The 121034-nt window shown below is 41.7% G+C and overlaps 18 protein-coding genes across 19 annotated transcripts; 11 read left to right on the forward strand and 7 right to left on the reverse strand.

Annotated features, from left to right (window-relative positions):
• The first annotated feature begins 2095 nt into the window (after nucleotides 1-2095).
• LOC108604054 (probable sodium/potassium/calcium exchanger CG1090) lies at nucleotides 2096-8458 on the forward strand. The gene is made up of 6 exons (XM_017993316.1): nucleotides 2096-2448; nucleotides 5244-5450; nucleotides 5507-6037; nucleotides 6093-7074; nucleotides 7253-7441; nucleotides 7498-8458. Exons 1-6 carry the CDS (start codon nucleotides 2446-2448, stop codon nucleotides 7506-7508), a joined length of 1923 nt encoding a protein of 640 aa, XP_017848805.1. The 5' UTR covers nucleotides 2096-2445; the 3' UTR covers nucleotides 7509-8458.
• A 2350-nt stretch (nucleotides 8459-10808) lies between these two features.
• On the forward strand, nucleotides 10809-13204 carry LOC108604055 (sideroflexin-1-3). Its single transcript, XM_017993317.2, has 6 exons — nucleotides 10809-10890; nucleotides 11483-11840; nucleotides 12118-12235; nucleotides 12295-12456; nucleotides 12514-12641; nucleotides 12697-13204. The coding sequence occupies exons 2-6, from the start codon at nucleotides 11522-11524 to the stop codon at nucleotides 12939-12941; spliced, it is 972 nt and encodes a 323-aa protein (XP_017848806.1). The 5' UTR covers nucleotides 10809-10890; nucleotides 11483-11521; the 3' UTR covers nucleotides 12942-13204.
• Nucleotides 13205-13560: 356 nt separating this feature from the next.
• LOC108602338 lies at nucleotides 13561-15614 on the forward strand. 2 transcript variants are annotated; one of them, XM_017990426.1, is made up of 4 exons: nucleotides 13561-13604; nucleotides 13792-13904; nucleotides 13961-14891; nucleotides 14950-15614. In XM_017990426.1, the coding sequence occupies exons 2-4, from the start codon at nucleotides 13829-13831 to the stop codon at nucleotides 15002-15004; spliced, it is 1062 nt and encodes a 353-aa protein (XP_017845915.1). In that variant the 5' UTR covers nucleotides 13561-13604; nucleotides 13792-13828; the 3' UTR covers nucleotides 15005-15614. The 2 variants fall into 2 exon arrangements, with proteins under 2 accessions (XP_017845915.1, XP_017845916.1); XM_017990427.1 differs by having other exon boundaries at nucleotides 13961-14887.
• Nucleotides 15615-16443: 829 nt separating this feature from the next.
• On the forward strand, nucleotides 16444-29645 carry LOC108604583 (neuroendocrine convertase 2). Its single transcript, XM_017994114.1, has 12 exons — nucleotides 16444-17131; nucleotides 24341-24448; nucleotides 24771-25038; nucleotides 25145-25182; nucleotides 26049-26125; nucleotides 26520-26608; nucleotides 26967-27142; nucleotides 27222-27535; nucleotides 27595-27828; nucleotides 27892-28056; nucleotides 28113-28230; nucleotides 28291-29645. The coding sequence occupies exons 1-12, from the start codon at nucleotides 16874-16876 to the stop codon at nucleotides 28450-28452; spliced, it is 2007 nt and encodes a 668-aa protein (XP_017849603.1). The 5' UTR covers nucleotides 16444-16873; the 3' UTR covers nucleotides 28453-29645.
• A 3837-nt stretch (nucleotides 29646-33482) lies between these two features.
• On the forward strand, nucleotides 33483-34190 carry LOC108601361. Its single transcript, XM_017989261.1, has 2 exons — nucleotides 33483-33497; nucleotides 33552-34190. Exons 1-2 carry the CDS (start codon nucleotides 33483-33485, stop codon nucleotides 34188-34190), a joined length of 654 nt encoding a protein of 217 aa, XP_017844750.1.
• A 10153-nt stretch (nucleotides 34191-44343) lies between these two features.
• LOC108601774 lies at nucleotides 44344-76666 on the forward strand. Its single transcript, XM_017989700.1, has 9 exons — nucleotides 44344-44442; nucleotides 60139-60248; nucleotides 62901-62999; nucleotides 63207-63342; nucleotides 63405-63541; nucleotides 64214-64430; nucleotides 64792-64987; nucleotides 74522-74919; nucleotides 76306-76666. Exons 1-9 carry the CDS (start codon nucleotides 44385-44387, stop codon nucleotides 76494-76496), a joined length of 1542 nt encoding a protein of 513 aa, XP_017845189.1. The 5' UTR covers nucleotides 44344-44384; the 3' UTR covers nucleotides 76497-76666.
• Nucleotides 68542-69430, reverse strand: LOC108601775. Its single transcript, XM_017989701.1, has 2 exons — nucleotides 69342-69430; nucleotides 68542-69283 (listed from the first exon to the last, which is right to left on the reverse strand). The coding sequence occupies exons 1-2, from the start codon at nucleotides 69354-69356 to the stop codon at nucleotides 68606-68608; spliced, it is 693 nt and encodes a 230-aa protein (XP_017845190.1). The 5' UTR covers nucleotides 69357-69430; the 3' UTR covers nucleotides 68542-68605.
• A 7541-nt stretch (nucleotides 76667-84207) lies between the features above and the next one.
• Nucleotides 84208-84992, reverse strand: LOC108601362. The gene is made up of 2 exons (XM_017989262.1): nucleotides 84978-84992; nucleotides 84208-84912 (listed from the first exon to the last, which is right to left on the reverse strand). Exons 1-2 carry the CDS (start codon nucleotides 84990-84992, stop codon nucleotides 84208-84210), a joined length of 720 nt encoding a protein of 239 aa, XP_017844751.1.
• Nucleotides 84993-88135: 3143 nt separating this feature from the next.
• On the reverse strand, nucleotides 88136-88793 carry LOC108601363. The gene is made up of 2 exons (XM_017989263.1): nucleotides 88779-88793; nucleotides 88136-88720 (listed from the first exon to the last, which is right to left on the reverse strand). Exons 1-2 carry the CDS (start codon nucleotides 88791-88793, stop codon nucleotides 88136-88138), a joined length of 600 nt encoding a protein of 199 aa, XP_017844752.1.
• A 791-nt stretch (nucleotides 88794-89584) lies between these two features.
• On the reverse strand, nucleotides 89585-91560 carry LOC108601364. The gene is made up of 3 exons (XM_017989264.1): nucleotides 91479-91560; nucleotides 90098-90744; nucleotides 89585-90031 (listed from the first exon to the last, which is right to left on the reverse strand). The coding sequence occupies exons 1-3, from the start codon at nucleotides 91558-91560 to the stop codon at nucleotides 89585-89587; spliced, it is 1176 nt and encodes a 391-aa protein (XP_017844753.1).
• A 1273-nt stretch (nucleotides 91561-92833) lies between these two features.
• Nucleotides 92834-93694, reverse strand: LOC108602589 (pupal cuticle protein 36-like). The gene has a single exon (XM_017990728.1). The coding sequence runs from the start codon at nucleotides 93692-93694 to the stop codon at nucleotides 92834-92836; it is 861 nt and encodes a 286-aa protein (XP_017846217.1).
• A 1304-nt stretch (nucleotides 93695-94998) lies between these two features.
• On the reverse strand, nucleotides 94999-95790 carry LOC108601365. The gene has a single exon (XM_017989265.1). It carries the CDS (start codon nucleotides 95788-95790, stop codon nucleotides 94999-95001), a length of 792 nt encoding a protein of 263 aa, XP_017844754.1.
• Nucleotides 95791-96983: 1193 nt separating this feature from the next.
• On the forward strand, nucleotides 96984-97709 carry LOC108601366. Its single transcript, XM_017989266.1, has one exon. It carries the CDS (start codon nucleotides 96984-96986, stop codon nucleotides 97707-97709), a length of 726 nt encoding a protein of 241 aa, XP_017844755.1.
• A 1256-nt stretch (nucleotides 97710-98965) lies between these two features.
• Nucleotides 98966-99723, forward strand: LOC108602654 (TwdlO). Its single transcript, XM_017990800.2, has one exon. The coding sequence runs from the start codon at nucleotides 98966-98968 to the stop codon at nucleotides 99680-99682; it is 717 nt and encodes a 238-aa protein (XP_017846289.2). The 3' UTR covers nucleotides 99683-99723.
• Nucleotides 99724-100083: 360 nt separating this feature from the next.
• LOC108602779 (TwdlM) lies at nucleotides 100084-101012 on the forward strand. The gene is made up of 2 exons (XM_017990985.2): nucleotides 100084-100125; nucleotides 100200-101012. The coding sequence occupies exons 1-2, from the start codon at nucleotides 100111-100113 to the stop codon at nucleotides 101010-101012; spliced, it is 828 nt and encodes a 275-aa protein (XP_017846474.2). The 5' UTR covers nucleotides 100084-100110.
• Nucleotides 101013-102408: 1396 nt separating this feature from the next.
• LOC108601372 (probable serine/threonine-protein kinase vps15) lies at nucleotides 102409-103281 on the forward strand. Its single transcript, XM_017989272.1, has one exon. The coding sequence runs from the start codon at nucleotides 102475-102477 to the stop codon at nucleotides 103279-103281; it is 807 nt and encodes a 268-aa protein (XP_017844761.1). The 5' UTR covers nucleotides 102409-102474.
• Nucleotides 103282-104425: 1144 nt separating this feature from the next.
• LOC108601373 (TwdlP) lies at nucleotides 104426-105109 on the forward strand. Its single transcript, XM_017989268.1, has one exon. It carries the CDS (start codon nucleotides 104426-104428, stop codon nucleotides 105107-105109), a length of 684 nt encoding a protein of 227 aa, XP_017844757.1.
• Nucleotides 105110-105841: 732 nt separating this feature from the next.
• On the reverse strand, nucleotides 105842-106876 carry LOC108602778 (keratin, type I cytoskeletal 10). Its single transcript, XM_017990984.2, has 2 exons — nucleotides 106838-106876; nucleotides 105842-106764 (listed from the first exon to the last, which is right to left on the reverse strand). Exons 1-2 carry the CDS (start codon nucleotides 106850-106852, stop codon nucleotides 105931-105933), a joined length of 849 nt encoding a protein of 282 aa, XP_017846473.2. The 5' UTR covers nucleotides 106853-106876; the 3' UTR covers nucleotides 105842-105930.
• Nucleotides 106877-121034: the final 14158 nt, after the last annotated feature.

Here is a 121034-nt window from a genome sequence, read left to right on the forward strand (position 1 = left end):
ATTAATAGATTATTATAATCAATTTCTGATTAAAAGCTGAACGAACTTTGTGCTAGATTCAAACAATTATCAACTAATTATTGGTGCATGTCTTAAATAAATTTAAAATGATAAGTTAATAAAGCAATTGTAAAGACCATTTTCTTAACGTTTTGCACTTTAACTATTTATATTTAATACAACAAATAATTAAAATATTCAAAAGACTTTGACAATGATATAAAACAAGTTCGTAAATAGATTTATTTTTGTGCCAAACTCTTTGTTAAATGAAAAGCAAGCTTAAATAATTGTATTAAATTTTTAAAATATTTATGTTATGCTATAACTGAAGTTGTCTAAGTTGACAGCATAAGGACTGCACTTAAAGAATTTCAGTTCAATTAATAACTTAAAGTACTTATCTCTGAAATTTTCTGCTTAACTTTCTGCTGCTGTCAGCTTTGATAGAAAATTCTCTTAGCGCATTACAAACTCTTCGGAAAGTAATTTTCCCATGGCCCACGACAATGCCTTGAAAACTGCCGACTTCAATGCAATTCAACTAATTTCAACAATTTACACATACTCAATTCGTGAATCAAAGTCATAATTCTATTTTACTAGATTGTCAGCTCAGCTCAATAAAAGAAAGAGGGAGTAGCCGCCGCTGCTGCTCCGAATTCACTGGAATTCGTATGAATTTTTGGCAGCAGCTCTAGTTGAAGTTCGCGAGGGTGCTACTGTGACTGGGGACGCCTTTGTGTCTGCCTTAATGCTGACCTGTGATTGAGCCATATAACCTGTTGGAAGTGTCATGCAGTCGAGTCGAACCCATTATTAATTAGCCGAATTGTCTATTGGCCAAGGTGTCAACAGGTAAATTCGTCATTGTGTTTGGCGATTTTTTATTTCGGGCTGAGTGCGCGCTGCTTTGTTTTTTTGCAAGCGGCAAGATCAGAGCCGCATGCCGCATGTAGCAATGTCACGTTGCACATCAAGCGTTGCCGCTGCTTCAGTCTTGCCGCAATGTAAAGGATAATGTGGCAAAATCCCAACAATTGTCGTCCTTTGACGGCACTTCAAATAGCAAACAGCAACAGCAACAGCGACTGTAACTAAGACTTTGTTTTTTGTTTGCACAGGCAACACAGACACTTGACGCTGCGGCCGGCCATGTGGGCAGGGCGCATATAAATAATAATCAAACAAATAACTATTAAAAAAAATGCGACTCATGTGTATTGTTTTTTATTTGAAGTCAATGCAATTTCTCAACGGGGCTTAAAGTGTTGCCTGGCTCTAAGTGTTCTAATCAATTGACATTAGCTTTGCACTTGGTTAGGTTGATTAAAGCTGCCAGTAGATGGCGCTGCCAACGCCCACACACGCACTCAAGCGTTTCCGAAACGACACACTTTTGCATTTCCTTCGCTTTTTCCACGCTCGCTCTCTTTCTCATTCGCTCTCTTGCTCATACCCACGCTTGGCACTTCGGCTGTGGTGAGTTCTTTGCTGACGCTTTAACGGCCAACGCGTACACATAGCAAAATTATATAGAGCGTAAATATAAATATTTAAAATGTTATTAAATTTAATAATAAGTAGTATTGGTTTGATGGCCTTGAAATAAATAAACAAACGAACACAGCATTAAATTTAAAGAGAGAGTAAGAGCAAGCATTTGCTATTGAACTAAAAATAAACATTGATGTTCATCATATGTTTATATAAATAACACAATTCATAAATTTATATGTATATTTAATTTAAACACAAAATGAAAATACATTTCTTATAATTCAATGCTCGTACTCATATCTTTATTTTTATTAATGCATTTATTTGCTTTAAATTAAATTAAATTTTTCTCAGTGCCGCCGCTGTGGCATGAAAAGTCGCTTGAAATTTCCCAACGCTTGCCCCAGCGTCGTCAGTTGGCGCTCGACCGTCTCGCCAGGCAAAAGCAAAGCTTCGTGCGCGTTTCATAACCACAGAGACAGTCCAACACTCCACTCATACACACATTGACACAAACGCGCACACCGACACACCGATACACACATAGAAACACACACACGCTTACAAAACATCTACTACTACTACAGAAAAAAAAGTGACACAGTGAAATGCAAATCAAATGGTTTATTGCAAATAAATAAATAAGAGCAGTCAAAAGCCAAACAGCTGACAATAAGCATGGCGAAGCGAATGATGCAATTTATGGGTGAACTCTAAGAAGTGCCTACCCCACAACCAAAGAAAAAAAAAGAACTCTCGAATGTCTTAGTCGCATGTTTTTCCAATTGCAACGGTTTTCTTCTGTATCTGTTTTCCGCAAACAACAACAAGAGCAACGAAATTGACAAAAATTCTGTGAGCAAATTAAGTGCGCAAGGGCAATTAAAACGCGTCTAGATCAAGTGCTAACCGTTGAGGGCCACATAAACTATTTTAACAGCCAACATGGTAAATATGCTAAAGTGTGATTATGAAATTACACAATGTGTGTGTGTGCGAGTGTGTGTTAAGCGCAATTTTTCACAGTAGCTTAAGCTGTTGTGTAAATTGTTTACAGCCAAGCCAGAAGCAAGTCAATTGCATATTTGCAAAAGCGTCGTCTTTGCTCACAATACACAATGCTAGACTTTTTCCTTTTGTTTCCTTTTGCACAAATATGATGTAAGCTTAAATGCCATAGCAGCAGCGGCAGCAGCAGCAAGAGGCAGCAGCAGCAGCGGCAGTTAGACTGACAGCCTGAGTGAATGGTGCTTGCCTACATTTTACGCTGTTGCCTTGTATTTAGTTATTACCATCATTTATTTTTATTATTTTTATTACTAGCCTGCTCGCTGCAGCATCCTTAGACTGTGTGTAACTGTAGCTAACGCGTACGCCCGCTCGCAATTCTCTTTTTGCCCATTAGCGCAGTTTGCCATTTGCAACCTTAGCCAACAGTGCGTATGAGTAAAAAGCTTGTTGTTTGGCAAGTGTGAGAAGCAGCGAGAGAGACAGAGAGCAAGAGGAGCAGGGGGACTGTAAATCGATATTGTGCGGCATGACCGAGTGGCCCACAAGGCGCGCTATATGTTTTGGCTTTAGGGCTCTTGCTCTCACCCCTCAATGCGTGTGCTGTGGTGGCTTTTGTTGCTCGTTAGCCAGCCAGCCAGACGCCGCTTGCTCGCACTCGCTCTCGCTCTCGCGCTCGCGCTCACTTACCCCCGGCAGTTGATGATATGCTGTGGTGAAAACTTTCATTTGACTCTCACACTAGCGAAACTTTCTCTCACACGCTGCCGCTTGACTCAAATTTGCGCTGTTATCACAGCAGCAACAGCAACAACAACAACAACAGCAACAACAATAATAACCACAGTCAATAGTCTGTAATGCTGCTCAAATTTATTCAGAGACATTTATTGTTGCCATCGTCTTTGTCACGATTTGCGCATTTTGTCAACAGCAGCAGCAGCAGCAGCGAAAAGGAGCAAACAGTCATCATATGATGTCATATATATATGCAAGCTTGATATGCATGCCTGTGTGTGTGTGTGTGTTTGCTTGTGAATGAACCTTTGAAAGTATGCAGCAGTTATTGGCAGTGCAAACTGCTTTGCTTTTACTTTAGCCCCAGAGCTGCTCCAATTCTTTCACATTTGTTTACTTCGCTGTATGCTCGCTTATCAGCTCTTTGAGCAATTGTTATTTTAATTGCATTCAGCAGCTGTTCGTATGCTCAGCATTCCATTCACTAGTCATATTGGCTATGCAAAGCGTCTCGTACTATCAACAGTTGTGCTGTATTAAATTTCCAGCATGCTTCTAACTTTAACGCAAGCTGCTTAGCCAGTTGGGCTAGCCATAAGCCCATATAGCATTACACTTCTATATACTATACCATATACTATATATACCTTGAGTGCAGTTGCTGCTGCTGCTGCTGCTGCTGCTGCGCCCTTTGCTTTCGTTGCGTATTGAATTACATGGCCGCAGTCAATGCCTTTTGAGCTGCCAACTAAGAGCAAGTTAAAGCAAACGCGATGGCAATAAACTTAACAAGCTTGCCACAAGCTATATGCATTAGCGCAGACACAGCGCTAAGTAAACATATTTATGCTATGTGTACTCAATACCCTTTAGTTTATGCTGTGGTTGCTTAAACGTTTTAATTTGAAATCAATTTATGAGCAGCTAAGTAGCAAGCAGCAAATGTTTATAGCTTGAATATACTTTGATGTTAATTAGAAATTGAGTAGCTTAAGCTAACATTTGTTTAAAGCATTATTCTTGTATATAATATATATTTAAATCAATTATTGCCTTCAACAATAATTTTTTTGAGTAGCTGCTAAAGTTCCTAGTACTATTTAGCTGCTTGTTACATAAAAATCATAATAAATATTAATGTGCACTATGTTGTCTTAGAAATATTTAATAATATACCTGGAAGCTAAAGTAAATTGAAATAAGCCTATAGACAAACAATCTAACATGAAGTTGAATGAGATTTTCATACAGCAAGCTTTTGAATTTTTCAAAATAATAAATCAGTTTGATCTACTTTTGTTGTTGGGACTGTAAAACTTATAACTTAACTGAATGGAATTTTGTTCGCTTAGCATTTTAGCTCGCTTAAGTGAAAGCCATAAAATCTAATTAATAGTCAGTTTAAGTCACTGAGCAGTATAATAAATATTAAAATTTATTACTAACTAGCTTAGCAGCTTATTGTGTGCTTTGTTTGTTTTTATTCTTTGCAAAATTATTTAATTAAATAATAAACACTATTTTGTTTATTTTTTTAGGTTGAGCGCTCACCTATGCTTATAAAATTATTGTTATCTGTATTTGTGTTTCTTTAAAGAATTATGTATCAACATGAATTATATTTAGTTATATTAATCTGTGTAGAATGCGTTGATGAGATTAAAAAACAAAGCTTAGCTATTATATATGGCATCTGTTAGTCGTTCAGCTAGTTGTTCTTAATGAGCTTGTTTACCTAGCATTTGCTATGTGCATAAGCAAGTGCTCTTAAGGCTTACAGCATAGCATTGTATATGTATTTATGTATGTGTGTGTGTGTGTTATCAGTGGAGCAACGCCTGCAGGCAGCCAGGCAGGCACATAATCCGCATAGTCTTTGGCGCTTTGTCTTTGGCACGCTTTGTGTGTTTAGATGGCGAACGCAGCCCGCGGCAAGTGAAATTCCTAATGCGATTTAATGCCACGCGCTGCTCTCTCTCTCTCTGCTCTGCCCACAGATCGTACGCCAGCGTTCGCGTCGTGCGCGCATGTGGAACATGGGCTTGCTGTTTCTGATCTACTACTGTGTGAGCATCTACTCAGCTCAAGGCGACACTAAGGCAGACTTGCCACTAGATGTGGGCATGCTGCCCGAAGCTGCCGATGCGGATATACCAACTGAAATGCCAGGCACATCACCCAATCCGCTGCTGCTGAGCACTGAGGTGAGCTGCATGCACTTTCAAGCTAAAGACTGCAATTTATTATTTGTTGCTTATAGGGTGAGCTGCTGCAGTCGACGCTAGCGACGCCAATGCATGGCGCTGTGCCCACTTGGCGACCCAAGCGCGAGAACTGCACGCCGCCTGCCATTGAGCAGTTTCCACAGCCGCTGATGAACAAGTGGGCGCGTCAGCATGGCGGTCTCATCATACACATACTGGTGGCCATCTTTACCTTCTTCGGACTGGCCATAGTCTGCGATGAATACTTCGTAGCCAGCTTGGACAGACTGTGCGAAGAACTGAAGCTATCGCCAGATGTTGCAGGCGCCACTTTTATGGCTGCGGGCAGCTCAGCGCCCGAGCTGGCAACTGTGGTGATTGGCGTATTCTTTGCCAAGGACGATATTGGCATCAGCGGTGTCATTGGCTCAGCAGTGTTCAACATTATGTTTGTCATCTCGGTGTGTGCGCTTTGCTCTGGCACAGTTTGCCAGCTCAACTGGTGGCCGCTGGTGCGCGATTGCTTCTTCTACTGCGTCTCCATACTGGTCATGCTGATTATAATCTTCAATGACGTCATCTCTTGCGTAAGTCTGCGCAGTCTAAAGTTAATGCTTATATAATTGTCTTGCCGCTTTGCAGTTTGAATCGATTGTCATGCTGCTTTGCTATGTGGCCTATTGTGTAGCGCTGTCTTTCAATACGGAGCTGGAGCGCTGGGCCTTGAGCTTGAATCTGCCCTTCAAGCTGCCCAGCAAGGAGGAGCAGTCAGCTTTGGTTACCTACAAGAATGTGCCGGAAAGTTCGTATACGCAAGGCCAGACCAAGGAGAGCGATGTCAGCGCTCAGCCGCCGCCGCCGCAGCAGCAGCCACAGGCGCCGCAGTCGGATTATCAGAGCTACAATGATCCAAATGCTGGCTGGGATCCCAATGCAGCTTGGGGCGATGAGTCACAAGCGCAGCCGCAGGCTGCAGCGCGCCCAGCTGTGGACGATTGGGGCATGAATCAGTTTAATCAGGCGCCGGGACAGGGACAGGAGAACATGGGCTACAATGCGGATCAGCCAGAGTCTGTGGTCACAGGTGAGGCTGCCGCAGCAGCAGCAGCCAAAGCACCCACAGCTGCTACACCTGGCGCTGTGGATTATTACAAGTCAACGGATAGACAGCGCGAGGCACGGCCCGATCCCTTGCTGCGTCCCACAGAGGGCGGACTGCCCGCTTTGGTGGCCTGGTATGTCGTCTATCCCATACACTTTCTATGCAAGAAAACGATGCCCGATGTGCGATTGGAGCAGTATCGCAAGTGGTATCCATTTACCTTTCTCATCTCGATGGTTTGGATATCGTTCTACTCGTATTTTATGGTCTGGATGATAACGGTGATTGGCTCCACGCTGGCCATACCAGACACTGTGATGGGCCTGACGTTCGTAGCTGCTGGCGTGTCCGTGCCGGATGCCCTAAGCTCAATAGCCGTTATCAAAGAGGGCTTCGGCGATATGGCCGTCTCGAATGCAATCGGCTCAAATGTCTTTGATATACTAGTGTGCTTAGGTCTTCCATGGTTCATACAAACGGCCATCATTAAGCCCGGCTCGCACGTCAATGTCATATCCAAGGGTATGTATATCAATCTCACTCTATCTCTCCCATTGGGCTTCTTTAGCTGCTCGTCGTGTACTGTGTATGCATCTCAAATATTCTGTGTATGGCATGTGTCTTGTTTGTTGTAACTAGCTGGCGTAGCAGCAGTTAGTGCTCCATGCATAAAACTAACCCACGAGTGCTTTACTTATAGGTCTGGCCTACTCCACTCTCTCGCTCTTCTCCACCGTTGTCTTCTTAATACTGTCGACGCATTTGAATGGCTGGAAGCTGGATAAGCGCTTGGGCATTATACTGATGATTTGGTATTTGTTCTTCATCACACTAGCGGCGCTCTATGAGCTGAACGTCTTTGGCTACATGAATCCACCAGAGTGTGCCAGTAAGTATTTCAGCACTTCCAAATCTAGCGCTCTACTTAATCTTTCTCTTTTGCAGGCACCTACTAAATCAGTAGCTATAGACAAACTGCACTTTGTTTCATTTCATCAGCAGCACCACCCACCCCACCACCCAGCGAGCATTCATATAGCTGTAACTTATCGATACTATTGATATGCCACACTCCATACTAAGTATGTAAGCAAAGTACTAAGACCAATTGCTGCCAGCTCTAAACAGTTTTAAACGCAATATCGATAGTATCTATAGTATATACAGCTCTACATAGTCAATATCCACACGCCCACAATTAACATGCTCATATTCAAGACATGACATAACATGACATTTAATGTTAATATTAGTGGAAAAACAATTTATTACTCAAAGCGCGTTTTACATGAATTTTTACATGCACCAATTAAAAAGAAAAAGACGACAGAAATGTGTAAAATGATTATATATTATACATAAATGATATTTAGGCAAAATGTGAAATCCCATATATACAAGAGAACAAACAAAAAAAATATATATAAATGCATATAGCACTGTAGATAGGGAGAAATATGTATAAAAGCAAAACAAGTACAAGTTTCAAACAGCAAATCAATTGAATTTGTTGCACACGGTTTTATGGAACAACCCCCAATAGCAAACGGAACAACGGAAATGTAATACACACACACACACACACACACACACATATATATATATATACTCGTATATCGTAACATATAGTGCGTTGAATTTATTGCTTCAGTTATAATTTATTTTTTTATTTTTGTTCTAAAATTTCTTTTAATTCTTGTATCGAAAATTGGGTTAAACGCCTTTATGCAAGGATTGTTGCACTTGCCGGGCAAGTAAGTATTGATAAATTGTTAGCTTGACCAAATGAGACACACACACACAGACACTGAGCCAATGAACGAAGTCAACGAATTTTGTTAAATTTGTTAATTAGATGCATACGCATAGGTATATTTATTTTGTATTAAAAGTCAAGAAATCAAAAAGCAAGTTTTTTAATATCATATACACATACAAATATATTTTTTACAATTAATATACAAAATAGCCAACGATAAACGTCCTAAGTTTCAGCTCTAATTTTTAAACAATTCAATAATAAAAAAAGTATTAAATAACATACATACCATACACTTATATATTAAACTTTATGGCAATTAATGGCGTCAATTTTTTACTGTAAATATTAATGCTATATATGTATACAATGAATTATATTATAAAACATGTAAGTTTATAGTCAATTTTTGGGTGCAAATGCAAATGAAATGTTTTGAAAAACTAACTATTCAGAATTTTTAAGAACTTTTAGGTTTTTTAAAACACTTAAATTAACAATTAACCTAAACTAGCAAAACTAATTGCTTTCCAATTTATAGTTTGTGTTGTTGTTTAAACGGCGGTGCATTTAACACTTACATAAAATACAATACAAATATAACAAGTTTGTTTTAGTTAAACTTTAGATATAGCTAAGTGTAGCTAACAGCAATCACTGGGCATATACGACAGCTCCAATACGCTTGCTTCTGTATTTGATAGAAATGTTAGCCTACCCCACACACAACCCCCAAGAAAAAAATGCAAATAATGACGGTTTAGTCAAACGAAACAGTATGAGAATTTAGCTGCAAGCATACAATACATACATACATACATATATATTATGCTACTACATATATTATTTAGCAAACACAACAATACTAACATAGGTGAGCATAATGCACTGCTATATAGTTGAGAGACGCGCTCAAAAGTATACAACTAACATAGAATTTATACACAATACATGCATACAATACATATAATATACATAACTATAGATATACTATATACAATGAATACTCAAGACACAGCGCAGCGCATAGATAGATTTGTTGAAGGCGCCGAAATGAAATCCAAGTAACTAATTTACTCCAAGCCAACTTCCTTTCAAAACTAAAACAATAAACGTACGAACAATCGCCTAGTGAGAAAATTCAGAACCATCTATATATAATAATTAAAAAAAAACAACTTCCCCACTCTAAGCAGTTATTATACTACTACTACATATATAAACATGGGTTCCATATACATAACATATACGTGTACTATACTATTTACTACAAATACATATATCATACATACATACATACCAATACCCACAATAATACAAAACTCAAGAGCTCTTAAAACTTAAATTGTTGCAAAAAATAACGTTGAGTGTTTCAATTAACTCTTTCAATTAGCAGTTCAATTCCAGTTCCAGTTCTTAAATATCAAAACATACCTATTAACATATTACCTACCTATGTATGCAAAGTGTTTGGTTTTGAATTCATTACTAATTGTTACAGTTCAACTCTTTACATACATATGTACATACCAAAAATACAACAAATGTACAATAAACAACATAAACAATACATACATATACATTTGCTGCTACTATGGGCAGCAACTATCATTTGTGTTACTTATGACTATAATTGTTTGCAAAATGTAAAAGATATTTAACAAATATGCATAATATTTATTTATGATATATTAACTTGAAAACAAAAAAAACTCTAATAAAAATACTTACACTTATTTGTGAAAACGTAATAACGAAAAAAAAAATAATAAGCGTACATAAATAACTATTGCTAATATACACAACTGTTGATGTTATGTTTAGTCTAATAATGGATTTCAACAATAAATGGATATACACACGCATTTTGGCATTTATTTATTAACAGTAATTAAATATAAAATGTTGAGCGTTATAAAAATATATTAATATAATAGCTTTTAATCAGCTTAGTGCCAGTGCTGATGTACACATCAAATCGAAAGCTTTTGCCGCAACTTTCGAGCCCAACTGCTGCGCACTCAAGTCTTGAGAGAGCGAAAAAGAGAGCGTGAAAGCTCTCTCTTACTCTCTTCAATGTCAGCGCTGTTGAAGACAACAAGACTACATTCTCCAAGGTAAACATTTCGAAAGTTTGCATCTTAATTAGCTGCACTGCAGATACACTTATTCAATTTGAATATTTATTTATTTATCGAATGTTAAGCTGGCTGCCAATATGTGTATCTTATTTTATATTAAATTAGCTAAGAATTTTTAATTAAAAAGAAATTATTATTAAAGTTGATATATATTTATTAACTTAATTAAAAGTTTAGCTATAATAGGTATGGCTGCAAAAATTTAACCTTTCTTTAGATTTTAATTTGCAATTATTTAAACTTTTCTCTGCTCTTCGAGTTTACCAAAGCATATGTTGTAGTTGATATTCCCTAGAACTTGCCTTAGAACGTTTGTTTGAAAGCTTTTCTGGAGCGGCAGCTGGCTCGAGGGCCCCCAGTTTAGTCGTAAGTTCACTGCCAAAGTGGTAGCTAGTGTGACGTGTGCCGTGGCGTTCGAAGCGTTGTGCGTGTGTGTAGGTGTGTTTGAACGCGTGGAAAACTTAATAATACACACATACTCACAGTTAGACGCTCTGTCTTTGTGTGTGTGTCAGTGTTGCAACCTGTTCTCCAGCTAAGAAGGCATTTTATTGTTTACACCCAACTCAGCTGTGTGTGTGTGTGTGTGTGTGCGTTTGTTTCTACCCGGCACACGCTGATAAGATTTATAGATTTTTCGCATAATACCTTATTTTTTATATATTTACAATGCTTATATGGATTTATGAGAAAGCTAGCTACATTATATAATGGCCAAAGTTTGTTTTTGTTTTTTGTTATGTCTATGAATGCATAATCGTTCAGAACTGAGCACTGTTAAGTCATATGCTCACATACAGTCTCACTTTTTCGTATGCATGTGCATGAGAGCGAGAGTGTGAGTAACTGAAACTTGTTTGCTGGCGATTAGCGCAAGCGACGCGGGTCAGCGGCCAATTGATAAGACGCCTCACTCTCATACTCAATCTTTCTTAAATGTACAAAATAATTATTGATAATTTTGACAGCTGAGTTGTGGCCACAGTTTGTTTTCTGTTAAACTAATAATCTTTAATACTTAAACTCGCAGCATTTGCCGTCGAAGCAGAAAAATTAAAAATAAATTAAAATGAGCCTGCAAGTGTTGCCGCGCGTGGATATCGACCAGCCCAAGTTCGATCAGAGCACCTACTTGGGTCGTGTCAAGCATTTCTTCTTGGTCACCAATCCACTCAACCTACTGGCGGGCAGTGATGAACTCGAGCGTGCTCGTCAGATTGTCCTGAAATATCGCGCCGGCAAGGATGTGCCCGAGTGCAATACCTTGGAGGACTTGTGGAAGGCCAAGTATCTTTACGATTCGGCTTTCCATCCAGAGACGGGCGAGAAGCAGATCATCATTGGCCGCATGTCCGCTCAGGTGCCGATGAATACGCTTATCACTGGCTGTAAGTATATAGCATGTTTTTCAATTATACTGAGTTCACTGAGAGAAATGATTGACATTAAAATAAATTTAATTAATCAAAATAGTCATAATAATTTGTCTATTATTTTCAAAACTTTTTTATGTTTGTTTTAACTGATAAGCAGCGACTGTTTGCTCTACAATTTCTCTCTGTGTACGCGCTTACTTTCATTGGCACACACATGCCACAAATTTGCTTCCGCGCTTTGATTTAATAAATAAAAGCTACAAATTATGTTATTGTCATAAATTTTTAGGCATGATGACCTTCTACAAAACAACGCCCGCTGTAGTCTTCTGGCAATGGTTCAATCAAACGTTCAACGCCACCGTCAACTACACCAATCGCTCCGGCACCACGCCCATTAGCAAAACGTATGTTTAAATATAAAATATTTAATTGAATTAAACTTAATACTTGTATTTAATTGCAGGCAACTTGTTACTTCATATTTGCTGGCAACAAGTGGCGCCTTGGGCACTGCGCTGGGTCTTAATGCCGCCGTAAAGAATATGAATCCTTTGATTGGTCGCCTGGTGCCTTTGGTGGCTGTAGCTGCGGCCAATTGCATCAACATACCCTGCATGCGCATGGAGTAAGCATAAGCAACATTTAAATTGTTTAAATTATAAATTAAACTCTTTTTTCATAGGGAACTGCGCAATGGCGTTGTGCTGCTGGATGAGAAGAACCATGAGATGGGCATATCCAAGACCGCTGCCTTTGCTGGCATCTCAGCTGTTGTGCTGAGCCGTATCTGCATGGCCATGCCTGGCATGAGTAAGTTTATAGTTCAACCCAACTTAAGACTGCATTAACAATTTCATCTTTGCAGCTCTAACGCCGCTGCTTATGAACAAACTGGAGAAAAATGGTTTCCTTAAGAGATTCCCACGCGCCAATGCGCCCATTCAAACTTTGTTCTGTGGCTTTGTGCTTATTTTTGCCACGCCCCTGGGCTGTGCATTCTTTAGTCAACGCGCTGCCATCAAAGTGTCCAAGCTGGAGTCAGAGGTGCGCGACAACATAGAAAAGAAACGTCCTGAATTGGATACTGTCTGGTATAACAAGGGTCTGTGAAGTAACAATCCCACTTACTGTTTGAGCTTAGCTGCTGAAGGGAGGACAATAATTTAATATTAAGTTTAATTATTGCACTAACACAGTTGCATTTAAAACAGATTTAGATATTGACAGAATTTTAACATGCACAAAACAGAGAGTACTCAGATTTATTTAAGTGATTAAATGATTATTATATGTGACATTTAGTTGTATATTATATATGTTGAGCTGTTATTATATGTCCCGCAGCAGCGCTTGTTGTTTATAGTTGAATTATTATTATAAATATATTGTGCATTTAAACAAAACAATAAAATTTATGTCAAAGTGCTTTAATTATTTAACGAACATTTTAAACTGTGCGCCAAGTAACGTTAAGCTGTGCCATAAACCTTCGTTAAGCTATTGTGGCGGCAGGCTGATAGTCGATACAACAACACACTAACATCCGCATATGCACGAAACGATGGCGATTAGTAGTAACGAGTAAATAACGATTCGATAACTTGATAAATACAAAAAAGAAATACAAGCGCGAACATGTGAAAAGTTTTGTTTATAAAATAATGAATGATTTAAGTTACAATTTCATTTTGTTAACTGTGATATCGTTATAAAAATACAATCAATACAACGGAGAGAAAAGAAAAGTAACATATAAATTGAAACCGGCTTTGGGTATGTGTGTGCAGCGCTTCGATATTGTTTGTTTGTGTGTGTGTTTAATTAATTAAAATATTCAAACACAAACAATTGTGTTTATGAATTAAAAGTAAAGCTGGCGGCGCATTTAAACAACGACGCAGTTAATAAATTTGTTTGCGACTGCGCAATAACACAAACTAGGATTGTTTATTAATTTCAGCCCTTGGAAGCACAACAACAACAACAGATGTAGTCAGATGGAGAACTCGCCGGCTTTAAACAAAAGGCGCTCACTGACGCTAAGCAGCCGCTTGCTGCAAAAACGTCACAGTGGTAAGTACTAAAGTTTAAATAAAAGCAAGAGTTTTTATTTAAGCAAATGTTTACAGCTTCACCGCAGAGCTGCTCACGCGCAGGCACGGATGCCAAGGATGCTGACGCCCCAGGCTCTCCCCTAATGCGATTAAACACAGCTAGCAACTTGGACTATACGCCACCTGGTAAGAAGTCTAGTTATCTGGATGACAGCGTAGACTTCTCGCCACGCAACAGTCTCTCGCCAAGCTGTTTGTTCTCACAAACGCTGGTCAACGGCAGTCCGGAAGTGAGTTGGCGCTGGAATCGTGAGAATAAGAAGCGTGGTGATAAAGTCAACACTACAACAGACAGCGGCTTCGATTCCGGAGAGTTTGGTGCGCAGAAGAAGGAGCGACATCAACGCGTGCAGGCGGATGAACTGCGGCGCAAGCAATTCGACAATCGGCAATGGCGTGCGCAGCAAATGCGCGACCATGAGCTGCTCAAGGAGCGCTGCGATAAGCTGCATCGCCAGCTGGATGAGCAAGCGGACACACAACCAGCCAGCACAGCTAAAGCGGATGCAGCGCTGGCTGACTTTCTAAACGATTCTGATACAGATTGTTTTCTCGTGGAGGCTTCACAGCAGCTTGAGTCCAAAATAGCGCACAAGCCAAGCGTTAAAGCTGCGCCTGTAGTCACCACGCCCACCAGTCATCACAAAGCGCAGACAGACAAACGCTCTTCGTTCTATATGAAGTTCTTGGAGGATGAAAGCGAGTCCGAGGATTGGCTAGCGGCACTGGATGAAGTCATGGTAGAGGCAACGCAGCCCAAGAAGCCACGCATGTCCTTGCAGCGCTACAAATCAATGCCAACAGCCAACGATGCTCAAGTCAGTAGTGAAGTGATCAATAATAACACAAAGCAGAGCTCAACAGCTTCAACAGCTGCTGAAACGCCACGCATCAAGCGTCATGCCAGCTCGCATGCCCTGTCACCGGCTGCTGCCACAAGTGGCAAGTATATAAATTCTATTGTCTGCAAACTTAAACATAAAATTCATTTTGTATTTATGCAGCACGCGGCAAACTTTTTGGCAGACGGAAATAATGAGTTTGGGAATGTACTTCTAATGAAATTGACGCCCACACACACACACACACACAATGAGATGAAAATGATAATGAAAATGTTCCAGTTCCAACAGCTTCCCATCAACAACATGAAAATATATATTCAACGAAATGTGATGCGCAAAAAGTTGAAGAACTCAACTCAAGTTTTAGTTCGCCTTTTTGCCAAACTTTGTTTTGTTTTGCTTTGCTTTGCTTTGCTTACCTTTTCGCCATTACTTGTTCACTCCATACGTACCGTATAGGTTAATTAAATTCCAACAGTTTATAAGCTATGCTGTAAGTTTTGTATTTAAGCTCAATTAAAATTTAATTGTAATTTAAAGTTGGTCCTCGAATTGCGCGCTAATGGCATTATTTACGCTCCGCGCATGCGACACACCATATGCTGCGTATTAGTGGCTCTCAAGTGGCACGAAGTTGCGGACTGAGGCGACTAGGCTACCTGGCCTGGCTTGGCTTGGCTTGTGACGTCAAGAAGGCAGCCAGCCAGCCAAAACGCTGTTGTGGCACAACTTGCTTAATTGATGGCTTATAATTAAGGCTTATTATTAATTTAATGCAGTATTTACCTAAAAGCTAAAGTGTTAAATTTTGCTTGCTGTGTGTCTGTAGCATTTATTGTTAGAATAAATGCGCTTGCTTAGGTACAAAAACACTTTTGTTTAAATGTTACAAAGAAATTTAATTAATTGTCAAGCTTAAGATAATAAATAAAGTAATTTAACTTGGCATATTTTAATAAAAAGCAGCCAATGCATTCTTTGTGCTGCTTGCTGCCTGCGCTTTTGGGGCTAAGGTCAAAGTTGAAGCGCCTTTATGTGCGCGTAAAAGACACGCACACATTTAAATACTAAAATGTCTCACATTTCCTATTATGAAATGCAATGAAGCTGAGTCAAAAGTAAAGTAAAGTAAAGTATGCTGCCATATGTTAAGAGCGCAGCATAAACCAATCGCAGCCGAGCAACAAGCCGAGCAAAGCGCTAAAAACAAAAAGTAAAATCGTTACAACAACAAAAACAATTTCTAGTGACAGTGAAAGCCAACAAGGAGCAGCAGCAGCGACGGCGGCGGCGGCGACGACGGCGGCTGCAGCAATTGAAAACAAAAAGCCAGAAGCAGCGGGTCAACTTCACTGTATGGTGACGTCCAAGCTGCAAAGCAATAACAAAGCAAAGCTTAAGTCACTCACTCTCTACGCCGAGCAGCTGCTTGAACTGTCGTGTGTGCGAGCAGGACGTCGCTAGTGTACAAATCGCATTGCACTGTGTGGGCGCGCAAAGTTTTTAGAGCGAGTCCCAAAGCTTTCTGCACACGAAGCTTTCGTCGTAGCGCTTTGAATGGTGCGAATATATTCATAATGGCGTCCATTGACGACTCTGGCAAACAGTTTTCTGCGCGCAGCGCCATCGTCTAGTTCGTGGCAGCGCATAACAGTTATAAAACAAAATAGAAATACATAAATAAAGCCCCAAAAGCAAAGAAAATATTAAAAAACTTTAAGTAAAAGACAGTGCAAGTCGTTGTGTGTGCAATTGCGTATTAAAAACAAAGCACGTGTTGCCGGCCAATTGCAGTTTTGGCTTATGGATTTTACGCTGTGTGTTAAGTGAAGCGCGGAATTTATTTTTGACACGCTGCTTGCTGCATACTCAACCCCCAAAAAAAGACGCACACACACGCTCCAAAAAAAAAGGAATTTTTTTTTGGTCAAAACAGCCACAACAACAAGTAAAGTGTGCACGTATTTGTGGCGCCAGCGTTGCCCCATCGTCACCAGCCAAATAATCAAAATCAAACAACAAATAAAACAGCAAGCAAAACCAAAAGCAGCGAAACTTGCAGCAAGCGCCAAACGCTTGAGAAATGTTTATAGCCGCAGCTGCATGGAGCTTGGCTGCTTCATGGCGACTGCTGGGCATCGGTATGCTGTCAATGGTGGTGCTGCTATCGCCGCTGCTGATGTCCCAGGCGAGCGCTGGAGCGGGCGCTGGTGCGGGCACTGGTCTATTGGGCAATCAGGGAGTGTTCACTAGCTCGTTTCTGGTGCGCTTTCGTCGCTCCGTTGGCAATGAATTCGCCCACAAGGTGGCCGATAAGTATGGCTTCGACAATCTGGGACCGGTAAGTAAGGCCCGGGCCCAGCACAATGTTCATTCATTAAGTTGTGCGCTGTGAAAAATCAATTATTTGTTGTGCCGACGGCGTGGGCTGCAAGTACGCACTTGACGCTGCACTCGCTCTACACTCTACACTCTGCTGGTGGTTGCCAGGCTAATTATGCTTCTTAAGCACGCGCCAGCATATACACGCGCGTGTATAAATTTACTTTATATAAAGCGTTGTTAGGCCTGCATGCGTCGAACTTCCGCTACTGAAGTTGTGTAAAATTTCCATTGCCTACAGCTAGGCGCTGCCAGGCTTTAAATTTCAACGCAATTGAGCACAAGGTCAAATTTAACAAACAAACAGCGCCAGCATGCAATATACATATTTAATAATGTCAACAGCAATTTACAACACATGGCTGGCTAATTTTCTGCTGCCATTGGCCGCAATGTATTACACTTGTTGCGTTGCTACATAAGTCGATTGTCTGGCTGTTACATTTTTAATTAAAGCGCAAGAATTATGTAGCCGTCGCTATCAATTCGCACACTTAATAATGTCTGCCTGCTTGTTGCTAGTGAGTGCTGAGTGATTTGTAAGCTTAGACGTTGTCTGGTTGCAAGTGTTGGCTCGTGCAGCTCGAGCGCTGCTGCTGTTGAGCTTGTTAGCTGACATTTATTGCGCCACCAACAGCAGCAACAACACCAGCAATAGCAGCAGCAGCTGCAGTATGGCATCTAAAGTACACCCGTGTGCTGTTTCGATTACAGCGGCAAAAGGCTGTCATGGCAACAACCTCCCAGCCTCTTGCACAACTGAATGACAGCCAGCTAACTTACAAAGCATTGCAGACTGTTGCGTATCGCAACTAGATTGCGATTAAAGTAGCATACAGATATGTGATATGATTTAAATTCCAGTCAATATAACTTTAGTTGCAATTGCAGACAACAAACAGTGTTGTTCTTTGAGACTTTTCCCAATTAGAATAAACAGTGTTGCTGCTTGAGACTTTTGCCAATTAGCTTACGTACAGTTTTAAGCCTTGCTGAGAAATTATGAATTTCTTCAATTAGAAATGCTATTGAGTACGGCTTTAAGCTACTTGCTTTTTGTTTGTTGTATTTGCTTTATTTGTTTACAACTGACATAACAATTTGACCTTTCATACAGTTTTATTGTGTATTTGTTCTCAAATTGTCGTACCCACCAATTTTTCTAGCCGACGGCAACTCAATGCTTGGCACTCATCAAATATAGACCCACAGTTAATTACAAATGGGGCAATACAGGCTGCACTTTATCTATAAATTTCTCATGCTAAGCTAAACAACAAAATTCCATCAGTAAATTTTGCAGCGCGCTTTGTGGGGGGTCGGTTGGCAATAAAATATTTGTGGGCACATATAACCGCAAAAAGGCAGCAACAACAAAAAAAAAATGAAAAAATCTGTTGCTCTTACGTCAATCTGTTATCCGGCATACGAAATCAAATACGCTACAACAACTGCAAAAATATAAAAGGCAACGCTACATACATAGCATATGGCAAAGAGAACGCGCAGGCCTATGCTTCAAATCGATATTACGTATACGCTGCGTATGCGAAGTAGCAAGCAGAGTCTTATCTATTGAACAATTTGTCCCACACAATTTTTATGGCTTTTAATGTTTGCAGGGCGCTTATCAGCGCACGGACTTTGGCGCTAAATGATAATGTTTGCTGCTATAAAAATATAGATAGAAAGCTAGTGCACATTGATTGAAGGCAGAGCGTAAAATGCTACTGAAAACATTTAATGATATATTTACTATAATTGACAGACATTAACACGTGTTATGCAAATTGCAGCTGCTGCAGCGACTGTTGCGTGGGTAGTTTAGCTAAATCACAAGTCAATTTCATGCTTTAATGAAGACATATGTTTTATAATTGTTTTGTCAGTTAGAGCATGCCAAAAATTCTGACAGTTTTGCACACCCACGCAGAGAGCAAAGCAAACGCCCACACGCACACACTAAGAGATATATACGGCGTTTATATGCAAACTGATTTGTTGCCTTTTGCTGGCAAGCAGCGTACTTTGAGCTGCTGCTGCTGCTTCGGCGGCTAATGCCTCAAAGCGCCTTGTGTTTTTATCTTTGTGGCGCTTAAAAGTTTTACTTGCGACTTACTGCTGTAGCCAGTACGCGTGTTTAGCCGCTGGGCATGCAGAATACTTTTGCTGTAGCCGTGCCATTTTTTTTCTCTCTCTGTGTGTGTGTGTGTACCTTTGCCTAAGCGTTTGTGTTATAAGTTGAAAAGCTGACAAGCTGCACACCTGTCAACACACTGAATATCCTTGCACAAAGGCATTAAGCTGTTGTTTAACAAGCGTGTGCCTAAGCCTTGACAACAACTTGTTGCCCACAAAGCTTAAGTGCAGCGCGCCTAAATCTAAATGTAAATCTAGCTACAAAGCAATCATTTAAGCAGCTTATAGCATAGCATAGCAAGAGCTGCTTGCATATTAAATGCAACGGAATGAGCACAACTTCATTAGCATGCCATTCCCCATTCTAACTAGCGCTGCTACTCGCATTTATTATGCACAAGAGCACAAGCAGCAGAGTTGCTCTCATTTGGCTACACGCTTATTGCTAGCATATGTTTATTTTTAGTAAATTTGCGTTTGTTTTCATTTCATTTGCTGCGAAATGAAAAATGAGTTTAGAAATTCAACTATGGTCTACCACAGCATTTGCAAATGTTAAGCAATTTGTAACTCGCAGAAAAAACATATGTCGGCAAAAATTCAAGACAAATAAAGGACTGCACGTCTGGCAAACAAAGACCTTGGGCAGACCAACACACACACACACACGCACACATAAGAAAACACGAACTGAAAATAATAAATGAAATTACCACAGGCATGCATGGCTCTCTCTCTATATATATGGCAACATTATATCACGTATACGCAGCATTGTATGCCAAAGTCCAGTCGCATTATTTATTTATTTTTAGTGCCATTGCACATGAGTTCAATGCTTGTCTTTGAGCTTCATAGCTTTAATTGCTTAAACAGTTAAGCTGCTACTAACGAGTTCACACTGCTTTGAGCCATTTTGTGGACAAACTTTAATGGAAACTGACAACTTTTCGTTCGTTCGTTTTTTTGGGACCACATGCAAATATTTGTCAAGCAGCTTGTTTGCATTTTGGGTTCAACATTATACACGTGCTGTGCTAAGCTTAGCAATTTTAATTGTGTGTGTGTGTGTGTGGGATTTAATGAAAATTTAATCTATACATAAGCACACACACACACTTAGCACTAATGCTTGTTAGCCAGTTTTTGGGGCAAATTCTATAATTAATTGCTCGCTTGCTTGCGCAGTCTGTTTACAAATTACAAAGTTTTGAGAGCTCAAACATAATTAGTTCTATAATATACTTGTATTAAAACTATTAATCTTAATTCAAGTCCTTTAGATTATGCTGCGAGCTTTAGCCAAATATTATGTTTGCATTTTGCGTAAATGTCAAAGTGCACAGAGCGGAGAAAGTGCTCAAAGCTTTGTGTTTGTATATTTAGTGGCAGCCGTCAGGATTGGCAGGATAATAAGATAAAATCATTAAATTTAATTAGCCAGCAGCAGGCAAAGTGCTGCTGCTCATTTCAGTTACTGCTCGCTGTCTGCTTGTAATTGAAAATCACGCATACGCAGCATGGCGCGCAGAGTAGAGCAGCGCACAGAGTACAGAGCACAGTCAATGTCAACAGTGTGCTAGATAATTATTTTTGCCTAGCTTGAGCTGGCGGCAACTGTAGTTGTCCAACCTCTGTGCTCCAAATAACAAACCGACTTAAGTGATTATGAAGGGTCGGGTCAACATGACGCTCTCTCATTCACTCACTCACTCACTGTTTATATGGTGCTGCTCTAGTACTTATATCGATTGTTAACATGGCCTTTGGTTCTTTGCTTGATACGACCCAGTTACCAACAGCTGTCCAAGCACTGCACTCTTAATTAAAATGCTGCTCGTTGCTGCGGCAATAAAGCTGCCAGCATTTGAAGCTTGTTGCACATAATAATAATAATACATGCAATTAAAACTTGCGCCATCGCACTAATGCTCATTGTTGTTTATTTACTGGCACAAAAACTTTTACATTAGAGCTAAGCTCAGAGCTCACACAAATACAAATACAAATCAAAGCTAAAGTAGCAGCCGCACAGCCAGCACCAAGTTAGGACAATGACTGGCACATGCCAAAAGCTTTAATCAAAGCCTATTAGGCCTGTTGTCAGCCAAGCTGCCGGCCCAGCAGCCTGCTGAATTATTCAACAGCTCTTTTGCCCTCACTCATTTGCATTTCTCTCATTTGCCACCTGCCACAGCACAGCACAGCACAAGTTGACGCATATTTATTTCTTGCCATTTCACTGTGATGAAATTTACATGACGCCTCATTGCGGCCGCGACTTAAATCTGCAATCATTTTCAATCCAATCCAAATGGCAATATGCTGTCTGACTGTCTGTATATACAATATATAATGTTTTATTTGAGTTACAAGCAGCAGCGCCAGCAGCATACAATATCGTTTTTTATGGCATGCAAATATCATATAAAGCAACAATGGCGCTTTTATGTATTGAGATTGATTGATTGATAAGTAAAGCATTGAGTTGCATTTAAGCTTTTAAAGCAAAGCGTAGTATAGCACATAAATTTAAGCATAGCAAGTACATGCGCACTCAAGCTAATCTATTATCATTGCTGGCTATTAAACTTTGCTATATTTATCTAACTACTTTATATTGATTTCAGTAGCTAGCTACTGAATGCGCTGGCTACTGATAAAGTGCCTGTCACTGATAAAGTCGCTAGCTGAGTACATTTATTTGCTATTTGTAGCGCTGGATTTGAGTGTCAAGCGACATGGATTTGTGGCAATGAACATTTCTAAGCTGCGCACTAACAAAACTGTTGCCTACATCTGAGCGCTGAACTGAAATTAATTTTCATAACAGGCGTCATCATAAACTTTTATAAAACTAAAGCTTTTGCATAATGCCAGCACAAAAGGCCACCTGCCTGACATGACTGACATGACAGCTTATATATAGCGTATATAAATTTCATAAATAAGTATCTATGCATAGTCTGCTTGCATATTTATGTGTGCATTGTTCTTGCAGCTTTTTGTTTGCCCATCGCTTGTGACGTTGTTGTCAACACTGGCGCGCTGCTGCGTGTATTTTGTTTAAACATCTATAAATATCTACAGTTGACAGCACTTGTAAGATGACGTGTTACACCCACACAACAACACCCAGTGTTTGTATTTTGCAACTAACATAGACCACGATTTGCATATTAGATGCGCAACAAGTGCCAGCAGGCAAACATTAACTGCTGACTAATTATAGACGCCATTTTGGCAGCCAGCACTTAAATGTGGCTTAAAGCATTGAGCAATGAAAGTGTTGCCAACTTAACACATACAAAGACACACACGCACAGGCGCGCGAACGCGCGTGGGTTTTGCTTGCGGGCAGACTACAACTTGGAGGTTCGTGATGTGGACATGTGGACATGTCATGAAGTATCTGCTGGCTTAGTCTGACTTTGCTTTAGTCCACGTTATCAGGCGCTGTGTGACACTTTATATTTATAACATGCACACACGCGCATTTGTTGTTGTTTTGTTTTGTTCGACCCACTCGAGTCAGAGTTTTATTAATTTTGTTGCTACTTTTTTTTTCGCTTGCTTATTTTCACTTTCGCACTGTTGTAGCTGTTAGCGCCATATGCTTGTTTTATTAGAAATAATGCAAAAATTATACAGTGATGTCTAAAAATATACACACACATATATACATATGTGCTGCATTATTATTAATTTATATGCCAGGGCAGGCCAGACAAAGACCTCAGGCGCAACACACGCAGCGTATGCTTTATGTATCTATAATTTGTGTGTGTGTGTGTGTGTGTGTGTGTGTGTGTGTTAGACAGCTCATTTAAAGGACAAGCTGCCTAATGCACAACAGCTGTTATGTTGACTTTATGCATACATTAATAGCTCATAAGCCTAGGCAACCAATTTGTGATGGACATGGCGTAATAGTCAGTCAAGCATCAAGTTCAAGCTCTGCTCATTTGCTGACGTAGCAGCGCTGCTCGTTTTAATGAGTTCAAATGCCAAAATAGGCACGCAAATTATGCAGAACATACATACAGAAGGGTCAAAAGCAGCCTTAAAATGTTGTATAACTAAAATAAATATAATCAGGCGAGCGCGCTTTGTCTTATTTTGACATTTTCTGTTTGGCTTTTGCCAGCAGCCAATTTGCATTACGCGTTTTATTGTCTAAAATCTGCGCCGCTGCATAAATAAATAAAAAATGGTTGCCCTTTTTTAGACAGACAACACAGCCAAGTACACTTAGGAATATGCATGTCGGCTCAACTTTTTTCTTTGATTTACCTTTGCGCAGGTGTACGATAAGCCTTTGGCTGTAAATATAAATAAGCTTGTGGGTTGCGCATATGTGGGCGTTGCCGCGGCTTTATGTTAATTGCAGCAAAGCATAAAATTCCTAGAATTTCCAGCTGTAATGGAATTATAGTAGAAAAGTTAAGCTATGTTTAATAAACAGTTGCGTTGGCTGCTGCTGCTGCGTTATTTATGAAAAGTTCAGCAAGCAATTTATTGTCAGTTTCATCAATTTTGGTCATTGAGCAGTCTCATCAAGCGAAAGTTTTTGGGCAGGCAGGCACTTTGGGGACTGGGCGGCAAAACCTCGGCACATATTGTGCGTAACTTGATATGCTATTTATTGAAATTGCATTGAAACCAAAATGGAAAATTACTGGCTTGGCTTGGCTATGGGGTTGGGGTTAGGGGCAAGTTTATGGTCTCAATTTACCAAAAGCGAGAGCGTGAGGCCAAGGCCGTGCCTGATAACTAATGATGAGCTTGTGCTGAAGATGATGCTCATGACTGGCAATTCAAAACTCAATTATGGCCACCACACACACACACACACACGCAAGCTGGCAACTGGGGAGTTGCCCAGCTAGACTCAATTATGGCTCAATTAAGGCGCTTGCAACAATAACAAGCGTTGTATTAATGTGCTAAGCTCAATTAGAATGAGTGTGCAGCTTGACTAATGAACATATCTCTCTCTCTCTCTTTCGCTTTCACTTTATTTTTATAGCTGGTAGGCGCTGCTGGACAGGAATACCATTTCAAGCATAGAACCTTGCCGCATGCTCGCTCACGTCGCAGTCTAACGCATACACGCGCGCTCAAGAGCCATCCCTCGGTGAGTATTAAGCCAAGAGAGCGAAGAGCTGACAAGCAGCTTTCTTTTGAAATTTGAAATCTCTGCGTGCGCAAAATGTCAAAGTTCAGTTCACATTAGTTGCCCATTGTCGACTGCATAGCAACTAACCACAATGCTGCGAGCTTTGCTGCTGCTGCTAATTAATATTCCAAATGCATAACGACAGCCAAAGGGTGCCAATTATTGAACATTCCGAGCATTGTTTGCCTGCAATTGCTCGTTAGTTTGCTCATTTGCATAGCTTTGACCCACATAGGCGAGCGTTGACAGCAGGCTTAACATGCTTTTGTTTATTTAACAGGTGCATACGGCCGTACAACAGCCGGGCTTTCGTCGCGTTAAGCGTGGCCTGCGCCCGCAGGTGCCCGCCATACATGGCGTACACTTTGCCGCCACTGTGGCCGAGCGTGGCGCTGATGTGGAGCCCACAGATCCCTACTTTCCCATGCAATGGTATCTAAAGAACACCGGACAGAATGGCGGCAAGGTGCGTCTGGATCTGAACGTGCAGGCGGCCTGGGCCCAAGGCATCACCGGCAAGAATGTGACAACAGCCATAATGGATGATGGTGAGTGTGTGTGTGTGTGTGCATATATTTTATTCAGCGCACAGCATTTCATTTAATTTCAACTTTATTTCAATTTTAATGTTCGTTCTCTCTCGTGTGTGTGCAGGCGTCGACTATATGCATCCGGATCTCAAATTCAATTATGTGAGTGAAAAGTAGCATAAGCAATTCTGGGTGTGTGAGTGGCTCGAAATTATATTTGCTTTGACCAAAGCAAAGCGAGTGCTGCACTTCAATTTAATTAAACTGAGAGTCAATTTCAGAGAATGCCAATTTGTAACCTATATGATTGCTTTTTGCTGCTAATAATAGTATTAATTAAATGCAGTCTCTCTAGGCGGCAATTAGCGATACGATACGATACGAGTTTAATTGATTTCAAGTGCAAAGCTACATTGAATATTTATCAAAAGTCAATAGGCGCGCATGCTGTGCATGTTGTAAATAAATAATAAATGAATTTCGAGTGAGCTCAGCGGTTCAATTAATTAGACTAAGCCACACAAGTGCCTGGCACTAGTTAACAAATGTTTTGAGCATAAAGTTTCATAAGCAATATAAGCCAGCATTTATAGAATATTATATAGAAGATTATTAGATAGATTTGTAGCTTATACTAAAATATTATAATAATTTAGTTACAAAAAATTTGTATTTTGTATTTGTAAGTTGAAGCACAAATTTAAATATTATTCATATTCATAAGTCTATATATCTTTAAATCTTCATATCTATATATATACAAGCATTGTTTATTGCTGAGATATTCATAGAACTCATTGCAGATTCAGAATTTGGGGAACGCTTCTTAGCTTTTTTCTTACTTAAACATAACGACCCAACCGATTATATAAATATTTATAAAGAGCTCTCAGGCAAAATGTCTGTGAACTAGTGTAGTCAAACAAACTTAGCTAGGCATGTATATTAAATAAACTTCAATGCACTTAAAACTAACCACACAAAGCTAACTAAACTAATTGAACTCGAACTCATGCTACTCCACACAGAATGCCGAGGCGAGCTATGACTTCAGCAGCAACGATCCTTTTCCCTATCCGCGCTACACCGACGATTGGTTTAACAGGTGAGTGCTGAAAGCAAACGCGTGTGGCTTTAAGCATAGTTTCAGCCAAAAGATGTCTTGCATGTGAAAATATGTGAAATGCCATTTACAAGCTGTCAGTTTGACACATGTGAATGTGCAATTGTTTAAATTGCCTGTCAAATAACGAAGACGAAGACAACAGGCAGCAATTGTAACGAAAAAACAATAAAGAAACCAATTTGCGCATGTTTTGCTTTCGTCGCTGTTTTTGTTTGCATTTAACTTTTATATTTACTTTTGGCTGCTTTCCTACGCGTATTTAATTTGCAGCGACAACAGAAAATTTTCTTGTGGTTTGGCTTATCATTTTTATGGCCCTACTCTACCGCTAAGTTATAAATACAGAAAGTATAACGGTTTAACATATTTACAGTCATGGCACTCGCTGCGCTGGCGAAGTAGCTGCTGCCAGAGATAATGGGATTTGCGGCGTGGGCGTTGCTTATGATAGCAAAATCGCAGGTAAGTGAATATATCCGTGGGCTAGCTATAGCGAACGCAGCTGTAATTGTAAGCGGCTGTCTGGCATTACGTATACGCAGTGTCTCTTTGGGGACAAGCCAACAAGTGCTTAAAGTTATGCAGTGCCGCCGTCTGTTTAATGACACGACTGGGAGAAATCATGTGCAAATCGTACGATAAAATTCAAGCAAATCAAGCCAAGCGGCTGTGCAAAGTTCGGCGCTGCAGACGCAGACGATTTTACGATTGCCATAAAGCGTTCAAATGAAAGCGAATATATATGGCCAGAGCATAAATATTGATTTATAATTTCCGCCATAACGATTAATGCATACTTAACGCTTCGCTCGCACCACAGGCATACGCATGCTGGATCAGCCCTATATGACGGACCTAATCGAGGCCAACTCCATGGGCCACGAGCCGCACAAAATTCACATCTACAGCGCTTCCTGGGGACCCACCGACGATGGCAAAACGGTCGATGGGCCACGCAATGCCACCATGCGCGCCATTGTCCAGGGCGTGAATGAGGTAAGCGCTTCTAGCTCCAGCTCTAGCTTGTTGTGCTGAGCTTGTTTTTATCGTTGTTCATTTTGCGGCACACCCGCAGGGCCGCAATGGACTGGGCAACATTTATGTGTGGGCCTCGGGCGATGGTGGGGAGGAGGACGATTGCAACTGTGATGGCTACGCTGCTTCCATGTGGACCATATCCATTAACAGCGCCATCAATGATGGCCAAAACGCGCACTACGACGAGAGCTGCAGCTCAACGCTTGCCTCCACCTTCAGCAATGGCGCCAAGGATCCCAACACAGGCGTTGCCACCACCGACTTGTACGGCAAGTGCACCACAACGCATTCGGGCACCAGCGCTGCCGCACCCGAGGCAGCTGGTGTCTTTGCCTTGGCCTTGGAGGCAAAGTAAGCAAAGCAACTCTCGCTTAACTCAGCATTTATGCTAATGCATGTTTGAACTCCAGTCCACAGCTCACTTGGCGCGATATACAGCATCTGACAGTGTTGACATCGAAACGCAATTCGCTGTTTGATGCCAAGAATCGATTCTACTGGACTATGAACGGCGTTGGCCTGGAGTTCAATCACCTCTTCGGGTTCGGTGTGCTCGATGCGGGCGCTATGGTTACCCTAGCTAAGCAATGGCATTCGGTGCCAGCGCGTTATCATTGCGAGGCGGGCGAGATAAAGCAGGCGCAGTAAGTGTCAGACACACAACAAGCCAAAGTCAAGTTAATTACATTTAAATTTAATGCTTTAAGGCCAATTATAATGGGACGCTCGTTGTTTTGGGAAATCAAAACAGATGCATGCAAGGGCACAGATACGGAGGTGAACTACTTGGAGCATGTGCAGGCTGTAATAACAGCAAATGCATCACGTCGTGGCGATCTAGAGCTCTTCCTTACCTCGCCCATGGGCACCAAGTAAGTTAAGCTCCAATACTTTGCCTATGCGCACTTGTTAAAATGATTGCTTATAGATCAATGATTCTGTCGCGTCGCGCTAATGATGATGACCATCGTGATGGCTTTACCAAATGGCCTTTCATGACCACACACTCCTGGGGCGAGTACCCACAGGGCGTATGGAAATTGGAGGTAATACGCTACCACACTTAACTCAACTTACTTACATATATTATTTGTTTGCTTTTGCAGGCTCGCTTTAACTCAGCCCAAACGCGCTTGGGCCATCTTATCGAATGGTCTTTGGTGCTGCATGGCACAAAGGAGGCACCTTATCGCACCTTGTCGCCCTCCTCGCCGCACTCCAAGCTGGCCATTGTTAAGAAAGCGCACGAGGATAAGAAGATGAAGTAATTGGTGTACCCAAGCAGCGTGGCGTCCATATTACATTGAGTTCTCTCTCTCTCTCTCTCTTTATAAGTTTTGAGTGTTTGCAGCGCATTTGATTGTGCTGCTGGCTGTGTTTTGGTTTTCAAATGGGATTGAATTGTAACTTGAGTCTACTAACTTTATGATTTATGCGCAGGCTTTTAGGAATTTGCTCTAGTTGAATATTAAATTGAGCTCAAAGTTCACCTAAGTTTAATATAAAATTCTCAGTTGCTAGGTCTATGTACCTTGGGTACGTCAGGCAGCAGTTTTGATGCTTCAGTTCTTCGTTGTTATGGGATTTTCAAAAGCGCACAGTTTTAAAATGTAGAGACACAAATTTTTGCATTAACGTAAAGTAACATAAAGTAGTTGAAATACAAACAGACAGACACACATACACACAGATACATACATACATACATATATAGCAAAAGGAAATCCGTTAGAAACGTTAACAAAAACAGGTATAGCGTAGTCGTTGAGAAAGTTATGGAGCATTGAAGCGAGTACATTAAACTAAACGTCATTAACTTGAAACTTGAAACTGTCTTGTAAATGTATCTACTATATCCTCCCCTATATATATACATACATAACGTAACTATTTATAGCTGTGTACTATGATGCTCCTAGACTCTAACTCTAACTCAAACAATTGACTAGCTTAAAGTATTCTAAAGCCATCTTATTTGTCCTATATTAAAACATAAAATGTTGAACTTATAAATGTGGCACACTGCTTCCATATTAAAGCTGTCTATATAAATATACTTATATGATCTAAAATATTTAATTTATAATTTTATTTAGTTACTTATACTTGCATGTAGATTGCATTTAATACGCAGTTTTCAGTTTATTTCGGGGGCCAAAAGAAAAACAAAAACAGAACCATCATAGCATTGTTTAGAATGAAATCAAAAAAAGTAAAATGTGTTATATATGAGAAATATAAAAAAAGTTAACGTACTTAGCGCATAAGCAAGTGCAGCTTTGACTCCATGTGTAGAGCGCGTGTAAACAAATAAAAATTTTATTTGTGCATTGCGCATTGTTAAAGTTCTTGGTTTAAAGCAGAAGCAGCAGGCTAGTAACAAAGCATAACTATTATTATATGAACAAAGTATTCAAAGTACATAGCATAATGTGTAATAAACATAAACCTTGACATATGGTACATATAAATAATAAATATATAAATATTATTATACAAGAACCGTGGCTAAAACATACATACATATATCAATATTTACATATAAATGTAATATAAATAAATATATATATATATACAGACATATAACAAACAGAATATTTATATTAAAAGAGCAACATATATTGATGTAAAGTTATATTTGATGTTGTAGAGATTATACACCGCAAAAAAAAAACAAACAGTAGAACAAAGCTATTAAATTTCAGTTTCAGAAACACAAACTTTGCCGCAGACATCAATATTACAACTAATTTGTTTGTTTGATTTATTTGTTAAACACTGTTAAGTTGAATTTATGAAAAACGCTATGAACAAGTAAAATAAAACTATTTAATTTTGTAAATAAAAGTTGAAACGGCTGTCAAATGCATTTGTAATTTAGTAGACTTAATAAAGCTTTTAGCTGGCGCTGCAACCAAACTCTACACAACAGAAGCTTGAGCTTTAAGCCTTGAAAAGCTGTAAGCTGTGTCCTGTGCTTTTAAAGCTTTTGCTGGCACTGGGTTTGGTATCTAGTGCAGCAAGCAGTAAAGCAATTATGTCAAATGCTTGCTAAATGAAAACAAAAGCAATTAATTATGCTTGGCTATTTTAGGCGCCCAGCTTGGGGACATGTTTGCTAAAAATATAATTAATTATAGCCAATTAATATAAGATAACATATGTGGTTTCAATTTGCTGCTTAAACTGGCAGCTAAGCCGAATACTGTAGTCTGCAACATTCTTAGAACTAATTACAATTGAAATATTGCCTGCAGCTTTAAATTTATCAGCTATACAACTTACTCTGATATATTTTCTAGCTCAAAGTTCGAGCTTGAAACAAATGCACATGCCAACGACACAGCAAACTCAATTTATAGCGCGATATCCGCCATTTAGCGCCCCTGGGCGTGCTCAACCGGCAAAAAAGGCTGCCTACAAGTTTCTGCGCTAACGGAAATGTTTATTAACTATAAATTGCGCAGCGCCAGCGCAACAAGCAAACTAGCTAGCAAGGAAATGAACAAACATCAAGCGCGCCCGCAAAAGCAAACAAACCCAAAAAAAAAAAAAACGCGCACACACAAAGAAAAATTTGAAAAACGAAACGCCTACGCATTCGAAGCTTACCAAAAATGTTATGCTATTGGCAGTGTCGGCCTCTCTGTGTCTTCCATAAATCATTTGGCTGCGGGCATATGATAAATTGTCATACTAATTGTTTTTAGCAAAAGGCAGACAGGCGCTGCTGCTGCTGGTGCGGAGCTGCGGTCGAAATTCATGTTGGAAGCAGCAACAGCAGCAGCTACAGCCAGCAGCAGCGTTTTCCAAATTTAAAATGCCAATAGGCAAAATGTACAATTTGCAGCGCCCATTAGCAATTTGCATGTCATTTGAGCGTTAGACAGAGTTTTTAAGCAAGTGCAAGCAACATGGCGTATGCGTAACTAAATTTATGGCCAACTTTAATTGCTTAGCAACAAGTCGCAATGGTCAAACTACAACTTGTACTAGTTACAGCTATAAGCTACAAGTTTGCCTATGCAAATAAGTTTACAACAAGTAACAAGTTTTTGATTTATGACACGTTTATAATGACAGCGAACGTTGCTACGACAACAGCAACAGCAACGCCAACAACAACAACAACAACAGCAACAGGTTTGTTGTCACATCTGCTATGCGCCGCTTCGTTTCGTTGTCTGCTTTAAAACAATTTCCAACTTATACATTTTATTTTCCTTTTTGTGTTTTTTGGAGATTTGGGCAGGCCAATCATTTGACACTTTAATGAACTGCCCGAGGGCTCGCGTGTGTCGCAGCCGCCGCACACAGTTCGCTACACTCGAGCGCATTTCATTAATATTAATGACACATTTTGGTCAGTTTTCGTTGTGTGACCTGTGAAATGTTTTTGTTTTTTGTGTGTTTGGGGGCCCGAAAGTGCAATTTAACAACAGGCCAAGACCGCAGGTCATTGGTAATTTGTACATAATTGCAATTTAATTGAGCCGCGTTGAATGCCAACTAAATACAGATCACATCTCTGGTGATTTAGGCGCCCCCTAATGCATTTGATTTGCTGACCTTTGAACCACCCCACACAGCGCTAGAGTCAGAGTCAGTGCTATATATAATTACGAGGCTTACAGGCTATATATCTATAGTGTGGCTGTTGATGTCATGATTTATGGCCACGTGCCAGACCTTTGAAAAATTTTAATTAACACAGCGCCCAACGCCACAGACAAACCACAAAATATCGATATCGATTACCCCGCCTATGGGCGTGTACAGCCCCCCAAAAAAAGAAATTTGCACAGCCAATCACAACAATTTGCTTTCGCTTTCGGCTCACTCTCTGACTCTCTGCCTGGCAATCTTATCATTTACTTTAACGTTAGCAACTTTAGTGCCATTGCCGTCGTTGTATCTATTTGTTATTGTTTTAGCTTAGTTTTGTTTGCATTTTGTCTAAAAGATAAACAAGCAATTGGCACTGCCACACTGCTCTCTGACCATGGCAACAATGAACCTGACCCAAGGACATTTTATTTAACTTTGAGCGCACACAGCGATTGCCGCCGCTCCATATCATTGATTTGACAGCTGCCCCAGCAAAAAAAAAAAAAACAAAATAGGTGGAACTTTTGCCGTGCGCCTGTCAGCGTGGCCAACTTTTGGTATCTACTACTATGTTGCGTGCTTCCCAGTGGAGCAGGCACAGAAGTGTTTAGATTAAGCGACGCTGCTGCGCACTGAATTAAGCCCGTGGGCTATGAAAAGAGCGAAAATTTAGTTAGCAATGTATTTTAAATGTAAATGCTGTGGCGTAGGTCAGATACACACACAAAATGCTTTGTTTGCTGACCAGTTGGCTGGTCTGAAAAATGGCGTCTCATTATGTTCATAAGTGTATCATGGGCCTGTTGCTTCCGCTTATAGAAGCAACACGCACGCACACAATGATAGAATTGTTTACTTATGCAGGCATATAAATCTAAGTAGCGCTCTAGTCGAGAACGAGACCGAGACTCAAGACTTGAGGCTATATGATATATATTCATTGACAGTTAAGCAGCTATTTGCAGTTGCTAGCTGCTTCCATTATCAATTAGAGCACACACACACACACACGTATGCGGAGTTAATCAGATTTATGTGCAGCAATCAAGACAATTAGGCAGCAAGACTAGTTGCTGCATGTTAAATATTATTTATGCAGTAGTTTGTGTTCTCTCTCGAAGCTCTCCAAGGAGTCATTTGTGTTTAATTTAAGCATATTTGTTGCCTAGACAATGTGCCAATTTGCTGGCTGCCAACCAGATGCTTTATCTTGCCCTAAATGCTGACAAGTGTCTGTTTGTTTGTTTTGCTGGCCAACAGACGCCGCTGCCAATGCAAATTGCAAATTGCAAATCGCAGTTTGTCAAATTAATTAATTATGCTTATTTCGCATAGTTTAGCGTTTGCTTTTGTAGCTGCCGCCGACGCCACTAACAATGTTTATGCAACAAACCAACCAACGCCCAGCAACAACAACAACATTGTTGTTAATGCTTAAATGCTCATTTAGCTTTGATTAACTGCGCGCCGCGTTGTTGCAACAGCCGAGAAATCGATACGCTGCGCATTTGGCTGTAAGCAAAACCTATTACAAGATTTGTAAGCGTCTGCATCATTTATCATATTAATTTGCAACTTGAACTCTTTTGGCCAGCAATTAAATGAAGCGTATAAAAATCAACGCGCTGCTTTAGTTTGCAGTTCAGTTGGTCAGCGTCGCTCTCAATAGTAAATTCACTACAAGTTTATAATGCACGCAATTTTGGTAAATAAGTGAGTTTCAAAATTTAATAGCTAACTTTGCCAAATGGCTTTCTAGTTACTCTACGCGCTTGTAGCTGCAACAGGCGCTGCCAAATTGGGCTATAACTATCAGCATGGGCGCTTGGCGGGACTCATTGATACGCAGGCCACGGGCTTTAGTGCAACAGCAGCGCACGTGCAACAACAACAACAACAACAACAGCAAGCTGTGCTGCAGCCTGTGGCTGATGAATTCAACAAGGAGTTCTTTACCTATGCTGCACCTGAGGAAGACTTTATTGACCACGAGGCTGCCCAGCAGCTGAACTCTGCGCTCAAACGCAATTTGCGCGTGTTGTTCATCAAGTCGCCCGAGCATCAAGCTCTAACCAATGCTGCCTTACAGCTTGCCAAGCTGGGCAGCGAGCAACGCACCGCCATCTATGTGCTCACCAAGCAGCCAGACATTGACCAGCTGGCGCAGCGTGTGCAGCAGCAGAGCAACTCGCACTCCCCCAAGCCTGAGGTGCACTTTGTCAAGTATCGCACGCCCGAGGATGCGCAGCGCGCCCAAGAGCTTATCCAGCAGCAGTTCAATGCACTGGGCGGCACCTCGCACAGCTCCGACGAGGGCGTGGCGCCTGTTTTGGACTTTAGCTCAGCGCCAGCGTCTGCTGCTGATGCGCCACAGTCCAAGTACTTGCCGGCGGCGTAACATCTGCACTTGCAACTTCTAGTTTTAGTTTGCAGTCTCATGGCTGGCTCGGCAGTTAGTTATATTTAATATTAAAACGCGCATAATCAGATTCCATTTACAAATGGCGCACTGCTTTAGTTATGCTCTTTTCCTTTGGGTATACGCGCAGCGCAGAGCTAATTTAGTTTGTATGCTAAATTATAGTTCCACTCCATTATTTAAAGCTGCAAATTGTTGGCATTTAGCTTTAAAGTTGTTGGGGGAAAATTAGCAAGAGGGAAAGTACAAATATATGCTTAACTGTAAATGTTTTTTGCAGAAGAAAAATATAGAATTGCCAACTAAGCTGAATCAATGATGAAAGTTAAATAAATGTTAATATATTTAGAGTATAAGTAATCAATTAATTTGCTTTCATTTTCTAGACAACTCAATCAACAAATAGTGAAGTCAATATACATTTTTAATTAAAGTTTTGTAATTATGCATTTTAATGCTTATCGCCAGCACAAGCTGCAAACATTTGAAATCAGTTTATTTTTTCTTAATTTTTGGAAATATGTTGCTACTATTTCTAATGAAAAAATATCAGCTAGAGTGAAAATAGCTATGAAAATAAGAATGACAAATAAACTTGTAAATATGTTTGTCGAATTTTCTTGCACAGAAATTTGTAAAGCATTTTAAATAAAAATACGCAGCTATTTTTAGTTACAATTTAATTGACAAATTATGTATAGCTCATGCCATTTAGCATATTCATTAATAAGATCCTCTCTTGGCAGCTTTAAATGCTCAACTAGCTTCAAAAGGAATGGCAATGGCTTGTGGGCGTTTATTTAGCAAACTGTGCATGTAAATTGTGTACGCTGCTAGTTAATTCCAGGTATACATTGCCTCTGGACTGAATGTGAATAATGAAATGCGTTGGCCCTAAGATAAAAGTAGCTATCTCTGGCTCTTGTGGGCTGTTGCTGACTGGAAATTAAACGGAAACATGCGCCGCGCGTCAAGTGTAAGCGGAAACTTTTATCTGCGCTGCTGTGAAATCTTCAATATTGTATGTGGTATACGGCAAAGGTGTGGCAGGTCATTATAGTTACTATTACAACAAAGCTAAAAATAGATATATCCACTTATAATTTGCAGTTAGCTGCTGCTTAAAGTGTTTGCAGCAACTTGACAAAGAGAAGCTAAAAAAAAACAAACAAGAATTTGCCACACGGATTCAATTTCAATTGCCATTGTTGCGTGTTAATGGCTCTCGGAGGCATCAGTGGGTGAGTGGGCGTGGCACATACAATTATGCCTGGGCACTCCAACACGTATGCGGTAGCGTAATTTCAAAGCGTAGCGAAATAAAAGTAAATAATGAAAATAAAACGCTGGCGTTATAAAATGCTTGGCGCTTATAAAATGAAGTGGCCAACAAAATGGCGGCCATTTAGCTGCCAGCTGTGCTCATAGCACACACACACACATACATACGCAATTGCTAGACAATTGTCTGCCCTATTGGATTAAAAGTACAATTTTCTTGCAATTAACACCAAATGACTGCGCATAGTGGCAAATAATTTCCTTAACAGCGCCATAACTCACAGCATTGAAGGCAAACACAAACTTTGCGCTGCTATGCAGTTTTATTTTTGTAATTTAATTAAATAAACAGTTGGCAGTTGGCGCTGCGGTTTACAGTCGGTCGGCCAATGGGCCAATGGGAATTGTTTGAACAGAAAAATTGTTGCCCAAGTGCCGACATGTTGGCCAACAGCTCTAATCCGTTGTGAGTAATTGTTATTGTTTGGGGTTTGTTGTTGCTGTTGCCTTAAATTTAATTGCCTTGGCCAAGGTCGCGCAGCAACTTTAGCTATCGATTTATATTTCGCAACTGATTTTTAACAACTTTATATATGCCACTAGCCCAGCTATTAGCGTCAATCAACATTAAAATGTGGCAACTAAGCCAACACGCTTGAGTTCACACAGTGCTGTCCACAGTGTGCTTGGCGCTTATGTCATTCAATGAGTGAGTGAGTGAGTATTTCGTAGAATCGCAAATCTAGAACTTTAGATTAGGTTTGGGATTTCCATTAACGTTTTCACTCAACAGCAAAAGCAAAGAGCAACTGTTGCGAGTCTAGTTAAGACAACTTGCCTGCATAAATGATATAAGCTTTGTGTCAAGCTCAACTATGACTGAGGTGTGTCTAAGTCTTAGCGTGTGTGTGTGTGTGTGCGCGCCTTTGTCAACTCAAAGCCAATTAAGCTGGCAGCAACCCAAAAAGTGGCCAAAAAGACAAACCAAAAAGCCGTTGAAATCGTTTTTCGCCAACTCAAAGTCGAAGACCCCTCAAGTAACATCAAACCAAACCATCATTATACCTTTTTGTTTTGCCAACGTAAATTGATTTTGAAAGCTGATTTCTGAGCTTAGCTGTCAAGCTAATTGCAGTCAGCAGTAGACATACATACACACATGCTAGCTGTGTATGTGTGTGCACTTATGCATTGATTGACTGATTGCCTGCCTCAGTTTGCTGGCAATTACACGTACAATACTTCAATTTTGAAAGTGACGCACATGGCTTTCACTGTCAGACAGGCTTATTAAATATGCAAACACAGCAGGGGTGAGCAGGCGTAGTAGTGTTGCTTCTAAGTAGCCATTTTGTTGGTGTTGATTAGCTGAGCAGCCAGGCTAACCAGGTGCCAGGACATAATAATTATCGCATTTGCGTTGCGGCCAGCACAAATCGATGACAATCGATTTGGCTAGTCAATCATCAACACACACGCGTTTGTTAGCTATGCGGCCTCATTTGTGTGCGGCCACAATTCAACCATAATTTCCATATAGCTACAGCTTATGTGCTGCCAAAACTTAAAGCCGCAATGCAATTCGTGTTTGTTACAGGTGAATGCTGTAGCTGCTGCTGCTGATGTGGGCCTCAGCTGTTTTCTGGGCCACCCAACTCAACACGACGCCGCGTCGTCTGCACGAAAGTCAGCACAAAACGGAAATGAAACTTATTAAAAGATTTGAATCTAATCGATTTTCGTTCTTTATGCCAAACTGAACTTTATACAGCAGTAGCGTCGTTTACCCCAAACGTTGGTTGTTGTCATGAACCGTTTGGCATTGGTCAGCCATAAATTTAATTGAAAATCCAAAAGGGTATGCTTGCTGTCTCTGACAGTACAGTGGTGCATGTCTCTGCGCGTCTCTCCGACTCTATATATGGCTTTTATTAAATTTACTTAAGCGGCAAATAACTCATCCAAATCATTGGCTTCCAAATGCTAAACTGGCGAACGTGCTAGCTTCACCTGCACGCGTCAGACAAATGCGATTTAAAGTAATTTGAATATCCAATTCAATGTGTGCACTTATCGTCACGAACATGCACACACACACACACATATACACACACATGTCCTAGCTCTGAAGTGAGGCTGCTTGGGCTAGCGCACGTTGAGAGTCACGTTCATAGCTCTGGCAACTGGCAACTGGCAGCGTTTAACATGAATGCCAAGCCATGCAACGGACATCAATTGTCTATCTGACCAGGCCCCGGCCAAAAGCGGCAAAAGCGGCAAATTGTTGAAGCCATTGCAACTTGATAGTCGAGCAACTCTACTTTAAGCTCACAACAGCACACAACGCTTTGCATTATTCAGATTCGTGACTTACTTCAGCAGCAGCAACAACAACATTAATCATATGCAATTTTTAATACTTGGTAATGTAATATAAAACGTAGTTTGCAAAGTGCTTAACGCAGAAACAGTTACCAAGGGAAATTTAGTTTTAATAGAAATGTAATGGAGCTTAGTCAGTTCGCTTAACTAATTTTCACAGTAATTATGCTGCATCAAGCGAAAAAAGTATTTAATTTCGCAATTGTTATTTATTATCCTTTCTAGGAAATCGAACATTGTTATTGGCATTTAAGCATTAAATTATATAAATATTTAGTTACTTTTGCAGCTGTAGCTATTTTGATAAAACTCGCAGCAACTAAAGCTTTTTAATTATAATTTTAGTCTGGCGCAGTCTATACTAATTACCAGTCAATGCCACGTCCATTGAAAACGTTTTTACACACATGTGTCCAATTTTGGAGTTGACTGCAGCTTGCTACCTGCGGCGGCAGCATTTGCAGCAACTTCAAACGAGTTAATGTTGGACTGACAATGACCTGAGAGTTAACATTTCACACACAGCATGTGGCACTTATGGCTAATGAAATTGTGAGTGTGTGAGCTACACTTTAATTAAATCCTTTGCAAAGGTATTTAAACACTTCATTTGAAATGTATGCATAAAAGAATTTCGGGCTTAAATTCTATTTAGCTGCATTTAATTTGAGCCAGTCTAATGGCTTAATTTGTCAAAGTGCTGTCTATCGAACAAAAAAGGCTTTTATCTATTTAGCCTGTTGGCTGTTGTGCTGTTGTCATAAATGCTGCCACACATGCAATGGCAATCATCTAAACAGGCGGTCAATTTACCAAAGTTACGTATACGCGCTGTTGCGCCCGCCTAATTGCTAAAAGCGCAAACACACACACAGTTTGCGTGCGTTTATTAGAGCCTTGCGGCTTACTGACTGCCCGGACGAGCGCACATACATAAATAATATGCATACAATGCAATAAAATGCATTCGTTGAGGCGCACAGTCGAACAGACAGACAGTTGGCTGCGGCATTTGCGTCATTTGTGTTGTTGTTGCTGCTGCTGTCAATTGGCTTCGATTTGTGGCACCCGCTAAGTTGCATTAACGTCATTCCAACTAAGCCGCCGCCGCGTGAGTTGCGCAGCGTCTGCAAGTGACCTGCTTTGGCTTGTGCACGACTGAGCACAGCTTACACTTCAGCTACAACCAGCGCCCAAGGATATGTTGCCGTTGCTACGCAATACGCACGCTGGCTACAACAACAAGTACACGTGATGGCGCTGGCGTTGCCGCTTGGCCGTGTTTAACACGTATTCAACACATGCTCGACATGTCGTCTCTGAGTGCTGCTCACACACACAGACACACACATGTACATATGTGTTGCTGTTGCTGTAATTGTCGCACTTGTCGCAGTTGTAGCTGCCCCGCAGCAGCAGCAGCAGCAGCCGCAGCGGAAATCAGTTTGTATAGCTAGAAATCATACGGGCGGGACTTCAACGAGTTAAAGCTCTACACTGCAACAAAAAATATGCAAATATTGCATTCAAATTGCAGCTGTACCAACTGATAAAGCTTGCCGCAGGCTTTTTGTTCACAGCACGCTGCACTTTGTTTGCCCAAAAACTCAAAAGCCAAATAGCTTTTCAGTTTTTTCCACGTGTCTGAGCTTTATACCTTGGCAGCATTTTTTTGTTTCTTTCAGCATTTCAATTACTACAAATGATATTTGTGTGTGTGTGCGCTGCTTTTGTTGTTTCTAGTTTGCTTTTGCTCTCTCTCCTGTGTGTGCATTTGAGTTTCATTGATTTCTGCTGCATATTTATTCGACTTGATTTTTGATTGTTGCAAACTAATGCGGCGTATGCTTGATGTGAAATGCTTGCAACTTGTTTACTTCGATGTGCGCGCATTGAGAATCTTTTGTGTGCCTTTTGCCATTAAGTTAAATTGTGCGTGTGCGCTATTAAAAGTTTGCCTGGCCTTTGTTGCTCTCACATTTAATTATGTAGCAGCCCACGCAGTGTATGTGACTGTGTGTGTGTGTGTTGTCAAAGTAGCCTGTCAACAAAACGTTGACCAGTTGCCAGCTACAATCGAGTGTTCGGTCAACGGGCAAACTTTTGATGAGGGTTGTCATCGTCAGCGTCAAACAAATGAAAACATATGTAGCGGCAAAAGCGCCACTAGCCAAAGGCAACAACAACAACAACTGCAGCAACAACATGTGGCAGGCAGCCATATTAATATCAAATGAACTGTAAGCACAATCATGGTGTGGCGCTGCTGTGGCTGTGTCCAGTCAAAAGTTTTCATTTGCTGTGGCATGTCAGCAGTTTGGTTGTCATAAATGGCTGAAACTTTTCACACAGATTTGAAAACGAACTCACTAACATATTTTTAGTTAGACTGATTAAAACAAAAGAGTTCATAGAGTAGCACATTTTATATTTATAGCTAACTCAATTGATTGCATTTCATTGCGCAGCACTTTGCTGTGTGTAAAAATAATTGGCAAATGGCTGGCAAACTGAAGTAACATACAATTTGCCTTTGCTGCTGCTGTTGCAACTTCAGTAAACAGTCGAGTCGAGTCGCTTGCAGTGCGTGTCGAGTTGTTTGCTTAGTGCGCATAAATAAAGTAAACAGCAGAGAGTGCTGTGTACACAGCCATACTCGTATGCCAGCCAAGGTAGCCAACATAATCAATGGCTATCGCATTGCAAAGTTGCAACATTCACACATCGCATCGCATTGCTGTGGTGCGCATGGCCGGCAGGCCTTTTGTCTGGAACGGCAGTCATTGGAGCTTGCTGAGCTCATTCAACTAGTGAATGCAATTGTTGGCTACTGCTTGCCCCAGTGCGCAACGCAACTGTTTCGCTCTCTTTCGCTCTTTGTCTGTTGCAAGTGAGTGACACATTGGCAGCAACACCTGCAGGCTTTGGCACGTTAACTTCATTAAGCGTTCTGTGCAATTGTTGACGGCACAAGTGCAAGAATTTTTGGCTGCTTTCACTCAATTAGCAGCTGGTTGGTAGCGACGGTTAGTTCCCTATCGTATAATCACAGTAAGCTGTGGCCATTTATGCATATGAATTTATTCAAATCAGCTGCCGGCATGCCCCAACATGTAAGCGAAGCGAAGCCGAAGCCTTTGCCAGCTCGCAGGCATTTTGTTGTAACTAAACTATTTTGCATTTAGAGCGGCAGGAGCTCGAGCTCGAGGCTAAAGCCCACACGCAGTCAATGCCAAAGCCGTGTGTCCTGCGCCAAAATACAGTCGCATGCAGCCTTCTCTATATGTGTGTGTGTGTGTGTTGGCGGCAGCTTTGTTCACATGTTTTCACTTGCTGCTTAATTTGCATTTAAATGGTTTTTGCACTTAGGCTATTTCCCGTGTAAATGAGCTTTTGTTTGTTGTTGCTTTTGCTTTCTGTTTTTGTTGTTGTTATTGTTGCTGTTGCTGTTGCTGCTGCGCTCAACTAAACAAGGCAGCCAAAGCTTTTGTTTTACGTAGGCTTAGGCTTGCATTTGCACAAGTAACAACGCCCACGCCCAGGCCTAGGCCCAACGCTTTCAATCTCAATTTTGTGACTGCACATGTTAGATTATGCCTTCGGGCCTATTGGCTGGCCAACGAACTCTGTTAACTCAAAACGAAGAAAAAAAAGCAGCACAAATCTGTGTGGGACTTTGCTCAGCGAAGTGAGTAACCTTTCCATTTGAATTAAAGCTTTAAATAATGCAGCGTATTTGGCTAAAAATAAATTTTCAGCTCAGCTTAACAGGCCGGATAATTCCGGTTTTTTGCCAAATTATTATTTACATTTTGACTGTTTGGCCTTTGGCAATTTTCCCACACTCAGCGACGAAGCGAACTCAGCCGAACACTGAACTTGCGCTAGCGATGTGGAACTGTTGAATTTTAAAATTTGTCAAAATTGCAAATTGTGTATTAATGCAGAAAATACAAAATTACACGCTTATCGAAAACTGTTTACATTATGCATTTGCATAAACAAATATTTGTGTTTGCTCAGCGAGTACCATATCTATAGATATGTATTTGTGTATATGTATATACATATATATGCATATATGCAGGCGGAAGAATAACAGGAAAACGTTATTTCTGTACACTCAGTCTCTGACATGAGAGAGTGGAGAGTGGAGTGCTGAGTGCTGACTCTTCAATGCGCTGTTAGATTTATGCGCCTGACATTTATCATACGCCAAGTTGGCAACTGAGCTTATCGATTGAATGCATGTTGTGTCTCAGTGTCTGCTCAACGAAGGCGCTGGGGGGCGTGGCAAGGGCACACACACAGCAAATTAACGCTGGTCTGCCAACAGCCACGCCTTTTATGACTTAATAACATGAGCTAGCGCTGTCTAAATGAATGTGTGTGTGTGTGTGTGTTTGTTTGTGTGTCAGTGTACAAACAGTGACCACAGAAATGAAGGCGACCATGTCCCATTTACCATTTACCGCACTGTCAACTTTTGTTGTGGTCACTAATGATGACAGTCGTCCAGCCAAAACACAAACACACACACACACACACGCATACGCTATGGATACACCCTTGTGGTCTTGCCACAGACGTTGCAAAATGCACAAAATGGCAGTCCAGCCAAGCTACTGCCTGTCACAATTGCTGTTGTTGTTGCTGCTGCTGCTGCTAAGCCGCACAGCCAACGTAGCCGGCCGGTCCTTTGTTGGTCCAACGCGCGAGGTACGGCGAGCTGACTCAAAAACAAGCTGATTTGATTGTTTGTAATTAAAAGTGGACGCAGAGAAAATTAAATGAGCCCACACACACACACACACACAGCAGACAAACAGGCAGAGTTTATCTGGAGCAACACACACTGTACTTAGCTGGCGAAACGCATAAAAGTTTATGGCCACGTGCCTCAGTGAACTGTTGCTTAATTTAAAAGTACAAATCTAATAAAAGCACTAAGACTGTATGTGACCTGTGCACAAATTAAATCCCAGCATGCTCTACTCTTCAAAACGGTTTACCAGTGCTCTGGCTAATGACTAATTGATACGCCACAGTGGCAACAGCAACGCGGCGGCGCTTGCAACATTGGCCAAGCTGCCAGCGCTTAAGGGACTTAAGTTGCTCAAGACGCACAACAGTCAAATTGTAGCCAAAGGACTGACGCCTGTCAACATGTGTATTACCAGCTATGAGTAATTGAGTGTGTATGTGTGCAAGTAGGGCATGAATGACTGACGGCAAGACAATAGCAGTTGGTAGTTAAGGGACTTATAAATTTAGAAATAATTACAAATGCTATAAACTCTTTCCTTTCAACAAGCAATCGATGCGATTTGATTGCTAAATGATATATAATGACATAACATACAATAACTAGATGAGTAGAAGGTATGCACATAGTATGTGTAAGAATCAAATATCGAAGAAATATTTAAAAAAAAAAATAAAACAATTGCTCAAAGCCAAACGCAACGCATAATTTTCTTACTCAGTTTCAGTTTGTGGTTGCTTGAGCGCATCTCAAATTCAGAATTGAGTTCTATAACCTTCTTCTTGACTGTAGCTAAGTGTATTTTGAATTCGACTGTGCTGCGGCTGCTTACTTAGTGCTTAATTCTAAATGGAAAATTTGTTGTGTGTTGTTTGCAAGCGCTTTAACAAATATTTGTACAGCAACGCAGCGAGGCGGGAATTTTAACAAACAAAAAAGACAGCCTGTTGCTTCAGCTGACATTTGCGTTGGTGTTGGTGTGCTGCGCCGGTTCCAGCGAGGACCCCAACGTTGCCTGTTGCGGTAGCGCAACAACTGTCCGGATAAAAGAGCACGCAAAGCTTTTCGAACTCAAAGCTTTCGCTCTCGTGCCAGCTCGTTGCTCGCGCTCGTGCCTTCTGCCGTTCGATGGGAAATCGCACACCCACATAGCATTCGTGCGTGTTGTAGGAGTAACCAGAATCCGTCGTTATTCCAGGTCAGGCCAAGCAAGTCGGGACTTGCCTGCGCTTCAGTCTAGGATAAACGCTTGCGTCGGGCACAACAAGTGCGCGCGTGCGAGAACATTTAAGAGTCTTTTGCTTGCCACACACATAGAGCCATAAAGCCAATTAACGCAGCAGAGTGTGCTTGCAAACCAACGCCGTGTAGTGTAGTGTAGCGTGTGCTTGGAAAGTGTGTGCGAGTGTGCGTAGCCAAGCACCAATCGCTGCGTGTTCTGCATGTTCAACTGATCCACACCGCCAGCAAAGTTTGCTGCAGCCATAAAAAAATGTAACTGAAATTGAAAATTGTAGTTTGAAAAGCAAAGCAAAATATAAATTTAATTATTGTGCAGTGTCTGTGCGGTTTTTATTAATTGGTGCCAAACGCAAATTCGTTATTAAGCATACGCCACCGATCTAATCAATTTTTAATTACGTTTGTGCGCGTCTATTTGCAATTTGTGAAGATAATCAACAGCATTAAAATACAAAAAAAAAATCTGCTTTTATAATTGCATTGCACAACTAAACGCAAAGAACATGTTTAACTTTTGGATAATCGTTTTTTGCCTAGGATTACTAGCAACTAAGCCAATAAGTAAGTAACTAGCAGCTAAATAATCAAGTGAATGCGGGCCACACATTTTACAATTACGTCAAAGTTATTTATACAACGTGCTATATATAAATATAGCTTATTGTGTGTGATAAAATGAATGAGAGACAGCAAGAAATTTATAAATATAAACAAATTGTTGCTTATATGTTGCCATAAGTGTTGGCCTGAGCATAAACTAAACACACTTTAAATTGATGTATTCAAGGCAAGTAGCTTAGTTCGAAAGCACTTTAATTTTGAAGTGCCTTGCAACATTTTCTAAGCCAGCAGCTGCTGCTGCTGCTACTACATGCCGCAAGGTATTGACTTAATTGGCATGCCAAAGTTATGCCTTGAATTATACTTTTCAAGTTGTAAAGGGCTGGCCCCATGTTAAGCCTTTCTAAGCTGCTGCTGCTGCTGCCAAACAAAAACAGCACTTGAATATTAAATGGCAATTAAACGACAGCAGCTTTGCAACTATTTCAACTGCAGCTTGCTAGAAAGTTATTTATAAAAATTTCAACATTTCAACATTCAGTCTGCATATGTAAAATGAAATTGCTAATTGCACCAAAGCATTCACACCTCAACTACGTAACTTGTGCTCCTTGTTTGTTCTGTTGACCAACTGACCTTGCTTAGGCAAAATGTCACGCAGCTTGGTCAGCAGCCAGAACTTTAACACCTGCACAGATGTGAGGAGGGGGGCAGAAGGGCGTCTGCTCTGTGTTATTATTATTTTTTCCATAAGGCTCATGAATAATTCAAGGCTCATGCTTCGATTATTTACTTCATAAGCATGCTATTGGTCTCAGGCTACGTACGTCGATTGTTTTCTATGTGTGTGTGTGTGTGTGTGTGTGTTGGCGTTTTGTTATTTAAATAAATTGCAAACTATAATTTTCAGTTGTCGAATGCAAAAGCCACATTCTTGACATATCAAAAGGTATTTTATTTATTTATTGAGCTCAGATTGCTGTTTGCAGTTTGCATGTGAAATTAATTGAAATTGCCAAAAGCGCTAGTCATCGCCATTTTTTTGATAAATACAAGTAATTTGATTTGAGTACGCCAAACTCGTTGTACGCTTTAATTACGCCACAAAATTAAATTTAATTAGAGCTAAATAAGGCAAGCAGTGGGGGTAAAAGTTAATCAAAAACTCAATGAGCAGCTCGTAAAAGGCAACTTGACTGCACTGAACTCCGACGAGCAGTCCCCCAGCTGGCAGTCGGGCGTATCTATTACAGGTTGGTCCTGGCAACGTAATCGCTGAAAAATTAATACGACAAGCAGCAACATTAGTAGCAGCAGCAGCTCAAGGATCGCTGACTGGTCGTAAAGCACGTTTGAGCAATATTACACCGCCAATGACTGAGATATGAGGCAGAGCAACATATAAAAAGCTGCTGCTTGCCACAGTAAAATCAATTTCCAGTCGTTAAACGAAATGAACCTTATGCTATGCTGCCTGTCAATCCCACCACGCTGATGCGGAAGTGAAAGTAACTCACATACTTATGCTGATCTGCGTCTTGGAAAATGTTAAACACGTCGCAAACCTTGTGCTAGCAACAACAACAACAACTGATGTGATTATTATTGATTTCTGCTTTTACATTGGAGCAACAACATTGAAGCTTGAATTGAATTATTTGTGTGAGATGGCAACTGCCAACTGCCAGGCTAATTGTATTGCGCCTGTTAAGCAAAAAAGCTCTCAACTAGCCTCAACTTGTTTATTTGCGCAACTAACAGTGGACTACAGTTCACAGACTGAGCGAGCGCACGTGCTTTGCTTAACAATGCCATTAAGAGCGACTCAGGCCTCATTATGCTTAACGCTGTTTGTCTTGCTCTTAATGGCAAATTCAATTTAGTAATTTAAACAAAACATAAATCAATTTTTAGATGCTGCTGCTATTAGCCAAAAAGCAGACTGCAGCAGCAGCAGCAGCAGCCAGCGCAGTAATATACATTTAAACAAATATTGTGGCACTTGAGCGACAGGCAGGCAGCGCGCTCTGCTGAAAGCTGCAGGCCAAACTTGGCCTTCATGGCGTATACTTGTTTCATTTAAATGTAATAATTGTGAGAGGCAGCAGCAGCAGCAGCAACAATGGCATAAGTGCGAGTGTGTGTACAATGTGTGCAACCTCAATGACAGTTTTGGCCAGCGGCAAATTCAGGCTGTGCGCTCAAACAAAGAGCGAGCGACTCTGAGACGGGCAGACAACTGCACGACGAGCAAATATTGCCTGCAGCTTGACTGACTAACTGCCTGCCTGCCTGGCTGCCTGGCTGGCCAGCTGGCTGGCTGGCTGGCTGTCAGCTGGTCGGGCTAGCCTGACTGGCATGTGATGACTTTGACAAGTCTCGTGACCACACGCGCCACGCTGTGATGCCTTTGCTCTCAAGCAAGACGATTATGGCATTTATAATGAGACAGCGCGCACGTCTCTTTATGTACTTGTGACTTTAAAACTTGCTACACACACATTTCTTAAGCCCTCTGTCTATAAATTGTTTGGCTAAATATGAAAAAGTTTCTCATCGAACTTGGAAGTTAACTTGAGCGACTGAAATCAGATTTAAGTTCATGTTTGTATGCCAGGCGAGAGCAGCAGCAGCAACGACGCTTGAGGCACAATTTGGCACAAATTTGGCGCAAAGACAATCAAAAAGTTATAAAACAAGCAGCGGTAATGGCAAACGCGCAAAACAATGCAATACCGAAAATTATCAGCAAAGAGCCAAAGCGGAAATGCTGCGCAGCTAAGCAGCTTGGCTGGGTTGGGTATCGTATGTGAGTATGAGCGTGTGTGTGTGTGTATCGAGTTGTAAAAAGTTAGCAAAAGTTTCCTTTTTTTTTTGTTTTTTTTTGGGTGTGTTTGCTGCGGCTTGTTGTACCTGCGCTGACATTGCGTATACGCCACGTGGTGTTATTATCAGCCGCATCAGCGGCGCCGTAAAGTAAATGCAAAGTGTGCAAAAGTCTATAAACGAGCGTCAAACTTAAAAGCCCTGGGGTGGCAACGCCTTGTCAAACAAGCAAACAGTCAAAGCGAGAGGCAAGGAGCGCTTGAGAGCGAGAGCGAGAGCGAGACGGGGCAAGTTTATCGTCAAGCAGAGCCTACTAACAACTGCGTCGCCTTCGAGAATGTTGCTCATACGACAAATTGTCAAAAAGACAGACGCAGAGGCGCGCATGCATGCCAAATGAATTTTATATTTTTAGCAAATGCTATTCACTTGTATTATTTATGCTAGGTTGGCCCAAGTTGTTAAACAGCTGCACATTAAAAATATTATATGTCTGTAGAACAAGCAACAACAACAACAAAAGCAGAACGCCAAACAATTACGACTAAGTGCGGTAGCTTTAAATATTTATGTAGCTTCTTGCACACTCCCACAAATTTAGAAGCTGAATGGCACAGAAAGAAATCAACTTAGCTTAAATGGCAAACTATTAAAATGTCAGCAAATAATTATGCTTGGCGTTAGCTGCATAAATCTATTGTCATCTTATGGCCAAAATCCGGCACTAAAAACGCACTGACTCATAGCCAAAAACGTAACGCGCGCGTAGCCAACGAGGCGTTGCCACTGAAAATGGTCATAATGCGACACTTGAGCCAAAAGCAAGCAGCAAATAGCAAAAGATATAACCAAAAAAAAAAAAAGGGCAAGCAGAAAAATAAATGCCAGTCAACGCGCCAGCGTTTGAGTGTCTCGCACTCTGCGTATTTGTGTCTCTGGGAAGAGAATGAAAGCACTTTATCAAAAAGGATTTGCGTAGTTGGGCTAGAGCGTTTGCCTTGCACTTGGCCTGGTTTGAGCTGCTTTGCACCTTCTCTTTTAGAGTTTGGCCTGGCCTGCTTGCCCTGGCTGCCCTGGCTGACAGTTTTTGGTAATAACAATAAACGCAAGGCAAAAGAAATCGATTTACAATTTTTCACTAAATTTATGGCTTTATTAAGCATGCTCGAGTTCCCGCTTGGCTTGCCCTTATTTCATTATGAAAGCATAAAAAAAGGAATAAGAAAGTCATTTGATTTTTATTTGATTGCTGCCGCCTTAGGAATTGCTTTGATGTTGTTGCTGCTGCGGTCTGCTTTAATGAGCCTTAATAAGTCATCAACTGCAGCATAAATCCTAAGCTAATTTTACCCAAATCACACAAAATGCGTTGCGTTGCGTTGGCATTGCCGCCAGACATTTGTAACTGGCAGGCAGCAAGCCCAAATAAATTTCCAAAAAAAATGCCATAAATTGTGCAAAGGCACGCAATAGGTCAACACTCAGCAGAACACAATACACACACACACACACACACGCACACAGGCAAAAGTGTGGACTGTAAAATCGAATTTCTGTCTCAACAAATGTAAATTGACTTTCGACAAATGACAAACAGCTCTCTGCGCTCTGGCTCCCCAACGTGGCTACGCAGCGAAGCGTTAATTATTCAGGCATATAGTATATATATGCTAGTAGCCCTAGTTGGGGTGTAAGCTGGCATACATTATTTGATTTCTGTTCTGGTACAGATTTATGCCTACCTAGGCGAAAAGTTTGCCACAAAAGGTCGTAGCGCATTTTAAAGTCAGCAGCAGGCTGCGGGCAAATTGTATAAGGGCTGCTGTTTAGCAATGACAAGTTTGGGGATTTAAGCGCTTTACCTAACCAAGCCGCTTTGCAACGGTTCAAAGGCTAAATTGGTGGCGCATAAATTTGCTAAAAATTGCCTTTGTCTGTGGCCTTGTGGTCAACTCAACAGCAGCAGCAACAGCAGCAGCAGCAACAGCAAATTGCGTAAATAGCAGACGCTCATTGTCAGCTTTAGTGGCATATTTCTAGTCGTTAGCCATTGTTTTGAAATTAGGTAACAAAAGAAACTTTGGTAGCCTGCAGGCTGTCACTAAATTCTATTAAACATGTTTCGACAACTTTTCAAATTTTCAGCATATTTAAGTTTATTAGCATATTAGCTAGCTAAAGCCAACGCATTAGCTCTTAACCTGCATGCTTAGAATTTAATTTTCTGCAAATATTTAAAGTGTTTGCTCGCACACACACACAATCATAACAATTTAATCACTGTCAAAGTGTAGCTCTCAGCTCTCAGCTTTTATTTTATTACCATTTCACAAACACATACCAAGCTTGCAAACAATTCAGCAGCCATAGCTAAAATTAATTAAAAAATACTCTATGCGTATGCGTGTGTGTGTGTGTGTGTCTCTGTCTGTGCCTGGTGACTGCTGCGCGAATTAAAACAATATCGTGTCTAGGCACTAAAAACTTTATTAAGCCTCAGCAAGTGAAGCAAAAAAATGACACATAAAATTGCCAAAAAAGAAGCAAAAAAAAAAAAGAAAATTCGTAGCGAGCTCTTAGCGCATGTTGAATGAAAAGTTAAACACAGGCGGAAATGTCACACATACAAGCCACACCCGTACACTTACACATACACACTGCTACGCACACACACACACACACACATAAGGTTATAACAAGCAGGCAAACAAACAAACAATAACGAAAGCAAATGCGAAAACAAAGGGCTAGCAAAAGTTGCCTGACGACGCTGGCAGCGCGGTTAACTGCGACAGCGACTGCGGCTGCAGCGCAAGGCAGAAAAAAAGAGTAAACTACACATTTTTATTATGCAAAGGGAACGCAAATGAAAGGCAAATGTTTTTGTTTTTTCCACTCAGCTGATGCCGCCGCTGCTGCTGCTGCTGGAATGTCTGTCGCAACTTGCTATTGTCACATTTTGTATGTGTGTGTGTGTGTGTGTGTGTGTTCACTTGAAAGTATTGTTAACGGTTCACATAAAAGACTGCCAAACGACTGACGCTATGTGCGTATGTATGTGTGTGTGGCAGCGCACTAAAGTAGGCAATAAAACACTAGCTATAGCTAAAAGAAATCTAGGCACGCCCTCAAATATGTACATGCCATCAGCTGCTGTATTTTTAACCCATTGCTGAAGGACATTTGCTCGCCGAGTTGTTCCTTTTTTTCTTTGCTTTTATGCACACCGAAAATGGGCCAAATCAAGTGTTATTACGCAAAATTGAGCGACGCCGCATAAATTGACTGTGACAAATATAAAAAAAAAATATGTAGAATAAAAAAAAACTTTAAGCAAACTTAAACAAATGTAGCATGAGCACTCGAGCAAAAAAAACAAAGGCCAATGCAAACAACTTTATTGCTGCCTGCGCTGAAGTAAATAAATTTCATAACAAGCTGTCAATTCTGTTGTTTCTATTTGCTTTTAATTTCAGCAGTTCATTTTAAATTCAAACTTATTTTGATATATGGAAGTGTGGCATAAATTTAATGTGCATATCAATTATAATTTGCAAGCGTTGAATGCAGCTAGTTATATAGCACAATATTTAGATTTATTTAACAATATGCAAAGCAGTGCATTCTCGTTAAGCCACAAGAAATTCAATGCGCAATCGAGCTTATTAACTATGCAAACACTACAAATTGCAGCTAATAATCACTTTCACAATTGTGTGCACACACACACACACGCATATATGTATATATTAGCTTGCTATCAAAAACCTTTCAGCAACTGTGATAAATTCATGGCTAAGACAACAGAACAGGGACACAAGCCCGAAACAGGCAGCCTAATTAATTTGACTGACTTTCTCATGCACAATCTTTGAATGTTGCTGTAGTTAGGTACTAATGATGTGGCTTATATATATCAAAGTGTGTGTGTGTGTAAGCTAGTCATTTATCTAAGCAAGTGTAAGCTTTGAGCTTGAGTAGGAGCTGTCTACGTGTAATGATTTTGCGGATCTTAACAATATTTAATGCCTGCAGTTAATATAAGGCAGGTGACTCAACGCAATGCCACAATCAGTTAACTGTATGTGTACACATATATACATATATGAAGTAGCTACAGCTGTTAATGAGCCCATAAGTTGATGATTTAGCAGCTGCTGCTGGTGGGCACGCCCTTTACTTGGGCCACAAAGCAGCCTTAAGGGTTGCGTATGAATAAAATATTTCATGCGTTAAATTCAATTAATAATATAAATGTGCATAGGCTTATGAATATACGTTGTATGTGCGTGTGTGTGTGTGTCGACTTGACTTTGTTGCCAGCGGGCATACGTTGCGTATGCTTAATGCTGAGAAGAGCTCATTGCGGCGCCTTATTAATTGCCACATTTGTGCAATTTAAGCACACGCTTTGACTTTAATTAACATCAAGCTAAGCAAAAGCCAAGCCAACTCAACGCTTTTATAGTATTTACTGCGTGTGCGAGTGTGTGTGTGTGGGTGCAAATATTTAAAATGCTAAACGCAAACGCAGTGCCCAGCATAGAGAGCTAAGCTGCTTAGTATGCTTTAAGAATGCTGCTTGCTCTTCATGCAACAATTGACAGAGCTCAAGAGATGGCAATCAACGTTTGCGTTGCTGCCCCCACAGCCAAATCACAGCCAGAGCTCAATAATAAGAAAGCAAAATGTATATACATCTACACTATGCTATATAAGAAGTAAAGAAGAAAATCCGGAAAAGCACAAAGTCAAATATGCGTCAATTGGCAGCCACAAGCGCACTCAAGTAAACACAATCCAGCAGGAATTACGAGCAGCAAATAATGGCCCAAACAAGCAACAAGAAATACATATTGCGGTTGCTTACCGAATTAATTGGATTGGACTTGCAGCTACTACTATAAAAAGTACCCACACAAAGAAAAAAACAAAGCAGAGCAGCCGCAGCTATTTAAATAAACTTATATGAAATGTGGCAAATTAACACGCTGGGCGTACAGTCCAAACTTTTTGGTTTTTTTGTAAACTCAAAACAAAAGCGAAAGTTGAGACAAAATATATGCAGCGACGAGTTGAGAAAAAGCGCGCTTGGGAATAGGCCGCAGACTAAATGAGCCAAAGTTTGTGGCCATAAAAAAAAAACGCAACAAAAAAGGACACACTTGAATGGCACTCGGCTGGTAATTGTATGCCCAATGCTAATGCCAAACTTTGAGTTTGAGTCTGAAAATGAAAATGCGTAAATTATTGATTAGAATCACCAGCAGCAGCAGCGGCGGCGGCAAGCTGTTAGCCCAAAAGCCAGCCAAAGCAATATATATATAGATTTTATGATAGCCACGGCTGATTGTTTTGCCTTTAACAAGTGCACAGAAAAAAAGGCAAATATATATGCTAGCCCTTAGCTATATATGGGTGGAGTGTGAGTGCGAGACGCATAATGAAGGCACTTTGCGTTGATTTTTAAATGGCAACGTTGTGACCCAAGGCGTATGTACTACAAACAAAGGTCAGTTTTGGCATTGATTGGATCCCAGCGACTGTTTCTTTTGTTTCAACAAGTTCTTCGTGGGCGTGGGTGTGGGCCCATTTATTGAGACTAAACAAATATGGCTTTATTATTGTGGTGGTCATGCGTGCTCGTCGCTGCAAAGTGCGTCATTTTATGCCCAAACGCTAGCCAGCACTAATGCGCATTTACTTAACAAGCCATGTTGGCTTACCTTGCCAAGGCCACAGACACGGACACTCCGAGCTTCGAGCTCCGAGAGTAGAGCAGGTGCTGTCAAGTGTCAACAAAAACACTGCCCAGCACACGACGGCCAAAAAAAAGAAGTAGCATACAAAACTCAGGAAAACAGCAAAACAAATGAAGATGTGAGCCAAGCATAAATGTCAATAGCATTGGCAGCTGGACTGGGCTGGGTAACTGGCCCAAAGGTCTTGTCAGACTCACTCGGCCCCATGTTTGTGTCGCTGGCTTAATGCTTGTGTAGATTAGAGATAAGAGCAACATCAAATACGGGCATTTTTCGACCAACCTGCTGCTGCTGCTGTTGCTGCTGTTTGGCTTTGCTTAGCCAAATTGCGTATACGTAATATAATACAAGCCAGCTGTGGCTTGGGTACGCTTTTTAGGAATTTGAGCTTAATTAATTGTGTGCAGCTGCAGAAGTTTTCAATTTATTTTGACGTCACATAACTTTTGCCTCACAATCAGATCTCACGTTTTTGGCCACACAACATGTGTAAAATGCCAAGTGAAATTATCGCATTTGCCTTGATGGCATTTTTGGGCAAATGCTTTTTGGCCATTTGCATTGCGCATTTTCTAAATTGATTGTGGCTGACAAATTTATAAACATTTTGTGCGCGTGTCAACAGCAGTTGTTGCCACATTGCACTGCTATTGCAACAATAATTGCGTATACGCCACAGCAGCCAACAGCCAGACGGCCACACAACAATGTAAGAATGAAGCGATGGAAATGAAAATGAAAATGAAAATGAAACTGTGCACACTACTAATTTGTAATGTTTGCCTGTCAGTCTGACAACCAACCAACCGACCAGCAAACCAAGCAACCAGCCTGGCTGTCTGCCCGTCGCTGGGTCAACGCATTAATAAAACATAATTTCGCTTAAAAGTAATTTAAGCACTTTTTATGCGCTACTGTGTGTGTGTGTGTGTGTGTGTTTGCCAACACCGTTCTCTATGCTGCTGTCGTTGTCTCGTTTGCTTTTCATTTCTTTAATGGTCTGCATCTTTACGAGTCCGTTGTAGGTCCAGGTCGCGCTCAGTGGACCGGCAACTCAGCAGGGCTAACACACACACACACACACACAGGCACACACAGTCAAAGGCACACACAAAGACACTTGTACATGCATAGTGGCATAGTAGCAAAGCGAACGCTACGTGGCGCATGACTAACACTCGTTATGAGATTCATGGCCTACATGTGTTTGCTCCACGGCCTTGTAAATGGGCATTGGGCGTGCTGTATGTGCCTTACGTGCGGCAGTCTCACTCTGTTGCTTGTGTGTGTGTGAGCTTCAGCTTCAAGCTGGTGTGTATTGGGTGTGGTTATGGTGGCAGCAGCAGCATTACGCTTGCCAACCAGTACACTTAACAAAAAGATAGTGCAAATAGTTTAACATTTCGTTAGTAAGCTGCAAGTTCGCACAAATATTTTAATTGAAAACATTATAATCTATTTGTTAACTGCTGCAACTTTGGCTGGTTTAGTTTGCACTAATTTCTCCAAGTACAAAGTTTATAATTTCTTAAACTGTAGTTTGCTGCCAGCGTATGCCCTTGAAGCCACTTTCTTATGTACACACTTATATACTTATAAACGGATTTTTTGTTGTTTTTGCTGCTGCTGCTGTGGGGTCTGTGGCTCTGCTGGCTGTTGATGTTGTTATGGTTGTAGTCGCTGCCAGAACTGCCGGATGCCCAGATAAAATTTTTAAACAGGAAGCTTGTTTTCCGTAACGCTGGCATTTGCTTGCTTTGACCATAACATTGGCTACATTTGATGCTCATGAACATGCAGTTTTTTACTGGCTGTGCTGGGCTGTGCTTTGGCCATGACTGAGTGCGCAGCAGCACTGATTTCATTTCCAAAATGGATATACAAATATAATATGAAAATTAAATCTTAAAGTTATGGCCAGCAGCTGCAAAAAAGTGCGTGCTGTAGTTTATAAAAAAAAGAGCGTAGCTTAAAGCAACAATGGCAAAACTATAGTCGACTGTTGCCTAAAGGAAATCCCAAAGTCCACTTATCTTTGTGCTTGGCCAACTACAAGCGACTGCTTAAAATTCAGAGGCGCACACTATAACTTACACACACACACATACGCGCTTTGCATAGTTTGCTGTTATTTCGGCGACTTAGCTGGCATTAAAACAATAGCTGAACACACTCACATAGCTACGCGCTTATAGTATATGGAACTATGTCTGCTTTTTATGTATTGTGTGTGTATTTCGCACCCAACGCTTGTTCAAGCAGCGTGCAGACCACTTCCTTGCTAAAATTGGCCATTTTTCTTAGGGCTTTCTGCTTTCAGTTTTTTTCTTTCTTCCATTGTTGTGGAATTGGGTACGCATTCGCTGGCGTCGCTGGCATCGCTGACTGCCTGGCTGGCTGGCTACATATTTAAATTTCACGCGCGCATACACAGGCAAGGATAAACGGGATTTATATACACTAATGCCTGTGATTTGTTCTATAAAATTACTTTATGCCCGGCTAACGCGTACGCCTGTGGACCTTACTTAAGCTGCCTTTCACACCCAAGGCCCAGTTAGCCGCCCCGTCAGCGTGCCCTTTCTCCTATAAAATTTACTGTCTGCGCGTAAAGACTTGTGTTTGTTTATGCTTAAACAAAAGCTGAAACAAATTTGCTTTTTGCTCACCCACACACTCTCATGTTTGCTACTGCGTGTATGTGTGTGTATTTGTATTGCGGTCTGCTGGCAAACCACACAACCATAAATGAATTAGCAAACGCTTTAGCTATGATAACATTCAATTTGCTGCAAGTGGCATAGATGCTTTTAATGAATAGCAGCAGCATTGAAAAGTAAAAACTGTTAGTTTAGCGTTAGACAGTCTGTCAGCCTGTCTATCTCACCGTCTGCCTGACTGCCTGTCAGATTGTAATGAACTGCACCAAGCTCTGCCTCAAACTGCTTTGTTGGTTAAATGAAGTTTCGCCTGCCAATCAACTATAATGATTCGACATTATATTAACAAGCAGCAGCTCAATCAGTGCAGCCAGAATCTCCAAAGCAAAAATAGCTAGAATTGAAAAAAAAATGCTAAAGGTTGCTGAAAAATTATTTAAAAATTGCCAGAAGAAATGATAAATTAATAAATATGGTCAGCGATCTTTTTTTTTTTTGCTTTACATTTTCATATGAGTTCATATACATAGCTGCCTGGATTTAATTGGTGCGTATATATTTAAAGATCAATAGCAAAGTAAGCTAGAGAAAGATAGAAAGAGCATTCTGTCCTTAGCTGCTTATCTGCTTTTACATATGCGCGCATACAAAAGACAAAGAGGCCACCAATGCAATTTAAGGGAGAGTCGCCATCTTTGTTTTACTCTCTCAGTAGTCAAAGCGCTCTGAGCGAATTAAAGAATGCATAGAAGCAGCGCAGCCGACTTTGGCAAGCAAGACAAAGATAGCTGTGTATGATCAGCTGCTTATCTGCTTTTACACATGCGCACATAAAAATGTGTAGCAGGCCGCCAATCAGTGCTGCCAGAATCTCCTTATCAAATACAAGTTGCTAAAAAATTATGTACAAATTGCCAGAAAAATGCTATGAGTTATTTGCTAATGAAAAATTAAAAATTTCTAGATTTGTGGCTAATATCATAAAAATAAAATTGCAAATTGTTTTGAAAGCTGCTAGAAATAGCAGCTGCTAAACTCGCAGCACTGAGGTTAACTCACAATGCAAAGGAACGAAGTAGTAAATACCCTACAAAGTATTAAACTGTAAAATGTGTAAAACTGTACGTCTTTGCATATTTTGAAATTTTATTTTATTAACGAGTCTTCTTTTTGATTATAATTATCATAAAGGATCTGTATGTAATCTGATAATTTCAATTAGGAAAGGCAATATTTATTATAGTTGCTGATAAGCTACTGTATGTATATCTAATGTTAATGCTAATAACATAAAGCTTATATTGCATAAATTATTTGCGGAGTTATTAATGTTTCTTTTGAGCTGATTCTTCTTGGTAAATTGTTCTATACATTTGTCAAAAGAACTTGTTGGCCAAGTCGCGACTCCTCTCTCCTTTTCCATGCGTATAATAAAACACTGCTGTGTCAACTTGAATTCGCATTGTAGTCTAGCTTTAGTTTATTTTGAACTTTTATAGACTCTGAACTGTCGCTGAACTTCTAATGGCTGCAGGGTATTTGCAGCAACAGCTTGCTGTGGCTCAACTGTCTGTCTGTTTGTGTTAGACAGCTGTTAGCAGCATAACTGGCAGCTGGACACGCTGAGCAGACAGACAGACGACACTACAGTCTGAGTGCCACAAAAGCGCCCTCTCGGCAACAGGCGTGGCATGTATCGACAAAAAAACACAATACTTTGATGCTTATCAGCCATGTTCGTTACTTTATGTGTGAGTGTGTCCTTAGGCAAGTTGGCAGCTGGCAAAGCACAAATATTGATTTAGTAATCAATTGAAAATATGAATACAATCGTTTAGCAAATGATGTTTATGGTTTTATCATATGTATATATCTCACTCTCTCTCTCTCTTTCTATTGCTTGCGTGTGTGGCCACAATATTTGTAATTAGCGCTTACGTTGCGTATACGCATTACAAATGCTTTGCGTAATTAGCAGTTTCAAGCAATTCATCATCAATTAAGCAGCTTGCTCTTTGATTATAATATACATGTGTAAATTAATGCGTGTCATTGGCTATATGTATAAATCGGCGTCTATAAGAGCACGCGCGTTGTCAATTGCATTTCACTTGAGCTAAACTGTCGCTTCGTTTGTTTGGCTGCAACAGTTTGTAGGCGCACCCAGCTAGCGCCTTGATTAATGCTGATTGATTGATTATTTGCGTTTTGCTGACATGCTGCATGCTTTATTGTCGTGCAAGTCGTGGAAAATCATCAATTTCCGCTCGTAAAACACGTACAACGACAAAAGCAAGCCACAGCCCCAGCCCCAGTGCCAGCCGCTGTTGCTGCCAATGTGATCGCATTTTTTGTTGTAGCCGCTGTTGCTTGTTGTCTTGCAGCCCCCTAACATATAATGAATATTTTCTGCTGCTGGCAGACTTTTCCAAAACAATAATTGCGGTGGCTCAACAACATCTTGTCAGCGTACACGCTACGCTACATTTTTTCTTCTTTTATATGCCACATTTTTTAGTGTTTTGTGTGCTGGTCGTGCTGCTGCTGCTGCTGATGTTTCAATATTGGCCAGCTGCCAGCTGAAGAAAGTCATGGGCATAGAAAATTGATGCTGAGTTTGGCAAAACATTAATGCACGAAAAATATAACATGATTATCATGGGGCGACTGACAAAAAGTCAGCTAGTCAGCCGGCAGCCAAATGCTTTGAACCCTTGACTCCCCAAGCCTCAACAGTAGCAGCAACAGCAGCAGCCTCAACAGCAGTGTCAGCAATGTGTTGTGTATGTGTGTGCGTGTGTGTGTGTGTGGCGCTGTTTTCTGTTTGGAGCCTGCGGTTTGGTTTGGCGTGTCTTGCCCAGCTGGCATGATTGAATTTTTGTGAATTACGGCTCGTTAGCGTGTGCCTTGAATTCGTATATACACCACACCAAACACACACATAGGCACACACACACACATATAGAGCTGGCCACACAAATGTCATGCTATAGGCAATGCCACAAAACCAATGAAGGCTTGGCATGTTCGTATTGCAACAAGTTGCCAACAAGAGTGAAAACAACGTTGCCTTGTTTGGCTGCCTCGCATACAGGCCCAACACCCCAACACCCCCACACCCATTGCTGCTGTCATACACTTGACGTGCTTCATTTCATTTGGTGTTTTCTTGTTTTCCGCCATTTTTCGTTACGTTCCGTTACGTTTCGTTTTCTCTGCATATTTCACTGCCGCGCGCTACGGACTGACACGTATTTTGCTTACTCAGTCGTTGACATTTTGCGTGACTGTCGACAGCCCGTGTGGTGTGAATAAATGAAAATGAAATTGGCGCCGCTTTGCAACCACACAGCCCACCCCTCACCCTCTTACTATTGCTCTTGCGCCCATTAGGCAACATCATAAATACGGCCATGTGTTTGCTTTCTTTTCGTCTTCTGCCATTTGCTGTCTTAATTATGATTAGAAGTGGCAAAAAACGAAAACGGGGCTGCCCCACTGAACATTTATCGATTTGCTTGCTGTGTGTAATTTACAAATTGATAGCATTGCTAAGCAAATGTGCCAGAGTTTACGACAGCTATAAATAGTTGAATTTCTGCAGATAAAAGCTTTCAGCTATACAATAAATTTGCATATCTTATTTAATAAAGATTTGCTTAGCTTGCCACCAGCCAGGGCAACAGCTGAATAAATAAAACGCATGCACTACCCCAACATATATGTAAAGAGATGCTACGGGCTGTCTTTGAGCTCACATACCTTGCGTATACGTAATAAATTGCAAGCACATGCCAGTCATATCAACAGGCAAACAGAATTGCAAAGTTTATTAAAAAGCACAGCGTTGAATTCAATTTGAAATACATTTCATATGTAAACTAATAACTTTTCAAATATATTTTTATGCGCAACATACAGCAACATTTGATTAATTTTATTAAATTCAACGTTGCACAGTGGTGAAAAAGAAATATAAATGCCTGACGATAGTCAAGCTGTTAAAAATGCAGTGATAAACAAGCGAGTGCGAGACAGGGTTGCAGAGTCTGTTGCAAATATTTGATACTTTTTGCCTGTGTGTGCACACAGATACGAGCAGAGAGGCAAACAAATATATTTTGAAATGCAGGTGAATATTTCTCATGTGCAGCTGGCTGGCAAACAAATTAAGATTTATTGGGGCAAGCGGTGGGTCAACTGTGTGGCCCCGCAGCTCGTAAACAGACAACACCTTATGGCCTGAGCACACTTCACAAACGTTTGTATGCATGCATGCATGTGTGTGTGTGTGTGTGTTGTTGCCTTTTAATGGGGTTTCAATTAAGCTGCAATTGAGCGTCAATGTGCTTGTGCTTTTTATTGCCGCACAGTGTGGTTTACTTACACATGTACTTTTTGCTTTAATTAAGAATCTCTCTGACTCACTCACTCTCTTTGCTTTACAGATGGACAATCCGATGTGGAGGTGAAGCTGGTGGTGCCCAGATGGGTGGAGCGTGGCAATAGCGCCACATTCGAGTGCAGACACAATGTTATAAAGGAAATACTATTCAAGGTAAGCTGGCAATAAAATATTTGCGTGCACTGTGCGCAAAACTTTTAAATTGACAATGGAAATTTTGCCTTGTGCTACTTTGCGGCAGACTTAGGGGACTTTAGTCCTACAATCTATATATATATATATATATAGTCTGCGCTTTGCTCAAGCGCACAAATAGCTGTCACTTCCGCTGTTACAGTTTTAGTTTCAGTTACGACAATTAATTTCACTTCAGTCTCTTATTACTGTCACGAACCATCAAGGGACACGCACTGGCTGCGCGGCGGCGTCAGTTCCCAGCAGGCTACGCCTTTTAGTTTATAGCCAAATCAGCTGCACACATTGACCCCCAAAGGATATGCCGAGTGCCTGCGCGCTTTGCATATTTTCAGTTGAAGTTTTTCTTTTTTTTTGGAAACTTGTTACAAATCGTAGCAAGGCCAAGCCAAGACGTTACAATGTAACAATTGTGGTTGTAGTTTAAGTAGCAACGTTTATTGATTTTCTTGCGCAGCAAACTCAACTCAACTAACTTAATGTGTTTAATATTTGCATATTAATAGCCGTTTTAAAAGTATATTTAGCTTAGTTAAGGCGTTGCGCTACATGAAACTATAAAGATTAATACAGTTGCAGCAATACATTAAAGTGTGGCCTTTATAGTGACACCCACTAGCGCCACCTGCTGTTGCTGTTTTAGTTGTTGTTGTTGCTGCTGTTGATGCGTGGGTATTTGGCCAATTAGTTGGGCTGGCCAAAATAGCCGCAGTGTGTATGCCATGTTTACATGAAGACATTATTTTATTTGGTCAGCTTGCGTATGTTTTTGTGCGGCCACGTCGCCTGGCAATGGCTAATTAGTATAATTGACTATATAACCGAGTGTGCCGGATTCGAAGTTTTGGCTTTATGTTTGGCTGCCGCAAAACCCCGTTTCTGATTCGAAATTGTTGCACGAAGCGTGGCAAATTGTGTGGAAGTGGCACTAAAAAGGCAATTAAAACGCAAATGCGAACGCCGACGAGTAGGCCCAACTCATTATTACTGTTGCTCTCGCTCTCGTTGTTGCTGTTGCTCTTGTTGCTGTTGCTGTTAACATATGTTGAAGCACACTTTTTGGGGCGCCACAGTGAAGCGTAGCGCGCGCATATAAAAAATACTAAGAAAGGTAAAAATAAATAAATTAAATAAACTAATTACACTGCCAGCGAACGAGCGAGCGAGCGACTCTGGCCAGACATTAATGAGCTTTTGATTTGCCGTGCGGCGTGGCTTTGGCTACACTCACAACTCGGGCACGGAGCTCTTAACATTTACAAATGATTACGAGCACAAAAAATAAGCGGGCTAATAAACACAAACAAAAACAGACTAAGCACACGCCACCCAGGATAACATACAGGATATACCGAAAGCCATTCACACACACACACATGCACACATATGCACATTGACATGTCAAACGCATGTGTCGGCTGAGTGAGCCACAATAACAGAGCAAGCAACGCCGCTGCTGATACCTGCGCCCATTGGGAGCTACGGCCAAGCAATTACCAGCGACTGTCGCATTTGAGAGCAGAGCGCGCGCTGTTTGTTTGATTACCTAGAGATATACACACACACACAGAGTCAGCCAACTGGGTTATTATTATGATTGGCCCTTGTGCGCTGCGTATAAACACGAATTGTTTCGAAATTTCCGCAAGTGCTTGATAAAATTTGATGTGCATGTGCTGAAGGGGGCGGAGCTTGGGGTCGCGCGCTGTTTATGTTTGCGTTGTCATTTTAATAACGCAACAAACTGATCAAATGCGTGTTGTCAGCGTATGTGTATTTATCGATTACTTGCGGCTACAGACATTACGCATACGCCCGCAGGCACATTAATATTATTAAGTTGCATACAATCAATGCAATTTAAGTGAAGTGTGTCAATCAAGCACACGCACATCACATTTAAGTACACTCAGAGTAAATAAAATTCATATTTAAAAAACGCACTCGCATATTATATTGCGCTCTGGCGCTCACCCCTTAATAAAATGAAGTAAAACTACTTGCAACTTTCGCCAGTACGCATTGCAATAATTAATTTTCATGCGCATTATGCAGTACTCGTAGTTGAATTTACTGCTGTCCCCTGCTGCTCCACTCTCGAATAACTTTTTGCATTTAATTTCTCTTCTTTTTTTTTCAATTACGCCGCATGCAGTTCTCGCACTCAACTGGCGTTCAACTTGTGTTTTGCTCGTGGCATTTCAATAAAACATTCTATTATTCACACGCAAACATACACACAAAGTTATAAACAGTTATACAGTTTAGCGCGCATTTTAATTGCCATTTGCTGAAAGTTGCAAACAACAACAGCAGCAACAGCAACAAGAACTAACCAAAGTTAAATTGCAATGCGCAATTGTTTTGTATTTTTCTTTGTATGTTATGTGTTTATTTATATTTTGTTTATGCAATCAAATTACACACTTTATGCATTGTCTGCGACAATGACAACGACAGCGACAGCGACAGCGACAGCTGCTTGAAGCAGTCACAGTTACTCAATCACTGTCATGGACAGCAGCTAAGCTGCGTATACGCAATATTATATCATTGTTTTCATTTATTGACATGTGTGTGCTGTGCCTTTGCTTTTGATATTTTTTACAGGTAACATGGCTGAAGGTTGACAAGGGCAAATTTTTTGAGTTCATCAATGGACGCAATCCGCCATTTCGTAATTCAAGCATTGAAGGAGCCGAAATTGATGTAAGTAAACAATGCTAACGTTTTTACAGCTGCACATTGTTTATGCAATCAGCACAGTTTTTGTTAAGTAATTTATGTATTGCGTAACAGCTGTCGTGACTCGTTAATTCGCTCACATGTTGTTACTATATCTTATCAATAACAACGCAGCTAATGAATTTCTAATGAATTTCTCACACACAAACACACACATTATATTGCTTACAGTGGGATAAGTCGAATGAAACGCAGGTAACCTTGAAGAATGTGCAATTCGATTTGACTGGACAGTTCTTCTGCGAAGTATCAACGGATACGCCCATTTATACCAAGGCCAGTGCCGATGAGCTAATGAACGTTTACTGTAAGTATAAGTTCGGGATCAAGTGAACTTGTCAGCTAATTGCGTCTATTTTTATGCTGCAGTGCCGCAAACGGGACCGCCCACCATTAAGTTTCGCAAGCGCACGCCCTTTGCCATGGGCGAGAAGCTTTTCGCATTGTGCAATACAACGCGTGGTCGTCCAGCTCCACACATTACCTGGCTAATCAATGGCAAAAAGGTGCGTATACTTAATGCTCATCATCAAGTTCAGCAATGATTGCTGCTTAATAATTGTATAGCGCAGATAGTCAGTCAGCAAAATGTGTTAAGCGTAGATATAGTTGCGTATTTAAATGAAAAACTGTTAGCTGCTGTTATAAATAGCGCTCGTGAGACTGTCGAAATGTCAGAGGAGCTGCATTAAGATTAACATCAGTTTAAGCCGTTTTATAATTATGGCCTACATGTGCCCCAGCCAGGGCTCATGGAGCTTTCATTTTAATTACACAGAGCTGCTCGACAACGGTCAGCAGCAGCAGCAGCAGCAGCTGCAGCAGTACTATAATAATAACAAAGCATAAAAGGAAATGAAATATAAATAAATTTATTATATCTGCCCGCGAGGGCGCGCGCACTGCATATGGAAAACTCTAAAAATGAAATTTATTCATAAACGCGAGAGCTCCAGAGTCCAACAGTTGACCCACAATGTATGTGTGTGTTTGGTTGGGGGTGTGTGTGTGTGTGTGTGTGAATTGTGGCACTTGTGCTTTGGAGCTTGTAGCGTATTTGAAGTTTCAACAGTTTGACATTGAAACGACTTTAACTTGTAGCTTGGCTTAAACTCATGTTTTGCTTACGCGTTTGCTTTTGCTTTTACGTTTTTCCTTTTCTCTTTTCTTTTTGACAGGTGGAGGAGAAATATGTGCGTACGCATCATGTCTATTCGTTTAATGGCAAGCACCAGCGACGCACTCAGCAGCAACAGACGCAGCTGAGTCAGCAACAATTGCAGCATTACTATCAGCAACAGCTATACAATCAGTATCAGCCGCAGTATCATATACCACCGCACTATATCGATCGCTATGACAAGAGTCTGCGCTGGGGTGGCGCACGACCAGGCGGTAAGTAATGTCAACTTTCCAGCTCCATCTTCAGTTCGAGGCCAAAGCTGCTTAGGCACAAAGTCAAGGCGCGCACAAAAGAAAAACTTGAGCTATACATAAAAGTTATGCGAAAACAAATTAGAGCTGCAAGTAAGCTCATTGTTTGCATAAATGCTAAAGCTAAAGAATTTTTCTGCAAGACTTTGATTTGATTTGTAAGCTAAATACAGCTCAGCCCTCCATTCATTATGACGACGACGACGACGACGACAGTTTGTGCTGCAGTTGTTTGAGTTTTGTTTGACAGACAGACAGACGCGCTGCAGCGTTTGCTTTAATTAGCTTGATTGTAATTTGTGCATTTTGCTCTGCATTGTAGAGGAATTTGCGCATTTCACTCCGCATCATGGCCACGAAGGACACGGACATCATGGCAACATCTACAACAATCCGTTTGGCGCATTGACCAACTATCACGACATTGGCGAGATACACGAGATACATCAGCGTAATTATGATTTGCAAAAGCAAATCGAATTAAAAAAGCAACAGCAGCTGGAGCTAAAGAAGCATCGGTAAGTTTTATGGCCATGCCCAGAAATTATTTATGAGCTGTGCGAAATTAAAATAGCAACAATTTACAACAATTTTCCAAGCAAAAGTTTTTGTGTGTGTGCCACGCCCACAACGCTGCGAACTATAATACGCCACAACCACAAACACCTATAGAAACTTCTCGCTTTGCTGTCTGAGCTCTCGGGGCTCGCGCCCTTAGTTACTAAGCCAGCTGCTCAGTGCCCAGCGCAAACTTTTCATATTCTTATCAATTTTCCCAGGTTGCGTGTGTGGCGTGTTTATTAAAGTTTTTTTTGCTTATCTACGGTCTAAAAGGATTTGGCTTTGGCGCTTGCAATGTTGGCACATTGTTAAAACCGAGCTGACTGCCCCACTACTCCCTGCCTGGCAGTTCAACTGCCATTGCCATATGCCTTTTGTTGTAAGGCTGACTGGTATAAATAAATTTTTGTGGCAATGTGCGACGCCCCCGCCGAACCTACTGCTGTGTGTGTGTGTGTGTGTGGAAAAATGTTCGTGGCGTTGCGATTGGAAGTGAAACGTAAATGAATGCAATAAATTATTTACGCTCACCTGTGATATTAAAAATCAAGAAGGAAAACTTTTCCAATATACCAACTTTTTCACGCTCAAGTTTCAAAAGCCATGTGCATGCGCATGTCCCGAGTTCTTATATACATTTACTTTCATTGTGTGTGTGTGTGTGTGTGTGTTGGTAGCAAGCGCCTGTTGCCAGTTTAATGACAAGCAGCGCCACAAATTCGCGTGCTTGAAACTGCTCTTTGAAGTTTGTGCGGTCGTGCGGCACAGTAACAGTCACACTCGCAAGCAATATAACACATACGCCAGGTGAGCCAAACTTTAAGCCAAAATGTTTAACAAAGAATGACAATTGCTTATGCAAGCCAGCATGTGTGTGTGTGTGAGTTAGTAGCCACTTAGTTAATTTGGCTGCTGATTAGCGCTTGTGTCATTTCCTCGCTGCTGCTAATCAGCGCATGCTAATTGCATTGCTTGCAGCCAAGGCAAAAGCAACAAGCTTTATTTAAAAATAAATTAGCGCACACATTTACTAGCCTGTGTGCATGTGTGTGTGTGTCGGAAACTAATTTCGCTGAAAACTTAACGTTAATATGCAATAATTTATAAGCAAAGTGCACGAGGCAACATAAGCCAGCTGGCATGGAAAGCGCTGCAGGCCTTGAAACTGCATAAGCATACAGGGTGCTGCAGCAGCTACTATTTTAACAAATGTACTTATAATTATTTTAATTAGCTTAGTGTGCTGCAGCCTCAAGTTCAAGTGTTTGTTTGCTCATTTTATTTTTAGTGGGCAACACCCTTTTTGGTTTGTTTATATTTATTTATGGCATGGCCGCTATGTTACGTATGCATGTATATGCTAGCTGAGGGCGTAATTGCAGACACGCCCACTATTAAAAACTTGCCGCATATTTATGCAACAGTCTGACATACTGCAAAACAAAAAAAAAAGGCGCAAGTCGCGGCAGCAGCAACAACAACAACAACAACAACAACAACAAGAGTTGGTAACGATCACGTTTATATTATAGCGACGTATGCATAAATTTGCTTACTTTATACACATACGTGTACATGACTTTATGCACATGTGTGTGTGTGTGTGTGTGTGTTGGACAGCGGACTACGTGCAAAGTATGCTGTGATGTTTATTAATACACTTAATACACTGTGCGCAGCTCTTACGAGCACACACATACATATGTATATAGCTATATAGCGTGTGTGTGTGTGTGTGTGTGTGTGCCGTTGTTGTTTATATGCAACGAGCGCAGTTAAAGCTATTTGGCACAGCGACCAGCATCGACATCAAAAAATAGCGACAGGCAGTGCCAAGGGCAGCAACGACTGCAAAATACACTTGGCCACAGATTTGGCATTAAATTTGTTTTTCGAGCGAAACTAAAACAAAGCTGTAGTCGGATTTCAAGGCCATTGGGCTGCCTAATATTTATTTCAGCAGAAATACTTTTGAGCTAGGCCAAAAAAATGCCATTTAATAAATTTATATTTAAGCTACTTGCTCATTTCGTTGCTAGCCGCTTTGCATTTTGCTTTTGCTGCATGTGTGCGCGTAATTGAGTATACGCCATGTGTGCTCATGCAGTGCAGTAAATCGTTTAATTTGATTAAATGACTGACAAATGGCTAAATGATTGCTAAAACGCTCTTATGATGGCTGCACTCTATTAATTTTGCAACAACAACAATCAGAATTGGTTTAGTTAATAAATAAAATAAAGCTACGCTCGCATATATTCTATTTAAATTTGATAACAACATTTTATATTGTTGTTTATGGAATATTTACTATGCTATAAAACTGCTATAAGCATACCCTTTAACCAGTTAAAGCTCAGGTCTATAAAACGCAACAGCAACAACAATGGAAGCACCAACAAGAGCTGCAATTGCAGGCAGCGTAGTGGCAGTGGCAGGGCCATAAAAGGCATAACACGTAGCGTTGAATGAGCACTTGTTGGGCTTACAGGCGCAAGCGAAAAAGCGTATAAAAAAACAAGCTTAAAAGAGAGTGAGAGAGTGTGAGAGAAAGGCTTGGGAGCAGCTAGGCGTTGCATAGGCAACTCAGCAGCAGCGAGGCGGCAAGGACATATGAATGGGGCATTTTATGCAGTCAAAAACTAGTTTACACGTTGTTGCACAATTTATGTTTGTGCAACACGTAAGACCTTTGTGCCCCAGACACAAGCCACAGATAAATTTACACACACACGCATACAAGCGAGAGCGAGACAGTCTGATAGCCATGCATATGCATAGGCATGTGCTTTGATATGCAGACAATGCCCCGGGCAACTCTTTTGTCCAAACAGTTGCTAAAGACGCACACAATTTGCAAATGCTTAAAGTCAATTTGGGAATTTGCTGCTTTAACAATGGGGTTAACAGGCGTTTGGCCAAGTTGCTGTTGCTGTTGCTGTGTATTGGATTTTTTAGTGGCTCTTACTTTAACAAACCCAAAAAGGTGTGCCGCTTAAACGCAGCCTGTAATTTTCATTTAATTTTCGGTATTGCTGGCCACCGACTTGACCCTCAAAAGGGCGCCCATTAAATGTCGCGACTGGCGAGTCGCGACTTTGGCTTAAGGCGCAAGCAATTGCTGCTGTTGCTGTTGCTGTAATTAGCCGGCTCGGCGATCGCGTGTGTGGCGGTAATCCTTCTGTCTGTGTGTGTGTGTGTGTGTGCGGCTGACGCAGTGGCCGCAACGTAAACGTGCCGTAAACTGTGCCACTAATTGTAACTAAGCAGAAGCAGCCAGCCCAAGCTGCTGGCCAGTCCGCTTTTAGTTTTAATTGCTGCCAAGAGAGTTCAGTGCGGCGAGCGGCGAGCGCTTGCCCGAGCAGCTGTAAGTGCTTGCTGATAGCAGCTACAAGACGCCGAAATGGCGTGCCCCATTAATCAGGCAGGCGTATAAAAAGCAACTGCAAGCGCCGCACACATTAAAATTAAATTTGGCTTCCTTATTTTTTTCGCTTTTATAGCACAAGTAAGTAAATGAGTAACAAGAATAAAATTAAGCATTACAATTTAGCTAATTTGTAAATAAACTAGAGTTAGCTTAGCTTAGCCACTGGCAAGTAGCTGGACGCAGGTGCTGGCGCTGCTTCCAGCTCCGCTGACGCTAAACCATCAGCGCCGACGCCACTACGCACATCCAGCAAAGGTATGAGCTGCTGTTGCTGCTGCTGCTGCTGCACAAGCTGCTTGCTGGTAAAGTCCAGCACGGGCGCCACACCGCCGTTGTGTGTGGTGGAGCTGCCGCCCAGTCTATCGTACTCCTGCTGAATGGTGCGCTGCGCATTGAGCGCATCCTCGGGCGTGCGATATTTGACAAAGTGCACCTCGGGCCGTTTGGCGCTCAGATGATTGAGCTGCTGCAGCTTATTGGACAAGCTGGACAGATCCGCCTGCTGTGTGAGCACATAAATGGCGGTCTGCTGTTCGGCTGCCTGTTTGGCCAGCGACAGAGCCGCATGCTCCAATCCCTTGTTCTCAGGTGCGCGTATGAACAGCACACGTAGATTCCTCTTTAACGAGGCAGCCAGCTCGCCCACGCTGCGATTATCCTCGAAATCCGCTTCAGGTGCGCTGTACGTAAAGTATTCCTTGTTGAACTCACTGTACTCACTGCTGGGCTGCTGCTCGTAGCTCGCCTGGCCAATTGCATCGTTTGTGCCATAGTTATAGCCGCCCTCGCCATTTGCTGTTGCTGCCAGCAGCAGCGCAATCAACTGTTTGATTAATAAATTGGTTACAATTGCAATAAATTTTGTGCTAAACCGAGCTTACAATCAAAGTGCGCATACTGCACGTTTTTGTTATTTAATAATCCAAGCTAAAGCTGCAATGTCAACGCTTGTCAAGCTGCGCTGAGCGGTGTAAGGCGTTTGCTGTTGACTATGCAAACTATGGGCGTTTTTATACTAAAACAAAACAAAATTCATACACAAAACAAAGCATGATAAGCTGTCTGAGCTCTCTGCAGATTGCGCAGTCGCTGCCGCTGCTGCTGCAAATGATGTAAAAATGCAAAAAAACAAGAAATTATGAACTGTATCCGCCAGCTCATTAGTTTGCATAAATCACATGCTGCTTGCAAATTTTTAACGCTGAATCAATAAACCGATAAAGCAATCGCCAGCCAGACAGACAGACAAAACCCCCAATATGACAGCAAGAAATTTCAAGCTGTGGCATACCGAAGATAGTTCATGCGCTTCATTTGCATGACAGCTCGCATAATTAATTAATTAACCCACACTCACACACAGCAAAAAGTCAACACAGCAGCAGCTACACATATGTGTATGTGTCTGTGTCTGTGTCTATGTGTGTGTGTAATCAATCGAAAACTGTTTTTAAATGCACACTGGAGACCGATGTTTAACTAAAGCTAATAATAACGCTAGTTTAGCATTGCACACAAGCATCATTAATCATGAGCTTAGCTTCGTTTCGTTGACTTTTGAACCACTGTAGCTTTAACTGTATATCTATTTGCCATATTTAGTCTAAACAGACGTCGCGTCGCTCGTTTCGTAAATTACAAATAAATAAAACAGCACATAAAAAACGCGCTCGTATTTATGCAAATTAACAAGCGACGCTTACGGCATTTTGTAGTCTCTGGCATTTTATTGTTGCTCTTATGTTGTGCCAGCGCATAAATTTAAATGAAAACTGTTTAATCAGCGCTTATTTTCCATTTGATTAACTGCTGCTGCTGCTAAACTGAAACTGAAGCTTAAGAATGCCGTAACGCATAAAAACTAACGCTTAACTGCCACGCCCACTAGGGCGCCCACTATACTAGACAACAGGTTTTTGTAGTTTTCGTCGTGAGTTGTGTAGCAACAAAGTTTGGCATACTTTTTGTATTTGACTGTTTCATATTCATAGCAAAGCTTGAGGCGCTTTGCTACGCCAGTGACTGCAAAACTGTGTGCAGAGAGTTACAAAATAAGCGTTTAACATTGACACGTCATCGCTGCCAAGCTAGCAAAATCAATAGAAATGCAATCAACTTAATTACGAGCATGTGCACTTTAAAACTGACATACATATGTATGTGTGTGTGTTTGTGTGTGTGTGTGTGTGTATGCCCTTTCAGTTTGATGATTGACGATAAATGCGCAATTAAGCAAATTATCCCATTGGTGGCCACAGTCAGTCAACTTGAGTCAACGAAAAGCAGCAGGAAATGGACGAGCTCCATGCTAATTGCAAATACGTTTGGCTTAAAGCGACAGTTGGCAATACGAACAGAGCAAAGCACAACACAGAATAAGCTGCTATCTATCTACACTGCACTTTGTATTGCAATGTGGCATATAATTGAACATTTTCATATTTTTGTTTCTGTCCTCACATAGGTTAATAGCTAACTAATTAAACTCTAGCCTTGCATGTTACATGCTGTAAGTGAAAGCAATTTACATGCATTTAAATATGCATACACTATGTGAATGTGTTCGCCTTGAGGCGAATGTTAAAACATTCCAACTGTTGTTGCCACCCCTAAATTGTTAGCCAACAAACTTGCAACAGTGCGTATGCTTAATATGCGTATGCGTATATGTTTGCTGTTTGTTGCTGTCTACCTTTTGTTTGATGGCACGCTAAGGCACTTTACAGTGCATAAATTATTCAATGTACCGAATGCCGCGACAAGACATTAAAAGTACCTTTGCTGTCAGCAGTGCTGGCACTTTAGCAATTAAGTTGCTATTTAGATTTTTTAGATACTCTTAGCCACAAATACAGCAATTTTTAAATTTGCTTAAGCAAATTTAGCAAATTTTTAAAGAAGATATTTATTATTTTTCATTTGCAATTTTGCTTTGTTAAACTATATTTATTGATTTAGCTTTTTTCTGGCAATTTTTACATAATTTTTAGCAACTTGTATTTGCTTAGAAGATTCTGGCAGCACTGATTGGCGGCCTATTACTTAGATATTTTTATGTGCGCATGTGTAAAAGCAGATAAGCAGCTGATCATACATAGCTGTCTCTGTCTTCCTTGCTTGCCAAAGTCGGCAGCTCTCTCAGAGCGCTTTGACTTTTGAGAGAGTTAAACAAAGATGGCGGCGCTGCCTTAAATTGCATTGGTAACCTCTTTGACTTTTGCATTTGCGCATGTGTAAAAGCAGATAAGCAGCTCTTGCTGTCTTTGTCTTGCTTGCCAAAGACGGCTGCGCTGCTTCTATGCATTCTTTAATTCGCTCAGAGCGCTTTGATTTCTGAGAGAGTAAATCGAAGATGGCGGCGCTGCCTTAAATTGCATTGGTGGCCTCTTTGAATTTTTGAATGCGCGCAGGTGCAAAAGCAGATAAACAGCTGAGAACACAATTCTCCTGCTATCTTTTTCTTGCTTGCTTTACTATTGATACTAAAGTATAAGCACCAATTAAGTCCAGCCAACTATGTATATGAACTCATTTGAAAAGCCAACACAAAAACAAAAAAGATCGCAGACTAGTTAAATTATATTTATTGACTTAGCATTTTTTCTGGCTATTTTTAGCAACTTTTTAGGAAATTCTGGCAGCACTGACTGTCAAAGTGTCAGTTATAATTTCATGAACCTGTCTGTAGCCTAGGCAGCCAGTCAGCCAGCCAACTCGCATTGACCTTCGTTAACCCAATTTTGAAATAAAAAACATACATGCATGCGCTCTAATTTTTGTTCTATTTAAAACTCATTTATGACTTTGTTCTTATGAGCGAACTAAGCTGCAGCGTTTTCAAAAGTTTTGTTAACAGTTGAGCTGCTAATCTGTTCATGTTTGCTTTGACCCCTTACTGTGCGGTTGTCCTTTTGGTTGAGGGCACCGAATTTCGATTACATAACCGATTTGAGTATGAAAAATTCATGGCATTTTACACTGTAGCTGTAGCTGTCGTTGGTGCTTAAGTTGCTTTCCTTGTTTGCTGCCCTTTGCTTTTGCTTTTTGGGGTGTGCTAAAAGCCTCAACTGCTTGCGTTTGAATACAGAATAAAGCTGTGGCTATTGCGGCCAATAGACAACAACAACAATAGAAGCTGGCAGCCAACAACATGACTTAGCAATTAATTAGACGCATTTGCCAAGCTAACGCCTTTCGCTTTGCCTTGCATGTCAGCGTCTACTTAAGGGTCCATGGCAGTCAAGCTTTAAGTGTCGTTGAATTTTCATAACTCGACGCAAATATTTCAAGTCGGTTGCGCTCTCTATCTAAAGCCGCCGGTGAAGCGCGTATTTCCGCTTGATTTGCATTGCTTGGCAAGTTTGTTATGTTTTGAACTTGAGCTTCCTGCCATGCTTGGTTGTCGCTGGCGGTTGCTGTTGTTGCTGCTGCTCTTGTTGTTTTTGTTTTCTTCCGGTGAAAAGTGTGCGCTGCATAAGAAATTTGATTAAGACAACAACTTTGGCAACTGTAATTCTAAAAGCAGCAACAATGCGCAACAGCAACATGCCCAATATTGCTGCTGCTGCTGCAGCTGTTGCTGGTTGCTACTGCTGTTACAGTTGTTACTGCTGCTGTCGAAGGCTTAAGCGGATATTGTGCATTTGCCTTGGTATGTGTGCCCTTCAGTTAAACTAGCTTATTGTTGATGCTGATGCTGCCAGTTGCTGCTTTCTCTTGTTATTGCTGCTGCTGCTCACGATGGCAGCCTGATGCGATTGTTTGTTTCTGGTAAATGAGAAGCTTTTAACATCAGTCGTTCAACAAAATTGAAATTCGTCTGTGGTGAGTGCAACTTTTGTTCACACTCAAACCAAAGCTCAAGTGCGATAATCAATGCTACATGTTGAGCTGATTAATAAGCTGAGATACACAGAATGTAAATGAGAAGTTTGTTAATAAGATTAAAATGAACTTGAATTAATTATTGATGAAACACTGAGCTGCGAAACTTTCGCATTGGAATTACTTGCGAGTTTTGACTGTATTAACATAGCTGAGCTGCTTTGCTTTAAACTTAACATGCACATTGCTTAAGTACACACACACATATTTAGGTTGCACATAGTTTGCGTCTTTGTTGCTTTTGCTGCTGCTGCTGCAGTTTAGCTAAGATAATATTTGAATGCAGCAGAAATCGTTGAGTCCTTGGCCTAAAATTTGAATAAGCTGCTGGCGAAATGCAAATGCAATAATTGCTTAAATTAAACGGAAGTAAGCGCATTGTTTACGCTTGAAATGCAATTTCACAGTAATTTTAATAATCCGCACAGGACTTTAAAACTAAGCACAGCTGACATTGATGGCAATTCAAAGTTTATATAGTCAACACAACATTTACGCAAGTGTCGAGGCACGCACTACCCATGTGTGTGTGTGTGAGTGTGTTCGTGTGTGTGTGAGGGTATTTCGCAGTCATTTTGCATGCGTAATAAAGCAACACGTCGTCACAGACGTCGATGTTCGCACGCATGGCTGAGGTAATTACGAAAACGTCGTCGCCGCCATTGCCTTTGCCATTGCCATTGAAATCCCAAGCAGCCTATAGCGCTGCTGTGGGCTGGGTGGTGGGCGTGTAGTGGGGCGTGTCAACTCATTTATATGCTGCACAGGCTGCTTATCAAATATGAAACAAAGTCGTAAAGGATAATTGGACTTACAATGTGTGAGTAACGCGCATCGCACGCCAAATGCCATTTGAATAATGCAAACTAATCAGGCGAATAGGCTTAAGCATAAAAAACTTTTCTGCTTTCCCCTTCGCTTAGCCACAGTTGTCGAGTAGTTTAATTTAAATTGCAGCTTTGTTGCAATTGTCATTAGGCACTTAAGCAGCTCAGCTTGCTTTATATTTCTTTTTTTTTTTGCTGTTGTCACTTGCTGCGTGCGCCGCATGCGAAATCATTAGAGCTGCTTAGCTTGCCAAGTGTGTGAGCACATCAATCATAAAATGCAAATATGTGCGATTTTTTTATTTGTGAGACATTCCAACTCACGCTTTTCGCTTTTTCTCTTCTTGCAGAAATTCCAATCGCAAGTACCGTCGACACATCAACGAGAATGCGCTCGGCATTATACGCAGCACGTTAAACAATGGCGGCTTCGGACCACAGGCGCCCAGCATGAACAAAGAAATGGGCGGCATGCCGGCCAAGGCGAGTCCCATGAATCAGCTCGCCGCTGGCTATCAGCGTCCATTGTCGCATCCGGGCGGCGGCAGCGGAGTTGCAGCAGCTGCGGCAGCGGTGACGGCAGCTCAGCAGGAGAAGGGCATGTTTAGCATTAGTCAGCTCAATCTGGAGATAACGGAGCAGCATGTGGGCAGTAATGGGCGCATGGAGATAACCTGTCTGTCCACCATACCAGCGACGATAGCGCAGGGCGAGCAGTATGCCGATTACAAAACGTATTCGGTTAAAGGTGAGGCAACTACACTACACCCCGACCACACGACGTATGCGTGATATACATAATTATGCATGTAGCCGCCGACGTCGACGTATGTATTTACCCAAGCGATGCGGCGTGTAATGCTATGCAAGCAAAATATTTGCTTTTCAGGGCGTCGCTATGTTTGTGGCAATGAGCTCATCAAAAAATATGTATATCTACCATATCTCTCACTGGCTACAAAATTTCGTTTTCATTTCGCTCGCCGCTTTCGTTTTATATCAAATTGTTGTTGCAAGGAATCTCAGTTGAGTTTCACAGCAAATAAATTAGCATTGTAAAGGCGTCTGGTTTTTATGCGCATATGCTCATTGTTATTGTTATTGCTATTGCTATCGTTGTTGTTGTTGTTGCTCTTATCCTTGTCATGATGACTCTTCTGTAGCGCTAAAAACAAAAGTCGAAACTCAACGTCAACGTCAACAATGTGCCGCTCGTAATTTATATTTTTTTCTACTTTGTTTTTACGTACGTGTGAGTCTCTTTGTGTGTGTGGGCGTGTCACGTCTATGCTGTTTGCCTACATTTAATTTACGCTTACCGCCAGCGCCTTGGCAAACAAAAGTTAATTTATATATTTGCCTATACGACATAGTCCTGGCCACACAAAGTCGTTGACTTGACTTGATGTTGTAAATTGTCTCGAATTGCAAGAAATAATTTACACATTACCAGGCTCATGACTCTACGCCTCGGTCGTTGGCATTCACTCGCCTGCTTAACTGTTCGTTTGTTTGTTTGTTTGTTTGTTTGCCAGCTCGTTATTTATGTTTGCGCCAGAGTGCGCAGCGTCGTTTGCGTTTGCTTTTGCTTTTGGCCACTTCACGCACTCTAATTGTGCCTTATGCATGGCTCACAGATTAAACATAAGTAGACTAACATTTTGTCATTGTTGCAATCAGAAATATGTCGAGCTGACTTTGTCGGAAGTTGTTAGCAAACTATTTTGAGTGTAACAGGAATTTTGGTAGCATAAATTACAGTTGGCTTTAAGTGCTTTACACAAATTTGTGCTTTACCTTTACATTCTTTTTTTTTTTTCTGCTGCCTGCCCTTAATTTTTATTATTTAGCCACTCACATTGTCAACTTGATTTATTTGAAAATTGCGCCACACACACACACACACACAGACACAGTTGCTGTTTTGCAGATAACTTTTAGCTATCCCAATTAATTTCGTTAGGCAACCTTGACCGCTGGCAAAAGCCTCAGTGCTCAGTCCTCCGTCCTCAGCCTGATGCGAATGCGAGCGTTGTTTTTGACTTTCTAAAGCTTTATTTATAATGCTTATCTCTCTCGCTCGTTGTCGCTCTATTTTGCTGACCTTTTGCTATTCTTTCTTTCTATTCCACAGTGGAGGTGGAGCGTGAGCTGACGTCCTTGACGTCCACAGCACCGCCGAGCATTGGCATGGCCGCTCTGGGCAATGGTAATGGGCATGGCAACGAAACCTCCGCCGGCTGGAGAGCGCGCAGCGCGCTGCTTACACAACTCTGGTCGCTGTCACAATTGCTGCTCGTCGTGCTGCTGCCACTGAACTACTAAATGCGACACCTGCAGCGAGGCTAACGAGCATCAAGGAGCAAGGAGCAAGCAGCAACAGAAGAGAACCACCGACACCCACACACAACACACACACACGCACACCCACACAAGGTACAGTAAAAACAGCCAGAGGCAACCACAGCAAATAACAAATAACAAACAACCAACAGCAGCAGCAGCAGCAGCAGCCGAACAACAGCAACATTAATAATGCTTGCTTTCTTTTTTGATATATAAAATTTGAACTTTTTAGCATATGCATGTGTGTGTATGCGTGTAATTAACGCTGGCTAACTAAGCGCCTGCATAATACAGCATTTGCGGAAACGAGTGTGCATAAACAATAAACAAATAACAACAACAGTAACATTTTTCAACTCGTCGCTGGCAGCGCGCAATTCAAAGAGTTAATTTGTAAATAATTGTGGCCAAATGTCAGCCCACAAAACGGAATCGAAAATATTTGTAATTAAGCCGCCGCTGCACAGTCGTCCGGCCGACAATTTTTGTATAGCCTAATGAAATTTTTTTTGTAAAAACCATTTGAGCGACTGCATTGCACAAGGCCGAGCCAAGCACACACATACACACAGGCACACACACATACACGCGCAGGCGTGTGCGTTAGTTTGAAGGTCAGCTGCATGCAGTTTTTATTCTGTGGCAAAGCGCCTTAAGTTGTGCGCGACTTGCCACAAAGTTTTTAGAAAAGAATAATGTTGATGCCACCAAAGTGTGTGTGTTTTTTTTTTTTGGCTAATTTGAGCAGCCGTTGCACTGTTTGGGCTAATGTACCTAAGAGGAAGTAGTGAAGAGGAAGAGGAAGGCGAAATGATATTTTTATGGTATTGTATGGGCTTTGGCTACCACAAGGCTACGTCTAAGACACACAAATTTAGGCTCTAGCAACAAAAATAAAAGTTAATTAACCCTACCCCACAGTAAAAAACGAAAAATGAAAAAAAAAAAAGAGAATTAAATGTTTAAATGTAAAGTAATTAGACAGTTAAACCAAGAAGCTTACAAATACAATCAGTGTTGAAAACATTTTGAGAGAATTAACAAAAAACCAACATAAAACAAGAATCGCATCAAAATGTGCGCAATTCATGGCACGTGGCTAAAAGGGTCAAGCTGTCAGTGTTTGGCAACCGCCACACACACACACACACCAACACACCCACTTACACTTACACAAGAGTCCTAATTATTTATTTGTATCCATTTAGGCTTTCAACAGCGCGTTCGTTGTAAATGATAATTGTCAGAATGAAATTGTTTAGCTCGTAGTTAGGAATTACTTTTGATTTGCCTTTTTCAATGTGTTTCTTTATTTTGTTGCAGGCGAACTTAACTTGAAACTGATGTGCATAGATATATATAGTATAAAATTTTTCAGAAAAAAGCGCTTTAAGTGTCTAAACTCTAAACTCATAGCATATATAATATATGTGTATCTAACTGTCTCCTAGCATCTAAGTAAAGCCATACACAGCGCAAAGTAAATATGTGTAAAGCAATTAGCAACAACCTAGTTTATATATATATACTATATACACTTGGCTAGAATATACGAGAAACCCAAAGCCCACACAACTAGATAAAAAAAAAACAAAATATGTATAATAATTATTATGCCTGCAAAATGTTTTTCCTACAATTACAAACCACAAAGAAAAAATTGCAAAGCGTTTAATTACAGCTAAATGCAGTTTTCTGGCTAAAAACACTTACATACATTTCTAATGGTTGTTCAACAAAAAACCGCAGAAAATAAAAATAAATCATTTAGTTTCACAGCTGCGAAGTTTAATGCGCATTAATGTAGTATTTACTTAATGCTTCATTGCATCACAACAACAACAACAAAAGGAACATTTTTTTATAAACATATAAATACTACATAGATAATTGAATGGTATAACAAAAGTACATATTATATATTAAAGATATGGCTAAAATGTCTTATGCAGGTATTGACGTCTTCCTATGCTACGCTGTCTATTATTAACTGAACAAAAAATATGAAAAAAACTAACAAAAAAAAAAATGAAAGAAAACACATTTATAAATTATACATTAATTGATTAGTTAGTAGGTAAGTATACACTAATGCAGTGGCATGCATTAAATTAGTAAATTGACAAAAGCGTAATTATGCATATTATACAAGAAATATAAGCTTTAACTATAAATGAAAGAAGAGAAAACAAAAATTTATTATGTTATAAGTGAGAATCTATGGACTTTTACTTTTGCTTTAAGTTAATGAGTTCTTCAACCTTTTAAATTGTTACTACTTTCAATGCTTTGTTTATCGCATTTATACTAAATATACAAGAATCAATTCTCATTACTACGGGTAAATCTCTCCCACCAATCTATTAACTGATTCAGCTTCCGATTCATATACATGTCTAACTGCTCACACACTAATACCAAAGCGATATCTGTATGTCAACTTTGTCTCTGTCTTAACTCTGTGCACTCTCTGTCTGTTTAACTAAATTATCTAGGCCATTAATGAGTGTGTATATAAACAATATGTATACGCGTCTAAAGTATATGCAAACGAGATAACGGGATTTAACATTCAACAAAAACAATTTAAGTGTCACAGCAATTCGCAAAACATATCATAAATGTTGTACAATGTTCTGTGTTAAGCTAAAAATGTGTGAAATAACGCAACAAATATTACTTATATGTTTATAAAGTGGAAACTAATTAACAGAGTCGACAGCAGCAGCAGCGAAACAATTAGATAAATTTTCAAAAGCTCTTATTGGCAGCTAAATTGCAATTAACTAAACGATCATTAAATAAATCAAATGTCAGTCGGTGTAAACAAATGCTTAAACATTGTTTAAATGAGGCTTTTGTTTAAGCTGTAACTATAAATAGTTGCAAATTGAAGCGACATTGATACACGCAGCATAATGTGAAACTCGAATGCCTAATTTATACATATTGAATAACATACATATATAATATATACATACATATATATTTACAAAATATTTTCAATGTTGTCCCCATGCGTATTCAAACTGATATCAGCTCATACATAATACAAAGATTTATGCATAAACGCATAACAATTAAAAGTGCATTCAGTTTATGTTGCCATAAAGTCAACACGAATTCTTACACAAAGCATCTTCCAAATAAAAAAACACAACACATATCATTTATACAAAAAACTATTATATATACTAATATGTATAAAAAAACCGTGTTTAATATAATAAATATATATTTACACAATGCTCGTTGACACAACACACACACACACATTTAACTTATATGTATGCAAACAATACTTTATTCAACTTTGTTGTTAAGTTTTCCTTGTTTTGACGTTAACGAAATTATTATAAAACCAACAGTGTAAAATAAGCTAATTTATAATTAAATTAAATTTAATATAAAACGAAACGAAACGAAATGAAATGGAATATATTTATTTATAGTTACAGACATACCAAGCTAACAATTGTTGCAAAATCAATTCAATTCGAACTTGTATGCAAGCAACTCTAAGAATAAACCAAGTCTGGCGTATGGCCATATTATGTGTATGTATATGTAAGTATAAGCATGTGTGTGTATACAACAGACCTACTTGTATTGTATGTAAACTTCAGATAATTGATAAATAATAATAGCGTGAGAAGCGACAGAATAAATTTCCAGCTATAAATAAATATATACAAACTAACAAATATATATATGTGACCGCCTGATGCTTGGCTAGTCAGTTTACTACACACAAATCGATAAATGAATTATAATATATATATATATATGCATACAATTAATTGTGGCAAAAGACAAACACTAATATTACAACAGAAAGACAAGAAAATAAATGTTTAAAACAAACAAGCCGAGTTCACTTTTTATTCAACACTCTGCGCTCGCACCTCTATAAATAGCTAAAAAGCAAACGCACACACACACACACATACATACAAACACAAATTCCAGAAATGCCGCAGTGGGGCGACGGTTCAGATCAACTTGTGTGTAACTTTCAGTTTGACGAATATCCTTTTAATCCCTTCAAATGTGCATGGAAATTGAGGCAGCGGCAGCAGCTCAACAGTTGTATGTATGCGTAAAACAAAAGCAAACAAGCCATAAGGACGCATAAGGTCAGAAGGTCCTGACAAAATTACAAAACGAGCGACGAGCGACGGTTGTTGTGCAATAATCAACGAAAGGATAAACTACGAAATAAATGGCGAATCAAGGGTATCTTGGCCGTAAAACACATCCGGCCAGGGACCATGAACAAAGCCATAGCCAAAGCCAAAGCTTGTGCTTTTTTTCCTTTTACTGTTTGTGGTTGTTGCTGTTGTTCTTGTTGTTGTTGTTGTTGTTGCCATTTGCTGCTTTTACGTTTTGTATGGCCCAGGGTGCTACAAAGGTGCAACGAGGCTGCTTGGCTCATTACGGAATCAAAGCCGTGGGCTGCTCAAATACACACAAGTTGCCGGAAGGACACCAGCATACACCCACCCACACACACACATATGATTGTCTGTCTGTCTGTCTGTCTGTGTATGGGCGTTTGTTGAGGTTGAGTTCTGGTCACAGCTGTGCGCTATCGATTGAAAATTTGGTGTGACAGACAGCTGAGGCCTGTGACTGTGCAGCAGGCAATTAACGCCTGGACATCAGCAGCAGCAGCAGCAGCCACAGCAGCAAGTTGAAGCTGATTTGCCATCAAAAGGCAGCGCTCACTAGCTGGCGCCTTGATTAAGATATAAATATTAAATCAGCCCACAGCAAACTGTTCTTGTTGTTGTTACTGTTACTGTTAATGAGCCATGGCCTTATGCGCAAGTGGCAAACAGGAAGACAGGATGCGGTTCAACGTGGCTTCTTTAATTATACATGGCAGCGCCTAAAAGTCGACTAATTGATATGCAGCAAACTATGTTGTAAGCAAAAACAAGACAACAAACAACCAACAGCAGCGATGGCAAGGCAAGGGCGGGCGTGTTTGCCAACTGAGAGGCAAAGTGGCACAGTTAATGAGCCAAAACTTGCAGCATGTGTGTGGCGACGGTGGCGGCGGTGGCGGCGGCGGCTGTGGGCGGTAAGTTTGAACAGGCAGTCAAGCGGCTGCTTTTGCATGCCGAAGCGCACACAGTCACACAGCTGCTCACAGGCAGTGGCACTAAAGTGCCCCATGGGCTGCTCAAAAGCCAAACGAATAACTCAATTTTCATAGACTGGTTCTGGTTGGCGGCGTCGCTTCCAACTGCACGGCAAACCAATAAACACTTTTTGCAACAAATTCCAAATGGAGCAGCGGCGGCAGCAAAACTTTCTGACAGCCTTAGCGACAAAGTGCCAGTTGCATTTGGGGCATGCCACCTGGCGTAAACTCAAACTACTTTACAGTGGCAGCGGCAACGGCAACGGAAACGTTTGCCAAATTAACAAACAGCGCGCAATGAGTGGAGCGCTGCAAGTTTTGCTTACAAACTGCAACAGCGAGATGCACACACACAAACGACAAAACAATAACAGCTACAAAATGTCTCGAGCACATTTCAATTTGCGCAGCACACACACACTTACAAAGTTGCTGTGCAATGCCAAAATATTTAGTTGTACAACAAAAGTTTTGCACACAAAATTGAAACGAAATATTGGTTAACAGCGGGTGCTGCGGTTGGCTGCACAGCGCTTAGACAAAACGAAAAAAAATAAACCACACATATACCAAAGATTCAAAAAAATATTATAGCAGCAGTTTGTTTGTTTGTCTGTGTGTGTGTGTCTGTGTGTTCGTATTGCAGTTTTGGGGTTTGGTCGGCTTACCGCAGCTGTCAGTTCTTGTGATTCAGAATCCCCGTTTGCACTCAGAACGCGTGTTGCATGCCCCATGCTGCAAGCTACATGGTGTTTTTATAATTCCAGCGATTTGTAAACGCTTTGCTGAGTGATTGGCTGGGTTGGTTTGCTAGAAAGCAAAGCAAAAAAATCATAGCCTAAAAGCATGCTATGATTTGTTGAATTTGTTTTTAGCAAATTAGTAGCAACTTTTTGGTGTCAAAGCAACTTCAAGCAGCTGAAGGCCAATTTTAATAATTTATTTGCTTTGTGTGTACGTGTGTGTGTCTGTGTGCTGTGCAACTTGCTCATTAACACCCACACACACACACACAAGCAAAATGGCAACACTTGTGTGTGCGCAACAGAAATGATGCATGCCACACACACACACACATACGCACGCACTTGGCAGTCGTACTCTCACCACGCCATTGACTCGCTCGGTTGGTTTGCCTCACCTTGTCTGCTGCATGCAGCATCTACTTGTCGTATCACCTTAATTACAGGCAGCCCTCAGCATCAGCCTCAAAAGTAGCAAACAGCAGCAGCAGCTAGAGCGGCAGCAGTCTGGATGCAGTCAGACGGCAAAATGGCTGGCAGGCAAAACGGCTTTAACGCTTGCTCTATCATTGGCACGCCTCACCACCGCTGCGCCCCCCTCCCTGGTTGGTTCACCTAGCTTGTTGTCGTTGTCGTTACGCTTTAGCGATTTGGCAAAGCGAAGCGAAAGAGAGAACTGAAACGGATTCAGCTTGCACTTTACTGCTGATAAGCGTGTGATTTCCACACACACACACATACTTATGCACATATGTACGTATTAGGCTAAGCCACAAATACAGTCAACTGCTCTGGGCGCTGCTGGGCTCTGGGCTCTGGGTGGCGTCATGGCCATGAATACATGCACCGTTGAGTTGCGTTTATGCCGGTTTTATGTTACATCTAAGTGAAATTTAAGGACTCCACTCAACAACGTTCTAAATCCATTACATAGTTCATGAATGCTCACAGTACTGTGTTCAGTTCTGTTCTGTTATGGCAAATGGCAAATGCTAAATGGACTGCACGACTGTGGGACAGCGGAGCGGCTTTTCGCATGATGAGTTTGCCTTTCAGCGGAAACCGGAAGCCATCAAGCCAAACACAGACACACACACACAGACACAGTTAGAGGGACAGACACACAATGACATGTGCTTAAAGGCAGTTGGCAGAACAGTCCAGATCATCTGACTGAGCTCAGCACTACACTTGAAATTTAAATGCAGCAAGTTGAGCAGAAATCTGCATAAGTAAATGATACAATTTCGCGCAGTGTATTTGCAGGTGTAGTTGTATGTTGCTCGCATTTATTCTGAGCACATATGAGTTTGCTTCATTGTGTGTGTGTGTGTGTGTGTGTGTGTGTGTGTGTGGTCTGTGTCTGCTGCGGCTTCATTTCGATTCTAATAACTCCAATTACAAATGGCGGCCGACTGAAAGCTTTGTGCATATGTGAGTGCCATTGTATATGTATGCGTGTATTCGATTGTACGTGTGTGTGAGTGTGTGGCTCAACTTGTTGCGGGGCTTTATGGCCAACCATACGCTTTATCCAGGCTATTATTTCAAGGATTAAATGCGAAAGGACCAGCCAGGCAACGTGGCAGCCGCAGTTTGGCCCAACAAATCACAAATGAATCGAGTTAAGGCACAAAACGCATAACAGCGGACGCAATTAGGCAGCAATGAAAGTTGTGCAAATGGCAGCGCATTGAGTTGAAAATGTTTATTTCTGCATGCGTATTTACAAACTAGTTAACTCGATGGGGGGTAGTGGGAGTGAAAGGAAACATTACCGTTTGGTCGAATTGCCAGCTTACTTCACGCGAAAGCGGCGCAAAGTGGGTGGCAAATAGTCCTGTCCGGCCACCACATTGGCTGGCAAGTAATCAGCGCTTGGCGTGCGCGCCACATTGCTGCTGGCGGCCAGCGACGGCGTCTGTGAGGCAAAGTTCAATACGGGCGCGCTGCCCTCGTTGGAAATGCGCGAGACGCCAGGCAGCTGATTATATTGATTCTGTATGGCCAGCTGTGCATTGGCCGCATCCTGTGGCGTGCGATACTTGACGAAATGCACCTCGGGCTTGCTGCTCGAGCTGGACTTCAACTCATTCAGCTGCTTGGCCAAGCTGCCAATGTCTGGCTGCTTGCTGAGCACATAGATGGCGGTTTGCTGTTGAGCCGACTGCTTGGCCAGCTGCAGTGCAGCCTGCTCGAAGCCGCGATTCTCGGGTGTGCGTATGAACACAATGCGCAGATTTTTCTTTAGCGAATCGGTCAATTGCTGCTGGTTAATCGGATCATCGAACTGCTCCTCGGGCGCGGCATAGCTATAGAATTCCTTTTGGAATTCCGACACAAGTGGCACAGCCTCTGGCACTATTGCTTGCATTTCTATGGGCAGCGACAGCTGCGCCTCGCCTTGTTGCATCGCCAGCAGCGCCTCATCCACTTGAGCTGTGGGCTGATAGTTGTAGCCCAGCTTGTCAGCGCTGCCCAAAGCAAACACACAGCATAGCAGCTAAGATATACAAAGTTGGTTATTAAACTGAGCAGCTGTAGCTCTTGACACGAAAATAAACTTACAACAAAGACGCGCATTTTATTGCTTATTGTTTTTGGCTTGCACGCGTCGAACCAACGAATGAAACTAATAGCTGACAAACGCGCGGCTGCTGCTTTTATAGGCGCAGCTGAGCTGACCCACCCCCAACCGCCCTTTACATACCGCTGTGACCTTGAGGACGCATGCAATATTGATTTGTTATTTATGCCACTGCAAACTCATTAAGTCATAGTAGGCCCAGCATCAGCCTAATCTCAAGCATTTTGTTGCTTAGTTTTGATTTAAATGCACTTTACGACATTTATAAATATGCATAGAGCTGAGCTGAGCGCGCTGACACATTCCCCAATCAAAATGTTTTGATTGCCACAAAGCAACAGCAACAAAAAACACAACCCGAAAAAAAGAGCCACTGTGTTGAATTGAAAACAAAAACGCTACCGATTCGGCGTTAGATAATATCTTGGGGTCAGAGCGCTTTAAGCTGCTACTTAATTATAATTTTTCATAATTTTCCAGCGCTTTCATCTACGCTGGCGACAGCTCAAATTTATATCTACGTAGATTCTGGCTGGACGCCAAATAAAGTTTCTTAACTAATTTAAACTTTGTTGCCGCCACAAACAACAGAACGCAAAAAATTAATTTCCTATTAAATACAGTGGCATCCAGCTGCCAATGGACAGTGGGTTTTAACAGCTTTATAGTGAATTGTTTGTGTACAATTTCAACAACAACAACATCACTATTATAAAAGCAATAATGCTATATAAAGATAATTTTAAATTAAACAAAAAGCAGGTTGTTGACTAAACTCAGCCATTGGCTGTTGATGCAACATAACCATTGATTGTTGATGTACAAACAATTTTTAGTTGTTGATGTACAAACAACCTTTGGCTGTTAATATGCAACACACCCTTTTTTTTATTTATGTACAACACAAACAACAAGTTATGGCCAAGAAATTAACTTAAATTTTGCTTAATTTCCAAATTTGAGAAGCTACTGCGCAGCTAAAAAAAATTCGATTGTACTGTCTTATACCATTTTATGTGGGCCTTACAAATACAATTAAAATTAGTATAAGCATTTAGGCCTTAAAAAATTATTTGCCAAAGTTATGAACAAAAGATTAAACAAACAAGACAATTTTCTGTGAAATATCAAACTTTGAGAAGCAGTAAATCAGCCAAATGACGTCGGATTTTTGAGTTTTATAGCTTGTTAGACTCGTAAGAAGCAGATTAACATAACTGCATTAAAATTTGGAAAAGAGATTTTCGATATTTTGGCCAAAAATGCAGTGTTACTCCTTGCTTTAATTTCAAAAATGCAATAAATTTGAAAGTTTCGAAATCATTAATGTAATGATGCAACTTTGTTTTTAGCTTGAATACGAGCATAAAGCAGTAAAGCATTCAGTAATCGGATGAGTTTTAAGCAAGTTATGACTAAAAAGCTCATGCTGGTGACCTACAGCGTTTCGAAAATAAACTTGTAATAACAAAAACCGATTTACGTTAATGCACTTATATATTATATATTACTTCTGGCTACATTTATGCCCAACAAATGAGCAAAACTTTTGCCTTTTAAAAATTCTCTGAATTAATAATTTGCTCATTTGAAATTGATCTAGGTCGCACGCCTTTTTGAACTTTATATATATTTTATATATGCATTATATCTAATTGATTAATTGCACTCTGTCATAATAAACGCAAATTTGTTTACAATTATTTAATGCTCAATTTAAACATGACAAGTCAAACAAACAGCTGACGCTGTTTACTTGTAAGACACGCAAACTTGACATCTGGCAGTTTAGCTGGAAATTTGAGTTTGTTATTTGGACCTTGGACACACACACAGAGAGTCAGGTGCAAGTCATGAGCCGCTAGCCAGGATTAAAGGCAGCCGCGTTACTGGCAGTATTTCTACTCTAGCCGCCCCACAACCACCACAAAACAAAAAAAAACGAAAAAAAATAGAAAAGAAGAAAATGCTGCCAGCTTTTTGACGTGACTGGCAAACTTTTCTGGCAGGCCACACTAACGAGCTGGCGCAGGTACAGCTTCGCTTCATGCAGCTCCAAAAAAAAAATGCTCAAAAACTAAAAACTTGCTCCAGCGACAGATTTGCAGTGCGGCGAGCGAGCGCGCGCGCTCAGCTCCGGCGCCGGCTACGGCTCGAGCTTCTACTTTTATTTTAGTTGCAATGTTGAGTGCGCCACATGGGCATAATGCTGTGAGTGTGTCTGTTTGACCTTTGACACTAAAACAATTTGCAAAGCAACTTGTTGTCCCAACCCCACACTGCCACACTCGGCCGAGCGATATCGCTGGCAAAGCTCTGGATGACATAATTCAGTTGAAACATTCTTTTAAGGCAATGCTTGTCATTAACTTTATGGACGCTTCGGCTGCTGCCTGCCTGCCTACCTAGCTGCCTGTCTGTCTGACTGTCAGTTTACCCCGCCACCTGCCAGTTCCATGCATAGCTCATTAAAAAGTTTTGCCAGCAAAGGCAGACATTGGCTTAAGAAAATATTTGCATGCACGCAGCGCCAGGACGAGGACAGGCCAAGCCAGGCCAGGACAGGCCAGGACAGGCATAGCACCTAGAAGTACTTATCTAAGCGATACTTTTGAAGATAATCTGCTGTGCTCTAAGGCGCGAGAGCTCAAAAAGTGAAATGTGGCGACGCGCAGCAGCAGCAGCAGCAGCAGCAGGCCTGGCATTAATTATTCATAATATTAGACCATGAATACTTAGTTTGTGGTCAGGCCGAAGCCAAAAGTATTACACTGCTCAAAAATTCAATAGCAATTAGCACGCGCTATGCTTAATATTAACAGCAACGCGTATTTGCGCGCAGTGTAAAAGTTTTGAGATTGTTGCATTGATAAAAGTGTGTTAATTATTGACTGGGGCAGTTGTCAAGAATTATTATTAATAAATTTATAAACAGGGCGGAAACTTTTTGGCGAAACTAATTTAAAGCAGCCCCACAAACAATGTTACGAATTAGAATAATTTATATAAACCAACAGCAACAACAACAACAGCAAAGTTGCTGAATTTGCTGGCAAATCTAGTTAAAATGAGAGATTGTTTTTATTATTTGCTATGCATAAAGCTATCTAAAATTTAACAGTCTTTTTAGGCCTAGGCCCTAACGCTCCTGTGCGGGTGGCAAATATTGTCGAAAGAGCGACTGTAGCTGCGCTGTTTCCAGCTCCTGCGGCTCGTAGTTTGCTTGTGGCACAACAACGTTCAAGCTTGGTGAATGCAGCTTTATAACATTTGCTGTTTCCAGCGCATGGCTGATGCTGCGTCCAGGCAACTGCTCATAGTTGGCTCGCAGGCTGCTTAGCGCTCTGTTGGCATCCGCTGGCGTGCGATACTTAACAAAGCGCACTGTAGGCTGTTGGCCCAGTTGCTGCTCTATGGCAGCGCGCTGCAGCTGCAATGTGGCAGCATCTGTTTGCCGCTGCAGCACATAGATATCCAAAGCATTGCGTGCCGCCAGCTGCTTGGCCGTCAAGGTAAACAAATTAGTTTCGGGCGAGCGTATGAAGACAACCTGTTGAGCTGGCTGAAACGCTTGTGCCAGCTGTCGCGCTGCTTGCGACTGCAGCGTTTGATCCTCCTCCGCTGGTGCACTATAGCTAAAGTATTGTGTGGCAACTCGCGCTTGCTGCTGTGGCAAGTACGCATTGCTGTAAGCTAAGGCCTGACTAGCCAACAAGCAAAGACACTGCAATGAAAGAAAGTTTAATCAACAATTTAAATTTATATATATGAGCGACACTTACCATTAGCTCAAGCATTTTGTGCTGTGTGTGTTTTCTTTGGTAGTTTGCTAACGACTGCTGAGTTGTGTTTGCAGCTCTGCTCGCTTTTAATCTAGCCACAGCAACAAAACCCATCCTTATATACAACACAAACAACAAATCATTCGAAAGTAAGCAGCCGCATCGAATTTGTTGTTGCCTTTGTTATTAATTTTAATTTTTTGCATTTATGTAGTTTTTAAAAAAAGATTTGTGCGTATGTGTGTGTGCACCGATTATCCATGTTAATGTCGCTCGAATCTGGCAAACAAAAGCTGCCTGTGAGTTTGACCCAAGCGCAGCTGTAGCCTGAGCTGAACTTGAATTTAAATTCGCATAAAATTTACAAATGAGCTCCCAATTTGAATTAGTTATCAAATTGCGTTTGCCTGTCGCTTAGCATAGACAAAGCCATTTGTTGTGACTGCCCCCGGGCATCCGCACCGCACTCCCGCGCTTATACTTTCACCTGGTGTAGACGCAAATTTTATGAGCTGCTTTTATTGCTGCCATTTGTGTTAATTTACGCGCTATTTTCAAGTCTTCTGCTTCTTAGTTTTCTATTGTTTGCAATAAGCTAACGAGCCTCGCTCCGGATTTTGAGCTGATAAGCCGCTTAAACAAATTTACAACTCAACCAAAACCAAAATAGGCGACGAGCAGCTGCTTTGTGCCAAACTTTATATACAATTTTTTATTGTATGTATATATGTGTATATGACAGTCTTTGAAAAATTATGTTTATAACTTAATTAAGTGTCAGAGCGAAGCGTTTGCTGCTCAATCAACTACGCACTAGGGAAAATCATGCGACTGCCAGCTCGTTGTCTTTCATTTACACGGAAGTCAATACGGCGTGAACGTCGCGCTGATCGCGCATCCAGATCAAAAGCACTGGGCTGAAGTTGTTGTTGTGCCAAGGGTATGGCATAGGGCTCCAATGGCTGCTGCTCAGCAGGCAAAGCGCCTAAAGGGGGAAGATAAGTATGCGATAAGCCAGCGGATTGCTCAAAGCTGCCCAAGGATGAAAGCTGAGCTTGAGCTGAGCCCGCAAGCAACTTTGACGGATTCAATGGGCCAGCATAAGTTTGGCCTGCCAATTGCTGCTGCTGCTGCTGAGCGTAATAGGCAGCCAACAATTGGGACTGATCCACGCTTTCAGCTGTAGTTGGAGCATTCACAGGTGCTAATGGACCTGCAAAGGTTTGTTCCAATTGCTGCTTCTGCTGCTGCTGCTGAGCGTAGTAAGCAGCCAGCAGCTGTGACTGATCCAAGCTTTGAGCTGCAGTTGCAGCATTCACAGGTGCTAATGGACCCGAATAAGTTTGTTCCAGCCCAGCAGAAAGCTGCTGCTGTTTCTGTGCATAGAAAGCACCCAGCAGCTGTGATTGATCCAAGCTTTGAGCTGTAGTTGGCGCATTTAAAGCGCCTGGAGGCGGTGGCAAGTTGTAGCCCGCCAGCTCCAGCTGTGACTGCTCCAAGCTTTGCGGTGTCGCCGCTTCATACTTTGCGCGAATCTGCTGCTGAGCGTGCGCAGCTTCTGCCTCTGTTCTGTATTTAACAAAATGAACTTGAGGCTTGTGTTTATGCTGCGCTTGCAATGCGCTAAATTTGCTTGCCAGCTCCTGCGCATCTGTTTGCTTATTGAGGACATAGATGGCAGTTTTATCCACGTTGCTCTGCTTGATGAGCGCATTCAGTGCACCCTCGACGCCTTTGTTCTCCGGCGCCTTGATGAACACCACCTGCAAATTCTTTTTAGCAATTGCAGCTATGCTTTGCTCTGCTAGATCTGCTTGCTCGCCAGCGTCCTGTGGCGCTTCGAAGGCAAAGAAATGTTTATGATAGTCCGCATGCTGCTCAAAGTCATCATGGATTGCTGGCGTTTCATAGCCCTGATGAGCTTGACTGGGCTCGTAGTTATAGCCCTGCTCTGCTGCAGCGTAAGCTAAAAGCACAAGAAACTGGGAGCAGCTGCTTTATTTGCTTTCGAATACTTGCCTAGGGCGCAACTTACCACGACTAGCCGCATGTTGTATTCAGCACAAAAATCAAACTTCATTTGACTAATTTTGTCAGCTTCCAGCATTTTATAAATTTAGTTTGCCGCTTAGTCTAACCATTTAGGGCTTAATATTGTTAAAGACTGCTCCATATAAGCGAAATAGTTCAGGGTTATGCTCATTTTGCAAAAAACATTTCTTTGGCTTACATTTTATTGCAAAACTAACACCAAATTGGTTAAAGCAGCAAATTTGTGGCTGTGGGCAATGTTTATGGTCAACGCTACCGCAATGCTGCAGGCAAATAGGCTGATGGCTTTGGTGTTGCAAAGTTGAGCGTAGCTGCCACGCCTTCCTTTAGCTGAGTACTAGCACCGCCCAGTTGTTCATACTGCTATTGTATGTGGAGCTGCGCATTGAGCGCTTTCTCTGCTGTGCGATACTTAACAAAGTGCACTGCAGGTTTGTTCTGCTGCTTGCTCTGCAGCTCATTCAGCTGCGCTGCCAGCTCTTATGCATCTGTTTGCCTATTTAGCTCTATGTTGTTCAGCTGCTTGCTTAGCCAGCTTCAGCACAGCTTGCTCTAAGCCATGATGCTCAGTTGACTTAATAAAAATAATACGCAGCGCTTGTCGCAGTTGCTGCCGCAGCTGTGCAACATTTTGCTGCTCGAACTCACTTTCAGCAGTTTCATATGTGGAGAATTCTTTCACATGATCAGCTGCTGAGCTGAGCTGTCTTAAGCTTCCGCTGTCTGACATTGTGGCAACATTTGTAGCTTCAGCTGTGTTGTAGTTGTAGCCAAACCTGTCAGCACTAACAATGGCCAAAAGCGTCGTCAGCAGCTATAAATGACAAACGTTTGTTTATGGAAATACAATAAATAAAAGTTGTCAAATTATAAAACCAAAAATGCTAAAATAATTGGACTTAAGCTTTCCTAACTGATCAGAGCACATAATTACGATTTAAAGATTGTTGCTAGCTCTATTAAGTTTAAAATCTAACTGCAGCTGCAACTCCCACGCCTTTTATATGACATTATAGTTTGTTTGTCTTTGCTCCAATTAAAACGCAGCAATAAATTAGATTTTAAAGTCTTTGGCAAGCTGCAAATATTTTCTTTGATCTTCTGCTCGACATTTGTCAATTTTCGATTCCCGTGTTTGTTGTTTGTCGCTTATCTATGACTTGTATCGATACTAAATCTTCATTTGCTGCTTTAGCTGTCCGATTGGCGGCTACTTATTTTAAAATTTACTGCAACGCATTAAGCGCTATTAACCAATACCAATTGGATTTATTTGTCAACAGCTTTTGGCGTTTGATTTGGAGTTTGATGTGAGCTAATCGTGCATTAAGAACGCCAAGCTTGTTTTTTATTTAATGTGTTATCGCTGGCATAAATGGCCGGCGAACAAACATTCAAAAGTTTATTTCATGTTATTTTTAATGATTTTGCATTCTCAGCTCTTCAGCTTATGCAAATGGCTGCTGCGTAGTGGGTGCTCTTGAATAAAGCCACTATTCAGTCTCAGCCGCCGCTCTGTTATTACTCATACATTATGTATATTGGGCTGGCTTTGACTGGTCTGGCCCGGCCTGGCCTGGCCTGGCCTGGTCAACACACTGAGTTCCGTCTTGCTGCTTGCAGGTGGCCATAAATTAAGGTGCCAATAGTTTGTCTAACCTTTTACTTCACGCAGATTAACAATTTAATCATTATCAAAGAAAAATCAAATAGCTGCTCGTCGATTGTCTTCAGCGCCTTTTGTACAATTGAAACGGAAATTATGCAAATCAGCCGCGCTTGGAATTTTTATGGCATTTTTGCTAAATATTGTAATATTTCTTATTTTTTCATTGTTTTGTGTTTGTCTTCAACGCCTCAGCAGCCCCAAAACGATTTTATCAGCAGCCATAAACGCTTCGTAGATACATTTTAAATAAGTAGTATATATTTGCAACGTTTGACAAATCAATAGATAACACAGAGTCAACAATAAGAATGCTTAGCTTAGCTTGGAGCGCAGCTTAGCGACGGAAGCGCAGACGGTTCAGCACCGATGAGGGCAGATACGAGTTCTCGGGGATCTGAGCGTTGGGCTGACGCACAGCCGAAGCGGAAGCAAAGTTCAGAGCAGGAGCAACGCCGCCATTGTGAGACTGGCTGGAACCGCCCAACTGATCGTACTGAGACTGGATGGCACGCTGAGCGTTGGCAGCATCCTCGGGAGTGCGGTACTTGACGAAGTGCACCTCGGGCTTGTTGTTCACATTGTTGCGCACAGCGTTGAACTTCTGGGCGAGCTCGCCGAGGTCGGTCTGCTTGTTGAGCACATAGATGGCGGTCTCCTGTTGGGCAGCCTGCTTGGCCAGAGCCAGAGCAGCGTTCTCCAGGCCACGGTTCTCGGGTCCCTTGATGAAGACGACGCGCAGTCCCTTGTTGACAGAGTTTTGCACACGCTCCAGAGCTTGGGGCTCATTGAAGTCATCCTCGTTGGCGGAGAAGGTGTAGAATTCCTTGTCCAACTCCGAAGAGGCGGGAGCAGAGCTGTAGTCAACGGGTCCAGCGAGTCCAGAGCTGCCCAGTCCAGAGCTGCCCAAGCCAGAGCTGCCCAGTCCAGAGCTGCCGAAACCACCGCTCAATCCCAAGTTGCCCAAGCCGGAGCTGCCAGAGCCCAGTCCAGAGCTACCCAGACCGCTGTCCAGGCTGCCGTAGTTGCTGCCGCCGAGTCCAGCGCCGAGACCGAGTCCTCCAAGACTGCCAGCGTTGCTGCCACTGCCAGGAGCAAAGGACAGTCCCGCGTTGGAGTGTCCAACTGGACGATAGTTATAGCCGAGCTTGTCGGCGCAGGCCACGGACACCAAGCACAATACAATAAAAGCGCGCATCTTTGGGTAGTTCTAGTTCTTCTCGGAGCTGTGAGCAGAGAATGATGTGGGCCAGAGAGTGAGGTGCCATTTTTATAGCAGCATTTGGAACATGAATGACACTCAGAACAAGCGTTTGACAAGCGTACGCTCTATGTGTGGAGATCGAGATAAGATCCGCCCCAGCACGACTCTAGCTATGTTGTTAAACATGTTTTACGAGCGTTTTCTCGTCGGCGGCGTTGATTAAAATTTGATGAACTTCGGCTTACAAAGAAAATTTTTATGCAAATTAGTACAACGAGTTGGTGTCGTGGACGCAGTGGCAGCGCAGTCGACTGCGTTGAGTCAAATGGGGCTGGCCAGCGGGAAGTGGGGCAGCTCCAAATTGTTTGGCTGTTCGGTAGCCAAATTCTTTTGTTCGCTCATTTTGTTATGCAAATTGAAGTCGCTGCGATTGAAAGTGAAACTCTGCCTAATGGCCACATACAAAGACAAACAAACACACACAGATACACACACACACACATGCACACAGGCATTTATATATTTGGGCCAATATGCGTGAGCTTAATAATATTAAATGGGCCGGCGCCACAGTTGTGGGCATTGTTGAACAACAGCTACATGCAATTTGTCAGTCAATTCAAAATAAAATGAAATCAAATCAATTTGGTTAAATGCGTGGGACGACGACCTGGCATCTGTTTTGTATAAACAAACTATAAAACGCAGCACAAACAAATTCAAATGCAATAAAATTCAAATGCAAAACAACATAAAATGCTGTCAAATCACTTGTTATATGTATTGGTGTGTGTGTGTTAGTTTAGTACAATAGTACGTGTGATTTTTTTTTTGCAAATTTTCATAAACATAATTTGGCATCCTAATTCAACCCGTTGAACCCGTTTCTGTTTTCACAGACTAAATCAACAAGCAAAAAAAAAAAACCCAAAACTCCAATGCCAACTTGAAATTCAAATCATTTTCATAACGCCGCATTCCAAAGCAAGAAAATATTTACTACGTCAAAGAATTAAAATAGAACAAACTGAAAGCGACGCACTAGAAAATACCCTTGAAACTATTTTAAATCAACTAGCACGCAAGCTTAACTTAACCCAATGCTGTAATAATTATAAATATTCATAGATTTGGATTAAGTTTTTGTTTTTTTCCGAGAAGAGAAATTCCTCTAAGCTGCCAGCTAACCTTGGCATACATAATGAGCGTAAATTCTGTAAAAATATGCAAAGCAGTCATATTCTATTTAATAATTAATTTATTTTTCAACAATAACAAACTCGAGCAACAACATAAGCCTAGTAACGCACCAGGCGCAACAGATTGGCGGGCAAGTAGCTGCTGCCAGGCGTAACTGGAGGCACATAGGAATTGACTGGCGCAGTCTCCTCAGTTTGGTCAATGGCATCATTGGCAGCAGCTTGAGGCGCAGCTGAAGCAAAGTTCAAAGCAGAGGCAACGCCGCCATCATGAGCTTGGCTAGTGCCGCCCAGTTGATCGTATTGACCTTGAATAGCACGCTGAGCATTCTGAGCATCCTCCTGGGTGCGATACTTGACGAAGTGCACCTCGGGCTTGTTGTTCACATTGCTGCGCACAGTGTTGAACTTCTGGGCGAGCTCACCCAGGTCGGTTTGCTTGTTGAGCACATAGATGGCGGTGTCCTGTTGGGCAGCCTGCTTGGCCAGAGCCAGCGCAGCGTTCTCCAGACCATTGTGCTCGGGTCCCTTGATGAAGACAACACGCAGAGCTTTGTTCAGCGACTCGACGACCCTTTCAGCTGCAGCAGGATCGTTGAAGTCCTCTTCGTCGGCAGTGTAGCTAAAGAATTCCTTTTGCAGCTCAGCTTGTGGCGCAGCATAGTCGACGGCTTGGCCTGTTGGCTCGGCAATGTCAGCGCTGGGCGTAAACAGCTGCGGCTCGCTGTCCAGGTCATGACTTGTGGGCTCAACGTTGCGGGTTGCGCTACCAGGAACCGCGGAGTGGTCTGAGCCGGAGAGTCCTGCCTCATAGTTGTAGCCCAGCTTGGCGGCGCTGGCCACACCCAAAGCGGCACTAAGGCAAACTAGTATAACGGTAAACTGACGCATGTTAAGTGAGCGAATAGCGTATAGAATATGATGCCTTGGGTGGCTGCTGTGCTCGCTTTTATGCAGGCCAGGCCAAAACACACTTTTACCGCTATGCAAAGCACCTTGCATAAAATGCTCGAATTATGCAGCAGACTTTAGTTTTAAATATGCAATAGAAGCGAAGTTGATGGCATCGCCTTTCGAACTGCAGAGTTTATGAGCCCAGAATATCTTCATAGTCCAGGCTCTCGGCCTGAAGATGGCGTCATCTGAACTTTAAAAAATTTCTGCATTTATCAATGGGCATTTATTATTAATCTTTGCGGTTGCTTATTAATATAAAAAATATGGCGTTAGTTTTTTGTTTCTAGCGCTTGCTTTTGTTTTTCGACTTATTTTTTTTTGCGCAACGACCTTGATGAAATGTATCTTCATAATCAATATAAATCTAGCTATAATGAGTAGGTTGTTCGGCCGCCGAGTCGTAAACCCAATTCAGACCAATTTACGGCATACGGCATACGGCGTCGTAGCTGTCTCTGTATAATCAAGGGATCCAAAGTGTTAACCAAAATCGATCGCAGAGCTAACAAAGCAGTGTCAGCAGCTAATGCAAATGAGGCCCAGCAAAAAAACCGAAAAAGAAAAAAAATACAATATTTTAACGATCTGCGAAATGATCATTGTCGCTTTTTGGCTTTTGCTTTATGCAAATGTTGCGGGTGGATGTGACCTTCTTCTTTCGTAGCCGGCAGTGCTCCGCTCTGCGCCGGAAGTGCCGCCGACCACTTCATCGCTAAAAATAAACGCCAACTTATAGCGCATATATTTTGCTATTTTGTTGGCTGATCGTTTAGCTAATTGAGCCCACAAAACTGCAGCGCGTTGTCAGCGGCAAATCAGTTAATTTGATAATTGGACATTTAATAAATTACTTGGCGCCACTCAATGAACAAACGAAACCAACAGACCAAGTTCTTGCCTTGATTTGCATAACTGTCAGCTCTAAGGGTGACACAAACTATGCAAAGATAATAAATAATTATTTAAGCAAACAATGCTTGCAGCCATTAAGATGATATACACACTTATGGAAATGCTGACAATGCATGCCACAGGCCAAAGCAAGACTCTAAGCTATAAATGTGAAGCTTCTCGCTGAGCAAGACAGATGCACTTCAACGTTCAATTCAACACCTTTACCTAACACAATGCGCGCCTTTGTACTGCTCTGTCTAGTGGCTTTTGCCTGCGCCGACAAGCTTGGCTATAACTATCAGCCTGTTGGCCACTCCGGTGCAGGAGACGGAGACGCAACTGGACCCACTCGGCACAGTCTGAATTTCCAGCCCAGCGAGTCGCGTTTCCAGCCTAGCGCTCACATTGCCGAACCAACAGGCCAAGCAGCCAACTATGCTGCGCCACAAGCTGAGCTGGAAAAGGAATTCTACACCTACAGCGCCAACGAGCAGGACTTTGATGAGCCACAAGCACTGGATAGAGTCAATGCTGCCGTAAACAAAGCTCTGCGTGTTGTTTTCATCAAGGGACCCGAGAATCGTGGCCTGGAAGACGCAGCACTCGCTCTAGCCAAGCAGGCTGCCCAACAGGAAACTGCCATCTATGTGCTCAACAAGCAGACTGACCTCGGTGAGCTCGCCCAGAAATTCAACGCAGTGCGCAACAATGTCAACAACAAGCCCGAGGTGCACTTTGTCAAGTATCGCACCCAGGAGGATGCTCTTAATGCTCAGCGTGCTATTCAAGGCCAATACGATCAGCTGGGCGGTACTAGCCAAGCTCATGATGGTGGCGTTGCTTCTGCTTTGAACTTTGCCTCTCAGGCGCCAGCTGAAGTCCGTGAACATGCCAGCGAAGCTTCAGCACCTGGTCCAAGCTATTTGCCAGCCAACATTTTCCGTCGTCTGCGTCTTTAAGTTGTTGTTTATGTTTTACTTTGTTGTACTTTTATTTCTTGTATTTTACAAATAAATAAATAAAATTATTCAAAAAAATTGTACATAAAGTTTTATTAAATGTAGTCTGTATATTTATATATGCTCTATACCATTTTTTGTGTGCGTGGCAAATACAATTCAAATGAGTTTGATTAAGTTTTCTTTAAAAAATTGTCTAGCGATTTTCTAAGTAAACAAGACAAGACAAATTTCTGTGAAATAAAAATCTTTAATAAGCTCTAACTCAGCGAATGGACGTCCGATTTTTAAGTTTTAAGCTTTGTTAGACTCGTAGGAACCATATGAACAAAACTGCATTGAAAGTTGGAAATGTTGGTATTTTCGATATTTTGGCAAAAAATGCAATGTTACTCCTTGAAATTTCAAAAAAATATCAAAGTTGCTAAATCTCAAATACAATGATGCAACTTTGTTCTAAGTATCAATGCGAATATATAAAGGTAAACTAATCCAAAATCGGTTGAGTCTAAACAAAGTTATTGCAATATAGCAAAATCAATATGATTCAATTTAAAAATATATTTTTGCCTTATTTTTGTTTATAGCCTGAAGCTGTGCTGAACGCAGCCACAAGAAACAATCACGACACGAGGGCATCTCTAATAATTGCTAATCAAAGTGGTCGGGTTGGGGCAATAACCGAGCTATTTTGGCAAAGCTGATTAGCGACATTCACACAGCGAAATAAAAACATTTCTTCCGGCAAAAAACTTAAGTGGCTGTTTATGTCGTCATTGATGAAGCGATGAGCGGTGAGAATCAAAAGCAGTTTACAAATATTTTTGTGATTAGAAATGCGGATACAGGTGAGCGAAGAATTAAAATGTTATAAAGCATTAATTGAGTGCCCAATGATATAATAAATGGTCAAGAACAAGTTCGCCGAGGGAAGATACAAATTTCACTGACTAGACTAGCAAATCGTGTCTAACTATATTGGAAATTACCAGAACCAGTTCACGCATTCCTGTCTGCACTCCCAGCTCAAACTGAATGCTAATGAGTCCGTCTTGTCTGTCTGGGATAGTTTTGCATAATCGTTTCATAAGCGCAGCAGTTAGCATAAGAAACTCGTTGAATTATGGGCCCGTTAAGAATCCAGCTATTGTTCTAAGTCGCGGGCGGTGTATAAAAGCCGTGAACCGCTGCTTCAGGATTCAGTCTTGGCCATTGGCTTAATCAGTACAAACATACAGAACTATTTGTTAATCAAAATGCGTTTCCTTATTGCTCTTTGCCTTATTGGCGCCGCATGCGCTCAATACAGCTACAATCCCGGATTCAGTGGCTCCAGCAGCGGCAGCATTCCCAGCGTGGACTATCTTGCTCCTGCCGGCTCTGAAAGCAGCTACAACTCAGCCTATGCGCCAGTTTCTGGTGGTCTCAACAAGGAGTTCTACACATTCGAAGCCGATGAGAATGATTTCCATGACGCCGCCGGCAGCGAGAGAATTGCCAACTCTGTGAACAAGGGATTGCGTGTGGTCTTCATCAAGGGACCCGAGAACCGTGGCCTGGAGAACGCTGCTCTGGCTCTGGCCAAGCAGGCTGCCGAGCAGAGAACCGCCATCTATGTGCTGAACAAGCAGCATGACCTCAACGAGCTCGCCCAGAAGTTCAACGCTGTGCGCAACAATGTGAACAACAACAACAAGCCCGAGGTGCACTTTGTCAAGTATCGCACTCCCGAGGATGCTGCCAATGCTCAGCGCGCCATTCAGTCCGAGTACGATCAGTTGGGCGGCTCCAGCCAGAACTTCAATGGCGGCGTTGCTTCTGCCATCAACTTTGCCAGCCAATCTCCTCATGCTATTGGTCATGTCAGTCACGGTGGTGCCAGCAATTTTGGTGCCCTCGGCGCCGGCAGTGCTCCTGCTCCCATCAACTCCTATCTGCCCGCCAACATTCTGCGTCGCCTGCGTGTGCGTTAAGTCTTTAATTTTGGCTCTTGTAGCTGGACTGATTGTTTTTACTTATTTTTTCTGATTTCTTTTGCACACAACACAAAATAAAACGCCAACAACATAACGAATTGAATCAAGATTGTTTGTCTTTTGCATGTATATTGCATGTTTATGCGCATGGATTTGTGTTTTTTATTACTTTCCCTATAATAACATTTATGCAAAGCTGAATTGTCACACGGCGCGCGCGGCGTCAAAGCAAACACAATAGACGAGCGCTGGCCATTTTGCCACTTTGCTCTTTTGTAGGCGGAAAAACCATTTAGCAAAGTCTTTGCATTGTTTTTAATGAGCAGCCTCGAAGACAGATTTGTATAAATAATAACCGTGAGTTGACGACTAGACAGAAACCAAACAAGCTTCAAACCAAGAGAACCACTGCAGCAGAATCAAAGATGCGCGCCTTCATTGTAAGTCTTCAGCAGCAGCACAGCCACGAGGATTCAAAAGGATTAACCAAAGGATTATTTCTTCTTTCGCATAGGTTATGTGCCTAGTGGCAGTCGCCTGCGCCGATAAGCTCGGCTACAACTACCAGCCCGTTGGACACTCCAACGCTGGCTTGTCCTTCGCTCCTGGCAGCGGCAGCAATGCAGGCGGACTCAGCGGCCTTAGCGGACTTGCTGGACTTGGTGGTGCTCTAGACAGCGGTGTGGGCGATTCAGATGCTGGCTACAACGGCGGCAGCATTGGCGGCGGACACATTGGCGGCGGCAGCATTGGCGGTCTGGGCAATCTTGGTGGACTCAACGGTGGCGTCTCTGGTGCTCCTCTGGAAGCTCCAGTCTCCTACAACGCTCCTGCCCCTGCTGCTGAGTTGGAAAAGGAATTCTTCAGCTTCACCGCCAACGAGGAAGACTTCAATGAGCCACAATCTCTGGAGCGCGTGCAAAACTCTCTGAACAAGGCTCTGCGTGTTGTGTTCATCAAGGGACCCGAGAACCGTGGCCTGGAGAACGCTGCTCTAGCCAAGCAGGCTGCCCAACAGGAAACTGCCATCTATGTGCTCAACAAGCAGACTGACCTCGGTGAGCTCGCCCAGAAATTCAACGCAGTGCGCAACAATGTCAACAACAAGCCGACGGTGCACTTCGTCAAGTATCGCACTCCCGAGGATGCTGCCAACGCTCAGCGCGCCATCCAAGGTCAATACGATCAGTTGGGCGGCCGTAGCCAGGCTCATGAGGGTGGTGTTGCTCCCGCTCTGAACTTCGCCTCTCAAGAGCCAGTGCGTCAGGCTACTGCTCAGCAGCCCGACAACTCCTACCTGCCCACCTCAATCTTCCGTCGTATCTAGGCTACAAAAGCTGTAAATGTTAGTTACTAATTGTTGAGTTATACTATTAATTGTTAAAATTTGAATGAATAAATTGTTGTTTGAATTATAAAATTTACATCTCGCTTGGTATTTAAACTACTAAAGTAAATTTAAAGGCAACAGGCTAAACAAATTTCAGACTTTAACTCAATTGATAAAGGAGTATTCAAAAATGTTTAATAGTTGGCTGTTTAATTTCATTTATTATGTATATACAATATATACATTTTCTCATTTATTTTATACGAAATCTATTGCTGCTTTTATTCAGAAAATTTATGCAATGTGTAAATTGCAATATGTTAAACTAATTGTTATAATTGCAATATTAGATTCTAACTAAATTTCCTACGCTATATGGTAAAAGTTACAATAGTAAATAGTTTAACGATTATCGCAATTCACTCTGTTGCTAAGCAGTTTGCATTTAATGTGTCATGATGTCATCGCTCGTTGGAACTGCGAGGCAAAGTGACATTCAACAATAGCTCCGAGGGTGTATTTGGCACCTGCACCTCTCTCTGTGTACGTTGATTGTTGTGAAAGTAAACGAAACAAATCGCATCCCAATGCTATTTAAGGCAATTTATTAGACAAAGATTGATGGGACATTTTTGAAGAAAAGTACGACAGAGGCAGCAAATGATTGTTGACTGAATGTAATTTGGATACTTAAGCATTATATGAAATAACTTTTAACTTGTGCATGAATGACCGTCAAATAAATAACTCTGTATTTATTTAAATTAATCTGCTTGTTTTTTAATTGGACCGCATGGTTTGCGGCATTTCAAACACCTCATTAGCTGTATTCCCCTCTAATCAATGAGTTTAGCAATAAATCATGACTCTAAATCGGTCTAATGAACATTTGTCAACATTTATATTTAAGTTAGTGCGTCAATGAAGTAAGCCAACTGCAAATATCTTAACTAAAACAAGCATGTAGCCTTGCCAAGAGTTAAATATATATTTAGATAATAGATAATTATGACCCATCTGCCATGCCATGGCAGCAATATGCATATAAACGTAACTCAATGCGCTCGCCACATATTAATTTTATAAATTTATATTAATTCTTGTAAAAAAACCAATACAAATTTGAATAAACTAAAACAATCGGCAGCGCAGTCGCCGCCGCCGCCGCAACGCAACAAAAATTCCAAATCGACCATTAAGACAGTAGAGCCAAAAAGCTTTGTAGGCGGCAAAACACAGTGGCATCAAAGCATTTTCTCAAAGACTCTGCACGACTCTCGAAGGCGCCAGTCTTCTCTGCTTTTTTGAGATTTGTATAAATAATAAAGATCGCCTCAGTCAGACAGACATTAACCAATCGTTAGTCGAAGAACTCAAAACTCAACATGCGTGCATTTATTGTAAATCCAAAGGATACAATGCCAAGGATTCGATTTAATACGTTTTGCTATTGCAGGTGATGTCTTTGCTGGCTGTGGCCTGCGCCGACAAGCTCGGCTATAACTACCAGCCAGTTGCTCACTCCAACTCTGGACTGTCCTTTGCTGCTGGCTGTGGCGGAGCAAACGGTGGTGGCATTGGTTGTGGAAGCGTTGGCGGTGGCCACATTGGCGGCGGCGATCTTGGTCTAGGTGGAGTCGGTCTAGGCGGCGGCAATCTTGGCAGCATTGGTGTTGGCTCCGGCCTGGGTAACTTGGGTGGCCTCAACGGTGGTCTGTCCAGCGGCTCTATTGATGCTCCAGTTGCCTACAACGCCCCTGCCCCAGCTGCTGAGTTGGAAAAGGAATTCTTCAGCTTCACCGCCAACGAGCAGGACTTCGATGAGCCACAATCTCTGGAGCGCGTGCAAAACTCTCTGAACAAGGCTCTGCGCGTTGTCTTCATCAAGGGACCCGAGAACCGTGGCCTGGAGAACGCTGCTCTGGCTCTGGCCAAGCAGGCTGCCCAACAGGAAACCGCCATCTATGTGCTCAACAAGCAGGCTGATCTCGGCGAGCTGGCCCAGAGATTCAACGCTGTGCGCAACAATGTCAACAACAAGCCCGAGGTGCACTTCGTCAAGTATCGCACTCCTGAGGACGCTGCCAATGCTCAGCGTGCCATCCAAGGCCAATACGATCAGTTGGGTGGCCGTAGCACTGCTCATGATGCCGGCGTTGCTCCCGCTCTGAACTTTGCCTCTCAGGGTGCAGTGCGTCAGGCTACTGCCCAGCAGCCCGATAATGCTTATCTGCCCACATCGATCTTCCGTCGCCTGCGTCGTTAAGCAGCTGCCTGGATATATAGCTTAAATGTTATTTGTCATTATTATTAATTGTTGATTAATGTAATTCGAAACTAAATAAAAAACATATGTAAACTAAACTAAAAGTGTACCAATAATTGAGCCAAGGCGAAATGAATTTGTTGCGGCGTAATTGAATATTATTGACCCCGTTTAGGTGCAAGGAATAGACGAGTAGCAAATGTTGTTTGTCTAAGCCAAACAGCAGCGCTTGTTTCATGGCTAATTAATTAACATTTTTTTGTGCGGCCTAACGCTGAATCAAATGCTAATTTGATAAAGCCAAAGATGTGTGAGATCAGGCTATGGGCATTAGTGCCGCTCTCCTAGTTTGAGGTATGACAAACGATGGCGCCGAATGTTGACCCGAAGGTCATTGGGTGAACCTATTCCGTTATTTGACCCAAATCTCAGTGTCACAGCGAGATGTGTGCCACGTACAATTAGAAGGGAATCTCAAGTACAACCTACACATAAACACGCAACATTAAAAACAACACAAATCAAGATTTATGTCTCAGCTAAACAAAACCTGATTTGGCATAAAACAAAAGCAACACGCAGCGCAACGGGTGGAGGGCGCAAGAAAATAAATAAATAAATAAAAACAAAAATCTAGTCATTAATTTTATTGTGCTGACGATCACTTTTTTGTTGAAGTCATTAACAAATATGTGGAGAATCGCATTTATGCGAAATATAACGAAAAAGTGTTCGTCTCTGCATAAATTATAGGCCAATTTACTGGTGAATCACGATCAGCCAATCGGCGGCCGCCAAACGCCAATCGGAAACGCAGCTCGCCAGCGAAGTCACGGCGGCACCATTGAAGCTGCCCAAAATAATGTGTTAAATGTGTTAAGAGCGAAATTATGTTAACAGATTGACAGCATTCCAAGCCGGCCAGCTGGCCAATCACAGCGCGCAGTAGGAGTGCAAACGTTGACGCAACAAGTCGCAGTCGCAAGTCACCAGCATAGCCCCCAAGAAATAGCAAAAGAGAACGGCTTAAGTCGACCGGAGCAACTGGTCTAATTATAGTTGCTACTCACTGTGGCTGTGGCGTTGGCGGTATAAAAACCTAGTCCATATAGATATTCTCGGCATTGCTAGAGAACCATAGAAGATGCGCGTATTGATTGCTTTGTGTCTGGTGGCAGCTGTCAGCGCTGGACGCCTGGGCTACAACTATAACCTCGGCAGCAGCGGCTCCACTATCATTGGCAGCAGCGCAGCTGGTCCAGTGCTGGGTGAGGCTGTTAGAGCAGTCGCTGGTCCAGTTAGCTACCAAGTTTCCCCTCAGTCGGGCGTACACAAAGAGTTCTTCTCCTTCCATGCCAACGAGGCTGACTTCGAGGATCCCGATGCAGCACGCAAAATTGCCAGCGCCATTAGCAAGCGCGTGCGCGTCATCTTCATCAAGGCACCAGAGAATCGCGGCTATGAGAACGCCGTGCTCGCCTTGGCCAAGCAGGCGGCAGAGCAACAGACCGCCATCTATTTGCTGCACAGGCAACCGGACATCAGTGAGCTGGCCCAGAAGTTCAACGCGGTGCGCAACAGTGTGAACAACAAGCCCGAGGTGCACTTTGTCAAGTATCGCACCCCCGAGGACGCTGCCAATGCTCAACGTGCCATTCAATCGCAGTACGACTCCTTGGGCGGTTCCAGTCAGAACATCAATGGCGGTGTGGCCGATGCTTTGAACTTTGCCTCACGCTCGCAAGCGCCTGTTGCTGCCGGCCAGCCTCAGGTGCCCGACACCAACTACCTGCCATCGTCAATTCTGGGACGCCTACGCAGCAAATAAACAAACACGATTTGCTAAATGAATTGTTAATTATGCCTAAATGTTAATCGATTTATAAATAAAGAAAAGAGAAAATGTACAAATTCAAAGTTTTACAAGCAACTTAATCAGATAAACAAACTTTAATATATCAGTTGGTATGGTCAATTAAATCAATGGCCAACTTAAAACTCCTTGCCAGACAAGTTACAAGTGCTTAGGGAAATATAAATTACTTATATATGCCAAGCTGTGCTAAATAAAATGTAAGTATTAAAATAAACTGCAATAACAACATTTGTTGTTAAACGTTTATGTTTGACATTACTAAATAATGCTTAATGCATAAATTAAACATTATATTATAGTTTAATTGAATTAAATATAGCTCATATACATAAATAACACGTATACGCATAGAATGCATTAAAATTTAAATTGATTGCGTTAAATTTTGAATGCATGAGCTTTATTAAAATTATATTCGCCATATTTGAAACTGGAATATTAATTAAACTGCACAACTATTTAGCTCTATAAATAGCTTTGTCTATATCTACTTATTTCCTTGAAAGTATCGCATGTCACATTTTATCAAAATTTATATGCTAATGCAAAGTTGTTTAAACGCCTGTCACTCATATAGTTAAATATTAGAATGGCATTCGGTAAAATTATAAATTTAACAAATTTACATTTTTAGCGCCACAATAAAAACATTTGTTATTTATGTATTTAGGAAATGGGAATTTATTTACGCATTATTCAACAGTAACTAGGGATAAAAATCAGTCATAGATCGCTGTAAGTTTCAATCGATTGATCTAGATCTAACTAGCAGTTTAGACACGACGGAAGATCGAGGTGGGCAGATAGGCGTTCTCGGGAGCCTTGGCGTTAGCCTGGCGCACTGTACCCTGAGAGGCGAAGTTCAGGACGGGAGCAACACCGCCGTTGTGGGCCTGGCTGGAACCGCCCAACTGATCGTATTGCGACTGGATGGCACGCTGAGCGTTGGCAGCGTCCTCAGGAGTGCGGTACTTGACAAAGTGCACCTCGGGCTTGTTGTTGTTGTTGCTGCGGATGGCGTTCAGCTTGTTGGCCAGATCACCGATGTCAGCCTGCTTGTTGAGCACATAGATGGCGGTCTCCTGTTGGGCAGCCTGCTTGGCCAGAGCCAGAGCAGCGTTCTCCAGGCCACGGTTCTCGGGTCCCTTGATGAAGACAACACGCAGAGCTTTGTTTACGGCAGCATTGACTCTATCCAGTGCTTGTGGCTCATCGAAGTCCTGCTCGTTGGCGGTGAAGCTGAAGAATTCCTTTTCCAACTCAGCAGCTGGGGCAGGGGCGTTGAAGGCAACTGGAGCATCAAGAGAGCCGCTGGCCAGGCCACCGTTAAGGCCACCCAAGTTACCGAGGCCGGAGCCAACACCGATGCTGCCAAGATTGCCGCCGCTAACGCCGCCAAGGCTGCTGCCGCCGCCAAGACCGACTCCACCTAGACCAAGATCGGCGCTGCCGCCAATGTGGCCACCGCCAACGCTTCCACAACCAATTCCACCACCGTTTGCTCCGCCACAGCCTGGAGCAAAGGACAGTCCAGAGTTGGAGTGACCAACTGGCTGGTAGTTATAGCCGAGCTTGTCGGCGCAGGCCACAGCCACGAAGCACAAAACCTGCATGCAAACAATTCAATTAGTTAATCCTTAGTTGGGCCTATGATTGGACTTCCAAGTCTGTGCTACTTACAACAAATGCGCGCATCTTGAATTGAACTGAAGTTCTTTAACTTTGAGTGTTCGATTGAATCTGAAGTTTGCAGCATCAAAGGGTCTGATATTTATACGAGAAATCTCGACTGCGCTCAAGTTAATGCAGAGACAGAGTCGCGGTGGTCGCTGCGATTTGTTGTTGTTGTTGTTGCTGTTGCTGCTGGCGCTGCTGCGACTGCGGAGGTTGTTGTCACTAACGAGACCTTAAGCTTTTGGCAGTAACTTCTTTTGCAGCTTTTGTCTAACGACAACGTTGGCTAGTTATGGAAAACAAAGACATCAGCGTCGCGCACAAAGCGCATCACTGATTTGTCGGCCTATTCTTGCAAATATTGCTGTTGCTTTAGCTGCTGCTGCCGCTGCTGCTGCTGTTGTCGTTATGCTAATGCGTTGTCGCTGTTGCTGTTGCTCAAGAGCAGGTCGCATTAGCGCAGCAGCTTGGGAATCATTATTGAGCTTAGGCTTATCATTAGACCCCTTATGATTTTAATATAAGAAATTACACGTATATTTATAATTTTGGCAATTTGCATGCTAAATGGCTAAATGGCTACAACGATATCAATTCCATGTGGGCGCCCAAGCAATGACAAAAATAACAAAAACAAGTTCCAAAGTCTACTTTAAATATCGTCGAGTCGAGTTTCTTATTTTGTTGTTGCTTTAACTTTGGCAGACCAACCACATTTTTTTCTAGCTGGGTATTCCCAATCAATTATTGCAGCCACTTTGCTATGAATTTCTCGAACTCTCGAGCTACGGCTTGTGGGTTTGTTTATTTAAATGTAGCCAGCCAAGCAGGGACAACAGAAATTTATCAAATTACAGTCGAAAGGAATGCGCGTGTGTCAAAGCGAAACAATGGCCCTCAATGCTCGTCAGCTGGCGCCAAAAAGAAATCAATTTTTTAAAATCTATTGATGTTATTTGCTGTTTTCTTTTGTCTTGTCTCATGTTTTATTTTTTTTTTTATTATTTTTTGCGCATCCGTTTAGCCCTCGAACGAACGTGTGCGTTGCCAAAATAGAAGCCATAAACTTAACAGCCGTGGCGACCTTGAGATTTTTACTGTTCATCACCTGGGGCTTTGGCACGGTAATCAGCTGTGGCGCCAGCCAAGCAGTTAATCTGATCAGCGATTATCACGTTTTCATCATGCTTTATTGATATCATAAAAATTATTGTTATTTTATTATTGTTTTTCATATTTTTTTGTAGTTTGTAGTCGGTTTGGCTTGTTGCTTTAGTTATAGCTAAATGCCAACAGCATCGTTCAGATTGTTTTCATTTGCATAATCATATAATTTCAGCATCGCCAAGATCCATATTTGAGATAAGTAAAGATGTTTTGCAAATAAGTGGCGCCAGCCACGAACTTGATGCATAATAAAGATTAGCGCATAGACTATGAGTAATCGAATCTGCTTGACCCTGTATCAATTGATTAGCTAGGCTTAAGCGCCAAATTCTCGCTCTCTCTCGCACATTTTGTTTGCCAAAGTTCTCTGTTTGTCAATCAAGCCAAAAGTCAAGAAATAATTTGTTTACGACTACACCCAATCCAGTTATAGAGTTGCCCTGCTGCTGTTGGCTGTTGGCTGTCGCTGGTGGCAATGTCATATGCAAACTAAACAAATGTAAACATATTAAAACTAAAAAGAAATAGAGAAGAAAACAACAACAAAATAAACCAGCTACAATTTCAAGGTCTTGGGCGCCACACACACTACACCAATAAAAGATGCACGCAGCAGCAACATAAAATGAGAAGATATCAAAACAGTCAGAGGGTTCCGCCGTCGTCGTCGCACGCACAACAACAAGAGCAAGACCAAGACCAAGAGCAACAGCAACAATAACAAACGTTTGATAAAAAGCGGTTTGGACAACGTTGTTGGCGCATCAATAAATAAATAAAAATGCGGCCAGGCCCGGATCCAAGCTGACGAGCAACGTTTTATGCAAATGACCCTCGGGAGCCGAGTCGGGTCAATCGATCTATTTTTCCAAAAAAAAAAAAAAATCTGTCAACTTCTTCACATGCAATTTACAAACAGCAAAAAAAATCGGCTCTCGTTTTGTTTGTTTTTCACATACGTACATTATAATTTATGCAGTTATTTCGCGCTACTTTTGATGCTCTGCGATTTAAGGCAGTTGACAAAACGAAACATAAACATTATTTAATACGCTAAATCATCAAATTTATTTAACAAATTTTGTTAAATCTATGCTCTGACATCAAAAGCTGCTCAACACGTTTGTTTGGTTGACGTTATTATTCTAATTTGATTTTGTTTGCATAAATGTTTGCCTGTTAAGGACTTTTTATTTTACGAGCTAAGCTGCTCGTATTGACTTTTATTTATATGTATATAGCAAATATTTCCGCATGTCGCTCAAACAACAAACTAAACGCTAGTCATAAAAACTAGTAATTTGCAAATTTGATGAACTTTTTGCTTGCATATAAATCAACGCAATTACATGCAGCTGAAAAGCGCATAAAATTATGAGCAAACAAATATTAAATCGAGTTCAACAACTCGCAAAGAGCAAATATTTAATAAATGCAGTTATTAGAATGCCAATTATTTTATTTATTTGCGGCTATTGTTGAATTGATAGTATTTGATTTATGACAGGCAATAAATTTATGCATTGATCAACGACATATTTAACTTTTAAATGCCAGACAGCAGCATTAACAACTCGTATAAATTTGCAGCTTATTGTAAGCTGCTCAGCGCCCACAAGTAGGCAATAACTTAGGCGCAGTTTTATTTGCGTAATTTGTGCAAAGGTCGCAGCTCTAGGTAAGTCACCCACACACACTCGCAGGCTCAGCTCAGGGCCACAGCTGATACAGACAGTAGCAGATACAGCTAGAGCCTGTGTCAGGCGTTTTTATTTTAATTGCAATCATGCCTACACATAATGCCCCACATAATGTGCGTCCTGCCTGCGAACTGCGAACTGCGTCCTGCGACAAGGCAACATTTTCAAACTCGTTTGCGCATAAGGACAGTAGCTAAACAGCACTTTACGAGCAGCAGCAGCAGCAACAACCAGAGTAAGAGTCTAACTTTAATGACAACAACAAGAAAAACATTGACAGACAGCCAGGCAACTTTTGCATGTGCAAATTGTCGTTTAATTTATTAAGCAGCAAGCGCGACAGCTTTTAATATAAACATACAGAGCACTAATTACAAATACACACACACACACACATACAGTTATACGGCGGCTGTAATTAGAAAATAAAACACCCACGAACGCATACATAAGCATTTCTGTCTGTGTGTGTGACACGCGGAATATAATAAATTTCTTAGGCGCACACTGCGCATACGTAATAAAAGCCATAACAATAAATATAATGTTAATAAAAACTAAGCAATAATAAAAACGAAACAAGTTGGCATTAAAGTACGCGCAAAGTGGCTGCAGCAAAGAAGAAAAAGCAACTCACAACTTTTGCCGTCGTTTGGCCTCAAAACGGGTTAACAAACTGGTCAGAAAATCTTTTTGGGCTCGATGCTCCAACATGACTTGGTTTGTTGGCCTTTGGCCGTCGCGTGCACACCCGCTATGATATTTATGACCAAATTGAACTTGAAGCTGTGTATGTCGCCAGGCTCATTTGCATTCTTAATGAATTCAATGCGATAGACGCTGCGACTCTCAGTGGGTAAAAGTTTTTACTATAATTTCAACATTCCACAACATTCCAGTGCAATTGAGGCCGCAAACTATTGAACTAAAAGCTTTTTGCACTTTATTTGCTTGAATCGTAGCTACGGCTTTTGGGACCCACTGTGAACTGCCATTGCTTAAATGTTGACAATAATTTGGATTTTAAGTATCTCTCTGTGAGCCAGCAAACTGCTTTGCTAAATGCTTTTGTAGCTCGTTTCGCTTCAAGTGTATGCGCGTGTGTACACAGTGCGTATGCTTGACAATATTCCAGCTCAAGCTGTGCCACTGTTGCTGCATATAGCAATATTGAGCAGCGCTCGCCCAGTTTGATGTTTATGCGTCGCACATGACAATGAGGTTGCTGGGTCGGGAGTCGGGACTAGGGCACTCGTCACGTCTATGAGAAAATTGGGTCAGAACACGAACATGGCACCCAGACCCCACCCACCCCCAGCCCAAGTAATAGTCTGACGGGGCATATTAAGTGCCAGCATGTACATAGTTATAGCAAAAGTGACTTTAACACGTGCCCGCTCTCGTCCCCCGCCAGCCATTTGATAAGCAGCCACCACAGGGCTGAAGCCTTCAGCCTTCCGGCTCAGTGTAAGGTGTGCAAAATCGAAAAAAACAAACAAACAAACAAATAGCTGGGAAGTTCACAGACGTCGCAATAACAATTCACAGAACGTACCGAAACTGAACTTTTGTCGGTTGTGGCGTTTGCAGTAATAGTTGTTGATCCCGTGCGCGGTTTAATCAATCAGCAAAATGTTGCACGTAGCAACGAACGCTGCAGACACAGACACAGACATATTACAGTGGATGGCGGACACGCATAAGCTCTGGATATAATTTATGAAGCTGACGCTCATGGTCAAAGGCAAATAAATGGAAATTGTGGCTAAGCCTTGGGCTTACAATTGCAACTTTCATAAATTACGCAGCGCTAAAGTTTATCATACTTTTTGCTCTCGCTCTGACCCCAAACATATTTACGTACGCCTTGGCTGCCTTTGACTTTGTATTTGAAACGTGCACAGGTGACAGAGCTGTCAGTTGCTGCCGCTGCTGCTGCGAACCTGCTGACAGTTATCTATGCATATAGTAGCTATAGCTTGTAGCGGTTGGTTCGCTCGCTCTATCAATATGCCAGCGTCATGGGGGTCACAGTTGGTTTTAACGAATTTTAGCGCACGTCACGTTTCAAATTTATTACGCAAAAAAATCTTCAATTTGGCACGCCTGCCCTCACGTCTATAAACACCTACGCACAATTTAGCGCCACGCTGCCTGCTCTGCCATATGCTGCAAACACACACATTTCATTTTAAGTGGCAGCCAAATTTGTAGACAGTAGCTGACGACGAAGCGATTGAGACAACAACTTAATAGACGCAGGCGCAATCAAAATTGATTTATACTGCTGCTGCTAATTAGGCAAGTTCTGCTGGCTTAAAAGTAAAAACTTTGTTGGCTCAAAAGTTGCTCTCGCTCACGCACACATGGCGCATACGTAATTTTGTTAGAGCTAAGTGCAGTGTGCTACTTACGCTTAAGCCGCCAACACAAATACACACCAAGCACTGTATATGTGTGTGTGTGTTTGTTTGTTAGTGTGGGCAATGCTGGCACTCAATCGACAAAACGCTTATCAATATTTACATTGTAACAGGGCGCGCGAAATTTTCGTTGAAAGGCAAATAAGAAATTCCAAAGTAATCAAAAACTCATTGTGCTGCTCTCGCTCTGTCTCTTTTGCACTGACTGTCGTTTGCTGGCTATTGCTGTCTTTGTCTGCAGACAGGCAGGCAACTATATTTTTATGACCTTGCTTTGGTTATTGCAAATTGCAAAAGCAAAACGCCTTCGCACACATTGCCACTTAACTTGGCATTCAATTGCCGTTAAGCTTTAGCCCCCCCGCCCCCACACTCACACTCACACCCACAACAACAATAAGAACGATAACAACAATGCACAGGCAGCAGACAATGAGCACGCCTAGCGCATTTGCCACGCCTCGCAAAGTTTTTAAAGTAACATTCTTTTTTTTTGTTGCTGCTTGTTTTTTATTTGCAGCGCAAATTTTTATTTTTTTTTCTGCGCTGGGCAAGACACACTTTTAATATTGTTACTGTTAGTGGTCGCCCACCCACACAACCATTGACACTTGCTACAAGTGGCCAAAATGGCATTTTGTATTTTGTATTTTGGGCAACTGTTTTTGCTTCGCTCGTTTGAGCGCTTTTCTATTTATTTATATGAAAACTTTGGCTGGCAATTTGCGAGTACATAAAAGAAATTTATATTATGCACACAGCGCTATTTTGTAAAGCAGGGCACTTAAACTTAAAGCCCACCCAAATGCAAACGCGCGCTGAACGCCGAGCGAGCGCTGAACGTGACACAGTCAAGTTCAATAAGCAGTTTGCGTAAATAAAAAAGTGTTGCCTGCTTCAGGGCGCGCAGGGTAATGAAACTTCCGCTTGTCACACAACAAAACGAACAAACGAACAGATAGATAAACCGCCCATACCCCGAACAGTCCAAAATTTATAGCTAAGTGCGGCAATGCAATAACACCTGAGAAAGCACGATGGCTTCTATTTGATAAGTGCTCAGATTGGATTGACACTGGGTAAATGACTTTATTATTATTATTATTATAGCCCGAGCTGTGCTCACAGCCTCTCTGTTATTTTTTTTATTATTTTGCTTTGGCTTAATGCGGCAAGTAAATAAAATTTATTGATTCAAGCAATTAGCGTTAATTGAGTGAATAAACAATATTTCAGCATGTACGTATATAAAAATAAAGCTAACGACCGAACAATGAGGCCAAATTGTCACTGTGTGTGTGTGTAAAAGTCATGGCCACTTGGGAATAGAATGTAGAGAAGCACATAAAGAGCATCATTAAGCTCGGTAGCAGTTTCAATTATCTTAAAGTTGCAGCTTTAAGTGCGCACAGCTCCAAACCAAAGAAAAGAGCTCAAGTATACCCATAGTAGCTGTCATAAGTGGCACTAAATCAGAGATGCAAGAGTCCTGGCCACTGCTGCAGCTTGTTTTGCATCTCAACTTTGCCACAAACTCCACTTGTCTGAGCTCCAGTTGCAGACACATTGATGTATGTTTGTTTGTTTCTATTTTATGTGCGTGGCAGCAGCAACAAGGAATTGGGGGGGGGGGGCAAGGACACAGGCGGGCAGGACAGTGTATGCATGACAAACTGAGACGTGCTGAGAAATTACAGCTACTAGAATATGGCATCATTTATATGCAGACATGGTTGGCACATTGAGACGCAAACTGGTCGCTCCTCCGCCTCGTCCATCGGACTTTCGGTCGGTCACTTGAAGCTGCTGCTGGTTCTATAGAAAAAGCAATGTATATAGTACATGTGCTAAGCTTGAACTTTGTGTGTTTATAATGCAATGCAAAACATTTGCGGTTGCTCAATTTAAAAAGTACACGAAAAATTTGCTACAAAATGAATTTTTATGATATGCAAATTTTTAGCTTTGCACGCAATGTGCGCACAGTCCACAGTCCGCACCCAACCACATGACCAGCTAGCCAGCTCGCTGGCTGGCTGTTTACTTGCAGCAGCAGCGTGTTGTATGCAAATTTCCATTAAAATTTTTGGCGCTGTTATTTCTGCGCATTGTGTGCATAAAAGTCAAAAATTCAAGCGAAACACAATTAAATTTCTGTGGCAAATGCAAACTGCAACTGACTTGCCATCAAACTGCGGTCACTCCACAAATGTCAATGCAAGGCGTTTTAAATTCTAACTACTCTACTATATACACCCGTATATATAAAGTCGCTTCGTTTCGTTTCGTTTCGTTTCGGATTTAACCCGCACAGCGCAAATAATTGCAAAAACTCTTTATGGGGGCGAGTCGAGACTTTGCGTGCGTGAAAATCCGCTAAAAGTGCCACACAAAATAAATTGAGAGCCATTGAAGCGCATATTTTTTTTTTACTCCTTTAGTCCTTTCCCACCGCTGCTGTGTGTACAAAAAGTGTGCATAAAAGGCACTTAAATGAACCTTACAATGTGACGCTTGAGCATGAGTGCGCGTATTAATGCCAAAAAGAAAGGCAAATGCGTAATTCAGTCGATAAAGCCGCTCAAAAGTTTATGCAATTTTTATTGAATAATAAGCAGAGAGAGACTGTGACTCAAGCAATTAAAGTGTGTCGCATGCCAAAGATTTGTTGGCCAAGTTCTAATTTATTTGTGCTGTTGCCAACGCTTTGCATACAAGTGGTTAGAATAATTCACAATGCCAACCAATTGATGCCCAGAAATATTCGGAGCATCAGACTGAGAGCTTAGTAAACTTAAGCCCAAAGCATTTGTAGTTACTACTGAGAATTTATGGCATTATTTAGGCTTTGAACAAAGTTCTTGCTAATTTGCTTTGGTCACAGCTGAATACAATGCGTTTAGTCCTTGCCGTCGAGAGCAGTTGCTATGCAATTTAAAATAATTAAAACTACCAAAGGTGTTGAGGCAGCTGCAGCAGCAGCAGCAGGCAGCAGCATATGAAATATCTGGCAGGCAGCTTTGGCTTTGTTAAATGGTCTGCATGTCTCATAGCCGACAGCACATGCTGAATGTGTAACCGAGTTATGGGGACGCCCACTAAGTACACGCCCACATATGTATGTAAGCCAAGCCTTGGAGAAAGAAAACAAATGAATTTCATTTCCGGCAAATTTGTAAATTGTGCTTAGCAAAAACGCACAAAGGAAGTGTGTGTGGGAGGAGATGAGCTTAGCTGGCTGGCTGGCCGCAAATGCCAGCGACGAAAACTATGAAAATTGCTGAACTTAAGTTCCTTGACAACTTATTTGTTGTCGGGCAACGCGCAGGCAAAAGCCGCAACTAATTACAACAAAATTGTCATTAGTTTCAACTTGTCGGCCGCACAACGAGCTAACTTTTTGTTCATGTTATGCCACTTAGTTGAAGGCGCCGCCAGCCACCAACCAACACCAGCACCACCACACCCACGCGACATACAGCCCTTCGCAGTTGTAATTTTTTTTTCTGCGCTCGCGTTTCCGTTTCCACTGCCGATGCGCAACTGTTTGGAACACTGCCAGCCACTAGACTTTTATGGCAGCACACTGTGAGTCCAAAAAAAGCGAAAGAGCGGGTTGCGGCAGAGACAGGGCGGATGCATTTTATAGAGTCGTGCAGCTGGTATCCTGGCAATTGAATGGTCGTCGTCGTCGTCGTCGCTGCTGCAGCGAGCGGCAACAGTTGGCACTGACCACATTAGCGTGTCCCGAGCACATTGACAAATGAATTATGCTTGCGTGTAGGTGCAGCAACAAGTTATGAAATCGCTGCGCACTTAACATATATCAAGTCGAGGGGGGGGGGAGCTCTGTAAAGCAATTACTGATAGCACTTGACATTATATTGTGTGCGTTTACTTTTCGGCGCTGCTCCTTTAAATATTTTAATAAATCGCGCGCACTCGATCAAAATGATTTATAATGCCGGCAACAGCAGCAAACTATCAACTTAAATGCTTGCGGCGAGAGAGTGAGAGAGCTGCAAGTTTCTATGACCCACATACACGCGAGTAGTTTAGGAGCGACGAGTAGGGCATGCAAAATCAAGAGCGCAAAGTTTAGATGTTGAAAAATGGGAGTGGCCGGAGAAAAAAGTTGCTGAGGCAACAGCAGCAACTGCTGCTTGTCTTGTCTTTGGCCTGCGTAGGCGGCGGCAAAAAGTTTGCTGGCTGCTGTGTAGCCAAAGCGCGTGTGAGCTTAAGACACACAGCTCCCGAGCACAATCCATCATTACGAAGATTGTCAAGGCGAGAGCTGAGCCAAGAGAGCAGCAGCAACATTGGCAGCACTTTGGGACAATAGTTTTCAATTTTCCTCAGCAATCGAGCGTTGATAGCAAACTAATGCAAGTTCTTGAGCTGACGCTGACGCAGACGCAACGATATGAGAGAGCAGCAAAGTTCCTTTTGCCATTTGTGTTCATTTGTGTTGCGATACAGCAGCAAGAGTAGAGTACGTATACGTCATGTATGCCAAGCATATACAAACTCACGCACTTTTGACATACACAGAGTGAAACGAAGAATGCAAAGAAACTTGAAGTTGAGAGTTGAAAGTTGCTTGCATTCCGCAGTCTGTCTGTCTGTCTGTCTGTCGCTGGCTTTAAAGTCTGTTGCTGACACTTGAAACAAACAACTGCAGAATGTTTTATTAAGTTACTGCCTGCGCTGCTGCTCCAGTTAATTTAAAACATAAAATGTAATTGTTGTCGCTCATTGCAAAGCGCGTTGGCTTTTCCCGGAAATTTAATTTTGATAATGCGCGTAATTTGTAATTTATCAGCTGTCAACTGCCAACTTATGAGTTCAACATTTTATTTAATGCACACACCCTGTAAAAAATAAAAATAAAAATAAGCACGTTTGTTATGCAATCAATGGAAAATGCATTAATGGGCAGCGGCAGTTGCAATTACATTTAATAGGATAAATTGCAGTTGCGTTCGGTTGACAGCAACAATTTGTTGCATTTACACATACATGATGTTTTAATTAAAAACGGCAAAAAATGTTTAAAAATAAAGCATACGCCCCCACGCACCACAAGCCAGCGCCAGTGCCAAACAATCCACGTTAATCAGTCAGAGGCCAAAAGAACAACCACAGGCTGGCAACAATAACCACAAGTTCGTCATCATTGCACTTGCGCTTCCTGCTCTCGCTCGCTGTTGTTGTTGTTGTTGTTGTTAATGTGTTGCAACTGACGGAAGCATGCGTATATTAATGAGCGTGCGCTGCTCAATCTGCCACATGGCAGGCAGCAAGCAGCAACTGCAACAGATCAACTGTTGTGCGCCTCAGCGTTGGCAACATCACGTTCCCATTTAAATCTGCGGTCCGCGATAATCACGCAGCAAATGCATGCAAATTGTGCACGCATCGCTTCGCTTGCAAGCGCCGAGCCAATTCAATCAGCTATTTTATTTATTGTTGTTGCCACACTGCTGTAACTTGCCACATACCAGCAGCGCAGCAGCGTACTCTAAGGACAGTTAACGCGGCTTTGCCTCCGTTACAATGCACGCATGCAAATTAATTAACTGAAGTTCAGCTTCAGCTTGCTACACGTTTTCCAATTGAGGATAATTGAAATATATTTTACAGCTGCGGTAACTTAATACCACAGACTTTGTATTGTATTTTGATAGCCGATACACGTGACATTGAATTAAAATTGTGAGCCCACAGGGGATTTATAGAGTAAAGCAAGTGATACTTTATTTAAAGTCGAGTATTCAGTTGAATGTGCGCAGTTAATTTAGCTAGTCGGCAACAAGTTTTACACTTGCTGCTCTACCTTTAACTATGATCAGGCTATAGTACATACATAAGCAATTTGTATAATAAGTACTTACAGAATCCTTTTGCGTATTCATTGCTGCCACTTTGTTTAGCTAAAGAAAATGCTGGCATAATAGTTGGTGTGATTAGAAAGCTTTTGCTAAGCTAACCTAAGCTTAGCTTGAGCCCATTTAGTAGCTTAAAAAATAGATTTATACATTTTTAGCAGTTGCTAATTTTGGCAAGACTTTAATTCTAAAATATTGTGTGCTAGCTACGCTAAACTTTTCTAGGCCAGTTTGGCTGTATATAAATTGTTCATTAAGCCTTAATGAATGCATAACAAACACTTATTTCTGGCCAAGAGTAATGCTAGTTGCTTGCTCCGCTTGTTGTCGATGCCTCATTAACAAAGCGCCAGAAACTTGCTGCACAAACACAGATAAACTTTTGCTTTGTGTCTGTGCGTGAGTCTGTCATTTTGCATGGGGCGTAGTCGTAGTTAAAACAGTCTCACGATTTTTGGCCAGCATCCTTTTTGGGTTAGGTTTGGCTGCTGTTTGCTTTTCGACTGCACTTTAAGCACCGAAGTTCGTTAATGCGAATACGTGCGCGTTGTTCAGATTCGCAGCAGCAGACAGACAGACAGACAGACAAACAAACAGACAACAGTGCGAACAAGCTAAAGCCAAAGCCAAAGCCAGACAAATCGAGACTAACGAAGGCGCCAACATATATCAAGCGTAAAGTGAAACTATAACAACAAAGCGAAAGGCAAAGCGTTGAGTTGTCTATACTCATTACAGAGCTCAAAGGCAACGCAGCGTGCGTAATTCAAATGCTCTTGGCTTATAGTTGTTGAACAGGTAGAACTTACATAATGCTCTGAGGGCTTGCTAGTTATAGGCTTAGGCTAACCCCACCACACGTGAGAGAGTCGGCCTAGGCATAATACATTAATATATTCTACACGTACGCCCGGAGCCTTTTATATAAATCTGTTTCACGCATATTCAGCTTATCCTTGAAAATGCAATTGCAGAGCCAACAGTCGGCGCACAGTGTGCTCAAGTTGCGGCAGGCAACATTCCAGGCAGGCAGACACAATGAAACAATAAAAGCCAAAGCATCGCGCTGCCCTTCCAGCCTCACGAAGCAGCGACGCCTGCCCCCAGGGGAGATGGCAGCTAATAAAGGCAACAGCAGCGTCTCGTCCTTTTCTTTGCTTTTGGATAAGCCGCCAACGGATAAATAGGGGCAATGCTTTTGTGTTCTGCCAACTGCAACAGTTTCCGTTTGCACTTCCAGCGCATGCGCCTGGCCCCAAAACGACAACCAAACAGCAACAGCAACAGGCTAAGCCAGCCAGCAAAACAAACACACACACGCACACACAAGTATGCAGTGAGTAAGGATTTCATTTGAGCCAGGAGGCGCAATCAAAATTGCAGGCTGCCTGCATTGGGGTTTTTGCCTTCTTTTATTTTTATGTGTGTTGGCACAGCTGTCAAACTGCTTGTTCATTGTCCTTGCGCCACAGCAAGCAAGCAAGCAAGCGAAGCCTTTAAAATATAACTTAAAGCAAAGTTGTAAATATAACTTAGCGTATGGCAAAGTGCAGGCTAAAAGCAAAATTAGCTTTAAAATTAATTTGAGCGCGTTCGATGACAACAATGCGGAAGAAAGTTGAACACAATTTTCTTGGAACGTGCAGACTTTGAAGTTTAATTCGTGCAGGTTCAAGGAATTGGAAATCTTAAATTTCAGTTGCTACTTGGCAGCGCTGCATTCTAAGCGCAATTTAAATGTAAAGCTTAGCAACTTATACTTGAAGCCAAAAATGTGTGTCGCTGACAACTTGTCAAATGCAGCGCTCACACCTTTGTTGCTGCTTGTGGTTTGCCTGTTTAATGAAAGTGCCCAACTTATTGCTGCTGGCTAGTTAAGTGCATTTGCTGAAACACACACACATTCAACTTTAAGTGGCTTGGCAAATTATGCAGGGACATATGCGCAAGTAAACATACGCTCGCTGTCAAGGCTGCGCCCTCAGCTTGCTCCCAGCTTATTGTTGCTGTTGCTGTTGTTGTTGTTAGCTCTGGTGTTCCTTATGGTGGCAGCTGCTGCGCTTATTTAAAATTTATGAAAACGCATCATCTGCACAGCACGTTCCATTATTTGCCAGATAACTCAGCAACTGGCGGAGCAGAGAGCAAACAGCACTGCGAGCACGCCCAAGGACTAGACGCAGACCAGCACACCTGACTGCGTGTCTATGTGTGCGTGTGTGTGTGAGCTGCACAAACAAACACTGGACATTTTTCAACAATTTCGACGATTCGCAGGCAATGTAGCAGTGGCAGTTACTCTCTCGCATCTTTACAGGATTTATGTGTATAATGTGAAAAATGTCCAACAGCAAGTGCTTTAAATTTATGTGACAAAAGGAAAATAATGAAAAAATCAGCTTGTCTTGTTTGCTTGCTTGCTTCCTTCGCTGCTCTGCTGCTGCTGTGTGTTTAACCAAGCATCATCGCATTAAATGTGCCAGAGGTACGAGCTGACGACAATTGTTGGCTGCTGCTGTTGCTTCCTCATGAGGTCCTGGGTTTAGTTTTCACGTCAGTTGCACTGCCAGCACTCGCTGGAGTGTATAAAAATGCGACAAACTGTTTTTGTTTTTAATTTGACAACAACAAGCATGAGAGAGCGAGAGCGAGAGCGAGCGCGCATAGCAAAATGAGTTTTTGATTAATGCGCTGGGTGAGGTTGGGCTGCGCCTGTGGCAACATTAGCTTGCAACATGCCCAAAAATGTAAGCGAACGCGTGTTGCTGCTGCTGCTGCTGCACTTGAAGTGTTGCGTAAATGCAAATGCAGCTAAGCGGGTGGCAGAGACTCAAGGGCGTGCATTCATTTGTCTTGCTCAGTCAGCCACTGGACCTGTCCAAGGCAGCAGCAGCAGCAGCAACCAATACACACACTTGCGTCAGCAGCAGCAGCATCTGGGCCGCATCTAGTTGCAGCTCTAAGCTGCAATTCAATTGGTTGGCATTAAATATTTAAAATGCTGACACAGGTACGACAAGCGCAC

This window comes from Drosophila busckii, chromosome 3R (genome assembly GCF_011750605.1).
Source record: "Drosophila busckii strain San Diego stock center, stock number 13000-0081.31 chromosome 3R, ASM1175060v1, whole genome shotgun sequence".
NCBI lineage: Eukaryota > Metazoa > Arthropoda > Insecta > Diptera > Drosophilidae > Drosophila > Drosophila busckii.

Excerpts from the sequence above, each read along its gene's own strand:
- LOC108604054 (XM_017993316.1), top strand. Across the intron at positions 5,451-5,506 it reads CGCTGCTGCTGAGCACTGAG|GGTGAGCTGCTGCAGTCGAC; the intron begins GTGAGCTGCATG and ends TGTTGCTTATAG. Across the intron at positions 7,075-7,252 it reads CGTCAATGTCATATCCAAGG|GTCTGGCCTACTCCACTCTC; the intron begins GTATGTATATCA and ends CTTTACTTATAG.
- LOC108604055 (XM_017993317.2), top strand. The coding sequence starts at position 11,522 with ATGAGCCTGCAAGTGTTGCCGCGCGTGGATATCGACCAGCCCAAGTTC. Across the intron at positions 11,841-12,117 it reads GAATACGCTTATCACTGGCT|GCATGATGACCTTCTACAAA; the intron begins GTAAGTATATAG and ends ATAAATTTTTAG. Across the intron at positions 12,236-12,294 it reads ACCACGCCCATTAGCAAAAC|GCAACTTGTTACTTCATATT; the intron begins GTATGTTTAAAT and ends ATTTAATTGCAG.
- LOC108602338 (XM_017990426.1), top strand. The coding sequence starts at position 13,829 with ATGGAGAACTCGCCGGCTTTAAACAAAAGGCGCTCACTGACGCTAAGC. Across the intron at positions 13,905-13,960 it reads GCTGCAAAAACGTCACAGTG|CTTCACCGCAGAGCTGCTCA; the intron begins GTAAGTACTAAA and ends AAATGTTTACAG. Across the intron at positions 14,892-14,949 it reads GCTGCTGCCACAAGTGGCAA|CACGCGGCAAACTTTTTGGC; the intron begins GTATATAAATTC and ends GTATTTATGCAG.
- LOC108604583 (XM_017994114.1), top strand. The coding sequence starts at position 16,874 with ATGTTTATAGCCGCAGCTGCATGGAGCTTGGCTGCTTCATGGCGACTG. Across the intron at positions 27,143-27,221 it reads TTGTCCAGGGCGTGAATGAG|GGCCGCAATGGACTGGGCAA; the intron begins GTAAGCGCTTCT and ends GCACACCCGCAG. Across the intron at positions 28,231-28,290 it reads AGGGCGTATGGAAATTGGAG|GCTCGCTTTAACTCAGCCCA; the intron begins GTAATACGCTAC and ends TTGCTTTTGCAG.
- LOC108601774 (XM_017989700.1), top strand. The coding sequence starts at position 44,385 with ATGTTTAACTTTTGGATAATCGTTTTTTGCCTAGGATTACTAGCAACT. Across the intron at positions 63,343-63,404 it reads TGAGCTAATGAACGTTTACT|TGCCGCAAACGGGACCGCCC; the intron begins GTAAGTATAAGT and ends TTTATGCTGCAG. Across the intron at positions 74,920-76,305 it reads CAAAACGTATTCGGTTAAAG|TGGAGGTGGAGCGTGAGCTG; the intron begins GTGAGGCAACTA and ends TCTATTCCACAG.
- LOC108601364 (XM_017989264.1), bottom strand. The coding sequence starts at position 91,560 with ATGTCAGACAGCGGAAGCTTAAGACAGCTCAGCTCAGCAGCTGATCAT. Across the intron at positions 90,745-91,478 it reads CACATATGAAACTGCTGAAA|CTTACGCTGCAGCAGAGCAG; the intron begins GTGAGTTCGAGC and ends TTGTGCTTTTAG. Across the intron at positions 90,032-90,097 it reads ATTCGGGTCCATTAGCACCT|CAGCAGCAGCAGAAGCAGCA; the intron begins GTGAATGCTGCA and ends TACTACGCTCAG.
- LOC108602589 (XM_017990728.1), bottom strand. The coding sequence starts at position 93,694 with ATGCGCGCTTTTATTGTATTGTGCTTGGTGTCCGTGGCCTGCGCCGAC.
- LOC108601365 (XM_017989265.1), bottom strand. The coding sequence starts at position 95,790 with ATGCGTCAGTTTACCGTTATACTAGTTTGCCTTAGTGCCGCTTTGGGT.
- LOC108601366 (XM_017989266.1), top strand. The coding sequence starts at position 96,984 with ATGCGCGCCTTTGTACTGCTCTGTCTAGTGGCTTTTGCCTGCGCCGAC.
- LOC108602654 (XM_017990800.2), top strand. The coding sequence starts at position 98,966 with ATGCGTTTCCTTATTGCTCTTTGCCTTATTGGCGCCGCATGCGCTCAA.
- LOC108601372 (XM_017989272.1), top strand. The coding sequence starts at position 102,475 with ATGTCTTTGCTGGCTGTGGCCTGCGCCGACAAGCTCGGCTATAACTAC.
- LOC108601373 (XM_017989268.1), top strand. The coding sequence starts at position 104,426 with ATGCGCGTATTGATTGCTTTGTGTCTGGTGGCAGCTGTCAGCGCTGGA.